The 138,241-nt window shown below is 39.9% G+C and overlaps 19 protein-coding genes and 2 long non-coding RNA genes across 35 annotated transcripts; 9 read left to right on the plus strand and 12 right to left on the minus strand.

The window, feature by feature from the left end:
• Positions 1 to 3,793: 3,793 nt before the first annotated feature.
• zetaCOP (COPI coat complex subunit zeta) lies at positions 3,794 to 5,731 on the minus strand. 2 transcript variants are annotated; one of them, XM_086834645.1, is made up of 5 exons: positions 5,470 to 5,621; positions 5,046 to 5,413; positions 4,650 to 4,740; positions 4,363 to 4,392; positions 3,794 to 3,992 (listed from the first exon to the last, which is right to left on the minus strand). In XM_086834645.1, exons 1-4 carry the CDS (start codon positions 5,485 to 5,487, stop codon positions 4,381 to 4,383), a joined length of 489 nt encoding a protein of 162 aa, XP_086690771.1. In that variant the 5' UTR covers positions 5,488 to 5,621; the 3' UTR covers positions 3,794 to 3,992; positions 4,363 to 4,380. The 2 variants fall into 2 exon arrangements, with proteins under 2 accessions (XP_086690771.1, XP_020807573.1); XM_020951914.2 differs by lacking the exon at positions 4,363 to 4,392 and having other exon boundaries at positions 5,470 to 5,731.
• A 140-nt stretch (positions 5,732 to 5,871) lies between these two features.
• On the plus strand, positions 5,872 to 8,723 carry LOC110183599 (uncharacterized). Its single transcript, XM_020951913.2, has 3 exons — positions 5,872 to 7,352; positions 7,416 to 7,789; positions 7,872 to 8,723. Exons 1-3 carry the CDS (start codon positions 5,931 to 5,933, stop codon positions 8,080 to 8,082), a joined length of 2,007 nt encoding a protein of 668 aa, XP_020807572.2. The 5' UTR covers positions 5,872 to 5,930; the 3' UTR covers positions 8,083 to 8,723.
• On the minus strand, positions 8,185 to 9,987 carry LOC110183602 (uncharacterized). Its single transcript, XM_020951915.2, has one exon. It carries the CDS (start codon positions 9,985 to 9,987, stop codon positions 9,502 to 9,504), a length of 486 nt encoding a protein of 161 aa, XP_020807574.2. The 3' UTR covers positions 8,185 to 9,501.
• On the minus strand, positions 8,185 to 42,402 carry Lasp (LIM and SH3 domain protein Lasp). 5 transcript variants are annotated; one of them, XM_086834640.1, is made up of 7 exons: positions 41,423 to 42,402; positions 22,666 to 22,760; positions 13,402 to 13,534; positions 12,890 to 13,025; positions 10,686 to 11,849; positions 10,236 to 10,525; positions 8,185 to 10,173 (listed from the first exon to the last, which is right to left on the minus strand). In XM_086834640.1, the coding sequence occupies exons 1-7, from the start codon at positions 41,489 to 41,491 to the stop codon at positions 9,994 to 9,996; spliced, it is 2,067 nt and encodes a 688-aa protein (XP_086690766.1). In that variant the 5' UTR covers positions 41,492 to 42,402; the 3' UTR covers positions 8,185 to 9,993. The 5 variants fall into 5 exon arrangements, with proteins under 5 accessions (XP_086690766.1, XP_086690769.1, XP_086690764.1 ...); XM_086834643.1 differs by having other exon boundaries at positions 10,686 to 11,444; positions 41,423 to 42,388; XM_086834638.1 differs by having other exon boundaries at positions 10,686 to 11,912; positions 41,423 to 42,388.
• Positions 42,403 to 42,878: 476 nt separating this feature from the next.
• Dab (DAB adaptor protein) lies at positions 42,879 to 55,148 on the plus strand. 6 transcript variants are annotated; one of them, XM_020951866.2, is made up of 9 exons: positions 42,879 to 43,783; positions 45,803 to 46,476; positions 46,539 to 47,166; positions 47,882 to 48,124; positions 48,353 to 51,446; positions 51,508 to 51,620; positions 51,689 to 52,429; positions 52,497 to 52,626; positions 52,681 to 55,148. In XM_020951866.2, the coding sequence occupies exons 1-9, from the start codon at positions 43,747 to 43,749 to the stop codon at positions 53,816 to 53,818; spliced, it is 6,798 nt and encodes a 2,265-aa protein (XP_020807525.2). In that variant the 5' UTR covers positions 42,879 to 43,746; the 3' UTR covers positions 53,819 to 55,148. The 6 variants fall into 6 exon arrangements, with proteins under 6 accessions (XP_020807525.2, XP_086690763.1, XP_020807528.2 ...); XM_086834637.1 differs by having other exon boundaries at positions 42,882 to 43,783; positions 48,614 to 51,446; XM_020951865.2 differs by lacking the exon at positions 42,879 to 43,783 and adding an exon at positions 43,814 to 44,695.
• Positions 55,149 to 55,514: 366 nt separating this feature from the next.
• Positions 55,515 to 56,028, plus strand: LOC110183552 (uncharacterized). Its single transcript, XM_020951852.2, has 2 exons — positions 55,515 to 55,526; positions 55,584 to 56,028. Exons 1-2 carry the CDS (start codon positions 55,515 to 55,517, stop codon positions 55,968 to 55,970), a joined length of 399 nt encoding a protein of 132 aa, XP_020807511.2. The 3' UTR covers positions 55,971 to 56,028.
• An 873-nt stretch (positions 56,029 to 56,901) lies between these two features.
• LOC110183592 (uncharacterized) lies at positions 56,902 to 57,612 on the minus strand. Its single transcript, XM_020951905.2, has 2 exons — positions 57,477 to 57,612; positions 56,902 to 57,414 (listed from the first exon to the last, which is right to left on the minus strand). Exons 1-2 carry the CDS (start codon positions 57,483 to 57,485, stop codon positions 57,052 to 57,054), a joined length of 372 nt encoding a protein of 123 aa, XP_020807564.2. The 5' UTR covers positions 57,486 to 57,612; the 3' UTR covers positions 56,902 to 57,051.
• A 136-nt stretch (positions 57,613 to 57,748) lies between these two features.
• Positions 57,749 to 58,520, plus strand: PGRP-SB2 (Peptidoglycan recognition protein SB2). Its single transcript, XM_086834752.1, is given in 2 exon segments — positions 57,749 to 58,291; positions 58,369 to 58,520. Coding segments are annotated over 2 exon segments (558 nt in total). The 5' UTR covers positions 57,749 to 57,885.
• A 95-nt stretch (positions 58,521 to 58,615) lies between these two features.
• PGRP-SB1 (Peptidoglycan recognition protein SB1) lies at positions 58,616 to 59,665 on the minus strand. Its single transcript, XM_020951889.2, has 2 exons — positions 59,250 to 59,665; positions 58,616 to 59,181 (listed from the first exon to the last, which is right to left on the minus strand). The coding sequence occupies exons 1-2, from the start codon at positions 59,302 to 59,304 to the stop codon at positions 58,664 to 58,666; spliced, it is 573 nt and encodes a 190-aa protein (XP_020807548.2). The 5' UTR covers positions 59,305 to 59,665; the 3' UTR covers positions 58,616 to 58,663.
• On the minus strand, positions 59,599 to 61,965 carry Dbp73D (putative ATP-dependent RNA helicase Dbp73D). Its single transcript, XM_020951892.2, has 3 exons — positions 61,842 to 61,965; positions 60,946 to 61,787; positions 59,599 to 60,885 (listed from the first exon to the last, which is right to left on the minus strand). The coding sequence occupies exons 1-3, from the start codon at positions 61,862 to 61,864 to the stop codon at positions 59,669 to 59,671; spliced, it is 2,082 nt and encodes a 693-aa protein (XP_020807551.2). The 5' UTR covers positions 61,865 to 61,965; the 3' UTR covers positions 59,599 to 59,668.
• Positions 61,966 to 65,245: 3,280 nt separating this feature from the next.
• On the plus strand, positions 65,246 to 72,082 carry LOC110183558 (myrosinase 1). The gene is made up of 4 exons (XM_020951859.2): positions 65,246 to 65,515; positions 66,615 to 66,816; positions 69,765 to 70,658; positions 71,402 to 72,082. Exons 1-4 carry the CDS (start codon positions 65,475 to 65,477, stop codon positions 71,900 to 71,902), a joined length of 1,638 nt encoding a protein of 545 aa, XP_020807518.2. The 5' UTR covers positions 65,246 to 65,474; the 3' UTR covers positions 71,903 to 72,082.
• Positions 72,083 to 79,540: 7,458 nt separating this feature from the next.
• LOC147643433 (uncharacterized) lies at positions 79,541 to 81,297 on the minus strand. Its single transcript, XR_015272088.1, has 2 exons — positions 80,222 to 81,297; positions 79,541 to 80,146 (listed from the first exon to the last, which is right to left on the minus strand). It is a non-coding gene; the product is annotated as an uncharacterized LOC147643433 (long non-coding RNA).
• Positions 81,298 to 83,561: 2,264 nt separating this feature from the next.
• Positions 83,562 to 86,840, minus strand: LOC147643434 (uncharacterized). Of its 2 annotated transcripts, XR_015272090.1 has the most exons (3): positions 86,741 to 86,840; positions 86,466 to 86,678; positions 83,562 to 86,308 (listed from the first exon to the last, which is right to left on the minus strand). It is a non-coding gene; the product is annotated as an uncharacterized LOC147643434 (long non-coding RNA). The 2 variants fall into 2 exon arrangements; XR_015272089.1 differs by lacking the exon at positions 83,562 to 86,308 and having other exon boundaries at positions 86,417 to 86,678.
• A 14,185-nt stretch (positions 86,841 to 101,025) lies between these two features.
• Positions 101,026 to 113,615, plus strand: Nrt (Neurotactin). Its single transcript, XM_020951920.2, has 3 exons — positions 101,026 to 101,573; positions 109,801 to 110,468; positions 110,580 to 113,615. Exons 2-3 carry the CDS (start codon positions 109,847 to 109,849, stop codon positions 112,511 to 112,513), a joined length of 2,556 nt encoding a protein of 851 aa, XP_020807579.2. The 5' UTR covers positions 101,026 to 101,573; positions 109,801 to 109,846; the 3' UTR covers positions 112,514 to 113,615.
• mus302 (mutagen-sensitive 302) lies at positions 113,413 to 116,029 on the minus strand. Its single transcript, XM_020951921.2, has 2 exons — positions 114,307 to 116,029; positions 113,413 to 114,243 (listed from the first exon to the last, which is right to left on the minus strand). The coding sequence occupies exons 1-2, from the start codon at positions 115,625 to 115,627 to the stop codon at positions 113,684 to 113,686; spliced, it is 1,881 nt and encodes a 626-aa protein (XP_020807580.2). The 5' UTR covers positions 115,628 to 116,029; the 3' UTR covers positions 113,413 to 113,683.
• Positions 115,751 to 118,108, plus strand: LOC110183606 (cold shock domain-containing protein CG9705). Of its 3 annotated transcripts, none has more exons than XM_020951924.2 (4): positions 115,986 to 116,306; positions 116,440 to 116,704; positions 117,150 to 117,272; positions 117,339 to 118,108. In XM_020951924.2, exons 2-4 carry the CDS (start codon positions 116,571 to 116,573, stop codon positions 117,508 to 117,510), a joined length of 429 nt encoding a protein of 142 aa, XP_020807583.1. In that variant the 5' UTR covers positions 115,986 to 116,306; positions 116,440 to 116,570; the 3' UTR covers positions 117,511 to 118,108. The 3 variants fall into 3 exon arrangements, with proteins under 3 accessions (XP_086690773.1, XP_020807583.1, XP_020807582.1); XM_020951923.2 differs by having other exon boundaries at positions 115,991 to 116,306; positions 116,415 to 116,704; XM_086834647.1 differs by having other exon boundaries at positions 115,751 to 116,704.
• Positions 118,109 to 119,365: 1,257 nt separating this feature from the next.
• LOC110183559 (acetyl-coenzyme A transporter 1) lies at positions 119,366 to 121,501 on the plus strand. The gene is made up of 3 exons (XM_020951860.2): positions 119,366 to 119,662; positions 119,715 to 121,124; positions 121,197 to 121,501. Exons 2-3 carry the CDS (start codon positions 119,721 to 119,723, stop codon positions 121,371 to 121,373), a joined length of 1,581 nt encoding a protein of 526 aa, XP_020807519.1. The 5' UTR covers positions 119,366 to 119,662; positions 119,715 to 119,720; the 3' UTR covers positions 121,374 to 121,501.
• Positions 121,491 to 123,216, minus strand: eIF3e (eukaryotic translation initiation factor 3 subunit e). The gene is made up of 3 exons (XM_020951861.2): positions 122,982 to 123,216; positions 122,490 to 122,882; positions 121,491 to 122,421 (listed from the first exon to the last, which is right to left on the minus strand). The coding sequence occupies exons 1-3, from the start codon at positions 123,069 to 123,071 to the stop codon at positions 121,600 to 121,602; spliced, it is 1,305 nt and encodes a 434-aa protein (XP_020807520.1). The 5' UTR covers positions 123,072 to 123,216; the 3' UTR covers positions 121,491 to 121,599.
• A 191-nt stretch (positions 123,217 to 123,407) lies between these two features.
• On the plus strand, positions 123,408 to 124,604 carry LOC110183561 (THUMP domain-containing protein 1 homolog). Its single transcript, XM_020951862.2, has one exon. The coding sequence runs from the start codon at positions 123,488 to 123,490 to the stop codon at positions 124,469 to 124,471; it is 984 nt and encodes a 327-aa protein (XP_020807521.2). The 5' UTR covers positions 123,408 to 123,487; the 3' UTR covers positions 124,472 to 124,604.
• Positions 124,594 to 127,099, minus strand: PMP34 (Peroxisomal Membrane Protein 34). Of its 2 annotated transcripts, XM_020951863.2 has the most exons (4): positions 126,837 to 126,921; positions 126,531 to 126,768; positions 126,383 to 126,443; positions 124,594 to 125,587 (listed from the first exon to the last, which is right to left on the minus strand). In XM_020951863.2, the coding sequence occupies exons 2-4, from the start codon at positions 126,600 to 126,602 to the stop codon at positions 124,782 to 124,784; spliced, it is 939 nt and encodes a 312-aa protein (XP_020807522.2). In that variant the 5' UTR covers positions 126,603 to 126,768; positions 126,837 to 126,921; the 3' UTR covers positions 124,594 to 124,781. The 2 variants fall into 2 exon arrangements, with proteins under 2 accessions (XP_020807522.2, XP_020807523.2); XM_020951864.2 differs by having other exon boundaries at positions 126,531 to 127,099.
• Positions 127,100 to 127,158: 59 nt separating this feature from the next.
• On the minus strand, positions 127,159 to 131,468 carry Claspin (claspin). Its single transcript, XM_020951879.2, has 7 exons — positions 130,567 to 131,468; positions 130,259 to 130,506; positions 129,610 to 130,203; positions 128,268 to 129,551; positions 127,966 to 128,215; positions 127,562 to 127,903; positions 127,159 to 127,498 (listed from the first exon to the last, which is right to left on the minus strand). Exons 1-7 carry the CDS (start codon positions 131,353 to 131,355, stop codon positions 127,379 to 127,381), a joined length of 3,627 nt encoding a protein of 1,208 aa, XP_020807538.2. The 5' UTR covers positions 131,356 to 131,468; the 3' UTR covers positions 127,159 to 127,378.
• Positions 131,469 to 138,241: the final 6,773 nt, after the last annotated feature.

Below are 138,241 nucleotides of genomic sequence, written 5' to 3' on the forward strand. Positions count from 1 at the left end.
AGAACTTGATCAGTTTCAATTAGTTTGGCACACGTAAAGGGTTGACTACCCAAATGGCACTTGCGGAATGGAATTTCAACTATTTTGTTTTGTTCACAAGATTGAAATTCATTTGAAGAAATGTACATACAGACCCAAAAAATAAGTCGCCATTCATTTCCCAGTATCAGTCGCGATTTGATTTAGCTCTAACTTGGATTTGGATTTCCGCTTCTTTGACCGGAATGCGAAATCGAGCGATCTCCTCCACTCGATCGTATGACTGACTAGCCAAACTGAATGCCCAAATAGTCAGTCCTCTCCTCGGCGCGTTTGCATTATATAAAACAAGAAAGGAAGCTAACTTCGGCACACCGAAGTTTATATACCCTTGCAGATAGAACTTCTATAAATTGGAATCCATACAATATAAATTATATATATTTGTGTTAAAAACAATGAAGTAATACCTGCTTTCATTTCATTCACCTATACATATTATATTTGCAGTTCATTACATTCACAGATTTGCATTTTTCCTCTACATCAAACGATCGTTTGTATGGCACCTATATGATATAGTCGTCCGATTTTCATGAAATTTGACACAAAATTTAAGACTAATACAAAATGGCTATACCTCAAATTTGATGAAAATCAGCTGAAAACTGAAAAAGTTATAAATTTAATTGTATTAATTTCTCGATTGTTCCTATGGAAGCTATATGATATGGTAGTCCGATTTTCATAAAATTTTATGCAAAATTGTAGAGTATAGTAAAATGGCTATATCTTAAATTTGATCAAATTCTATTGAAAACTGAAAAAGTTAACATTTTTTTTATAAAAATTTTTTGATCATTCCTATGGCAGCTATATGATATAGTCGTCCGATCCGGCCCGTTCCGACATATATACGAGTGAGAGTATATAGGAGACTAAGTACAAAGTTTCATTCAGATAGCTTCAAAACTGAGAGACTAGTTTGCGTAGAAACGGACAGACGGACAGACGGACAGACGGACAGAAGGACAGACGGACAGACGGACAGACGGACAGACGGACATGGCTAGATCGACTCGGCTGTTGATCCTGATCAAGAATATATATACTTTATATAGTCGGAGGTGCCTCCTTCACTGCGTTGCAAACTTCTGACTGAAATTATAATACCCTGCAAGGGTATAAAAAATACAAAATCTGCGGCGATATAAGGCCGTAAATCTTGATCCGATTGGAACCCATTTGGGTAGGGAACACGGAGCTGGAGCGGATCGGTGGCGCTAATCATGTGGAACCTCTTTCTTCGCCCGAAATAATAATCTCTGCCTGATAATGCAATGGGGGAATGAGGGGCCTGGAGAGAGCAACATAATACTTGAGAACCCGATATTGGGTATAAATTAATGGGGAGCTAACGATACGAAACTGTACTCTTAGTCGCCGATTTTGGAAAGCAATAATTATGGGTGTAAATCACTTAATTAGGCTGTCAATCTAAGGAAATGGTTTAAAATAATAAAACCATCAAGCTTATTGTGTATTTAGAAAGTTAATAATAATGATTATAATCATTAATCGGTAGATCACTTCAAGGGTTTTATAATATTGTAAAAGCTGATTGTTTTCTGGGAATAATAAAATAATAATGACTAAGGATTCCATTAGTAATTAAAAAGAAAGGAAGCTAACTTCGGGAAACCGAAACCGAAAATCCCTAATAACTTGGTCAAAAATTAACTAATTTCCAATCGGAAAGCTGTTCTGTGTTAGTTTTTAATGGGTTAATAAATCTGCATACTCTATTAATTTTTGCAATTTTTTTGAACATTTTAACGATGTAACCCCTTATCTTTTTTTTTAAATAAAAAAAATGTATTTTCTCACTAGACATGGCTAGATCGATGTGGATTTTGATGCTGATCAAGAATACATATGATTTATAGGGTCGGAAATAACTCCTTCAATACGTTATAAGGTTCTGACTATAATTATAATACCCTGCAAGGGTATATAAAAACATTGTAATAAATGGAATAAACTAAGTAATCTCAACACTTATTCTTGTTAAATATTCAAGGAAAACTCTGACGTTTCTTTAGCTTTATGTATTGGCTTAAGATAAGCTCTAAATACCAGTTGTAATGCCCTAGAAGAATAGGAAACAATTCCAACTATGTGCTCTTTTATGGTAGTAGACCTGTTTTTTACCCTTGACTTAAGGCACTCGACCGATACGACAACCAGGCCCCCCTGACATCACGCAACCAACTTAACCAATCACGTAAGCTGCTAATTCCGGGGGATCTGGCGTCTTGGTCGAACGTGATCCCGATCCATCAAGTGCGCTCCTGATATCACCGTCCACATAGCTGATAGATATAGATCCACTCCGGTGTTATTTGTCTAATTCGACAAACAGGGCCCAGAGGCAGATAAACGCTGAGGCTCTATAATTTGGCCATTGTTTTTGTTATTGTTTGTGCCTTAACTGCAATGTGTTGACAAGCATTTTGATTAAGGAACGATGGGTGACAGTAGTGGAGTGGAGGAAGTGGGAGTGCTGGGCACGTCTCTGGTTCATGTGTGGTACGTCGGATAATGATGTACGAGGAACAGGTTGAAGTTGAATGATAGCCTCATGCTGGGAAAAACAAGTGATTCACATGGATATATCTCTTCCCTACTTTTTTTATGGGGGAAGAGATACCAAAAAACTAAGTTACGAAATCATGACAGTCTCCGACAAGGTCGTTTAGGAATTTGAGAATTGTAAGTCCCCGCCAACGAACAACCTTTCTTAATTGCCTTCTTGAGATAGAATAAAGGGTACAACGCATTTCATAACTAAGCAGGGGAGTTAAGACCTGTAAATAGAGCTAAGCCTGCTATTATTAGGTTGTAATTGCCATAAATCAAGTGCCATTGTCCTTACACAGAAAACAATACTGTTGAGAAATCGCAAATTCTGCAAATAGAATTTGTTCTTTATATGCGCCACACCCCATTATAAAGATGTCGAGATTATCGGTACTTAATCGCCAAATAATTGGCTCGCCATCGTAAAGATGTATATAGAGAAGAGTCTAGCACTTCTCGCTGAGTTTTAGGAGCCACTTCACATGACCACCTCGATGGGAGTTAGCCACTGCCCGAGCACGTGTTTTTGCCACCCACTTTGGTTCCGTATCTATCGCAGGGTAAGAGTGGTTAGGATTTGGTTTTGTACATGAATAGTACCCTTGTTTCTTGTTACTAGTGTTTGGCATTATCTTTTTGTAATACTGACCCATCCAGAGAGGGTCAGTTTTTTTAGTCACTTTAATAGCAGGTGCTTAGTAAGAGTTCCTTGATAAAGAAAGTAAAGAAAGGGTGCAGCTGAAGAGCTGAGGTAAGCCCATAATCAAGGTCGTATCAAGAAAGGCCTCTCAACGAAGTCGGGGATACTCTTCAGCAGGTTTGGGTAGCGAATTTCAAGATGCTAGCCTCATAAGTTTTAGGCAAACTAATGGTATTGCAGCTTAATTTTTATAAATTCCTTGTTCAAAAATAGCTCTAGATTCCCTTTTGTTAGCTATATTTCACTTTTAGAGCTCTTTGCAAAACCGGTCCATATCGATGACTTGTTTATTTATTCAGGGGGATTCCCTTATCTCGATTCACAGTCGATTACATACCACGCACAAGTGATTTAAGACCCTGATAACCTAATCGTTGGCCGGCGTTTAAAGCTCTTGCTTCTAGGGTTAATCTCTTAGCAGGTCAATTAGCTTGCTAAAACAATCAATAACAAAATGTGGCGAGAGGAAAGGACTCTAGTTAAATATATATGTATTATAATATGCTTTACAACTAGGCGGAAACAAAGAATCGAATGTATAGCGACAACACACGCAGCGGAAGTGGCTCCTCCTCCTTCTCCTTCTTCTTCTCATCACCATCATCATCCCAACCGCCACTCCGCATCACTTCAAGATGGACCATTTGAGTTGTTCGCGCGCCGATTGCAGAACCTAAAAGATAGATAGCACACGACACATATAGAGATACAGCAATTATATCGAGCAATTAGTTAATTAATCAAAGTCGGTTAAGAGCAAAAGCCTCCAGAACATAGTTATCAGTCATACATATTTATTAGATCGTTTCCAGGGAGTACAAAGGAATGGGGCTATTTTTAGGGCAAAATAATCACAACGATGTACACACAAAATGAAACAAAAAAGGGCAAGACTATATATAAACTTATGAAAAGTCTGCTTTATACATAAAGGTTAATGACTGTTAAGGTTTAGTAAACATAGGAGGAGGAAAACATGTACAATTGATTAAAATAAAACAAGAAATATATTACTAAACACATAGATAGCGCAAAAGGCCTACCTTACGCACTCCTTTCAGTTAACGAAAGAACTAAAAAATGAGCATAAAGTTGCAAAATACATATTAATCGTTTTTATTTGATCATCTTTACGAATACAACGAAATGAGGTCAATTTATATGGGGAAAACTAATCAAGAGTACGAAACAAAACTAGAGAAACACTATAAACTAAATGTTCTTTGATCGAAATGCCTATCAATTAACGTACAAGACACTTAAACGAGCTACTAAATAGAGTAGGGTAGAGTAGTGGCTACCAAAATAGACCATTTAGGGTATTAGTTACCTGGGCAACGGTCTGTTCGGCAATGGGAATGTCATCGTTGCGCAGATCGACGCGTTTCACCACGGACGAGGGATCCGCATCCAGGATAATGCTGTATTGGGAATAATTTGCATTAATAGAATCAAAAACTATATAGAACGAATGAAAATACGGTGATGGGGAAGCATTTGATTATATTTTGGGATAGGAATAATACTGGAGAAGCCAAAAAATGTGTGTTTTTGTTAAGAAAACCTATGCAATATCTGAATTAAATCGTTGTAATGGTTCTTGGCAGACAGAACTAACCATGGAAGTGATCTTTAAAGGGCAATTAGCACCCAAGTTAAAGAAGTTCAATGGTCTTAGACGCCACCACATCCCATCACTGCATTTCTCACTTAACTAAATACCCACCCTCCGTCACAGATCTCATCAAAGGCCAGCATAATGATCTCCAGGTTCTCCAGCACCAGTCGTTTCTCCACATTCTTCTTGAGAATCAGACTGATGGAGTCGTACAGGCAGTTGAGCACGGACAGGAGGATCAGTTCGTTCTCGTAGGCGGTGCCCATCACGTAGAAAAACAAATCCACGTTGCTCTTGTAAACACAGGTGAGGCCGTCCAGCATGATGATTTCCGTGTTCGACCGGTGCGTTTTGTTGAAGAGGTTCTTTTCGAAGGCCTTCTGTTCCTTCAACGTGGACAGGATGTTCTTGTCGTAGTACTTGGCCAGAATGCGGTTGCCGTCATTGTCCATGATGCACATGCCCTTGATGATATCCTGCGGCAAGGGGGATACTTGAAAATCAGCCGGTAATTTATAAATAAGGCATTTACCATCATAAATCCGTCCATTTTCGCAATTTTCTTTTTGTTTTCGTGTCTTACACGTCACATTAGAGATGGCCAAGTCTTCGATTGCGGGAAGACTATCGCGATTCACGTATGGTTATCGATATATCGTTAGCTTGATAGTCTTTTGGTTACTTTTTAGAACGCGAATAGTATATCGATATTTCACTAGGCAATCGACTTTTTAGAACATTTGAATTTGAATTGTGGCACTTTTGGTTTAAATTTAAAACTGAGTAGGCAAAAGCCAAAATTGGTTTTGATTGTGTTTCATTGTTTCTGGGTTAAAACAAAGCCCAGAAAACAACTGTCGACAGCCTAAATTTTGATTAATTCGTAAAAAACAGAAACACGTACAAATTATTTGCGCTCAGCCAACGAAATTGTTTCGATTCGATTGTGTATCTATATTTTATTTAATTTAAGTTTAATTAAAAGCCATCCCGATGGACATATTAGAGGATGAGTTTGTTATCCCCAGGGATGAGGAGCTGGAGCACGAGGTCGAGCACAAGGCGGCTTCTACCAAGCTGCTGCGATCCGCACGTCGTCGTCATAACCATGACGTCAATGGCACCGCCGCCAACACCACCGTAGCCGCTCACATGATGGCGGGCAAGCCGAAGCCACCGAAGCCGGAGTCCAAGAAGCTGCGCAAAAAGCTGACCGAGTGCGAGCAGGAGAAAAACTCACTGGCCCAGGCCATTCAAGATAAGAATCAAGAGATCAGTGACTTGAAAAAGTCCGTTGATTCACTTAATGATGTCCTAAATTCGGTGCCCATAGATGAGCTGCGCTGCAACTCCTCGATAGCCAGTACCAAGATCCTGGAGCTCAGCAAGAAGAACCGTATGATGCGTGCCGAACTCGAGCAGACAAAGTCTCGACTGAGCAAGAAGGAGAGTCAGATCGAGAAGCTGGAGCGAGATGTGCGGACCCACAAGGAGATGCTGCAGGCCAATCAGGATTTGATGAAGAAGGGCACCTCCGCCGATGAGCTGCAGGCCAAGGTCAACAGCATGCAGCAGAAGCTATTCGAGACGAGGAACAAGAACACGGAGCTGCAAAACCAATTGAAGTTGGCACAAAAGTGCCTCCAGCACGAGATCGGTGGCGATGCCTTGAATATAAACATACTGGCTAACAATCTGAATCAGGCTAACTGGCGTGGTCGAGCCCAGCAGATTATCACACTCACCCAGAAGGTGCAGGAGCTGAAGGCTCGCCTTGACTCATACGAGGATCGTTCTCTGGACCGTGGCGTAATGGACTATGCTCCAGTGCCCATGGGCTCCGATTTGGACAAGGTGCACAGCAGTCCTCGGTCGTGTCACGCCAGCCTGGGTGGTGGAGATGGTGCTTGCACTGCACCCTTCGATAGGTTCACGCCCGGCGTCCGAAAGAGTGAGATCCTGCATCGTGCCAAAGTTGAGGCCTTGGAAAAGGAGATTGTGAATCTGCAGACACAATTGGAGGAGCAGCGCAGCAAGACCTTGGCCCTAAAGGTGCGCAACAAGACCCTTAACGAGGACTTGATCAAGTACAAGATACGTTCCAGCGAGCTGGAAGAGCAGACAGACTACAATGGAATCAATATAAACACTATGAACGACAAGCTCTCCAAGCAGCGCCAACAGTACGAGAGCCGAATGGACGATACACGTGCCGAGCTGATCCGGGTGACCGAGGAGCGGGACACTGCTCGTCGGCAAATGGAGGAGCTGAGTAGCATGAATCTGGAGCTGCAGGGCATTATCAAGCAAAAGGAGGTGGAGGTTGTCAGTCTACAGGATATGGCCAAGAAGCTGGAGATGGATCTGCGTGCTGTCACTGGAGGGTTCCTTTTCTCCTGCCGCGAGTTCCGTAAAGTGAGTTTAGTTGTCATCCTAAAAAATAACAACAAATTATTATTCTGTTGATTTATTTTCCAGGAAGAATATGTGGGCATTCTGGATGCCTTGGAGGTGGAGAAAAACCAGTTAATATTGCTCAACAAAAATCTAAACGAACGCTTGGAGACGGAGCGCACCAGGGTTGAGGCGGCGCAGGAACAGATAGGGAAGCACAAGACCCGCATCAGTCGCTTGGAGGCCAGGGTTCGGGAGCTGGAGAAGGAGCTTGATGTGCAGTCCGACAAGAAGAAACGCACCCAGCGAATGGCTGACTATGCCAGTTCGCTGAGTCGCTCTTCTCTTAGCGGATCCATTGGCTCCTTCAGCTTTGAGAATCAGTCGCAATATCAATCGATCACCACTCTGAATTCGGCCGGTCAGGTTGAGCCAAAACTGGAAGAATTAAAGAATCAGTGAGTATATATAACCAATATAAGGGGTTAAAATCTAATACAAATACCTCCATAAATAATTCCAATTTATTTCAATACTCAGATTGGAATTGGCTCAGGAGAAGATCACCATGCTGACCGAGAAGCTTGATTATATTACTGAAGAGAAGCGCGCTGATGCCAAGTTCTTTGAGGAGACCATTAACAATTCCAAGACCATTATCCTGGACACTATACTCGGGACTCGTGAGGGCAAAGGCACCACCACTACGAGTGCCACTCCAACTGAAGATGAGCCGGCCCAGAGCCGCTGAGCAAACAGGATTTGTAATTTAGTTCTTTTTTTAACGTTATTTCCAAAACCGACAAGGCATGGGGCCACAATTTGAAAGCTTAATAAAAATAGAAAATCCTCGTTGGGTTTTTCATAAATGTTTTATTTGTTTTTTTATTTGTAACACGTTCACAAAACAAGAAGCCTTTGGCGATGCTTCAGTTTCAGTTTCAGGATAAGATTAGATATTAATTCATGTAAGTTTCTTCCTTCCCTCAAAAGCAGTTCAAATTGCATTATGCCTATATAGTTATTAATTAAATGTGTGTGGGTGTGTGTGTAAGTTAATAATACATTATATAGCTTGACTCCGCCATTTGAATCATCACATTATTATTTATTTTAGTTGCTGTGTGTAAATTGTTTCGTTACTTTGCATTTAGAAATTCGTTCAGCGCATTCTTTTTGCATAATTAATTGCATAAAGTTACATTAGTTGTATATGTATGTATGTTATTGATGCATTTATTTATTGATAAGCCTAGGTAAATTGGTTTTCATCTAAAAAACACGTCGTTTTAGCAAATTAAAGGCACTTTCAAGGATTTATTTTGTGAAACGAAACAATACTCCCATCCTATTTCTCATTTAACACTAGAAACAAACAATATTCATTATTCCTCTTAACAAAAATACATATAATATATATTTATATATTAAAACATGAATTTCCCCCAAAAACAAAGAACAATATATATATTTTCATTGCCTGCTGCTACTTTGCTGCTAGATATACATATAAATTGACAAAATTGTAGGGATAAAGACTCGGCATGAGTCCGATTAAGCTTTTGGAAAGCCTAAAAACAAAAAACGGGGAGGGGAAAATCTAAGTAAGTTTACTTTTGAGAACTTCTAATTAAATTAGAGCATTGTTATGTTTGCTGAAGCATTATTTTTATTGTTTAGCTACAAGAGAATGTGTTCCCCTGGATATATTTGTATATATTGATGTATGATTGGTTAGCTATAGCGTACGATTAGCTGCTGATTACTAAACTTGTCTCTTGTATATCGCTCAATAAATATTCTGTATAAATTTGATTCGTAGATAAATGCAAACTTGGCTCTGGTCGCTGCTTCACTAACTTGCGGGAAATCGTTGCGGATATATGGTATATTATATCGGCCGATTCATAGCTGAAACACACACATTCGACATTCGACATTCTTCGTGGCTTTTCTCGGCTGTGGCTTTTCGTTTATTTAGTTATGTATGTATATACCGGATTGTTGGTTCTTCTTCTCAGTTTAATCGATTGCTATTAATTTTACAAATGAATTTCTCATTCTTTACAAAATCCGCTGCTTTGCTGCTTGGCTATATGTATATGTATATGTATATATATATAGAATTTATATATATCTATGTATGTGAATGTAAGTATAAATTAATGCACTAAATGTTTAGGTTTTGGGTCGTGGTGCTGGGAGTGGGAGTGGAAGAGGGATTATTAAGCGACCGTCGCCGTCGCCGCCTGAATACGTGGTTGAAGTAGTAGTAAATATCCTGTTCGGGCTGCTGCTGATTGGGCGTCTTCCTGTTCATATCCTGCTGCTGCTGCTGCTGCTGATGCTGCTGTTGCCTCTGCTTGGTGTCCACTTGCGGATGGTAGTTGCTGTAATGATTGTATCCATGCATATCGTATGGATTATGGTGACCCGATGGATGCATGCCAGCGGGTGGAATTGGTCCTAGTCCTCCTACTCCTCCTATTCCACCGCCGCCATGGATACCGTGTCCACCATTTCGCATCATTAGATTCGTGTGCATATTACGATCCGCAAGAAAGACATTGACAAAGAAGACGAGCACGAGCAGGATGTAGAGCAGGCAGACGAGGATCACCACTGCTGGCTGGCGACAGCAGCAGTAGTAGAACATTCCCTATTATATAACCGCCTGCTCCACATAGTTGGCGGGCAGCATGCCGGTCTTGCCGGTTCGCTCCACACGACCGGTCATCCAGCCAGAGTCAATGGATTCCACCTCAAAGATGACATCGCCTTCAGAGAAGCTGACTTCGTCGACGTCCTGCGCCTCGTAGTCATAGATGGCCCGATACACACGCTGGTGGGGATCATTTAATTAATTAATATAAACTTAGTGAATAGTAAATATACCCTTCTCACCAAGGCACCGCTTTGGCGCGACTGTTTTTCCTGCAGGGAGACGTAGGATGGCTGCTGGCGCAACTGCTGCTGGTTTTGCAGTTGCTGCTGCTGCTGCTGCAATTGCTGCTGCTGCTGCTGCTGTTGCTGTGGCGGATGCTCCTGCTGCTGCATCATCTGCACCTGCTGATAGTACTGCTGCTGCTTTTGCTGCTGCAGAGCCTGCTCGGCACCGCTCAGCGAACCGTAGATGCCATTGGCTGGATCAATGTCCTGAATGGAGCCAATCCTCTTGGGATACACACTGTTGCCTGTTTGGAATGATATACACATAGTTAGTTTGCAGTTCAAAGGTTAACTCAACTAGATTCTAGTCGTGGGGACAAGGACAAGATGACTGCTGTTGTGTGTGCGATGGCTTTACATCGAGCTAAGCTAAGCTAGCTAGCCTGGCCTACTTGAACTACTTACCACCTGCAGAGCTGTAGACCAATGTGGTGCTGGATCTGCCAGACTGGGGCACCACCCTTGGTCCATCCGTCAACGGATCGTAGTCGGCTATCTTTCCGATATTACCACCGCTGGCCACCATGGGCACGTGGCCATTGCTGGCATTCTTGGTATTTATGGCGTTCTCCGAAGGCGAAACCGTGGCATAATTGGGTGAGGCATACAGCTGCTGAACTCCTGGTCCGGCTGGTGCTCCTCCTCCTCCTCCTCCAACTACTCCAGTCACACTGGCCGCCGAGCGTCTCATTTGTGGCGGCAGCATTTGTTGGCTGTTGTTGGTCGTCGGTTGTTGTTGTTGTGGCTGCTGCTGCTGCTGCTGCGGCAGTTGTTGCTGCGGCAGTTGCTGCTGCTGACCATGGCCATTATTATTGTTCAAGCTGTGATTGCTGCTAACGCCGCCGCCGCCGACGATGTTGCCGTTGCTGGGATTGTTGTTCAGCAGGCTATGTTGCTGTTGTGGAGCTGCCACCATCGTGGGGTTACTGTTGTGCTGCTGCGGCTGCTGTTGGGGCTGCTGCTGCTGCTGCTGCTGTGGGGGCTGATGATCATAGTGATCGACAGAGTTGCCGCTGGGATGATGCGAATTCTGGAGTATGGCTGAGCGCATCTCATTGTAGCTATTAAGCGCCTGCTGCTGCTGCGAATTCTGCAGCTGTTGTTGTGGCTGTTGATGCTGTTGCTGTTGCTGCTGCTGCTGCTGCTGCGGCTGATGGGATGTTGCTGTGGGATACAGATGTGAGGCATGTTTAATGGCTTGCTGTTGCAGCAACTGCTGCTGGTGTAGCTGCTGTTGGTGCTGCTGGCGCAGTGCCTGCGGTTGCTGGTAATGGGCATAGGGATCGTGCAGTTGCTGTTGCTGCTGCTGATGTTGTTGTTGTTGTTGGGCTCGCTGTTGCTGGTGGTGTTGTTGCTGTTGTAGCTGTTGGTATGTGGGCGTTATGGCCGCTGTGTTGTATTGCTGGTGTTGTATGGGTGGCGGTGGCAGGGTCTGTTGCTGCTGTTGCAGATAGTGTTGGTGTTGCTGCTGCTGATGTTGCAGTTGCTGCTGATATTGCTGCTGCTGCTGATGTTGCAGCTGCTGCTGTTGCTGGTGTAGTGTTGTCACTGCTGGCGGTATGGGTGAGGCTGTGGGTGCATATTGCGATAATTGTTCAGCTGCCAATTGCTCAGAGAAATATTCCGATTCATCTATCGATTTTATTCGATTGTTTTTCGATATTATTGGTTCGATTATGAACGATTTAGTTAGATTTTTAGTTACATTTCATTAGGCACAACATTTTGTCCACAGTTTTTGTTGGTTGTTGTTAGTGTATATATGCGTGTTGGGTGTGCGTGTGTTTTGCATTAATTTTTAAAGTTTTTGTTGTTTGTTTTGTTGGTTGCAATTGATGATTGTGGAGAGTGGGGTAAATTATGCCAACACACAAATGTGATAAACAAAGATTCCGCAACAAAATAAATATATATGTATAAAAAGAAAACGAAACCATAAAAAAAGAACGGCATTATAATCAATATTAATGACAATATGTGACAGATGTGACGGATATGATGGATATAGATATGTGTATATTGTAGATAAATAGTGCAGAAATGCAAACACAGACATGCCTTAACTATATATAGAGATACAGTGGTTAAAACTTATTTTAATACATGAAGAAAGTATACATTTAATTTCAATTATATTAATCAGAAACTTTCTTTAAGTACTTTTCATTTACTGGTCTTTAAATTAGGTTTACAGATTATTTTTATTACTTAAATCTTGTTTAATTTCTGCACAGAAAAATATATAAATGAAATAGTTTAGTTAGAATAGTAACTAATCAATATATTTATTTAACATAAAACAAGCTTCAAAGTGTCCACTGTAAACTAGTTTTTGTTATTTATTTCAATGCATGCATGAATGACGTCAATAGACAATTATGAACACATTAAAAGTCAATGAAATTCGAATAAATTGATTCAAACAGTAAACCCAACCAACTAACCATTATTAAGCGAACGAGCGGTCACAAACAATGAAGCTAACATATAGTGAATGAGGGAGAAATATACATACATTAATGTATATATAGTAATTACAACAGGGTTTCATAGACAAATGAAGAAATGACAGAAAGGGGTTAACCCCGGGGATGGAGCATAATACTCACTGCTGCTATCGGACACCTCGGCGGATCCTCGCTGCTTCTCCATGGCGGCCTTCTTCTCCAGATCGCCGTGATATGCCACATTCGATATGTGCTTCGTGTTCTGTTTGATCCGCAGCGTTTCCGGGTCATCGGCCACCTGTCGAACCAAAGATGGGAATGCATAATGCAATTAGTAATCCATATTCTGAATGCAAGAAAAGAGGGAGTGCCTTTCACACACACAGAGAGAGAAAATCATACTAATTTAATCTATTATCATAAAATAAAACCTTGAATTTAGTTGGAAAATCTAAATCTAAACTCGAAAATGTATTTGTAATTATAGAAATTATTGGGTAATAAGAGTAGCTATATAGTCTTCAAGTTTCGTATACAGAACTAGAATCTTTTCTTATAGTTTCCATCACTATTTGGTATCTATCTACTCAAGAGTTTTCCCCTGTTTTAAAAGTAATTTGAAGCATTTTCTCTCTCTGTGAAAGGTAACCCCTCTGCTAGGTTTTTCCACTGACCTGTGTAAATTTGCCTTTGGCCTTCTCAAAGTCCGCATGGTATTTAACGTTCGATTGGATTTTCGTGTTCTCCGCGATGCGCTTCAGTTCGGGCGTATCGGCAATGGCCGTTGCCTTGGCCTTCGGTATGTGTCTGCAAAAGATTTAAAATGTAGAAAGAGTTATACCAAGGGTTATAGATCAGCGTTAGAGGAGTTAACTAACATGAAGTTAGTGAGTGCAGTCAGTCAGTCAGATAAAGTTCATCATCAAATTCCATACCATTGCCGGTGGCAATCGGAGCCCAAGCTGGAGAGCTGCAGCTGCAGTTGGAGCTGAAGTTGGAGCTGAAGCTGTAAGATTCTCCACGCCAGCTGGCCAAGAGTTGGATTCAGGGAAATTCCGTTCAGGCGGAATGAGATGCAGAAGCTTCAGGCGAAAAACTCCCGCACAGAGAGCATATCCATCTCCGATTTCATGTTGCTGTTATTTTTCTTTTTCTTTTTTTTTGGGCTTCGTGTGAAAACCTCTGACCTCGCTCTCAAGAGCTTTTTATCAATTAAAACACAAGCCAAGAGGCAGAGTCAGAGCTGCCTCTGCTTTGTGGATATTTTTGTGGCTTGATTTCGATTTGAATTTCCTTTTGTGGCCTTAAGCGAATAACGGCCAGAGATTTGTCTGTGGCCGAGAATGCAATTTATCAAAAGACTCGGGGAAAAGTTTTGAGGTTTAAGCCAGCCTTTGAGTTTTGAAGAGAGGAAAACCAACTTGTGGCTTAAATATGGGAATTAAGTTAAGATAAGCATCAATAAAGGTAAACTAAGTAGGTACTTCTTATATATATTTAAGGAATTTATTTGTTTTAAGCCTGCTACTGACATAATTAAATTTGACTGTAAACCAGCTTACATAACAAAAGATATATAATATGTTTTTGAGGGCATCCTTGCTCCTGTAAAACCCAGAATCTCTGCTGTATGCCCATTGGACTAATTCATCAATTTAATTATTGACAGTTGAAAGGAATAACATGGCGCATTTCTGTTGTGCAAAAGTAAACATAATGAACAAAACAACATACGCAGCAGGACAGTTGCAGTTTTATAACCATAAATCCAGCGAAATAAATGGTCGATGACTCTCTTTGTTTTGTGGCCCTGGTAAGAGAGTGCTTTAACCTAATCGATGGATCGATCGATGGGCCAACAAACAACAACAACCACTGATAACCAATAACCAAGTTCGATGAGTTAGCGCCGTCGAGAGGTTGATAAACTCGTGACCATATAGTAGGCACCCTTTTTGGTCGATGTAACCACCAAATAACCATATTGTAAACGTAATTGCATGCAAGTCTATTGGCTTTATAGAATATTTATGGGCATTTTAGCGAATGCTTCTCTAATCGTCTACAGCTGTGGCGCCCCATTGAAAAGACGAAATGCTGGGGGAAATGGAGGGAATGGAAATGGAAAATTGGCATGAGAATGTGGGGTGGTTATTAGTAGTAGTTCACCCACTGAAAATAAGCTGCAATCACTGCGGAATGCCACGACTGTCACACACGCACAACAGAGGTGACCATTGGCTTGGCATGTACTCTATACTATATAGAATAGCACTGGATAGTTGTTGATAGTGGCACAAGGCCGTTTAATGACCAAAGCGAATGAGCAGCAGCAGAATCACTGAGACGGACGCACCGATGCATGTAGGTCTATTTGCGAGCAACGTGCAACGGCAGCAGAAAGACTTAATCTAAGCCATAGAGGAAACGCCACGACTTGTAGGATACCCTAGCTGATATAGTGAATGCTATTTAATACAGAAAGGCTATCCCAATTAAAATAATAAATTAGTTGGCTTAGTTATGATCAGTTTCCACTTCGATTCGATCATAAATAAATTGTAATATAGCAGCCTTTATATTTTATTATTATTTTCTTAATATTTTTAACGAGAAATCCAAACATATAAGACGTTTGACAATTATTCGCTTTCTGACCTTGTTTTCTCACCAAGGAAATCTAAAATACATTAAAAATACACATGCATTATAAGGTATTGAAATCTATATTTTTAAAAGATCATATTTTTAGGGAAAATCAAAGTTAAAAAAACATCATAACTTAGTCAAAAATGCATTAAATTCAATTTGGAAAACTGTTCTATGCTAGTTTTTATTAAATTAATAAATCTACATACACTGTTTTAGAATTTTAGGAAATTAAAATTTTTATACATTTTTACAAAATTTAACACCTATAAAATTTTGAAAAAAAAATTTGGAAAATTTATTTTTCTCCCTCAGATGGCTAGTTCGACTCGTCTGTTCATGCTGATGCATGAATATATATTGAATATAATATATATATTGAATATAATATATATATTGTATATGCTTTATACGGTCGGAAATGATTCCTTCACTATGTTGCAAGCTTCTGACTGAAATTATGATACCCTGGAAGAGTATAAACATACCCTAATTTACCAAACACAACACTTTAAATCAGCCCCTTCAAAATATAAATATAATAAGAACCCTGGACTACTCTGGGGTATTAGATAATTAAGAACGTAATTAATGGCTTTAACATGATTTAATGAGTTTGGGGAATTTCAGAAATTCCTTTATAGTCAAAACAAAAGTATCTCGAAAAGGAAAATAAAAGTAAAGAGTATACAAAAGAGCAACCAATGCATTGTTGTTGTGGCCTGTGCAAGCTTCGCTTTACTTTGCTTTATCGTTCAATATGCGTTGCATGTTGCGTGTGTTTGTGTATCTGTGTTTTCCATAGATACATGATAGTGAAGAGGGGTATAGTTGGGGGGTAAAGGGGGGTCAAAATAAGTACAAAGCCCGCACCGCAGAAAGCATCGTCCATTTTCTGCATTGCCGTTGCAGTCGCTCGGTCAAATTGCTGTTGTTGCTGTGGCACACATTGCTGCTGCTGCTGTTGCTGCTGTGTTGCTCGTGCTGCTGCTGCTACTGTTGCTGGTAGCTTGTAATGATGACATAACAATGCTTAAGCGCCCGGAGGCGACATTGGAGAGCAGCAGCTAGGCCACCACCATCACCAGCGGATGTCTCAGCACGTTCCCAATAGATCAGCAGCAGCAGCAACACTAGCAGCAACAGCAGCAGCAGCAGCAGCAGCAGCAGCAGCAGCAACAGCAGCAACATGCATGTCAGCAACAACAATGCATGTGTATGATGCAATTTGTTGTTGTTCTTCCTTTTTTTGTGCTTTACTCTTATTTTTGTATTATCAAAGAATTTTAATTTATTTGTAAACAATACACAGCAACAACAACAGGAAAGGAAGAGCAAGCTTGCAGTTCTGTTGTTGGCTTTAAGGAACAAAAACGCCTCTTGTGTTGCTCATATTAAATTTAAAAAAATATATATCCATTGACCCATTTTTTGTGGCCAATATAATATGAGTTAATAAGAGTTTAAATTAAGTGAGGCTATAACAAACTGAAAGGGTTTAAATACATATTTTCAATGGGTATATTGGTTGGTTTTTTAATGCTTTGGTTTAATGTAAATTAATCTTAAAATTTAACTACTTTCTATCTAATGATATACTCGAAGAAATCTTTTTCAAAAACTATATACAAATTATCAAATACTCCCCCCCTAACAAAGGGTATTTAAGAGTCTATAAAGTGATTTCTCCTTATCCTATGCCTGTTAATGATTTCCCCACACAAATTGCTGTTGATGGAAAGGAAGGAAGTAAGGATGAAGCTGCTCTGGATTCCTGGCCATCAAAACTGGACTACATCCATTCACAACCCGATGTCCCATGTCCAAGCGAACACACACACACACAGACACACCCATCAACTGGAAGAAGGAAAAACAGTTTGGACATTTATTGGATGTCAACATATTTTTCTGGTTTTTTTATACTGTTGTTTTTATACTCAGATTTCTTTTGTTTTTTGTTGATATTTTTCTCTGCATATGGAACAAGCAATGCGCCGGCAATTGGTGTTGAGTTACAATGACAGTCTTTTGTTGTTACTGTCCGAGTTGTTGGGCAATGGATCAATGTAAAATGTAAACATATATAAGGGAGAGGCACCTCCTACAACTATATACTCCAGTATAAGATGAAAATGATACAAAAATTGGTTTAAAGTTAATCTTTCGAGTTGCATTTAATTTCAAAAACATTTCTTAAGCTAACTCTTTTTAAAACAAGTAACAAAAAACCCTATTAAATAATAATTTCCTCAATTCAATGAATGAAAAATGGCATAACTGAAAGAGAAATCATTTCACACATAATTTGCAAAAGCGTTAAAATCGAAATTAAATGATTGACCCAACCAAATGCGATTATCTTTTACACTCTCTGAACCATATTATTACTATGGATAAATCATCATCATCACGATCATCATTGGTATTCATAATCCGCTGCAGTCAATCAAAAAAATGAACACAAAAGTTCGAAAAATCCAAACCGCAGACGAGGGGGGAAAAGGTAACAGAGGGAGTGAGTTGTGTTATGTTTAAAACCCATCGCGTGTTTAAAGCTTTTAAAAATCCATATGCTAAATAATGGGTAATTGTTGACACCACTCCCCCTGGCTCTGTCTCATTTCGGTAGCTAACCCACAAAATGTTGTATTTAGCATAAAAATAGTGAATAACTGAGTCACTCTCTCTGACTCTTGACAGTCTGGCATAGTGACTGACTGGTGACCCAACTATTTTTTTGGTAATTGAAAAGGTTTTTGTTGGCATTGTCACTTTTGTTTTCTATTTTTGTGGGCGGCTTAAGTAATCAAGCCAAGATATGTATATATTCCTCATTGTTTGGCTGTTTAAGCTCCGCGTTATTCAAAACGAAAGTAAAATAAAAATACAACAAAAAACGAGATCTGATGCAAAATGAAATGAGAGAAGACTGGGAGGAAGAAGTTATGTGGCACACACAGAGAGAGGGCGAGGCTTTTGGTTGCACATATGGACATGGTTCACTGGGTTTTTATGTTAATAAATAAATGCCAATGATATATAACATATATGTGTATATATATATATCAGGCTCACATCGAGCTCTGTTCAGCAGATGTCTTTTTTTCTACCCTTCTTTTTTATATGCAAAAAAAAAAATAAAATAAAAAGCAAGCAAGACATTGTAAACATCTCGTTTTCTAGTTCAATTCCAACTAAATGGGGCCTGGTAATGTAATGTATACAAAATTGTATGAATAGAAGTTCCTCCTGGTGTCCTCATGTTTGTTGTGTGTGTGTGTGTTTGCCTGTAATGTTGGCATATCCTGGCCTGGCCTAAAGCCCCCATCCTTTAACTGTCCTGTCCGTTTGCTATCCGGATGTTGGCCTTAGGTAGACAACGACGTAAGACCAGGACCAGGGGAAAAGCTTCTTCTACTTCAAGATGCAATTAGGGCGAGGAGAAAGTTTCGTTTGTTGGAAAAGGAAATTTATCCATAAGTTGAGGCCAAGAGTTGAACATATCCTTCAGCTTTGGGGTTGAAAAGAAAGAAGAAAGAGCTAAGAATCTTACTTGAAATCGTCCTAAGACCAGCAAATAAATTTGATGAGAATCATTGATAGCAAAGTTCAAGTGATTTTTAGTTCAAATATCTTTTGTAAATCTCTTGAAATTGAATTTAAATTACCTAAACTAACTTTGGCTTATATACCTTTACAGTTTGACAATGAATTTTAGGATCGAATCGGAAATTTTCGCAATATTTAAATCACTATTTATTAATATATTTATATGACAATGTTTAACGACAAATCAAAGTTATAAAAACTCATAACTAAGCCAATGAAACATTAATTTGAATTCGGAAAGCAGTTCTATGTTAGTTTTTATCAGCTTTATAAATCTGCAATTTAAAATATACAAAAATTAAAATTTTAGTAACTTTAGTAAATTTCGAAAAATTGAATTTTTGACCAGACATGGCTAGATCGATTCGGCTGTTGATGCTGATCAAGAATATATATATATAGATTTATAGGGTCGGAAATAACTCCTTCAAATCGTTATAAGCTTCTGACTAAAATAATAATACTTAGCAATGTGTGTGATAATGAGAACATTTTAACTAACATTTAAAGTTTCCTTTTGTCTATAAAACAGAAGTACTGACAACTGTGTTTATCCAAACTTTTTAATTTAAAAACGTATCTGTAATTGCTCTTTTCAAAACACTATTCATCATCCTTTCAAGCTGGTCAAAGCTATATTAAAACTCTAAATTAGAGGAGCCCCTTCTCTTCCAGAACACTCACTACTTCCCTTCACTTCACTTCAGTTCACTTGTTTCCTTTCGTTTGGGCCATAACTTCTATGTGGCCCTCCAATCCAATTAACAATCAGTTGTCTGGCTCATATGTGGCCCAACTTTAATTGCACGTTTCCCTCATTTATCCTGCGAATGAACTTTATAATTTATTGCAATCGTGTTATCCCGCCACTGACCTCTCTACCCTCCTAGTTTTCTCCCAAGCCCAAGAAAATCTGAACGACTATGAAAAACTTTGTGTTGACCCGTAAACGGGATGGGAAACTATCTTTTTTTTTATGTCTGCAGACGGAACTTTAAACTGAAAACAGAACACTGAACATAGAAGACCCCAAAGAATAACCGGGCCCAAAAGCAGCAGAAACTTCTCAAGCAATTATAAAATGCAAACCAAAATGTGGAAGTTCCAAGTCACCGCAGTTGTAAAATGTAAGAAAAACTAATATAAAAGTTGGGCCCTATTTTCTTGCATACAAAAATACCCTGTAATCGAGAGTGATGGAAAAATGCATGATGAGGTAACAAAATGGGATTTGAATATGTAGAATTAAATATTGAGCCAAAAATATTATATTTCATATTAACTTTCCTCCAGAAATCCTTTTAAATTCTCTTGTAAAGATTGCTACTAGAATCTGTTTAGAAATCAGTCTAAGTTCTTTGTTAGAAAGGATTCGAAATCTATTAAAGAAATGTTCTTTTGATCTTTTATAGAACTCATTCATAAATCTCTCCTTTCTTTTTTTTTAAAAAGATATCTTATATCTGTTGTTTAGAATTCTCTTCTTTAAACTTGTACTCAAATGTCTCCTCAAATATCTCTGTGTAATCTTTCCTTAACTCCCTTTAAAACCCCTTTTTTTCAAATCTTCTTCAAGATAACCTTTTGCCAAGTCTAGAAAACATGAAGCAAGTTCTTGTGAAGACTCCTTAGAGAATTTATTACCCTTTTTTTTAAATCCCAGAAATACCCAGCACTAAAAATCTAGTTCGAAGACTGGCACAAATATAAAGCCGGATTCAAGTACGTGAAGTCACGTAATCGGGATGCAACTGGGATGGGACGTAACGTAACGGAACAGAACGGAACGGAACGGGACGTCTTGCGGCCGGAGAGGTGCAAACGAGGACTGAGGAAATGCAGTGAAAGTGCCGACAGCGGAAAACGGGGCGTGACCGCTATCCTATGCTCTATCCATTTGCTATCCTTTCAAAGCACACACACACTACACATATATAGCCGATTCCATTTCAGGATTTCAACGATATCAACGTGTATTTATGCAGGCGATGACATCAGTGGGAATTCGCACAAAAGGCAACCGAAGAAGGGGATAGGGTAGGGGATCACGACATGTGATACTCCTCGACAGTGGCAGCAGCGTTGGTTTCCCTGGGTTCCTGGGGAGGAAGGCAGGGAGGACACTACACTGCGCAATGGAGCTAACGGACGCATAACTCAATCCGCATGGAATTTTTATTCCCGCAGCGGTGGCATCCACAATAAATCTGCATTAGACTAGCCGTCGCAGGACCGCATGCAGCACCAGGAAGGGGAATATCTTTTAACCCCTTTCACCGAACCGCCGCCCCTGGCTTTTGGCTCAAGGCCAGCAAATGCAGCCACGCACTGCAGCTAAAAAAAACACACACATAGACAAAAATAACGAAAAGGAAATTTTGGGAAGTTGGCCACAATACAAAGCTAAACACTTGCTCTCCTGTCCGCTTACCCTTTGTCCTGTGCTCCAATACATGTGTGTGTGACATTGTCTGACAACAATGAACATGACAGGGGGAACCTACCCAGAGGGGCGTAGGCAAAGGGGTACACAGTAGTCAGTGGTGGCGTGCACAAGGGGGGCTTTACTTTGTGAGGACACTTCCCATGTGACACACATTCCCCAAGCGAATCGCGGAATGCAAAATCCGCAGTAGAAAAGAGGAAAACACTAAATGGCAGAGTTGAGTGACTAAGTTCTTAAATAAAAACTAGTTCTTTTGGGAATAATATAATTTGGGAAAAAACAACAAACAAAATATCTTCTTTATCATCTATTCTATTATCAATAATTAGTTTTACCTCACTAATCAATAATTAATCATCTACAAACATCAGTTTCCCTTTATTCAATAAGCAAAATAATCAAACACTTCATTCTAATCATAATTTCCTCTATTAGCTGCTAATAACTATATTATTTTAGGCCATAAAACCTACTCCATATTTTTGTTACCAACTGTTATCTAAAAAGCAATTTAACTAGTTCACCAGGTGAACTGAAATGGGGGAAAACCCTTGTGGCCCACAACTGCATTTCCGCATTCCTTGGCCTCTGCTGCTGCACTTTTTTTTATTATACTCCCTTCTGTGGGTGGGGGGAAAAGTTTCGCTGCAATTTTCCAGTGAATTTAAACGTTATCTACTTCCACTACTCCGCTGTACTATCTCCTCCTGGAGCGATTAGATAAACGACGCTAATGAAGATTGCCAGGTGAAGCAAATCAAGGTTGACCATCCTGCCTCCTCCCTCCAACTCCCTTCCCTGCGATCCATCACTTTCCGAGTGGGTGTGATAAGACTTAACGTGATTGCCCCCACTGTGCTCCACAATTGTTTGCCAGAATGCATATAATACACTTGAAGAAAAATATATTACCCATATTACCCATGTGTTAACTGAATCACTTATTATTTTACAGCCAGGCAGGCTGGGAATTAAGAAACTAAGCATAAATGGCCCTAAAATGTATCTACCCTAGTTTTTCTCGATAAAAACATTAGAAAAGAAGCATTAAATAAAATACCAAATAATATGCATTCGAAAATTGAACAAATTTAAAAAGTTCTAGCCACGTAATGTGGATAAATGTGTTTTTAACAACTGTTTAAACTTGTTCCATATCTTTTCTCCAAGTGCAAGGGTTTCATAGAAAGGGGGTTTAGGGTCTAGGGATAAAAACTATAGTTAAACTTACGCCTCGCAGTAGGGCATTTTGTTGTAGCCCTTGTAGGTTTTCATATTGAGCGCCATGCCGCATTCTGTGCATTTGAAACACGTTTTGTGCCATGTCTGAAACGAAAGAAAGGGAGGAGAGAAAACGTTGAATTACAAAATAGAAGAATCACAGAAAATTGTTGAGAATGCAATATTATTATTGCTATTTGTTGGTGTCGTTTGCTTTTGCTTTTGCTTTTGCTTCTGCTTTTGTGCTTATACTTATGCTTCTGCTTCTGCTTTTGCCTCTGCTCTTTGCTGCTTTTGCTTGTTAGCCAAATTGGCGCAATGCAACCGAAAACTTTGGGCCAAGCCAAGCATAAGAAGCGTTTCGCTCTCAAAGGTTTTTATTTTTTTTATTATTCTTTTGCAGATCCGTTAACTAGCAATTTATGCGTATATATTATTCTCCAAAAATGAATTGGTAAAGTAGCGGAAAAAATATGAGAAAGCAGATAAGTGCTTTAGAAATTTCTATAAACATATAACACAGAATCTAGAAATTCATTTATTCTTTGGAAACTATTAAATATGCTTAGTGTTGCGAGAAAGATTATGCTTCTAGTCTTATCAAATAATCCTAAATCATGTTAGATAAAGCAACTTTATTTAGTTTTTCTAAAACCTTAAGAAGCATCAAGTATTCTGCAAACTAACAAAGCTCTTTCCGCATATCTCAAGGCCCCCAAAAACTAAACGCTGGGATGAGTGCGAAGAATAAGCAGATATCTTAGTTAGTACCGTTCAGTTTGAGATAACTGGTTAGATAAGCCGACGGACTAAGCCAGACGGCAGATGAGAGCCAGACAAACAGACTTGGAAAATGCTGCGTGATTTGTGGTGACTTGGCAGCAGCAACAGCAGTTGCAGTAGGAATACTACTCCTCAGCCAGAGGAACTTCTGATGGAAGTGGCTTTGATAGCTCCTAGACACTAGACTTGAATGTGTTTGTTGGTTCTTTCGCCTTGCAACGCGTTATGCAAATTTTCCAAAAGAGGAAAGCAAAAAAAATATGCGAAAGAAAACCGCAATGGGAACCCCAGCATCTCACACACTACTCCTCATCTCCAGGCAGATCCATGGAGTATGGAGTCGTCAGACATTCAGTTGGGTTGCCTTGACGTGGAGGTCAACAAACGATTAACTTGTCTGCGGATTAGCAAGTAAAAAAAAAAAAAGAGAGGACTTCAGAGAGGGAAAAATGCCTGGATGGGAGTACGAAATATTTCCTAATTGGTTTTCAACGCAGCGGCAACAGCAGCCGCTGGAAGCTGGCTAAAGTGTTGGCCAAATACAACATGAAAACCCGTTTAAACAACAATTAAAAGTGTAGACACACAACCAAAAAAATATATGCGATAGTTAATTGTTTGATGGAAGCCAGGGGTAAAAAACACAAAAAAAAATGAAATAAACTAAAAAGCAACGCCACACACATTCCATGGCCCGAAGAGAAAAGCTGAAAGCGAAACAATCTGTGACCCCCACTGAACTGAAACTGAAATAAATCATCGGATTTTTCTCTTCTGACCTCACTTTTTGAATCTGGGGCTTAAGCAAATGACTTTCCAGCTCAGGGCGCATGCGTAACAGGGGCAGGGGCAGAGGCAGGAGGCAAGGGGGTAGAAATTACGACTAATTGAAGAAATTCCGTTGCAAATTTCACTAATTTATGATTTTCTTTTAATAAAAAAACATGCAGAGTAGGGGGTATTATAAGAGTTTACAGAAAATGTGTATCTTGATTCTATAAATATAGATATTTTTGATTCCCTAATGAAATCTAAACAAACGACTCGATTTATCTGGTCTATTTGTTTGCTATTTTGTTCATTTGGATGTTTATTTTGATGTTCATTTCTATATTCATTTGGTTATTCATTTACTTATAGGTTGACGACTCAGCTTGCCTGCAGCTCAAGTTTGCTCTGAATTTAAGCCACTATTTCAAACAGAAATTTCAACAGCAATCATAAAAAATTTATTTATGTTACTGTAGATTTAAAATTCTGTAGAAATTACATCGATTTAAACTATCAAACCCTTTGATACCCTTGTTATCTTTCAAGAGTATATATCTGTTGACATCCGTAGTACTGAATGTTTATGACTGTATTTCCGTTCAGCTTTATTTAAATTTGTTATTTGATAACCAGTGACTTATGGATAAATATTTAATTTTAAATACATTTTCTTATCCTTTATGATCAATAAATATGTTATAAAATGTGAAAGAAATTCGTAGAAAGTTTATATAAAAATTGTCAGAGTACTAAGAATTTGAATCGGAAATAAACTAATATTCTATGGTTTTATATTTATTTATATTGTATTGTATTGTAATTTTCTGAATTGTTTTTAATAAAATACATTATTTTTTTAAGAGTATTTAAAGTCTCTAAACTCTTTGCTGTAATTTTTCAAGCTGCTTGACCACATGAAAATTTCAATTTCATTTTCACTTTCCCAACGAAATGCAGTCGAGTTTGTTGTGATTGTTGGATGTGCATATGTAGTATATATGTATATATAAAAATATATATATAAATGCATATAGTGAGGTAATCTGTCTGTCTGCTGGTCAACAGCAGTTGACGGTTCGTCTCCCCCGGAACCAGCAAACTACAACAACTTGCCTTCAGTTTCAATTTTCTATGCTCACTTTAACCCAGTTTTTCACTTTTTTTTTCCTCCCCTCCCCTCGACTTTTGCCTCGCTTCTCGTCTTGATTTTCAATTTGCGGCTCAATTTTCAAAAAAACAAAAAGTTAAACGTTTCCTCTTGTACTTTTACGTTTTGTTTCGTTTTATTGCTGGGTTATTTTTTGTCAACCACGACGGAACGGCGACGAGGTGTTAAATTTGCATTCGAATTTGCACGCTTTCAACGTATTTTTTTGTCGACGATAAAAACAATTGGCATGAGCCACGAAATGGCCAGAAAACAACCAAGGGACGGGGAATAGGGGCTGGGCAACAGGAGAATCTCGGATTACCATGGCAAAACCAAACCAAACCGAGGCCAAGCCAACACACAAATGACAAATGAGGGCAATGAGCAGGCAACAACAAAAGGAAACATAAAAAAATTAAATAAATAAAATTAACAATACAAAAAAAAAACAACAAAAGACTTGAAGTGTCACAGCGATTTCTTCAAATTTGCATAAGGAACTAAAAGTGGAGCAGTGGGAAATGGGAGCAGATACATTACATTTGTTGTTAATACATTTTTGGCAATGTTTTTAGTGTTTTTTACAACTATTTTGGAGTTTTCTTTTCTTTCTAAGAAGTTCTCATTTTCAACTTTATTGAATTTCCAAAGTTGACTCATCCTTTAATTCAAATTTAAGCATCTTAAATCTCTTTTAAACTCAAAGCTTGAAATGCTATTGAAATCTTTACTTTGTGTACAATATTTTTCCTTTACAAAATACAACAATTGACGACGAAACTGGTATTACACTACAATATTAGATAATAAATTGGTTATAAATAAAAAATAAATAAAATTATTATTATTAAATACACATAAAAGGCCTATTTTGATATCCCCTTAAAAGGTATTTACATTTTAGTCAGAAGCCTAAAACACTGTGATGGAGTCATTTCTGACCCTATAAAGTATATATATTCTTGATCAGCATCAACAGCCGCATCGATTTAGATATATTTGACAAAATTTTAATTTTTTTTCAAAAATTTCAAATTTTATAAGGGGTAACATCGTTAAAATTGTAAAAAAAAAAATGGAAAAATTTTTAAATTTTTAAAATTCCTAACTGAGTATGCAAATTCATTAACCTTATAAAAACTAATATAGGACAGCTTTCCGAATTGAAATTAATGCTGTTTTTGCTGAGTTATGCGTATTTGAAACTGTCATTTATCGAAAAAATTGTCATATTCAAATATAGATTGAAAAATTGGGAATATTTTAAGCTTATTTATGATCGGTTTCTGATTCGAACCTATAATTCATTAGGGAACTCAAACTTGGAGTTCCCAAAGTTAGTTTTCTTTCTTATTATTAAATAAAATATTCATAATTCATTTTTACTACCTTTAAAATCTTTTGTTTCAAGTCTAGTTTCTAAATTCTTTACAATTGGTTCCAAGCTTCCAGCATAGTTTTGAGTATGCCACATTCTCGAGTGTATTTCAAAAGCAAATTGTCAAAAACTTTTCTCGGACAATAAACACTTCAAATGCCAAACGGCAAAAGGCAAACACGAGCCAGACACGAGTGCAAACTGAAATCCAGATTCGCATTGTTGTTCAGTTGTTGTTCTTTTGGCAGCTTCAAAAGCTGCTCAGGAGAGAGCTCCAGCTGGTTCCAGCTTCAGCTTCAGCCCCTCTTTGTTGTGCCTGTTATTTTTTTGTTTTTCTGGATTTTTGGTTTTTGTTCGCCGGTCACCAGCAAAAAGCAAAAAAGCATTTAAACAATTCTATGCCCATTCAGCGGGAGAGAAGCCTTTGTCCAGACAGAGAAGTGTGTGTTTGCCTCATTTTTTCCTTAAGCCTAAATTAAAGATCGACGAATGGAATGGGATGAGATGAGAAGCTGAATGCAACGCTTAAAATGCTGTTATTTATGCTTGTATATAGCCGGTACCGTTATGAGCCATCAACGGAATGAAGTCCAAGAAGTAGAACTAACTCTCCTCCCTCCTCCTCCTCCTCCTTCCCCTTGGACCAACTTTACATAAGATATTAATCATGATTTAGAGTCAAGTCACTCTCTCTCTCTCTCTGTCTCTCTGTCTCTCTCTATAGCTTCCAAGCATCGCAGTTTAATCAAAACAACAGCCAAAGAAGTAGAGAGAGATAGAGAAACCATCAAAGTGGAGAAAATAACAAGCAATAGTCAAGTTGTTGGGGAGTTGTGAATGTTGAAAAAATATTCATACTTCATACAGTTGTCATTCGAATGAGAGAAGTTTTAAGCTTTAAGTTTAAGCCATACTTTAAACAGAAAATAACCAGAAGTTATTGATCTTTTTCTTATTGAAAACGGTTAACGAAAGCTCTGTAATAATATTTACAATAAATGTTAATAATTGTTCACAGTTATTCGAATACGAGAAGTTTGAAGTTTAAGCCATACTTAATACAGAAAATAATGAAAAAGTTTTAGAAATATTTCTTATTGAAAATGATTATCAAAACCCACAAGTTATAGAACTTTTTCGCATTAAAAATTATTATTATTATTATTTCCCCCGTAACCATTTGAAAATGAGAAGAAATGGTTTTAAATTTTGTAGTAAACCTAAAGGGAAGTTCTATAATCCATACTTTATACAGAAAATAACCAAAACTTATACATCATTTTTGTATTGAAAATTATTAACTAAACTTTATAAGTATATTTATAACAAATGCATGTATTTAATAGTTGTTCGAAAATGAGACGTTTAAAGTTCAAAACCGCTTTCAAAGGTTTGTTTTAGATAAGTAAACCCAAAAGCCAGTTCTTTAAGCCATACCTTATATAGAAAGTGTGAAAATATAGAACTTAGATACCTTTAAAACTATATACTTATTTTAAATGAATTTTAGTATTTCGTTTACTATTTTTTATAGATTTACTTTAACCATTTTTAAGCTATGTTTCTCCACTATAAAGTCTTGTGTAATAACCCCTTCAAGATGTTCATCTCATTGTAGTCTTTACTGTAGCCAAAGTGGCAAAAAGTGGAATGAAGTTGTCGTCTACAGAAGACAACAAACACACACACATATCCCCCTCCCCCTGCAACTCCCCCCTCCCGTAGGAGGGAGAGTACTCGACATTGCTGGAAAATGAATCATCCGCACTCGAAGAGCTCTCCTCTCAGGCAGCATTAGGTCTCAACCGATTCGCACAGATTCTTTTGCCGGCAAAAATAAATAAAATAAAAAGCGAAAAGAACGCAGTTGGTGGCCACTCTGCCTTCTCACAAATAAATGAAATTAATAAACAAATAATTTTGCTAGTGTGCAATGTTGCTTCTCAGTGTGAGGAGAGTGTACGTGCAAATATGTGGAATAAATAATAACCATAAAAAGCGATTCTAATCAATTGTAGATTGTTGCTTTTATGGCAAAATAAAGAGAGAGAGAGAGAGTGTGTAGAGTACACAGGAAAAATATATACATATATAATCAAAGATTAAAGTGGGAAATTAAATAAGTGTAAATGAATTACAAGAAGTTAACTTAACATATAATCAAATATTGAAGTGGGAAAGTGATGTTTAACAAGAAAGAAAGCTAACTTCGGCACGCCGAAGTTTATATACCCTTGCAGATAGAACTTCTGTGAATAGGAATCCATACAATATTAATTATATATATTAGTGTTAAAAAACAATGAAGTAATACCTGCTTTCATTTCATTCACCTATACATATTATATTTGCAATTTTACAGTCACAGATTTGCATTTTTCCTCTACATCAAACGATCGTTTGTATGGAACCTATATGATATAGTCGTCCGATTTTCATGAAATTTGCCACAAAATTTAAGACTTATATAAAATGGCTATACCTCAAATTTGATGAAAATCAGCTGAAAACTGAAAAAGTTATAAATTTAATTGTATTAATTTCTCGATCGTTCCTATGGGAGCTATATGATACAGTAGTCCGATTTTCATAAAATTTTATACAAAATTGTAGAGTATAGTAAAATCGCTATATCTCAAATTTGAGCCAATTCTATTGAAAACTGAAAAAGTTAAAATTTTTTTTGTAAAAATTTTCCGATCATTCCTATGGAAGCTATAGGATATAGTCGTCCGATCCGGCCCGTTCCGACATATATACGAGTGAGAGTATATAGAAGGCTAACTACAAAGTTTCATTCAGATAGCTTCAAAACTGAGAGACTAGTTTGCGTAGAAACGGACAGACGGACAGAAGGACAGACGGACAGACGGACATGGCTAGATCGACTCGGCTGTTGATCCTGATCAAGAATATATATACTTTATATAGTCGGAGGTGCCTCCTTCACTGCGTTGCAAACTTCTGACTGAAATTATAATACCCTGCAAGGGTATAAAAAGCAAGCTTAAGGCAAAGTAAAAGATTGTCTAAGTACACAGAAAAAATATAAACAAAGATTGTAATAGGAAACTGATGCTTAAATTAAAAATAATCTGGAAAGATAAAGCTAAATATTTTTTAACCTCATGTTAATAGTTTACTTAATAATTTCCCATCTTAATACTTGATATTCCCATTGAAAAGTTGTGAAATAAAACCAAGATCAACTTACATCTCCTTCGAATGAAGTGTATATCTTTGTGTAACCTTTTATCTTTCATTATATTTGCAATCTTCTAGATACTTTTTGCCTCAAGTGTAAAGAAATCCAGTGAATGGGAGTGACATAAAGGCCAGAAGAATGTTGGATTTGTTGGAATGAGGTTGAGGCAAACAAGATCCATATATTTTGATTCCCATCGTTATCTATGACTCAGCTTTTGAGGAATTTCAATCTAGATCAACTTCAGCAAATCCACAAATATATAATCTATAAGATTGCACAAACACACCTCTCGTGGTATAATATTAAGTAAAAACCATATATGGTTATGTTGCAGTGTGATTTCAGTGTTTTTGTTATTTCGAGAGTTGCCGGTATCTAATTTCGCTCAGATTGCGTCATGTTGTTGTTGTTTTTCCCCCCTTTTTTTTAGATTGTGCAGATATATGTCTAAAGATACATATATGTAAGTAAGAGCAGAAATCAAGACAAGTATGCATATGACAGAGGCCGGTGTTTGATGTAAAAGTACATGACTTGTATGTAATAATTGCAACATCTAACAACTAGTTCCAGTTTTTCAACTCAAGACACAAAACAAAAGGCAGCAAGTCACATAAAACAGCCTTTATCTGGCAATCAAATTCAATTAAGACACTTTTTCCTCTCTCTTAATTAGCAACAGCTAAAAAACACAAATAAAGAAAGTCCCTTAAAACTCAATTGAATGAAATTGAAAGCGCGTTCAAGCAAATTGGAAACTTGTAGATCTACCAATCAATGGGAAGTATGGGAAGTGTAGATATGAGGCTTTTCCTGTTTTCCATCGCCCTTTTTCGGGCGTGTGAAAATGCCCCGGCAAATGGGAAAACATGAAGTGAGAATTGCATAAGCAATTGGTGGGAGAGAGGGTTGGGAAATGGGGTGAGTAAATATTCAATTATAGCATGACCAAAGTGGGCTCTAAAACTGGTCACGTCAGCGGGAAAAAACAGCAACAAAAAACAATTAAAAACCATTTGTTGGCTGACTGACTGGCTTACTTAACGCTCATCAACGGCAGTTGTTGTCGATAATGACAATTATGTCATGAGTGTGTGTGCGAGTGTGTGTAGATCACCATTTAAGGAAACTTAGCCAGACAGACAGTTATTCAAGACAGACGACTGTAATTTACTCATTTTGGAGTACAACAAATCGAATGACTCACTCTCTCTTACAGTTTTCCCTGCTCACCTTTGATCACCTTCTTTTCAACGATGACAATTCTGATTTTGCCATTTTTTTGGGGCATTTTTCATTTGCCAGCTTGGTTGCCTTGACCTTACGTCAGTCAGTCAGTCAGTCAGTCAGTCAGTTAGCACGCATTTTGGCCATAAGCAACAACAATTTGGCCTGAGGTAAACAGAGCATGGCGAGGCGTGTTAAATTGACCAAAAACTTGAACTCACATTTTGGTTATACATATATTATTTTTAGTTTAGCAAAAAGAAAAGAAAAATTGTAAGAAAGCAAATAAAGATAGAGGACTTAAAGAAATGAGTTTATTTAATGCAAAGAAAACAAAATATATATAAGGGAATTTCTTTAGTTAAATATTCCTTAAATCAAATGGAACTCCTTCATTAAATATGGTTAATAATTCATTTAATTTAACTAGAACTGGTAAGGCTGATATGTTTAAATACTCTTTTAGATATGTTGAATTATTCTTTTAATTAACTAGAACTTTTATGGAACATAATATATTTATCGTACATTTCTCCACCAGTCTAAAGACAATCTTTTTTTATTGATAAAACTTATCATGAAACTGTTGACCACGTGCTCACATTTTATCAAGATTTATTTACAACCAAAAAGCCTAATTGAATTGATAACATAAGTATGATAAGTGTTTATTAGATTATAACATAAAACTTGAGCAAATATAACCAAGTAAGTTTGATTATTCTAGTAATTAGCAAACATAAAAACCACTAATTAAGTTCTGCAAATGCTTTCCATATCAAAACTGTTAATACCTTGTACTAACCCAAAGGTATCCAGTAGAACATGAGCTTTGGCACGAAAACCTTGGATTATGGAAAGTGGGGGGGGAGGGGGGTGAAGCCTGAGAGGAAGCGCAGTTTAATTCTGCTTGGTCGCTTTCACTTCCGCCTCATCAGCCGGATTCCCCCATATCTTTCGGCAGACGACTCTCCACCTCCGCCTCAAAGAAGTTACAGCTCCAAGTGAAGTTCCTCCTCCTCATCCTCCGTGAGCTTCATCAGCAGAAGCTAAAGATACTACCACTGCTCCTATTACTACTACTGGAAACAGCAGCGACAGCTGGCAGCTGCAAGTGGGTTTTGATTTCACGTAGAGAGTGGGAAGTGTGCTCCTCTTCCATTGCAATCAAATGTCTGTTTGCTTGCTTCCCTTGCTCCAACTCTCTATTTAAATTGGGCATTACCAACGCCCTAGTGATATATGCTTCCTCTTTGTCTGCCAGACAAGACTCTGACATCTGTGCAGGCGGTGGATTTTGGTATATTCGGATCTTGAATATGCAACACACATCTCTCTAACGATTAACATATGTATGCTGCTCTCGCTTGGCTTCGGAGATTGCCCCCAATAAGGAATGTGTGTGAGACCTAAACCGATAAGGCCAATTAGAAAGTGATTTGTAGATCACCAGTGACAAGTTCACAAGAGGACCCTCATTATCTAGGCATATTGAATATATTTCTATCAAGTGTTAAATCACATTAACAAGACATTATTGTGATTTATTTGTAGCATAAATTAAATAATCCCACTTGATGTGGGTTTGTTCTTTGTGCATAATATAAATATATACTCCAATTAAAGTGGTATTTAAATGAAAAGCATTGCCAATGTATTTCCTAGAATATCCGATTAGAACTAAGCTCTGCTTTGTTCATTATATAAATATACAACAAAATTAAATTCAGCTTTGTTTACTAATTCCAGGGTTCCACATTTGAATAGAATACTTGTGGTTAGATAAATACTCATTTAAGTATTTATTTTTTGGTAAAAAGAACCTTTTCAGTTCAAGCTTTAATATTAACCTTGTTTAACTCCCTTTTTTATACCCTGTCTGAATGTGTGACATTGGAAAACCTGACTATTTGAGGCACTTTTCTTACTCTCATGTAACCAGGTTTTGCAACACCATTTTCATCCGCAATTTTCCCATTTGCCCTTCGCTTCAGTCAATTAGCAAAGTCAATAGGAAATGCCACCGCCGCTGGCTCTGCTCTACTTCTACTCTCCATTCAGTTTCGAGTTCTGCTGACTCTTCAGCATTTTGCTTGTTTAATTTATAAACGTCAGAAACTTCATACACACACACACTCCGTCACACACCGCCTCTGCACACACCTCCCACACATGCACACAGCAATTGGCATGTCATTTGTTAGGAGTTTTATTTGAATTTTCACAGGAAACACAAAAGGCGATTCCCACACATTGCAATGATAAACTTAAATGGAAAATGCAAATTCAAACATGAAGCTTATGTGATTAGCACAATGAGTTTATAAAGAAGTTCTGGTATTTTATACTAAAAATCAACTAAAGACTTAAGTGGATATATAATACCATCCTTAAAGCCTTAATTTAATAATTAATTAAGAGTGCTCTGCAAGCAAGCGAAACTTTTGAATGTGGGACACAGCAGCAGCAGCAGAATGCGGTTTGGGGTTAAATGTGGAGCAGAGTTGAATTATAGAAGAGATTTCGCAGTAACGTCGCCTTTGGACTTGAAAGCAACTTAACTTTGTCACTTAAAGACTATAACTTTGATAGAAAAAAGGTTCTTAAACGTATTTCCAAAGCAAGTATATATAGTTCATCACAATTAATTTCTAAACTTAAACTTTGAACACAAATGGAGCAAATATAGAAACAGAAATACAACCAAGAAGATCAAGGGAAAATTCAAAAGGAAGCGGCGTGAAGAAACCTCAAGTGCAAGGCAACTCGAGAGTCAAGCAACCACTTGAACTTCTCAGTTTTCCCCCCCTCGACTTTTCCTTCCTCCCCCCCCCTCTATAAATAATCCACAGATGCAATAAAAGTGGGTTGGGGGGAAGGGAGATCCTCCTCCCTAGTTATTAAAGAGCTACATGCATGCAGGCGGGGATCAATTGGATGATGACGATGACGACCACGATGAGAGTCATGCAAATGCTTCAAATAAAAACAAGGGAGACGAGGAGTTCCAACTTGTTGTCTGTCTTCCCCTTTTCGAATTTACACGAGTCGTTGGCAGCGACCCCTTCAAGTGATCTTTCCCCTCCTTAAAGCTCCCTTTCTCACCACTCGAGTTAATAAAGATCAATTGAATTTAAACAAAGCAATTGTTTCGAGCAAGTCCAGTCCAGTACCAAAGATTTCCTTGTTTTTCCCCCAAGAACTCAACTCTCGTTGCCAGTGACAAAGAGAGGGAAATAAAATGACAAGAAAATGCGCATTAACATTTAGAATAAGGCAATAAAATAAGGTACAAAAAAACTCAAAGAACAATTAAAAAGACACTCCGAAACCCAAAGTAAACAGGAAACCAAAACAAGTTTAAACTCTCTTCAATCATCTTGTTCGTTCTTCTATTCTTTTCTTTTTGGTCATTAGTCAAAATTTGAGCATCGAAATTAATTATACAATACAAAAAGTCCACAATGGGAAACGTTTAATTGGAGGGAAAGCCCTCGAAACGGAAAAAACAGAAATACATATATAATAATAATAATACCAAGCCACAGTAGCGACCAGTGGCCAAAGCTATTTAAAGTTTCCAAACAACTTCCACCAAGACGACGACTTCCACTTTCCGAATTGGACAAAAAAACTTTTTGTTACATTTTCACAATTTGGGACAACAATAGAAGCCAAGTTTGGTGGTACAAAAAAAAAAAAAAAATCCCAAAAAAACACACAAAATCTTGACTTTGAAGTTTGTAGGCATAGAAAATTCTGTTTGGTTGCAGTTTTCTTAGTTTCTTAGAAACTATTTTCTCCGTCTTTGATTTGCTTTCCATCTCGAAAGAATGAAAAAAAAAATTGGCAAGCGAAGCTCTCTTGAAAGCGAAGTCTAATTAGGCAACGTCAATGAGTGGAAAATGGGAGCAGCAGCAGCCGCCACTGAAGATTCTCTCGAAGATTGGAGTGGAGCAGCGACGAAAGTGAGTGAATGGATGGTTGGATGAATTGGGTGGAGCCTTCAAAGGGAAGACAGACAATTGCATAATCTTCCAGTGCCACTGAAGAAAAGTTGTTCTCACAATAAAACAGTAGACCGGAAAAAAGACAATGAATAGAGGTGTACTTGAGGAAATGGCGAAGTTGTATTTAGTTATAAAAGGTGGTAAAAATACCATACAATTTATTATTTTATTAAATTTAAACGATTATTTTAACGTTTAGTTGGAAATTTTATATAAAAAAACAAGAAAGGAAACTTACTCGAGGAAGCCAAAGCAATACCCTTTTAGTTTGGAATAAAATTATAGTTTCGAATCTGAAAACAATCACACGAAGCTTATAATAGTCGCATTTTTGAACCAACAATTTTTTAATATTTTTATATAAACATTTTTTCGAAAATTCAAAGTTTAAAATACTCATAACTACGTCAAAAAAGCTTTAATTTTAATTCAGAAAGCTGTCCTATGTAAGTTTTAAGACTATTAAGAAATCTTCTTACTAACTTTTTAAATTTAAAAAATTAAATTTTTTGACAATTCTTTTTACAATTTTAACGATTTAAAACCTTAAAAAATTTTGAAAAAATTTCAAAAATTTATTTTATGACCGAACATGGCTAGATCGATTCGCATTGTAATGTTGATCAAAAATATATATGATTTATAGGATCGGAAATGGATCCTTCACTGTGTTTGATGCTTCTGACTAAAATTATAATACCCAACAATCTTAAATCCTAAGAACTTACTATATATTAAGCTTTACTATATAATTCTAAGAAGTAATAATAAGTTTCCAAATAACTTTGCGCACTTTAAGCATATCTCCTATATAGTTCTCTATATATCTTCGACTTCCAGAGAGGAAATGGCAACAAAGCTGAGTTGCAGAGACAAGGAACAAGTCAAAACAATGTTTCCCCCTCTATCGCAGCGGCGACATCTTTCTCCCTACCACTTTTCCCTCATTTTCCCCCCTACCTTGACCACTTTTATTTTCATGCCTCAATTGATGCCAGCCCTTCCACATTTTCCCTCCTGCATTTCCCCCGCCTATTTCCCTCACCTTTTACAGCTTGGCATCCTCTCCTCGGAGTGAAAAATTGATTGTCATGCAAAAGTGAACTTTAGTTTCGAGTTTTATATTTTTTTATTTCATTTTCGAGTGAAGTGAGTGAGGTGAAGAGGCCCAGTCAAGAGTGGAGAGAAAATGTATATAAATAAATACATAAAGCCATTGTCATTCTACTACTACTACTCGTTCGTGGCTTCCGAAAGCGAAAGAGTTTTGGTACAGAAAGAAAAATACTTGTAGAGAAGGAAAAATATTAATATTCAATATTTTCAAATATTTTTGTATGATTAACATTTCAGAATTTATGTAAATAATGAAAAACAAACGTAATTGAGGACCAGATGTTTCAATAATCATCTTTATAAAATATGTCAAAGATAAATCCATAATTATAATATATAAATATGTATCTTTTCCTATTATATCTATTTTCCCTCGACAAATCTCTACATTTTCTTCAGTGTCTCAGTTTAGCATGAAAAGCTACCTCGATTTTAAGACCCTCGCTTTTCCTGATACTGTCCTCTGTCTGCATCCTCCCTCCCTCCATCCTTGCCCGCTTTGAAGTTTGTTGCCGTAGTCATTTGTCACTCGAAAAGGATGCAAAAATTAAAAAACATGGCCCAGTGAGATAGAAGTGATGGCCTATTGGCGGAAGCAGCGGTTAAAAGGGAACTCAACCGATGGGGTCAGAGAAGTGCAAATGTGTGCCATGACAGGAGCAACGGAGCGGAGCACTCAAGGAGCAATCCAGAGGGAGGAGGAGGCCGAGGATGAGAGGATGAGGTCGTCGTCGTTGTTAAGTGGCAAACGAAGTCAAACGGACGGCGACGCTTTTATTTTTGATGCTTCGCTGCCTCTTTGTGTAGCATCTACTCTACTCCACACTCCCCGTGCTCTCCTCTACGAAATTGGCCAAAAACTGGCACGTTCCTATAGCTACATATATAGCTTTGGCTATATAGAGAGAGAGAGAGGGAGAGAGCTGCTCCGATACCCCCCGATGACTTCTTCCCATGACAACATGACAACAAAGAGGTCATTTACTTTCCTTGCAAGCATGAAATAATCGTTCGTCGTGGCTGTGGCTCTGGATAAAAAAAGGTTTAAAAAAAAACGGCCAAAAAGAGCTCAAAAAGTCGGGCCAAAACCAAACAAAGCGCAAAGCAAAAGTTAAACTCACATATTTCGGGCAAAATAAAACGCAAATGCAACAATGACTATTGCTGAAGTAAGATACAATATCAACCTTAAGATACCCTGTTATTTTTGTACATTTTGAAAACATTTTAAAGTTGGAACGAAAATTTAAAAAAGATTAAATATCAACTTAAAGATACCCTATTATATTTATAGATTTTGAAAATATTTTATTTATTTTTATTATTTAAAATTAGGTAAATAAAGGGATTTTTATTAATAGTTATATTTTTATCAATGGTATCTATATTGTAATCATTAAATTGGAGGAATATATTATTAGTTTTAACTCATTCTAAGGGATCTAATCTTATCTAGAAGATTACTCATAGATCTTAAGCATCTAAAAAGTGTTAACTAACACCATAATACCTTTACTATCCCTCTAAAAAAATTCAAAATAAATCCTGGCTAGTTACCCCAATTCCTATATACCCTTTCATAACATTTAGAGCAGACAGGAAGGAAAATATAAAGCTCACAGATAAATGAAATTGGCAACAGAGGCGACAGACAGGCACAGAGTAGGATATAGGCACAGGCTACAAGCGGAAGCCAGTCAAGTTGACTTCTCCATTTCGGTTTGTTCTTTTTTTTTTACTCAATTTTTTTTTAATTTTTTTATTTTCGGTGGTATCAAAAATCGATTAACGAAGCTCTGACGTCGGCAGCGATGCGCCGCAAAACTTTAACGGCATTGCATTCAAAAAGACATTTCTCGCGTGCCACAATCTATATTTTGTATGTGTGTGAGTTTGTATCTATGTGGCGAAAGAAAGAGAAATAAGAGATAATTGGTATAAAATGCCCGCTTATTTGCCGTCACGAGTATCGATTTCTATATCAAGAAGGATATGTCACGTGCAGGAAACTGCTGGCAGCCAAAGACAAATCCTAATACAATTCGCAATGTTTCTACTATAACAATTTATATTTAAAAAACTTGAGGTGATTCAGGAAATATAGCAAAAAAGTACTAGAAAGATATATATCACATTTCTTTCCTATTTTTCCCATATGAGGTAATCACAATTGTTAAATTTTCATGACATAAAATCACACACAAATCAAATAATGATGTAAGCACGAAACAGAATTGAATGTCGAAAAACAATAGTTTTTAAATTCAGGTTCTGATCTCATAGGCTTTTATTAGTCAGGCCTGGTTTTGTGGAGAGACATAAGAGAATGATAAATCTAAAACTCAACTACAAAAACCTTATTTTAGAAGTTTTTTTACTCTTAAAAAATATGCTAAATACAAGGTTTTCCAGTGAACAAAACCCCCCAATTACTAAACAATTGAACCCCTTCTTTCCTCTCTCAGTGCTGCAATAATATTTGTATTGTCAAGCCTCTGCTCTAATCTCACATCGTTGTTCTATTGCTCAACTTTTGAAAAAGTTGTGAAATGTGTGTGCATGCATTTAAATTATTTTGCAATCACACACACAGACAAGACACACATGACACACCCTAATACTACCATAGGAAAAATGCTGGCTGGCGCAAAGTTAAACACACCAAAAACTACAAAGGAAAACTAATGCAATTTAATGTAAAGGTAAACTTATACGTCGTCTCAAAGCTCATGTTTACAAGTTTCAGCATTTCCATTAGGCGAAAAACACACACAGACAGACGGACAGACGAGAATAAATGTTTTATAACCGACTTCGGGTGCGTCTGTTGTGACTTTAAAATAGTTTTCATTACTCCATTGTCTATAATTAGAAACTGCTGACTTCTGCTGGAGTGAGTAAGAGGAAGAAGACCGGCAAAGACAAGAGAATCATCTATAATTAGTATGTTTAGATGGGAGCCAGACAAAGGGGGGTTTTGGGGTCTCGAGATTGACACGTTTCATCGACTGATACTCGAGAGCGTTCGATTGCCAATCGGAATTTGTTGATGAATTCAATTCGTTTGGAAATGAGAAACCGAATATATAGCTGCGACAGTAATGTAAATGTTTGCCTCTCCGTCTCGAGTGTGTTTTATCAGCACCCAAATTTCATCGGAACCTAAACATAAACACAGATTGTTGCCAAGCCAAGGGCAAAAACAAACAGAAAAAAAATACTTATAAGTTAAAGAAACTAAAGAAGGGCAGTCGCTCTTGTCTGTGACATAGAGACTAACAAATGTTCAATAAAAATAAACTGGAATTAAGCGTAAGCCAATAAGCTCAGGGGCACCTTTAAAGAAAATGAAACGAAAGCCTACTGGTCATGTACGCTTTTCCCACAGCTGTGTCAAGAAAATTAGTAGGAATTCTGTCAAACTAATAAGAAAATTTAAGTAGTAGTAACATAGTATATTCAAAGTCTAAGAAATAAAAAAAAATTTCATCTTTTAACAAGAATTTTCTGTAACATAATATAAAGGTATTTGTAGGGTATTCTAATTTTGGTCAGAAGCTTCTAATGATGTGAAGAAATCATTTCCGACCATATAAATCATATATATTCTTGATCAGCATCAACAGCCAAGTCGATCTAGCCATCTCAGGAAGAAAAATCATTTTTTTTAATTTTTTCAAAATTTTATAAGGGGTTACATCTTTAAAATTTTTAAAAATTGATAAAAATTTTCATTTATTTAAATTCTTAATTGAGTAAGCAGATTTATAAATCTAATAAAAACTAACATAGGGCAGCTTTCCGTATTAAAATTAAGTCCTTTTTGGCTTAGTTATGAGTATTTGAAATAAGAAAATGTGAATATTTCAAGCTTAGTTATGATCGATTTCCGATTCGATGCTATAAATGAATTGCAAGGGTATAAAAAAATCTGTTTTACAAAGCTGCTTTCCTTTCTTGTTCAAATTAAAATTAAAATTCGCAAAATCTTCTTTTTGCGAACATTACTGTATACAAATTTAGGCATACACATACATACATGTGTATTGTGTGTGAAGAACGCATGAAATAAATAAAAAGAAACTTTAAAAAACTGGTCTCAAGTCTCGAAAATATGCGCTCAAGGTCGGTCAACGGATTTGCTTTTGTTGCTTTTGCGAAAGATAACAACAACAACAATAACAACAACAACAACAACAACAACAACAACAACAACAACAACAACAACTACTTCAACAAATGCAGCTGCAACTAAAACAACAACAACAAAGCAGTTCCAGAAAGACACAAAATGATCGCAAAAGCTGAGCTGCAACAGGCGCCGTCAAAAGAGTGTGAGAGCAAGGGGGGGTGCAAGAGTGAGAGAGGTAGATAATTAGAGAGAGTCCGAAAATTCTTTCAGCGGAAGCAGCGGCGGCAAACGTAAATTAAAAGCAATTGTAGAAATTTCCTGAGTTGGCGAAAAAAAAGAATGTGAATATAGTTGTTTTTTTTTTAGTTGTTGCCACCCGCGCACTTACACAGAAAAAAATAAATAAATCAGACACTGGACAAAAAGATAGTATGACAAAGAATGTGTATTATTTATTTTCAGAAAAATATAAATATTTAAAGAAATTAAAAAGAATTTAATATTTTTAATTTAACCAAAAAATTCGGTAATCGTTAAAAGATATCCTTTAATATCGCTATCGTAAAACGATCTGTTTGTTATTCTCTCTGCACTATTTTACACCCACACAAACACACGGAAAGCTGCGCCGTTATTTTCCAGTAAATATTTGAATTCCGCGAAGCGAAAGGAAAGGCAGCCAAACAACTTTTGCGGTTATTAAGCATAGGATAATAAACAGAGAAGCAGAGCAAAAGGCACGCATGATCAATAGGGGGGAGGGGAATAGGCCGGGTCGGGAGAATGGGCAAATAGGAGAGTGGGAGCAGGAGAGGCAGAACATGCCCACGGCCATGTGCCAGCTAGCCGTCCCGCTCTGGCGCCCGCAACAAGTGCACGAAGAGAGCCGAAAAAAAGGAGCCATAAGAACAAAAGAAAAACAAACGCGAAACTCCGAATATGAATTTGAGAAATATACAAATTTAAGGAAATAAAACACCACTAGTACTCACTTTATCCAGACACTTGAGCTCCTCGATGGGATAAACCACCTTTTGACAACGCGCACAGGTCTTGTTCATCTTGTTGCTGTAGTTGTTGTTGTTGTTGCTGCTGCTGCTGCTGTTGGTCTCCTCTCTTCTCCTGCTTCTCGTTTTTACCGCTGCTTACGTTTTTGTTGTAAGCCTGTGTGTATGTATAGCACTTTTATTTACACAGGATGCTTATTGTTGCTTAACTATTTTGGCCGACTCAATGGGGGGGACACTATTCCACTGTACACACGATGATATTATGCTGCTCTTCCCGATCAATTTTGCATTTTGCGACTATTTTCTGTGTATTTTTTTGTATTCTGAAAATGTATATTTGTGTGTGTTTTGAAGCCGAGAATTTGTTTAGCACACGTTCATACACAAAACAGCTAATAACAGGTTTGCTTTGTTTTGTTGTTTTCGATTTCGTGATGTTATATAAATCGCAGCGCCCCGTTGTTCAATTTACACTTTTCCCCGTGTTTCGTTAATATTTTTCAGCTGCTGCGACTGCGCTGCTGCGCTGCTGGGCTGCGGGTAAGAAAACGACGCGCGCACCGAAAATAAAGAGCAGAAAGAGAATGGCGTTGGCGTCGCAGTCGGCGCTGGTGATTTATTCCAAATTTGTTGTTATTAAGTCTTGCGACCTGTATTTGGTTAAATTGTTAACTGCCTTTTAATCTTGATTTTGTTGGAAGCGCGACGAGACTTTTACGAGAGAAATTCGTTAAATATATATGTAAAAATGGTCACTGAAACACTGGTGCTCGCCTTCACTTTTAACTCTTATTTAATAGCAATAAACTGCTTTAAATCGGCTTCCACAGCAAAGATTCCAAGAATCCGTTCCGTCCGCGACTCTTTTTCAATTCCGTTCGTTTAGAGTGACCGCAACACAGTGTTTCCAAGAGACCGCAGCACATTGTTGGCAGTTTAGCTAGCTTCCCGCTATATCTGGCATATTTGAAAAGCTTGAAAAGCGTATGGGAAAGCTTTCAAAGTTTGCAACTAGCTTATAGCCAATTGCTGTTCGTTGTTGTCGCTTTATTTTGAAATTTTAGGGGGAACATCAACTTAGTTTGTATTCCAAAGATACAAAAGTATCTATCTATCTATCGAAACTAAACGTAAGCCCTGTAAATCCTCTCAATCTCTTATCTTTTTTTTGATGCTATTTTCTGTAAAATAACAGAATTCTCTTGTGAGTAAGGTTGGCAGGTCTGGCATATTTGAAATGGAGAAGCTTATCAAATTTCCCGCTAGCCTTAAAATAGTAATTTAGCACATTATTGTATAAAATAAATATAGCTATTTTTTATACTTTGTGTTTTTTGTTTATAAGAAATATAAATATTTATTCAGCAAATTTAACAAACCAATCGATTTCAATTGGCGCAACGCAAATATGAGCAAAACTCCCCCATCGCCTGTGATCGATAGCACCGATAACCGCCATACCGGCTGCGGCACAGGGTGTCCCCGGCAATTCACCACCCACCACCCTCGTATCCTTGGAGTTTTACTATCGAATTTTTTGTGTGTGTCCTGCAGCCTCAGGGCGTATGACTAACTTGACTTAAATTAAACGAAAAACCCAAGAAAATCGGTCAAAATTTATTGCCAAAGATGTGCTGAGCACGGGTAGAGCATAAAACAGTGTGTAAATAGCAGGCGAAGGAGACGAATTGGATTTTTCTTCGCTCTGCAGAAACCAACCGCGAGTGTGTCACTCAATTCTTTTTGCTCCCCATTCGCGACGACAAAGTACCCAAATTCGTGGAAAAGTTTTGCCATTAAAACTTAACGCAAGAACAACGACTAAGTATATTCTAAAAGAAGAGAAAGCCGAGAAAATATTCCGCTGCATGATGAAAGGCGTAGTAGTAATTGCATCTCTGTCCCACCCCCCGAGACGCCTTAAAGTAGGCAAAGTGGAAATAAACACGCACACAGATGCCACCATTGAAAAATCAATAATCGGCGCATGTGTGTGCGAGTGAGACCGATGCCGGCGTGTACAATCGACCGACTGGCATAATAACAACAACACATACTCCAAACAGACATTGCGTGGGAGCGAGACGGCCAAAGCGAACAGCAGGACAAGTGTAAACAAAGAAGCACAAAGGCAGTAAAAAGGGAAAACACAACGAAGTAGACAGATAAAACGCGTTATTGCAGTTGTCCCACTTATAAAATAGGAATTAAATTACGTTAGCAATAAAAGCACAATCATTATACGCAACATTATTCGAGGCCAAAGGAATTACTACACGAATGCCAATCAGCTTTTTCTGAGCAAAATGCAGACGCTGCGCAAGAAAACGAGTCCTTGTAAATGTAAGTTCAAATTAATTCTATATGTATTTTATTTCAAACTTGGAAATAAGGTACTTTTTTGCCTAGTTTTGGTTTTTAAATTCCGATTGATCTCTCGCTAACCTATCGATCCTCTAAGCTGCTATATCGATAGTCCGCTTCGCAGCATCTGCCAATCGACTATTAAAGTCGAATAGCAGCTGCTGCGCCGGCGTCGTCGCAGTCGGCAGGTGGTGCAGTTCAAAAAAGAACATTAAAAAAAAAAAAAAACAACAACGAACAGGCAACAATTCGCCAAAGATATTTGTGTTCTCCGCCATGAAATTCTCCAAATAATAGAGTGAAATCAGTGTGCGCGGGAGTGTGTGTGTGTGTGAATGGGAATATGTATATGTTTTTGTTTGTTATTTGAATTGAACAAACTGCGACAGTCGTCCAGCGAGAGAATCGCGAGTGTATTGCCTGCTCTCTCATTCGGTTTTATTCATTCCATGATCTCGGATCCGCCGTGCTTCGTGCTCTCCTAGAATTTAATTAAACGTACAGCAACAACAACAACGCACGTCGCTAAAATCGTTGCGGTATTGTTGCTTTGTGTACTCTCCATTTGTTTCATCCCACTCCGCCCCGCGCCAACGAGTTTCCACCATTCTCTCCATGGAAATGTCAACACAAATACACACAAAAGTGGGGCAAAGAATGCGACTACAGTGATTTTCGGTGATTTGTTGACACTCGAGTGACTCCTAGTGTGAGGTGTTCCAGAGAGTTTTCCCAGCCAGCAACAGAGGCAGTGTTGTCTGAGCCGCTGGAGAAACATGGTCAAATCCCTGGTGGCCAAGCTGTCCACAGCCTCCTCCAATCTCTCGTTGGCCAGCACCTTTGGCGGTGGCAGCGGCAGCGGCGCGGCAGAGGAAACGAATTACGCAAAACGTTAGGAAAAACAAACGAAGAAATAATACACAAATGCAAAGCACAGTGGTCGCTCCCTAAAGTGAATTCAGAAAAAAACACTAATACCCAGATTTTTGAGTGCATATTAGGAGGGTTTTCGAAACTTATAAATATATAAAATTTTAAATAATTAGGAGAAAAAAATTCTAGGTAGGAGTGTAACCGTGGAAAGTTTACTGTAGCAGTGTTTCTTTATATAAAAACATGAAATATTTAAAAATTATCAGATTCACTAGCATAAATCATATATTTATATTTTTTTATATACAATTCCCTTGCTTAGAGAGTGTACTGTATATTCCCAAAACGACCTTGACTTTGCCAAAGCGGAAAAACTTCCGAATATAAAAATGCAGGTCAATTTACCGGAAGAAAAAATTAAGATTTTAAATAGAGAAACTCTACCTATATTTATTTATTTATCAAACCGTTTTTAAGCAATATTTTTAGGAGAATTTATAATATTTTATCACAGAGCTGAATTAATTGCTTAATGCATTAAAAAAACATGATATACAAGTAAATATAAAGCTATTTATAGTTGAATTCCATTAAGTATTGAGATCATTCGATGAAAATTGATCAGCCAAGCGAAAAATAACTAAAGTGCTTGGAAAATAAATCATTAAAAATACAAACATATTTGCATGTATATTGTATATATTAAAAATGCCAATTAAATATGGCGAGGCTATAAAATAATTATTAGAGATTTATTCATGCAGCAATTGAATCGAAACCTATTTGAATAATTCAAAATAGGAAACTATATAAGAAAAATATAAAATATATACAAGGAAACTACAGTAAAATATAGTTTTTTGTTATTAATTTAAGCAACAAACCTATGTGTAATGTTTTTCAATTAATTTCATATAGAAAACCTTAGCAAATTGTTTACAAAACACTGTTTTTCTATGAACCCATTTAGTTTAGCCACACCCCGGAAAACTCAAGGTTTTCCCAAACTAGCGAGTGACCACTGCTGCCTCGTTTATAAAACATTTTAGCCAAAAGCAAACACACCTTTGAGCTAAAACCCACACACAGATACTAATTCTACCTTTCCCATTTGCTATTTTCCAGATCGCAACGATCCGGGACGCTTTTTCGGCGATGGCGTCCAGTTCAAGGCAAAGCTCATCGGCATTCTGGAGGTGGGCGAGGCCCGTGGCGACCGCATGTGCCAGGAGGCGCTCCAGGATCTCAAGATGGCCATCCGTGCTGCCGGCGAGCACAAGCAGAGGATAACCATTCATGTGACCATCGATGGGCTGCGACTGAGGGATGAAAAGACAGGGGACTCCCTGTATCACCATCCGGTCCATAAGATCTCCTTCATTGCCCAGGATATGACCGATTCCAGGGCCTTTGGCTATATCTTTGGATCACCAGATAGCGGGCATCGGTTCTTCGGCATCAAGACGGACAAGGCGGCCAGCCAGGTGGTGTTGGCCATGCGTGATCTCTTCCAAGTGGTCTTCGAGCTGAAGAAGAAGGAGATTGAGATGGCGCGCCAGCAGATTCAGGGCAAATCCCTGCACGATCACGCCAGCCAGTTGGCCTCCCTGTCCTCGCTGAAGGCCGCCGGCCTGGGCGGCGTAACACTCGGTCATGGGGATCTGGCCAGCGGTGGAGGAGGTGCCTCTGGTCATGCACTCACCCTGCTAGGCGGTAGCCTTGGCGGTGCCTCCAATGGGACGAGCAGGTTGGGCGTGAGCCTGGACGTGGCCAAGGTCTCAGGAGCGGCAGCCAAGGAGGTAAGTATTAATGGATTTTGCCTAACAGAGATTCTTTTTAATAAACCCTTAAACTTGTACAGATCTCCCCCGAGTCGGTGGCCGATCTGGTTGATCTGGAACAGGAGTTAACCTCACTGCAGCGGGGTATCAGCCAAATGGAACGGATTACGCCCAATGAACCCACTACCATGGGATCGAGCAGTGGTGGTCATCCCTCATTAGCCAAGTCAGCCAGTGAAGATGATCCCTTTGGGGACTCCTTCATCTATGTGCCCTCCTACAGTATCCTGCCACCGCCTCCCGATTCTGGACGGAATAGGCACAAGCCACCAAATAAGACACCAGAGACGGTGGCCAGTTTGGAAGCGATGCTCTCACCACCCCCGGGAGCCAGTAACTCCCAATCTCCGGCCACCACAGCACTACAGGCTGCGGCGGATAACGATGATGATGACAACTGGCTGCAGGAATTGGATGACCAGAATGATGTCTTTGACACCACGAAAGTAGCAGTGGGTGGCAGTGGTCTAGGATCTGTCTTAGCCATGGCTCCGTTGGCATCTAGCGAATCAACGGCCACACCCACACAGCAACTATCGGAGATCACAGGTGGATCAGTTCCCCTTACAGATCTGGACATTGGCCTGGGCATGGGTTCAGCTTTGGGATCAGGAAATGAGGAACAAGCCTCGACGGTCTTGTCTTTGGGTGAGTTTAAAATGTATATTCTACTCTCATTCTCATCTCTTGCTGGTGTCTCTCATCCATCTTGTGTTCATTATTGAAGTTGTCATTTGTGTGTATGTGGAATTCTGTGGCTTTGTGAGATTTGTCATCAGCCATTCCCCATTATTTAAGCGATGAAAAGAGCTGTCTGTGATACAAGAAACGAGAGATATTTGTGTCTGCCAGCCAAGGGAGTAAACTTGGGTCAATTTAATTGAACTGAACTATATGTTTGAAGGGGGAAATTCTTAAGTTGTCTTTACACGAACTTGTTTTCCTAGAGATTCTTACAAGTTATTGTATAACATTTATAAAGAACTCCTCTAAATATATCTTTGAGAAGGTTTATCTATCTAAAATAAAGATCCTTTGAGCTCCCTAACTTAAAACTCTCTCCCGATTGTTCTGACAGCTCCTTTAATGGCTTACTTTATTCCCATATTATTTATATAAATATTTCATAAGCTACCTGTGGTTTTTGTTAGTTTTAATCCCCTTACCCTAATCCCCAATCCTAAACTTTCTCACATTATACTACCCAAAAAGATCAGAATCAGTTTAAAAAGTTGCCTTGAGTTCATACTTTTTAACTCTTTTTTGAGTTGTTCTTCTAACCTTTGAGTTTTTGGAATCTCCCTTCCGATTCTTTGAAGATTTTTCCTATCAATTACAAACCATATTGTTCCATATTGTGCAGATGCGTTCACGGATCTGGATCCGCTGGGCACGGGACGCACCAGGCCGTATGTCGATAAGAAATACTTCTTCCAAGAGCTAAAGAATCCGCCAAAGAAACTGCTCAAGGAGCTTAGCTCTGGGAGTCAGGCGGGTCTCGGCCTGGGTGGTCTCACCCTAGGCCAGCCGGATGGTCTCTTTCCGGAGGATAGCACCACCATCTCCACCATTACCACAACCACCACAGCTACTAACATCACCGCAGGTACTAACCAATCACAAAAAAAAAAAAAAGAAAACCTTACTAACACCATTTTCATGCACAGAGAAAAGGTTTCAAAGATCAAGAAAAGTTATTCAAAAATGTATTAAAAACTAAAAATCTTTTTAAAAATAGAAAATAATCTTTTGAAATGTTCTCTCTGTGCACCCCAAAAGAAAAAAAAACTACTTTCGAGCGAGCATCTCTCTAAAGTTTGCACTTGCACCGCAGGGAATCCGCTCCAGAACTCGGCTAACACACTAACCACCACCGCTAGCACCGTCGCCAGTCTGGGCCAGCTCCTGTCATCCGTTAACGTCATTCCTTCGACAGTTCCCATTTCCGTTCCATCGTCCCTTTCCCTACCTGCACCCACTCCCGCTCCCGCCACCATTTCCATTTCCCATTCGATCCCCTCGAGCGCCGAGCTAAAACTCTTGCTTGGCCATATCACTAATCCGCCTAATCCCACCGGACACTATTATACCGCAGAACCGCCAACGCTGACCTCACTGGAGGATCCACATCCGTCGACACAGGCGGATCCAGTGCTGCTGCCCAGAGATACGGATCCGTTTTCGCCCACGCGTAAGAAGAGCGATCCGGATCCATTTCAGGAGGGTGATCTCTTTGCCAAACTGGATGCCTTTGAGTTCGAGGCACCGCCGGCGATACCAGCTCCCTCGATACCGGAATCCAAGGCGAACGTATTCAATGGACCACTCCAGGTGCAGTTGCCGCCAGAGAAGGAGCAGCAGCATCAGCATCAGCATCCGCTCCAGCTCCAGCAGCCACCGAGTACGGTGAGGAACAGACCCACAGCCTCGGTCTCTGCCCTTCAAAGTGGCGGCGGGAGCAGTGGCGGAGGAGCCCTGGATGTGATCTCCAGTATTAGCAACAAGAAGATGCCCCATTTGTTTGGCCAATCGAGATCCTTTGGCAAATCCGGATCGGATATTGGTTCCAGTGTCAATATGAGACGTTTGCAGGAGAGCGATTCCCTGAGTGAAACAGAGACGGCACCGGAGCCACCGCCACGTCCAGACTCCGCTCCATACTCGGAACCACCGCCGCTGCCGCCAAAGAAGCAGTTCAGCGACCTTGTGATCCGACCCACGCCCGCCAATCCTGTGCCACCGCCTACTGCCGGGCGGTACGAGTACTTGAACAGCAGCGCCACAACAGGAAGGAGGACTCTCTCATCAGCTGCAGATGCTCCACCCATTCCATTGCCATCGCGTCGCGTGGGTCGCTCCGATGGCTGTTTCCCAGGTCCAGGAAGGCCACGAAAACCGGGACACACTGAAGATGATTATCTGGCGCCATTGGGAGCTCCACCGCCATTGCTGCCACCTCCAAGTCAAGGATCCTCGGCCCGGGCAAGACCGCAAAGGCAGGCATCGCTGGGAAGGCCACAGGATATATACGAAAACAAGGCGGAAATCCTGCAGGCGCAGCAGGCACAGCAGGCTCAGCAAGCTCATGAGGGCAGCTCGACCACCCTGGCTCCGGACATCACGTTGACGCAACTGCTCACCCTGGGCATGGATGATCTGGCCATTAAGCTAAATGTTCCCGCCAGCAAGCTAAGCACCATGACACTGGTGCAATTAACAGCCTATCTTTCCGAGTATTTGTCCAGTGAAAAGAGCCAGGAGCGACGATCCTCTCCAGCCAATCCCACACCTGCTCCAGCACCTTCCAGCACCGCGGCCGTTTTCAAGGTGAACTTCGATCAGCAGACCTCTTTTGTGGCCAAGTTTGATGACACTTTCGGTGAGGATGAGGTGGTGGGTGTTGGGTCTTTGGACTCCAACTTTGTGGCCAACTTTGCCAATTTCAATGAAGCTCCAGCCGCAGTGACCATGCCAGGTGTATCACCCGTGGCGGCAACAGTGCCCTCAGCGGATCGGTATGCCGTATTCAGAGAGATCATTGACCAGGAGTTGCAACAGCAGCAGCAGGAAACGGATCTCATGGGTGATCTTACGCCACCGCCCATTGATGAGACGCAAATCAAGGACAGCCACGAAGGAGGCTTGGAGGTGAACAATATCGGAGCAGAGCTACCAATCGATGCTTTGGATGTTACACCAGCTCCCAAGATCGATACCAAGATCACCGAAGTGGTGGCCCAAGCCAAGGATCGTTATGCAGCCTTGCGGGACATTATCCTTGTAGAGAATCTGTTCGATAAGCCAGCAGCGGCCAGTGTCCAGCCGCAGGAGAAGGAGAAGGATCTGCTGCAGGACTTTCCCGAGTTTAGTGATGAGTTCAATGAGGATCACGATCTCCGCCAGATCATGGATCATCAGGATGTGCATCAATCACATCATTCCCAGAGTCGACATGGTCTCGTGGACAGTCGAGGCTTTCCAGCGGAGCCCTCTTCATCCGCTCTAACCGTAGACGACGATGACGAGGACGAGGATGCCGATGCAGGTGGTGAGAGCAGTTTGGATAGCAACGAAAAGGATGCGGAACCGGTAAGTGGACAAGATCAGTACGAGAAGTTGTCCACTTCAACGCAACAACTAGATGCCGCTGCTCCCAATGCGGAAGATGTGTTACAGCCGCCACAACAACAATCTGTGCCTCCCAAGCAAGATCAGAAATTCCTATCCGTGCTCACGGCTCCTGGAGGTGGAACCAAAGATGACATCGAAATCGATGAGCTTATGCATCGTGCCATTTCCAATCTATCCCTTGATTCCCGGGATCGCATTTCACCCGCCACATCCTCGGCGGCCCCGTCGCGAGGAGCTCCTAGCCTGCACACACCCTCGCAATTCAATGATGTCAGCACCTCACCCATTCCCCTGCAGAAGCCACCCACAGTGATGGGGATTCCATCGCCAGTGCCCTCCCAGCTGTCAGCAGTTTCCCAGCTCATTGATACCGCCACCAAGCAAATGATGGGAGAGAGGGATAAGGAAGCCTCCCGGGAGAAGCAATCATGGGCCACCTTTGATTCACCCAAGGCCAGGGGTAAGGCTAGGCTAACACTACCGCCGCCACCTCCGCCTGCCTCCAATACATCACAACCGGACACTGTGGAGTCACCTTGCAGCTCGGATCCCCGGGATGATGGTTGGTCCAAGCAGCAGCGCCGCTGGGCCAAGAAGGAACGCCAGCAGACATCCTCATCTTCCAGGGATTTAAGTCCCTGGGATGATGAGACGCCAGAGTATCTAAAGCGACGTCAGTTGGCCGCCGCCCAAATGTCACATCCGCATCAGCAGTCGCAGCAGCAGATGCCACCGGATAGACATGGTTACTATATGCGACATGCCAGACGGATGAACTCCTGCGATGAGGATTATGAGTAAGTGTTCCTTTTAATTAATGTTCATGTTTAATTTATGATTCCCAATCCCTTCCTGCAGCTACGATGCAGAGTTCATGGCACGCCGGGATCAGCAGCAGCAGCAGCAGCAGCAACAACAGCAACGGAAATTCAAGCATGGTCTATCCCGCAGCAGGGATAACTTTGAATTGGGTAAGCTGCTACTCCAAACCACCTCCTATTTCCACAATCTCATTATAACTATTTCCTTTCTCTCACAGATTCACCCAGCTGGTACCATCATCCGGCCCATCACACCTGGTCACCGCAGGAGATTGAACAGGCGCGTGCCCGTTCCTTTGAGCGTGCTGCCTACGAAAGATCTAGCTATGGACCACCACCGCCAATCTACGACAAACGTGGTCAGGTTAGGAGCAAATATCGTGGTGACCACAGGGACAGAGATCGGGAGAGGGACCGTGAGCGTGAATATCGGGATTATGCTCGTCCTAGCTATGATTTCGACTATGAAAATGTGTACGAGGATCGGGGCGGACGTTCTCCAATGGCCTACAAGCCAGGCAGAGGTGGTGTGGATTACCTGTACGATCGAGAACGTGATCGGGATCGAGATCGTGAACGCAAATCCTTTGATCGGGAGAGTCTCGAATCGTATGAGAGTGCCACCCGGAGACGTCGCAGCTTTGGCAGTGGCAACGATGTCTACGGCAGCCTGGACAGTCGAGATGATTATCGTGGTGAAAGGGAAAGGGATCGAGAGAGAGATCGTGAGCAGATGAAGACTCGGTCGCTGCGGAAACCCACAACCACATCCGGCAAACTAAGAATTAGTGGTGACATCGACTACGAACAGGATTCGGAGCAGGATTTCCAACAGCGAACAGCTGTGGGTCGGAGTAGCCTGCAGCGACCTAGCGATGGGGTCCTGCCCTCCAGTGCCACCGTAGGCGGTCCACAAAGGCTGCGCAAGAGCAGTGGCTCCAGTCCCTGGGATGGCGAGGGTAAGTATCATTCTTTATCATATATCTTTCCAAGTTTAATCTTAACTCTTGTTTAATTATGCTTTAGAACCCTCTTTGCCTGGCCAGAAATCATGGAAGCGTCCAGCTAGCGCTGCTGAAACAGAGCGACGTCTGGCCGAGAGTCGTCGGGCGGCAGCCTTGGGACAAACTCCCTCGGATGGCGAGAAAGAACGAAGGTCTGTCTGGAAGCAATTTTACCAAGAATAAATCTGATAAATTCTCTTCCCTAGATTCCGCAAAAAGACCCGTGCTCGCAGTGCCAAAGATCTAGCCACAGTGGGCGTAACCAGCGTTGGTGCTGCTCCACTTCCCTCCCGATCTGGCTATGGCCGTAGTGGCCTTAGAGATAACTATGACTACATATGTCCAGGACAGCGCAACGAGGTGGATGACGACGATGATGATGACGAGGACTATGTGGATGATGAGCCGCCAACGGATGAGGATAAGTTCGAGCGTTTGAATCGACGGCGGCATGAGATGCATCAGCGAATGTTGGAGTCCGAACGACGGCAGCTGGAGCGCCATCAGCCTCCTTCGCTGGCGAAATTGCCTGGACAGAATCGTAACCGTGGCGGCGGCGGCGGCGGTGTCGTGGTCAACAGTGACTACGGTTTTGTGGACAGCTATGAACAGACACCCACACCGACACCGCGTTCAAATGCCAGTAGCACTGGACCAGGCGGAGGTGGCGGTGGCCTAATGATGAGCGGCGGCGAATCCTCCGCGGGAGTCACTAGCTCCAAGTTCAACTTTGATGACGGTTTCGAGTCGGACTTTAATCAAAGTTCACCGCCACCGGCACCCGCTGGCACCGCCTCCAGTTGCAATTCCACGCCAGCCGGCCCGGTGTCTGGAGGTGGGAATAACAATGGTGGATCCAAGAGCCTCTTCCGCTTCTCCAATGATTTCTCAGATCGTGAGAAACGTGAACAATTTGAGGCGGAAACACCGCCAACCTCGACGCCGCCAATTACGCAGAAACTGCGATTCGATGACAATGTCAAGGTCTCTCAGTTTGATGATGCCGCCTTCGAGGATGACTTTGCCAAGGCATCCTTTGATTTCGAAAAGGAGCAGGCAACGGGAGCAGGAGCAGGAGCTGCAGGCGGAGGATCTGGTGGTGCCATGACCCGGAAGCAGAATATGCGAACAAGCAAATTACAGCAGCGACAAGAGTTAATTAAGAAATCCGAATCGGTGAATATATTTGCCAAGAAGCAAGAGGATCCCTTCGAGGACGATGAGTTCTTCAAGTCACCGGATCACGAGGAGCCGATAAAGGAGCAGGATCAGGATGGCGGTGAAGCGGGCAAGTTCCAGTGGAACGAGGACGCCAACTTTGCCAAGTTCGATGAAAACATGTGATTTGACCAACTCTTTGCCCAGGCATCGAGCAGTAGTCAACGATGTCCGCAGGAGCAGGAGCCATCGATGGACCACAACTATGCGGAGATTGATGTGATCAACGACTCGGATTTCACCTATCTGACCAACCTCAACCATTATTACCAACAGCAGCGGCTGCAAAGCCTCCGACAGAGCTTAAATCGCAACCACATCTACTGCAATCTTCCTGTTCAGCAGCAGGAGGAGAAGGAAAGGGAGCAACCTCCTCCACAGACCAGATCCACCTCCACATCCACAAGTCCTTGGCATGAGCCCAAGTCCAAGTCAAAGCTGCTGGTGCTAAAGAAGCCAAAGAAGTGGAAACTCAAGCGGACTTTGGATGACTTTGTCAAGTGTCTGATTATAGCCTCCTCATCGGCGGAGCATGTGTACGATTACGATGTGCTGTGGTAGTAGGAGCAGGAGGATTAGGAGGAGGACAACTCCTAAAGAGAGAGAGAGAGAGAGACAGAGCAGATTCCCCACGATATATATATATATATCATTCGCCACATATATCTAGTCAACATAACTATCAATTGCCATAACCAATTTGTAATATCCTAAAGCTCTGTCTCTCTCTCAGGACTCCCTTTTGCAGCATTCTGTCCAATCCTGTGGCTTAAAGATCCTATCATCCTATCCCCCACTTCGAACAGATTGTATATATAGATATATCCCAAGAACAAATAATGGAGATTCCAAGCAAAAGCCATAGTGAATAATATGCGTTTGTTAAAGTTAAACCCAACGCAAAAAGACCCGACACACTCGACAGCTAATACTCATGGAACCCAATCATCAATCGATCCTACGATCGATCCAACTAAACGAAAGCAACTAATCAATTGCCTATGCTAGATGTCGTATAATCCCATATAAAAAAGGGGGCAAGATTAATCCACTGTGCTAGAGCAAAACAAGATACTACATTATATTATAATAATATTCCTAGGATACGTTTATTGGCATCATTTTTTTATGATTCGAGTTGCACTAAACGACTAATTAGTTTAATTACCCCATACCCCAAGGTGTTTTATGATTTAAATATGTATTTATACACTTAAATATATATTTATACGTAACTGAAACTGAACGATCAAGGGTAACTCAACATCCCCAAAAGCAGCTAAATTATAATAATACGATAATTATACAAAATACGAGCATATTCTTTAATATGTAATGCAATTAATACGAAAATGATAGTTATTACCAAGAGATGTTTCAATTATTATTGTATGTTTTATTTATCGTCTCATCTTATTTGGTTCTATTAATTAAAATCTGTGAGAAGCATTATAAATATGGGTTTTAATTCTTATCTAGCTGTGGTTAAGGTTCAGGTAAGTAGTGATTTCTTTAAGGAATCACTGGGAATCATCAGTAAATATACATATATACATAAAATTGTTAAAAATCAGACCGCAACATAACTCAAATGCGAAGATTGCAACATTAACCTAAAACCATATCTGTTCTTGCCTTTGCCAAAGCCTGTAATTTTTGTAAGCCACTTTTGGAGCCAAGTCTTTGACAATTTGGAGCTGCAATTATCAGGGCTAAGTCTGCAGACTCCTCTACAGAAAAAACTATAAAACCTAAGCTTCAAGCCTAACCAAAGCATATTCAGTTTCTGGTTTTAACTGACAGCAGCAGCAATCTACCTAAAATGCAGCAAAAGGTGAGCAGAAACCTAGAGAAATCCTACAGTATTAAAGATAATTATCCCTAATTTCAGTTGATTATTATATCAATGGGTTTACTGGCCATTGTGGCTGCCAAGCCTACTGTGGCTGCATCTTTGGTTCCGGGAGTGACACCTTTTAGGTTCTATCCAGGATTTGGAGCTCCTTTTGATGCTGCTACAGCCTATGCTGCCACTCCATTTGCTGCTTCCCTGGGTAATCCTTTGGGGGCATCTCCTTTGGCCGTTTCCAGTAGTCAGCGTTTGGATTACTTTAATCAATTTAATGCTGCCTATGCTCCAACGGTTACAACGCCTGCTCGTCTCCTGGCTAATGCTGGACCCTTCTCAGGTCAATTCCCAGCACCTCTTCCTGCTTCCCGTTTCATACAGCCTGGTCGCTTTATTGCCCCTGGAGTGGCAGCTCCATTTTTCATTTGACTTTTAAATAGTTTATAGTTATTCTTTAGTTTTTGCTTAAAGTGCAATAAAAAGTACAAAATTGGTTAACCGCAAAAAAAATCGTTGAGTTTGTAGCTCTATAACAAAAACATCAAACAAGAAACATACTTAAAGTTAAAGCAAATTCTTAGCTGACGATTAATTAATTATACGAGAATTAATTGGAACATAAAGCATAGCTGGGACAGCTGACTCTAGACCTAGGCCTGATCCCTCCTATAGCATCCACGTATATCCATAATATAATTGTCAATGGTAAGACTTACCCAGTTTGGGACACGTCATGGCTTAATTCACAGTCCAGAGTTATATTCTTCAATTTGGTTTCTTATAATATCAGCGAAGTCATCTTCTTCCTGTTTATCCAGATTTATTGGTTGGCCACGTCATGGTTTTTGAGTCGCAAGAGTAATCACTATCACTATCACCACTGATGTTAACACTAGGTACCCCTAGGACAGACTGAGGCCGGCCGGCGGCAGCGCGCTGTATTTATAGTCTCCGAGCAAAGAGAACAGAGAATGAGAGAACTAGAGAGAAAGAGGCATCGCTAGCGAAAGGCAGAGCAACATAGAGAGTAAGAGATAGCTCTAGAGGCACACATAGAGGGGCAGCCATACAGAGCGAGCGAGAGAGGGAGTTTTGCATTTTCGTCTGCATTTAACGATTGTTCCTATATTATATAGGATATAGTTGTCCGATTTTAATAAAATTAATATTGAAATTATAAAATAACACAAAACGACTTTATATCAAATTAGATAAAAAATATTTTGAAAACTGGAAAAGTTATAATTTCTTTTCTAAATATTTTCCTATCATTCCTATGGCAGCTATATTATATAGTTTTTCGATCCGGCCCGGACATACTTATATAATTGTGAGCCTATATAGAAGACAAACTGGAAAATTCTTCTCAAACTAAGCTTTCTTTCCTTTCTTCTTTATTTAATAAATGTTTTATATATTTTCATATGTTTTACATACATACTTTCATTTGAATTCGAATACTATCACAATAAATTGTAGGTGGAATATATATTTAAACAAAGATAATCCATTACCAGACACCCCTATAGCCATAACCATAGTTATATGTGGGATAATAGTACGGATATGTGTACTGATATGTGGAGGTGTAAGGATTATGGTAGACTGGATACTGAGGATATGAGGGATATCCTCCACTGTACTTGTAATAAGTAGTTGGAGAATATGTGGTGGTTGTGGGCACATAGACATTGCGATTCCAATTACGGGTAACAAACTGATGGCTAGTGGCCAAGGGAATCACGGTGGTGGGAACACCAGGAGCACCTGGAACAGCAGCAGGAATCACTCCATTTGTGGCAGTTGTAAAGCTGGTTTGGGACAGAATCCCCAGAACCATCAGCAGAAAGTAGCCCAAAGGGGCAGCAGATTGCTAATGAAGAGGAATTTATAGATTTATAAATAATAACTCTATTTAAACCCTCTCTAACTTACGATCTTCATTATGAAGGACTTCAAGTGGTGTTACTCCGCCCGGGTTACTATATAAATGACCACTGTCCACTCGAAACCCGGTCGAGTGGCTTTTATAGCCCACCATACTTTGACTTTCAAATGCAGTTGACCATTTTGGGGTAAAGGGGCTGCCATTTTTGGGCCACTACATTGCATTCAAGGGCAGTTTTGCACATTCCCAAAGAAGAGAAGATATGGAGGGCCCTATGCATATATAAACCATATCTGTATTTGGATGACGCAAGCGGAATTTGCAAACCACAACAAAGGAATCTTCATTGAATTATGTTGCAATCCATTCATTATTTCCAAAAGAATTAAAAACCTACTAAAAAAAAACCAACTGTGTAAATATACATTACTTTTGGTTGAGTATGTATATAAATAGATGGGTTACTTGAACCAATCATCATCATTCACCAATATGAAGCTTCTTCTCCAGCTGTCACTGCTTATTTTAGGCCTGAGTCTGGCTCTGGGTCAGATAATGCCCCGAAGTAGCTGGTGTCCTGTGCCCCTTTCACCGCGTCTGCCCAGGCTAGCTGGTCCTGTGAGCTACATCATCATTCATCACACGGCCACGGCGCAGTGCTTCAATCCTCACCAGTGTCAGCAGGCCCTTAAGAACATACGAGCTGGTCATCTGCGCCGGAGATTCAGGGATATTGGTTATAATTTCCTAATTGGAGGAGATGGACGCATTTACGAGGGCCTGGGCTTTGGCATACGTGGCGAGCATGCTCCCAATTATAATAGCAGATCCATTGGCATAGCTTTTATTGGGAATTTCCAAAGTGAGTTCAAAGGAGGATGATCTTTGTAATGCATTTAATCTATGTTCCTTTTTTTAGTTGGTTTACCACCTGCCCAGATGATGCAGGCTGCTCGGACCCTCATCCGTATTGCTGTGCAGCGTCGTCAGGTCGTGCCTAAGTACTCTCTGATAGGTCATTGCCAGACCAAGGCCACGGCCTGTCCGGGAGTACATCTACTAAACGAGTTGCGAAAGTTATCGGGTTATAGGAGAATATAATATTTCCCCATTTAAAAAACACCCAAAACTTGCAAAAATGTTGTAAATAAATCCTAAAAACTGGTACTTTAAAAACACTTATATCTTCTTTTCATTTATATATATTTTCTATAAAAATTAGGTAAAGTCTAGCCTAGTTCTGACGCCAATGAGGCCACGTCTTAATCTCATTGTACAGAGCATCACCAGGACACGAGGTGGCCTTGGTCTGACGATGTCCAAATAGAGTATAATTATCCTTAAGGTGTCCACGCTGCTTGGCCAACTCAATCAGATCCTTGGCATTCTGGAGCATTTGAGCTGAGGGAGCACTACGCTCAAAGTTTCCTATGAAAACAATGCCAATACTTTTGCGATTATAGTTGGGAGCATGTGATCCCTGAAGGCCAAAGCCACGACCCTCGTACACCTTGCCATCGCCGGCGATTATGAAATTATAGCCAATATCACTGAAATTTCTGCGTCCCTTGTGATCCGATTGAATGTTCTTGATCATGCGTTTGCATTGATCCGATGTGGAGCATCCATTGGGATTGTCCGAGTGATGAATGATTACATAGTCCACAGGTCCCGAGATCCTAGAAGGCGATCGGGCAGCCGCTGCTCCCCAACTGCTGCGAGGCTCGATTTGCAAAGCATTCACAGAGAGAGCTAATGAGAGAAGTAGGTTTTCCATAAGGTATTTGCTTTCAAAGTTCGATTCCAGCTTGATTGATTACCTAAGCAGCAGAGTGACAGCACAGCCACAAACTTGATTGCCGTTGAAGTGTTCATCGTTATGAGATCTTTCAGACTTTGTAAATCTTCGACTCTCAGAGGTCTGGTTAAATAGGAATCAGAGAAAGCAAAGGGAAAACGAAGCGGAAAGTACCCTAGAGAGGCGTGTTATATTAGAATATTTAAGAAGGTATATAAAAACCTGGCATACCCCCAGAAATACCCTCCAAAAACAAACAGCGTTTGCGGGAAAGAACCCATGGGGAATCACTTGAGCCTCCAAACTGATAAGACACTGCTCCCAGAGACCCCGACATCTGCTTATACTACTATAAATCAAAACACACACACTTGAATGTTTATAAACATCATTATATTATTATACAAAATAACTAAAAACAAAAATTATATACAAGAAACTTCATTCCTCAATGGCCTTTCGTTTCTTGGCTATTTTCTGTTTCTTGGTCTCTCGCGGTTGGTTCTGCTTCTCCTTTGATTTCGGTTTGGCATTGGTCTTTTGGTCATCCTCGACACCACTCGCCTTCAGCTGCAACTTCTCCATGAGCGTCAGCGGACGATCTGTGGGTTGTACCGGCTTCTTGTGTGCCATCGCTTGATGGGCCGTACGTCGCTTCTGGACCATCTTTTGGGCCTTTTGTGTCTCCTGGCGATAGCGTAGACTGGCTAGAGCGTGCTTGTACACAGCTGCATACTCCACCTCCATATCGGGGGATACTTGTATCTCCTCGCCCATAGCTTTGCCCACATCGTTGAGCATTTTCTTGAATTTCGGCTGATCCTGTTCGGTGAGCAAAGTGACAGCTGTTCCCTTTCTACCCGCACGAGCTGTACGTCCCACACGATGGATGTGGGTCTTGATGTGTCGCGGCGCCTCATAGGATAACACAACATCGATGTCAGCCACATCGATACCACGAGCCAAGGCATCCGAGCAAATTAGGCCGTTAACCTTGCCACTGGTAAAGTCCTTCAGGTTTCGATTTCTCACACTAGCCGAAAGATTGCCCGATAATTCGGCCACTTTGATGTTAGTTTTCTTGAAAAGCGTCTCCAGTACAAAGGCCAAGCGATTGGCCTGATCTGTGCTGTTGGTGAAGCAGAGGAATCGCTTCCATTGGTACTTTTGGACCAGTGCGAACAACGTGAGCGGCTTCAGACGCAATTCCGTCACACAAATCTGTTCTGTCAACTCCGCTGGCGTTGTGTATTTGCCCAAAAACTGGCCACTATCTGCATTTGCATTAGCATCAGCTTCAGCATCAGCATCCTCCTCTCCGGTCAACTCCTTCATCACAGGCATTGTAAAGACAGTGGTAAAGAGACGTGGCTGGAATAGGCGCAAATTCTGAAGCTTCTCCGGATCCTGCGATAAAGTGGCCGAGAACAGAAGCTTGTGCGGCTGTCTGCCAAAGCTGGACTCCAGTTCGGCGTAGCAGAGAGGAGCCTGAGTGCCAGACAGCAGCTGATCCGTGGTCTCCTTCACATGACTATCCAGATGATAGAGCCAGTTTTGAAAGACGGCATCCATGATGCGATCGGCCTCGTCAATGATCAGGAATTTAAGGTTCTTCAAGCAAAAGCCCTTTGTGGCATGCAAATGATCCACCAGGCGACCTAAAAAAAGCAAGCTCTTCTTATAATTTCTCTATTAATCCAGTAAATCATTAAACTCACCCGGTGTGGTCACCACAATATCCACCTTGGAGTAGTATTTCCCCTTGTATAGCTCTACCAGCTTCTCCTGCTCATCTTCGAGCTTGTGTTGCTTGGACAAAAGGCACACCTCCAGGTCTGTTTTACTACAAAGCGCACTTATCACTCGAAAGACTTGCAGAGCCAGCTCTGCCACAGGTAGCACCACCAGAGCCCTAACTTTGCACTCGACGCGTTGCGACAACAACTGGACAATGGGTATGGCAAAGGCCAGGGTCTTGCCACTGCCTGTGGGCGCTGAAACACAGATATCTCGCGGACGGAAGGGTGGCGGCTTCGATTGAGCTTCCAGTATCCAAGGAATGACTTGTCGTTGGACGGGAAACAGGTGCTTAATCTTCATTTGCTTGAGCGCGGCACAGGTGGATTTGTCCAGATAGGGAACTTCTTCTATGGTCTCTACATTCTGGTTCTCCTCTGCATCGGGCAAGAGGCTACCGCCTTCGATGATTGTGGGATGTGCCAGCCAATTGGGCAGCTGCATCTCCACCCGGCGTTTCTTGCTCGCCGCTCCATCTTCGCCCAGAACCTGGAACTCATTGGATGGCAGCTCCTCCTCCTGCTCTTGGGTTTCCTCTGTTTGTGCTTCTTCTTCGGGCTCTTTTTGTGCTTCATCTTTCTCTGTTTCTGAGGTTTGTTTTTCTGGAATTATTGTTTCCTTTGTGGCTTCTTCTACTTTATCAGTTTCCTTGTGTTTTCTCTTTCTTTTCGCCGCCTTTTGAAGCAATTTCTGCAGTATTTCATCTTCATTGTTGGTGGCCTTTTCAGTTACATCTTTTGTTTTATGAAAATCCTCGGTGTAACTAAGTATGTTTGATATTATTTGTGTTGTCCGTAGTGCACTCTTTAAAACTTACCGATTTACAGTAAACAATTCCATTGTTTAATGTGTTTTTATTTAATTATTATAGAATGAAACTAATGCACGTGTTGCCGCGAATTTGTTTACGTTTTCACGACAGTGTGACCCTTTACGCACTTGGGTTAAATGCCGAAATACAGTGTTGCCGTACTGTTTTATTAAATGGCGGGGGATTTTAAAAATCAATTGGTATAAAATTATTTTATCTTATAACTAAGCAATAGTTTTAATGTTTTATTACTCTTTTTTTATGAGTTTTATTAAGATATATGGTTAATTTTATGGGTATTAAGACAATATGGGTTTTAAGAGTAAATTAAATGTAATATTTACATTTAAATTATCCATATTATATTATATTATATTTCATCTTAAAGTATCAATTGTTTTCCCTTTGCTTACTTGTTAAAGTTAATTTAAATATCTTTCCCCACAATTTATTCATTTTACAAAAGATATATATTCCAGTTTTTTAGGAATAATTTGTATTATTCCCGTAACCGCAAGCTGAATAATTGACAGCGGAAATAAACGGCAATATTAGTTCATATTCCAGTTTTCTAGGGGTTTTGTGGTTTCCCAACGTGGTAAGTAAACACTTTAAGACGATCTACGAAATGCGTTGGATGCGTATTCAAAAGTGCCCCCAACTTCATGGGTTTCTTTGGGGATTTTTATGCCGGTCAGTGATTCATAAATTGACCCAGACAACCCAAAGCGTTCCACGTGAGCGGGAGATGCAACAAAAAAAAAAGGAAATACTCCTCATCGCAGATACGTATTTATTAATTAATGTTTATGAACCTGAAACCGGTTGCTGCCGTCGGTTTGCTCCACTAAAAAATGAGAATCTTTCCAAAATTAAATGGAGGAGAGACATGTCAAGCTTCTGTGGAAGTTGGGGGACTTTCTTAGACTATTTTAAGGTCTTAAGGTTTGTCACTCAATGCTTATCTTACGTCAGTAAATGTTTGTGATTTTAAATAACTTCATTAATCATGTAACTTTGACTTGAATTCGTTTTGGGAGCAGTAGCAGTTGAACACCTGTGACAAGACACGCCCATTCTGTGTGTCAATATTTATATATATTATAAATCGGAATGCTTGAAACTTGAAACTTCTTTTTAAACCACAACTATAACAATTCAAATATATATATAGCTTGGCAACTGAAAAACTGATTTTTCAATAATACCAACATTTGCTTTTTGAAGAACGAACACCTGTCAGGGACTGGGAGACACGCCTCCATCACGAATTGAAGCATATAGTATTGAAAGCTATAAATTATATCAGAGATTTTGTTTACCAGTATAACATTTTATTATTTAGCTAACTTTCGCTTTAAGAAATTATAAATACAACGAGTTAAAAGGGTAATAAAGTAAGCTACCTATAAAATGTTTTTAAGTAAAAGATCTTTCAGTTTAAAGTTTAATAGAACTCTGCACCTTTCATTATAACCAATTTGGAATTAAATCGATTGATACTATATATTAAAATCATGATAATATAAACCTCAATGCGGCATTTCCTTAACACTGGACTTTCAAAACTTTCGTGTCGCATCCAGTCTTCAGGTTCTTTCATTTTGGCACATGTGCGGATTAAAATATCAAACTGGAAATGGAGTTTTGTTTAATAAAACGTTCAGCGATTGCGGATACAAAAGCTGTTCATATATGTTTAATAATGGTCATTGTAAGGCAAAAGAGTCGATTGTTTAATTCTTTTTTTGGGCGAATCCAATGGCAGAACCGGTTTTTTTCAATGGGGTTTCCATTCGATTCCGTTTCGTTTTTTAGATTTTTTGTTCTAGAATCATAGATCCGTAGGAACTTCCCCCAGATCCAAACTCTTGTGCTCTTGTTACAGAAATCTTATCTTTAGTTGTTCCATTATCTTTTATCTTTTCAATCTAATTGAATTTCTCCGACACACATTTCTCACTCTCTCTCTGGGGCTCCCTTGGACTGGAGCTCTCTTTTCTTTATCATTCTTCCGGGAAAGAATCGTGTGCACTTGTTTAAACATTGTTTTCGTTTTCTATTTACTATAAAATTTAATTAAAAAGAAGGTTTCAAGAAGGAAAACTGGTTGCAAAACTTCTTGATAGCTAATAATAATAATAATGGGAAATGCTAATTTTTATATAATTCCAGGGTATTATCATTTTAGTCAGAAGCTTCTTACGCTGTGAAGGAATCGTTTCCGACCCTTTAAATCATATATATTCTTGATCAGAATTAAAAGCCGAATCGATCTAGCCATGTCTGCTAAAAAATATAAATTTTCGAAATTTTTTCCAAATTTTAAAAGGGGTTACATCGTTAAAATTTGATAAACATTTAAAGTTTTCAAAAAATTTAATTGAGTATGCAGATTTTTTAACCTAAAAAAAACTACATAGGACAGCTTACCGAATTAAAATTAATGAATTTTTGGCTTAGTTATGAGTTTTTTTAAATATTGATTTTATTCAAGGAATGAAAATTTTGTAAGTTCAGTTATAATTTATTTCCAATTCGATTCCATAGTTCAATTAGAAACTGCAGGGGTATATAAACTATAGTTTTCTGTCTTGTTAGATCTTAGGAGTAATCAAAAATGTTTAGGTAATATTTGATTACTTAATTTATTAAACGTGTCTTTTCTGTTTATTTTTACGACTTTCTATACTATTAAAAAACTAAAATCAAACTAAAGGTAGTATTTAAATTTTATAATAAACCCATACTCGTGCCTTTTGTGGGGCTTTACGGCTCTGTGCTTATATTTTCATATTGAATAATTTATGATTAAATCTGTCTGTGCCTTACGATAAATTTGAATATTATTTGCAAGCATTTGAATACAACTCCATTTTCCCCGATCTATTTATTATTCTAAAAGGGGATTCTCCAATTATTGCCAGGGAAAATATATATTAGAAATCAATACAATATAATTATGACTTGGACTTGGATTAAATTTCATTACAATATAACTCTTGGTTCATTTATATTTATTATCATTTATAAAATGTGAAATTAAATAAACAGAGCTTGTATTATTTTGAGTACAAATTTGATTAAGTATAATTTCTCATTGTTTTTGATCAGAAATACTCAAAAACTTGCCACAAAATGTTCTTAAAATGTACTAAAACAACAATTAACTTATCATAATCACTGTTTGCGTGTTTAAAAACAAACCCGATTTAGCGAAAGATAATAACAATATCGACACCTGTTGATCTCAGGTGAAAGAGAAAAGACAGAAAAGGGTGCAAGTGCGACAAAGAGAGAGAGAGACTGAGAACTTGTCTATGACTCGATGCTGAACGCTGACGTCGACGTCGCTCTGCTGACGCTGACAGCGAAGCTCAGAGACGGCCAAGATCGCTTTATAACGGTAGGACATAAAGCCGCCGGAGTTCATTTGCAAACGTTTCGCGTTCGGGCTTAAAACGCTCGCGAAAAAAAAACGCTTCGCTAAGAAAAACGCGAAAAGTTCAACGAAAATCAAACGAAAAAGTTTTCAAGCAGCAAGCTATCCGTTTTCGGGTTTTTGTTGCTGCTAAAAAGTTTTCCATTCGAAGTTAATTAGTTTCGCGTTCAAGGATATATCCGAGCCACAAACAAAAAATGTTGAAATATATACTGCCTTCTTTGCTGTTGATTGCCTCGTAAGTGTTTCGTAAAAAAAAAGCAGTTCAAAAACAAAAAGAGCTAAAACTAGATCCAAAAACTTGGTCTAAAACATATCATTAATATTTTGATATTTAAAATATTTTCGATGATATCATGTGCTATATATATACATAAATGACTAAAATTTAAAGGGTTTTATGTGTATTTTTATTTAAGATACAATTTATCCTTGTATCTCTTATTTTTTAGTGATTATAAAACCCCAAAAAATTAAATATTTCAATGATAAATTCAATATTCCCGACAATTCCACTTTTTTTTATATATAAACAACTGTTTATTTGTTTTTATTTCAACAATTAATAAAGTTTAAAAAGAGCAAAGCTATTTTATTTAAATTGTAGAATTTTCTTGATGAAAAAAATTTTGTTCAAGATCATTATGCAAATAAAAAGTTGGTTAAAATCAAAGTTTTTCCCAAGAAATTCCATAAGTAGTCAATGGAATTAATTATAATTTAAAACTTGATATAAATATAAATCAAATTTACCAGCTGGTAAATCATTTCTTATCACAACAATTAAAATTAATATTCAATAAGGAAATCTTTTTACCGAAAACTAAATATTGAGAGCTTCTTTACTCATTTAACTATTAATAACTATGACTTTACGGCTTAAAAATTCCACAAACTATATATAAAAGAAATAATTTATTTAAAGCTGAGATTTTCTTAGATTTTTAGTGACTAAAGATTTTTATTTTGAGTGATGTCAGTGCCTCATCAAAGACTAAAGTTGAAAGGCAACACAAAAAATTCAAATCTCTGCTAAAAAAAACCCCAAACTTGGCTTAAAGAAAGCTCACCTAAAAATCTGTATCAATTTGGCGAGGTGACCTTGGCCAAGCACAATTGATATAAATGACTGGCCAATACGATCATAAAAACGTATACAAAATTAAACAGTAAATAAAAAATTGTCGTAACATTCGTCAATATTGAATGTCACTTGATTAGCAAAACAGCAGCAGCATTATATAGTAGAGGGGATTGCTGATCTGAGGGGGGGATTTCTCAGAGAAGATTTAGCAACATTATTCGATTAACACATATTACCAATATCATTTTTACAGATGCCTCGGCACACCGGTAAGCCAGACCCGTCGCTTCCCCAATGACTTTCTCTGGGGCGTTGGTTCCTCATCTTATCAAATCGAAGGCGGTTGGAATGCCGATGATAAAGGTGAATCCATTTGGGACTTTTTAACACACACACATCCCGAGAAGATTGCCGATCAATCCAATGGTGATATATCCGCAGATAGCTATCATCAGGTAAGTCACATATGTAGATAATGGACACTAATAATAATGGTAGTTGTCGGTTCATTTGGCATCGCAGATATATATATATATAGATATCTTTTTGATTGGAAGTTATGCAAAGAGTTCAAGATCTGGCGAGGCTGAGGTAATCGAGTGGAAAATATGTGTGAGCAAATCACCATTTGCGATGCACTCGAATGGCAATTAGTTACACGGATAATTACGCGATTTTATCTGGATCTGTTTGACGCTAATCGAACGCGATGGTACATATAAGCATTAACTTAAGAAGGGGGTGCTTTTAATTACTTTCAGTAACTAATTGTTGGGGATCTTAGAGGTCTTTTTATAAAGATTATAAAGAACTCTGTTGCACTCCTTTAAACCTTTTCTCATGACAGATTTAGTCACAATGATAATCCAATCTTCGGCTTCTGCCTAATTAATTCAATAGCCAAGTTCATTAACCAATTATGTTTATAGTAGCATGATTTCCAGCTATAACTATAATTTAAATGCCCATCTTGATAGGCATATAAATCATCATCTAAAAGTGTGGACATGCGATGCAACTGCAACATTGTTGCATTAAATTACAGGCCACAAATCAATTTGCATAGTTCTTCTGACCAAACAAACAAAAAACCATTAGCGAAGAGTCTCATAAATCACAGGTAGGTGGAGAACATGGACACCTGTTTTATAATTTGATAAACTATGTACTTTGTTCTGATAAAATCAAGTTATCTGGGGCTTTTCAGCGCTTTAAGTTTGCACTATTTGTCTTGAATGGAATGATTAATGATTAATGATCTCAGTTCTGTATTGAATTAATGATCTTTTGTTAAGAATACGACTTAAAGGGCAGTTTAATCAGGGCGTGACTGGGTTAGTTTGATTATAAATAAATAAAATAAAAACGAAACGGAACTGGGGATTATATAAAAAGGTTTATTTAAGAGAAGTTGAATGGGTTTTTTTTTTTGATAAACTTGAGATCTATGCTTCTATTTAAATTTCATTCAGAATGTGTCCCAATTTTCATGGTAGACTGATAGATAAGTTAAGTATGTTCACATTTAGATAAGAATAAGAAGCAATAAAAGCATTGTTTAGTTCTTAGATCAAACATTTTGTATAATATAGCTAGAGATATAGAAATAGAAAGATACCAAGACTTATCTCATACAAAGATTTTGAGATCTTAAGAGCTCTTAGAAGCATCAAGTCTTTATTGTGCTAAAGACTAATTTTGACCTATTTAAAAAATATTTTTCTATAGATTACTAAGCTGTTTTTCTATATTATTTTAGTATATAGTATAGCATTTAATGTTCCTTGGATTGCATTTTAAAAACATCATAACTAAGCCAAAAAAGCATTAATTTCAATTCGGAAAGCTTCCCTATGTTAGCTTTTATAAGTTAAATAAATCTACATACTCAATATAAAGTTTGAACAAATTTTAAATTTTTATAAATTTTTGAACAATTTTAACAATTTGACACCTTATAAAATATTGAAAAAATTTCGAAAATTTATTTTTTGATCGGACATGACTAGATCGATTTGGTTTTTCATGCTGATCAAGAATATATATGATTTATAGGGTCGGAAATAATTCCTTTAAAAGTTACAAGCTTCTAACTAAAATAATAATACCCTGGAAGAGTGTAAACATTTGAATATATTTAGCAACTATTTTCTGGTACATTAAATCTTTCAAAAACTATAATAAATAGGTTTCGAAATAACCTACAAAATAATTATGTATAAATCTCAACCAGATCTCCTTCCCAGTAATATACACCAATAACTTATTTACAAAGAATTTAGCATTGTATTACATAGTTGCATTGATTTATGGAATCAGCAGCCTGAGAATGTGTTGGAGTGACCATTAATTGTGTCATAATTCGCCTGCTAATGCCAATCAAAGTCAGCTAACCGATTTTTTTTTTGCGGCAGGTGTCGTTTGTGTTTAGTTTTATTTCGATTTTTGTTATTATTTTTTATTTAATTCGCTCAGCCTATCCGCTTGTTATTGTTGTCAGCGGCGGCAGGCGATTTGATAAATGGACTATATGGCGGAACGGACAGCTTAAACGCCCCTTCGCGATTCAAATTGTTTTACAATTCAAAGTCACATAATTTAGCGACACCTCCAAAGCCAAAGCCAAGTCAAGTGACACTGACCAAGACTGGTGACTGACCAACTGGTTTTTCCATTCCCAATTTTGCGGTTTTGGGGTTTTTCGGCCCGGCATTCTTGGCATGGTTTTTCAAAAAGGAAACCATATCAATTCGAGCGCCAAAAAAAAAAAACAAGTTGGAATGCAGCTATTAGACAATTTTCCGACATTTAAGTATTTATTTATTATGTCAGTTTGAATTTAAATGTTAACTTGATGTTAGATTAGTGAGTTTATGTGATCTGTCAGCGATTTGTCTAAATCAATTTTTAAATTGGGTTGATATTAAGCTTGTTTGGGTTTTTTTTAGTGTTGCTACTAAACTGGTAGCTTAAACAATTTAGAAACTACTTTTAAGTGTTTTCAATAGTTTGATACTTAAATGGTAATAATTTGTTGAGAATTTATAGATTTAAATAACTTAAAATGCTCCTGTTTTATGGAATTACCATAAAGTTAGTGAGGAAAAAGTTTTGCCTACTTTTTAGCTGCTGATTAAAGGGTATATGTTAGAGAGGATCTATATAAGATCTATATAAAAAATTATCAAAAATACAGAAATATAATTAAAATTAGGTTTGTGTCAAGAGATAACGGTTACCTTAGTTTTTCTTTCAAAACTAGAGGGTTGTGAAAAACCTTAAATTAGGTCTGAAGTTCAGCCTTCTTTATCCCTAGGATTACCCTATTAATTACCAAAAAACCAACGAAAACCCCTAATAAATCTTATAATTTTAATATAATTTTATAAACCCTTTCTTTCAGTGGCGTCGCGATGTTCAAATGGTTAAGGAACTACATGCTGGCACCTATCGTTTCTCCTTGTCTTGGCCAAGGATCATGCCCGGTGGCTATATGAACCATGTGAGCACCGCGGGAATCAAGTACTATTCGAACCTGATCGATGAACTCCTTCGGTATAATATCACACCCATGGTAACGATCTATCATTGGGAGCTGCCGCAGAAGCTGCAAGAGCTAGGAGGCTGGACCAATCCAGAGATCATACCTTTGTTCAAGGACTATGCTCGTTTGGTGCTCGAGATGTACGGCGATCGAGTGAAGATCTGGACAACTATAAATGAGCCGTGGCATGTGTGCGAACATGGTTATGGAGTGGACTATATGGCGCCATCGTACAATTATCCTGGCATTCCTGCCTATTTGTGTGGTCATAATCTTCTAAAAGCTCACGCTGAGGTGGTGCACATGTATAGAGATCTCTTCCAGAAGCGTCAGGGTGGTCGTATGGGCATCACCCTGGACACTTCGTGGCCGGAGCCGAGGAATCCCGACTCTGCCGAGGATCGTGAGGCCTCCGAGCGGGCCATGCAGTTCTATGTGGGTTGGTTTGGTCATCCGATCTTCTCCAAACATGGCAACTATCCCAAGGTGATGATCGAGCGTATACGTAATCTGAGCAAGGAGCAAGGATTTGGCGTTCGTTCTAGATTGCCCGAATTTACCACAGAGGAGATTCATCGCATTCGCGGCACTGCCGATTTCTTTGGCATTAACTCGTACACCAGTAACTTGGTTACCTCAAATGGACATAATAATACTGGAGGATTCCCAGTGCCATCATTCAATCATGATATGGGCGTTGTGGAGAGTCAAAAGGAAGTCGACTGGCCGGGATCTGGATCGGTTTGGTTAAAGGTTAGTTGAATGTATTACTATTATTTAAAGGGGAAACCAAAATTTGTAGCAACTTCTTAAAACTCTCATTAGACTTAAACAGCAACTCAAAGCTGAATATTTTAACTGCCTTAAAAAGGCATCCCTTTAAAAGGTTTCCCTTAGCCAAAAGTAATTATTTTATGAGGCTAGGAAAATTGCTTGCCCTGGGCAACCAAACAAGTTGACAACGAGAGCATCTTTCCTCCAACTCCTACTCCAACTTCTACTCCAACTCCAACTCCTACTCCAACTCTTACTCCAACTTCTACTCCAACTCCTACTCCAACACTTACACCAACTCTTACTCCAACTCCTACTCCAACTCCAACTCCTTCTTCAATTATCTTTGGCTTAGTCGCCCAAATTGATTGTGGCTCACCCACCGGAGATGAGGAATCCCTCACGTCCCCTGAATAGAAGAGAGAGAGATGGTGGTGTAATTAACTTTCCTAGACTTGAGGGTTGACTTATCCCCCACTTGGAGCTTTGAATTATGGTTTTGCCGAGTAAACTACTTAGGCATTGAATCAAAAAAGAGGGTGACTTTCGACCAGGTGGCGCTATGCTACAAGTACAGGTGAATGAACCCAACTAACCAGGGGTTGTGTATCCAAGCTGTGCTCTTGATTTGCACACACAAAGAGAAATTAGAGCAAAGATTAGAGATTAAGAAGAGATGAAATACATAATATTATTTATACTTATTTAATTATTTATTCCAGGTTTATCCCAAGGGCATGTATAATCTTCTAATGTGGATACACCGCGAATACAATGGTCCCGAGATAATTGTCACTGAGAATGGAGTTAGTGATCGCGGTGGACTGGAGGATTATGCCCGCGTAGATTACTTTAATCAGTATCTCTCTGCAGTCCTGGATGCCATGGAGGATGGTGTCAATATCAGTGGTTACATTGCCTGGAGTCTAATGGATAGTTATGAGTGGAAGGCTGGCTTCTCAGAGAAGTTTGGCCTCTACCATGTAGACTTTAATTCCCCGGAACGCACTAGAACGCCAAAAATCTCTGCAAGAGTCTTTGCCCAAATCTGTAAGACGAATACCATTGATTGGAGCTATCGACCAAAGCTCGATGAGGAGCAGAAACTGGTGGCCATGGCCCAGTTGCCGGCGGAAGAGGATCAAATGTTTAGATCAAGTGGAGCCCAAAGAGCCATCAGCTGGAGTCTGATGGTTGCTTTGCTAATGGTTCTTCTCCGATGAGGAGGAGAAGGAAGAAAAGGAGGAGACTCTTGCCATAATGAACTTGTCATTGTCAATGGTGCCAAGTATTGTTTGCTACTCCTAGGCCTAAGTTTTATTCTTTCATCTTTGTAATATATTAATTTGTATTTAAGCTACAAGACTCGAAACTGAATAAAAAAAACTTTTGTGATATTAAAAGAGGTTGATTTCTTTTTTTATATTAGAGAAATCTTATAAAAAAAATTATATGTAAGATAAAGTAGAAGGCCAGAAACAAGCAAAATTCCTTTCTACAAATATTGATCTTAAGAAATAACACAAAACACCTTGAAACTAATATTACTTTAGCTTTTTTGACGTAGACTTAAAGGCTTTGTAAGCTTTTTTGCCAAAAGAAACTGGTTTATTTAAAAACGTCAGAGAACTCTAACTGTAAACATAATAATCCCCTTAAAGTGGAAGCTTAAGACTCCAAGAATTTGAACTCAATAGATCACATATCATCAGAGTTGATCTAGAAACCTTGGTTGATTTTCAAACAAGAAGACTTCCATCAACTTCCATTCAACTCCAAAGTTCATTCAGATGTTAATGACTTTTCAAAGTGACATTTACATGAAATGATTTAGAGTGAAATTCCTAGAGCTGTTTCCGCAAGTAAATCAAACATGAAGCCAGGGCCAAACAATAGGTCCAATGATCTGTGATCTTTGGCGGCACAATGGGCCCCCATTATATCATCCTATAATCATCATATGTAAGATAATAATTGTAGGGGACTGAACATTGATCCAGCATGAATCGGAATATATTTATAATCCCTGCTAATAATGACTCTGATTAAGTCACTCGCTTATGCGGTTATGAAGGTATATTCTTGGCATCCACATCCGCCTTAGAAGATATTTTATATTATGTTACGTACTTTCAAAACGGAATCGAAAGTAATGGAATCATGATCATGAATGTGCTGTCGTAAGACGGATATATATAATATCATTTATTTGCTCGTTTCCCTTACCAGAACCAGTTACCTTTCCTTTTTGGGGTAATGCTTTTTATTTCGCATTTTTACCTATTTAACACTTGATTTTTATGCATTTAGCTGGATTTATTGTTTCGGTTTCAACAAGTCACACGAAAACTTTTGAATAAATTAACAACAAAAGTTGTTGCTTTTGTAGGAAACATTCTATTGCCCGGCGGCGGCAATGGGAACAGGAATACGAATGGGAAATGTTTTAGCCAGGGGAAGCTTGAGGGGGCTCGTCCAGAATCAATAGAGACTATAGTCTAGTCTCGACAATCATTGGCGTGCTCCCAGTTCAATATCAATTGGAGTCTTGCACCTGTTTTGAGTCACGAGCCGACGCCGGGTGTATTCATAATTCATCAGTTTTGCCAGAGTCTGGGAGCTTTGAATATAAAATTTAACTAAGGGTTGTAGCTAACTTATATATTTACTTGTTTATGGGAAAAAATATGAGGTAAGAGGCTTGAATAGCCCTTTAAGCCATATTTGTATACCCCTTGCAGTCAGAAGCCTGTAACTCAGTGAAAGAATCATTTTCGACCCTATAAATCATATATATTCTTGATCAGCATGAACAGCCGAATCGATCTAGACATGGTTGGTAAAAAAAAAAATTTTGAAATTTTTTCAAACATTTTTAGCGATACATTTTTGTCAAAAATTTGACAAAAAAATTAAAATTTTTAAATTATAAAAATTAATATGCATATTTGTTAACCCTTTAAAAACTAGCACAGAACAGCTTTCCGAATTAAAATTAATACATTTTTGGCAAAGTTATGATATTTTTAAGAACTTTGATTTAGCATATTGGGTATAATGCCTTAAGAAGTACCTTTATAGAAGGCTCTGTTCTACTGATATAATAAAATATGATACAAAAAATAATACAAATGTCTAAGACATTATTCTAAACTAAACTATTATTATCATGGACATTTATAACCACTTTCAAGGTTCAAATAATAATAATATAATTTAATTGACAAAGAACTAAAAATATCACCTCAAGTGTATAACAATATATTTATTCTTTCTTTGGGAATTGCGGCAAAACTGCCAATAATAATCGTAGTTGTTTTATGAGCTATGATTAATGAGTGCTAATGAACCAAACGCTGTTTCGCCACAAAAAAATCTATCAAAAAAAGCCCAACAAATCCGTTTCAATTTTAGATATTACCCGCTTTTCCCCTCTTATATAAATATATTCTTAGAGCTAACAATGTTGCTAAATCATCAAAGTTTAAAAACTAGATAAAAAGGGAGAAAAAAACCTTCTTTCGTTGTAAGTTCTCAACTTTTTTCCCCACTTTTTTCTTGTTTTTTTTTTGCCCTTACACTGATGAAATTTTCCAAGTTAATTGCATCAGACAAATGTTTCAGTTGAGTTGTCGCGTTTCCCCTCGAACACGAACTTCGCGAATTTGAAACGTGTGATTTATGCACGTGCAGTTTGCTCTCTCGCAAAAGGTCACAGAACACAAATAAATCTCAGATTAAATACAGATCACGAACGAACTTCATGATGATAAAAAAGCACAGATTACTGGGTTTTAATTAATATATATGCTAAATGCTGTTTCAAATTAGGTTAGTCACTTGATTATTTTTAGAAACAATGCTGTAATATATTGAATGCATTATAGTTAATGCTTAATTAGTTGCAGCTTTGAATTAAGTCGTAATTGTTCTTTTGTTTTTTCTTGTTTAAAATTAAATTAAATTTAAATTTAAAATCAACTGCTTTGTTGTCAGTCAAGCAGTTCAAGTGGTTGTTGTCTTGGTTTGGTTAAACACGGAAATATGTTGCATAATTTGAGGCTTTAACATAATTGGAACATTCATTTTCCGTTTCTCAAATATATATTTTAATAAATTATATGTGTATTATATGAATCTGTCAGCTGGCAGAAGATTTTAACTCACAAAAAAAGATATTAAAATTTCTGAAAAGTATCATTGCTTTCCAAAGTTCCATAATAAATAAATTAAAAAATACCAAGTACACCTACAAATGTAGGTTTAAATGCTATGCTGCTAGAATAATTTAAAGGAAATAAATTAATATTATATAAATAATAATCAAATAATTATACAAAAAATAAATATCAGAGATCATTGAACCATATAAATAACACTAATTTTGTATACCTAAAAATGCCTGATCACGTTTTATTTATCCTGAAAGATGACACAGTCACGTGCTAAGGACACTTTTCCCCCTGCGATTCATGGATCTTCCCCTTTTTCTGTTCCAACTTCTGGATTAACCCGCTGGGCCATTTATCAAACATTTGATAGAGCTCGATGGTTTGCACTTATTGAAAATTAATACGGCTTAAGGACCCACAATAGTGCAAAAATCAGCACACATGCTGAATTCATCGCTCGGTCACCACCCTCCGAGGCTCCCTCCCCACGCCACACACACATTAATCCCGCGAACAAGGCATTAGGCAGGGATAGGGAGCAACCCGGAAACTGGACAAACATCTGTCCTGGATGAGGACATGGTGGCATGGCAAAGGGATTAAATAACAATAAGCGTTAAACAAAATTAAAAATCAGAAATCGATGTGGTTTAGTTTCCATCATCGAAACTATGCTACTTCCATTTAATGGAGAAAAATTACTCTTCAATAGCAACAAAGAGCAATCAAGTTAATAATGTGTACACAGATTTCGTTGGCCCCGTGGTTAATTTGATTAGGATTCTTTTACAGGGAATAATTTATCAACTATTTGAGGAATGCGGGTTATATAGAAAAGTCGAATATAACATACTCTTTGAGAGGAGAAACTCGTAAATAAAAAACACTTTGTAAATATATGCTTAAATCTTTTCTTTAAACATACTTTTTTACTATTTAAAAAACCTATTCAAGAGATATCAAGCCGCTGATTTTATATGAAAGGCTTTAAGTACTCACATTACTTTATAAAACTGTAGGCTTCTCTACAAAACTCTTTAATATTGCCTCAATTATGCCCCCTATTTATATATTATTGTTATTGGGTGTCAAACTGAAGCCCTAACAATTGATTTAACCCTTTGCCATCAATATTCAATTATGCCCCATATAGCAATATATAAATTTTTATAAACTTCAACAGCACTGATTGAAACATACACTTGAAAATACTTGTACACGTTCAGTGGTGAAGTGAAGTGCCCTCATCTTTTTAGTATTGGACCGGAGTTCAACCTCTCTTTTGCCCCCCATCCGAATCTTATGTAATGTGTCACTTCGTAGTTTCTCCCTTCTCAAGTAGATTAAGTTTGGCGATAAAGTATCATTGAATCATCGAGTTTTGTGCTTTTTGTTGGGTCGTTAAAAGGCATCCATAGTGAGGAGTTCCCCTAGTTTGCTGGACAACAAAAGACCGAAGAGAGAGAGCACCCTCATCGCATTACAGAGCAACTGTTCGGTATGGTAATGGTTTTTCAGAGCTCCCCCTCAACCAGCATTGGAGATATCAAAGTTCTTGGCACTTCAATTGGTTTTCCCATAAATCTCTGCCTGAACTTTGGCCTGGGAAATAGTTGAGCCTAACTAAAGATGATCCTTTGGTCCTCTTTTCGTTTAATTATTGCCGGGAAATGGTAAAGAAAGAAAAAGGGAAAACCGGAAGGTTGAGAAATCACAAAATAAAGAAATGAATAGATGCAGCAGCAGTAAGAAAAGAGAAAGGCTCAGCTATATATATTGCAGGCCCATAAATTACGAACCAAAAACCTTGTTAAAGGTGCGAATGTTGGAAGGGAGGGTTCCAGTTTCTCATAGAACGTGCCAAGATCAGAAGGCAGCTGATTCCTTGCTCCTCGCCGCCAAGATCAATGCACTCTCTCGCTCCTTCGCCTGGCTTTGGCTGTAATGACAAACCAATTACCAGCTAAAAGACCTGGACTTGAACGTGGACTTGGTTCACGACACGCACGATTTCCAGAGGAGTCCAGAGGAGAGAAAAAAAAAGAAATGCAGGCGACGGCTTGATTGCGCAACAAATTGGACAAACGACGCATGTCACCCCTTTTTGGGATGGAAAACAGTTAGAGCCATACATATTTGCGACAGTGACAAATGTTCGAAACCAAGTGACGAGGACATATGACAATGTTTATACGTGTATTGTCCAGAAAACATCATGAATAGAGCCAAGAAAAGCAGGAAAAGTCCTTTCTATAAGTTAAAGATGAAGTAAAATCATAGGTTTTAAAGAAACTATAGAAATTCAAAAGTGGTTAGCCCACTAAACCTGATGTAAGCATGTTTTAGGCATCCTCATCATCAGATTTCTTAACCAAATTTTAATAAGTAAATAATACAAGTTCCAAAAAAGTATCTATATCCCAAACTATATAACTTCCTGAATATCCTACGCATAAACCTTGGATTAATCGCTAGCTCTACTGTACCGAGTTTTCTTGCAATCCACCACCAAAAATCAGCAGGGAAGCTGCTGTGCAAAGAGATGACAACCCTGGCTGGATCGCGGCGCCTGCGCAGCTGCGCCGATCTAAGGGGGGCACCTCATATACCTCATATGATATAATAACCCCTACTTCCAAAGAGGAGAGTTTCCAAATACGTCGCCGCTTTGTCTCAACAAAATTTCACGCAATCGCTGTGAGCGTGCCTGTGTGTTTGTAACTGCTTATTGATCGATCGCCTCGATATCGAATCTTTTTATTGTTGTTTGTCATTGCAAATGCGCCACCATTGGGCACACACAGGAGAGAAGGGATAAAGGATGGGCCATTGTGCGAGGGTTCCAGAAGGGATTCCTCATCGGGGGTTGTTGTTGCTTCGCTTCACTCTCTAGTTTGTCCAAGCAAATGCAATTGCAGTTTTACCACTGTTACCACTGCCAGGAGGAGGGTTATTTCTCCCCTGTGTGCCATGTCAGGCTACCCTATAACCACCCTTAGTTTCCCCGATTATCATCGCCTGGGAACAACAATGCTTCTGGGAGTAGAGAATCGCACTCTTAACTCGGATTCGGATTTCGCTTTTATTTTTTTTTTCCTAGCTGGGTCTTTGGTTTCAATGTTGGTTGCATATCTTCCCACCATTTGGCATTATTTCCCTTATTTGTATATTTTCATTTCGAACTAGGAATCAAGTTCATTTCATTGATTTTATGCATATTGCTAGCACTTAACTGTTATTGTAGCCTAACTGCAGTTTTTGTTTCGGAGATTTATGGGATTTTCGGGAGATTTAATAGAGAAAGTTACAGGATAAGGGAAAATAATGGAAAACTATATTGTAAAATCAAATTTGTTATCTACTTTTCAAAGGAAATCATTACCAATTTCTTTAAAAATCCTAAACTGGCTAAAGAATCTCAAATAAGTTGATCTACAAGCTGTTCTTGTACCTTCTGAATTAATATCTACTCATGTATACAAATTTATCAATAAATATACTATATATACTATGCATGAATACGAAAAACAAGCATACAATCCTTACAAATTAGTAACAAAATCACTTGCAAGTAAATTAGATACAAATAATTATTACTCAATGAGCTGGCATTAACAGAAAGTCCCCTTTCAAGTATTTTATGGGCCATTAAAAGAATTGCATCGATGGTGTCCCTCCCCAAAGTGAGTGCAAAACATTTGCCGATCATGTTTGCCCATTGAGATTAACGATCGCTCATTTGTAGCCACTAGGAATTTAGGCTCAGCTTGTTATCACCCGCCAATGATCTCACGCACCTTGACCACCACCACCACCAGCACTGCTGACCAGTGGCCATGGTCCAGGGATCTTTCTCTCTATCTGGACTGTAACTCCTAAGCACTGTCGACATGCAATGGTTAATTGTTTTGCCGTTGCCGCATTTATGAGCCCAGTTACCGCCTACTGGGCCACACTATCTTTGAAAAGCCGGAGAGGCGGCGGCTAGTGTTAATTTATGGCGCACCTAGTACTAGTATACATGTATATATAAGTCCACACCTCGGGGCATATACATATATCACAATGATGTATCGTTAGAACCCAGCAACACATATCACACTTTTGCAGCTGCCCCGAAAACCTTAAACCCGAACCCAAGCTTTGTTTATGTAACACGTACAGCTACGGCTGGGAGGCCTGGAGAGCGGGGCTCTATTGTCGTCATTGTAGTCACATTATTAGATCCGCATCGCTGGCCATATTAATTGTTGCTGGCCAAGTCGGGCCCACTGCAGCAAACGGAATGGTTCATTGAGCAGGGCGACAGACGGATAGAATGCAAGCTAGTACCGCTGTAATGATCGTGTGCTGTCGTCATTCGGACAGTCAGGAGCGGATTGGGGGACAGTTGGAAGAGTGTTACATAAGTTTCATCAAACAAGTAGCATTACTTTTTAAAATGTGCAACTAGGCTTGTAAAAGCGAAAGCGAAGCTATGTACTTAAATAGTCTAGTCCCCATCTTATATTACTTTCAAATCCCTAGCTTATTACTATTTAAATGTTCCCAAAATGTACTTAAATTATATGTTAAATTAGCTTTTTAAAGTATCTTCTGAAAAACCCTCTAAATCCCGCCCTGTTCTGTGTTTTAGTTGTCTGTCAAATTTGGTCAGTTGACAGTTTTTTCTGGCCCGGCGCTTTCCACTTCTTGACGGGCTTTATGGCCGGAAACTCTAATTGTTGTGTGTGTTTGAGGTTGAGGTTGAAATATTCCCCACATTTGCACTCACCTAGAAGAGAATTAAGTTTTATTAGTCATTTGCTACAGGAACACTTAATTCTTATGGCTTACCTGTACTTTAAACCAATGCAACTGCAGCTACGTAGACTGAATTTCTCTCCCTGGAAGCTCTGGGAGCACAGGAACAAAAGCCGAGGAGCACTGGAAACCGGCTGGCCAGGGCCAGAGACAAACAAACAGACAAACAGAAAATTCCAGCAAGGATCGACAACCTGCGCAGGCAGGCAAGCTGGCAGGAAGGCAGGGTGGCTGTGTGCCGGTGGTTGGTATCGATTTTTAGTGGCAATTGCAGTTGCCACTGGCAATCGGTGCTACGTCCCATGCCATTGGGGTAGTCTCAAGTTCGCCTGCCAATTATTTGCCGCTTATTAGGAGTACCCAGGAATATGGCAGGACAGCGAATGGACTACGGAATGGGCAGCACGTGACTTGTTCTTCCGTCGCAGCCTTGGCCATTGTTTGCATTTGCATTCGCCGGGAATAAGGGGTGGCATGTCTTTGACATGTAGCCTGGAAACAGTCGCGGTCAAAGGAATACATATTAATTTAAAAATACAACATAAATATAACAATTTCAACACTTACATAGTTTAAAGAGCCTTTTTTCAGAGACATTTTAAATGCCTTGGTAACTAATACAATGGCCGCAGCTGTTTGTAGACACAACTCAAGTGTTGCCTTAATGTTTGGCCATTTGCATGAAGTGGGGAGCGGGGAGTGGGAAAGCATTGCCGGGGGATGTGCCAGAAGGTGAACTTAGCCAACCCTGTCGTGGGGTAAATCAGTGCCAGCTACCACCCACTGAGAAGCGACGCCACTGACCAGCCGGATTGTTAAGCTCCTTTTGTTTTTTATGGGCCGGCGGCCGGCGGTGGCCCAAAGTAAACCGGTTCTTAATCCTTTCAAACGTGAAACGCAAAGCCAACTGCGGTCGTCAGCGGAATTGGCAAAGGGAAAATGCAACCAAGAAATTGGGGTTGTGCCGAGCCGTCATAAACATTGCATTTCCCCCGGATAAACCCCTTAAAACTGGACACTTTTCACGCACTTTAACCGACGACGAAAAAAAAAACCGCGAATATGTGTAAAGAAGAAGAAGAATGGAGCACCCCGGGTGCTCACCAGTCGTTTTGCCCTGAATTGCACGTCTTCTGTTATAATTCCACTTTCAGCAGGTTACGCACAGCTTCATGAACACTTGTATCAATAATTTATGTCATTTAAATGTTTGTAACAGCGCTATTTTTAATAAAACATTAGCACGATCCGCACTTCGACTGTGTCCAACTAGAAAACTGGAGAAAAATTAACCAACACTGCAAATACCAACGCGATTCGCGCGGCAAGTGCACTAGTGTCATCTCGCTCTAACCTTAAGTCCTCTTCTTATTGCTAATTCCTTCCTCCTCCTCATTTTTCACAAACGATCGAGCGAGACGGTTCGCTGCTCCTGCAAGTGAATTAAATAAAAGGTTTATACTTAAATTGTGTGTTCCAAATAGTGTAAAATTGTGTTATGCTGTTTAACTAGCAATCTGCGGCCATAAAGTAAACGAAATATGTTGAAATACATCTTCAGGTTGTGCAAATTAAAATACCAAGTGGCTGCGTGGGCATGGTGGCTGTCGTTCGCCGTTCTGCTTAGAAAACTATACAAACAGCGTTAAGTACATGGTATGTAAATAGTAATTAAGTAAATCCAAGCTTGATTAGCATTAATTAAACTAAAAACCTTTGAGAAACTATGAAATTAAGCATTTATTTGCAATTTCGCAAAAGACTGCGTGTGTGTGTATGTGTGCGTGGCCGAAAAATTCACCGCGGCAAATAAGTGTTTGTGTGTTGGTATGTGATCGTTCTCCCGTTGTCCCTTTTACATTCGTGCATTTTCCAATCCCCTGTTTCTGTGGTGTGTATGCGTGAGCAAAAGAAATGTGCAAAAGGAAAAGGAAAAGGAGGTAAAGAAAAATGTACGCGGGATTACAATTTGCATAGATAATGAAGTTAATCAAACCAACGCTCTGTGATTTTTACTTTGTAAATAAAACAAAAGTAACAACCAATTGAGCAGGTTGCGGCTGACGTCAAGGGCGTAAGGAAATAGGGGGAAATATCACCCCAAAAGGGCTTCTTTTCTCTCTCTCATTTTCTTCACGCCTCCGTGGCCACGAAAAAAAGCGATTGCCGCCGACTGTCGAGACTGTCAGAAATCAATGCATTTACCCTCGTCGGCAACAAAAGCATACAATTTGCGCTTTGTTATTGTTCCTCTCGTTGTTATTGCTGTTGTTTATTCGTTGTTTTGCAACTGAAACTGCGAGCGTCTCTCTCGCAGATCGAGTTAACATGTTTCCGTCTCCCTTTCACCTTTGGGGTAACATGTGTAAACAGTATATAGAACACCGTGGGTCAAATTAATAGAGTTTGTACAATAGGAAAACAATTTATTAAATTAAATGTGGTCATCTTGATTTATTTTTGGTAAATATGGTTAGCAATCAAGTGTAAGTGTGTAAAATTGTTATTTTAATAGGAAAAAAAGTATACATATACAAATTAAACTATAAATTAAATTAAACTATAAATTAAATTAAACTATAAATTAAAATATTAATTATTCTTGTTTTGTATACGTCTGAAATTTAAAAAAGCAAAATGAAGTAATTTGTTCTAGTTGTTATTTCTTATTTATTAACGCTATCAATTCTACCCCATTTGTACTAACAATTTTGGGCGCCTGCAAGCTCCCACGGGGATGCAATGTCAGTGGGAACAATGACAAAAATAAGAACAACAGTGCGAAACGAGGAAGTAATAAAAACAAAAGTAACTGTGCCGGGTGGAAAGGCTGTGAAAAATGTTTGGCAAAAGCGAATTTACGGCCCCCTTAGGGACACGCCCATTTGCCATTACCAAATGTTATTGCATCAAAATGACTGACGCTTTATTTCCGTTATTTTTGTCTGTTGCCGCGGCAACACTGGTTGGTTGCAACAAAAAGCAGCAGCACGGGGCAACCCTGGTGCAATCACTTTAATTAAGTTACCTGGACTTGAGCCGCGAGCAGCAGACATTCCCATTTCAATTCCATCAACAACTTACCTTTCCTACGTAGTCTACAAAATTAACTCTTCCGAGAATCAGATTTCATGCCCCTGGCAATAAAAAAAAAGAGTACACTCTTTGGTAACTTTTCTATTTCTCTGGGGTTTTTGGATTGTTTGCAGGGGGATATCTAGGAGCTGCGGGGGGCAATGACGAGCGTAAAACACTCAAAACTGCCAGAGTTGGAGATCTATTGTTGCCTGTACAGTGGTAACTGCTTGGTAGGAATCGTATGATAGTTAAATATATCTATTACGAATATTTAATGGGTGCTTTCCAATTTTAATATACTTTTAGAGGATAAATTTATAAGAAAAGAAAGTTTTTTTTTACTAAAAAATCTGTAAACCCAAATGGGGTCATCAAATTTACATATATAGACTTCGAAAAATCAGTCAAATCTTTTTATGAGCCATTACCGTACTGCAATCTCCTTGTTATTTTTTTAGTTTCATGTATTTTTTTATGTCTCATTATGGTGTTTGCTTCTAGTTTTTTATGTAGCTGCCTGCCACCGACTGGGCTCTATCATTGCAATTCACTTGAGTTGTTTTTTTCGTTGCCGGATTGTGTCTACTTTCATTGCAGCAGAAACATCAGCAACAGCAGCAGCAGCAGCAGCAATGTGGCCTAAAGAAGAGCCAGAAGCTGAACAATGATAATAATAAAAGCCGTCCCTGGACTTTAACAAACGGATGCACTCAAGCGGCGCAACTGTTGCTCTTATGTACTTGAAAAAAAAAAAACATAGATCTTCTCTAGAAGAGTGAATATATAAAATCTGAACCTTATAAATCCCAAAAGATTCAAGGTTCTAGTCTTGCTTGAATTAATTTCTCTATTTCTAAAAATCATATTCTAATTTCTTTGCTGTTTGATACTTGAATATATATTATTTTGGTACAGTGTACGTCCAGGTTGGGGGCTTTTTCCTCGTCATCATAGATTGTGTTGCTGCAGTTGTTGCTTTTGTTCATCTTTCTATCTGTCGGCCTCGTATCTTTATGTTATGGACTTCCAAGTTAATTGTAAAAACTGCACTCCGCTCTCAGTTTGTTATTATCGCTGATGAAAAAAGAAGAAGAAGGAGAATACAAGCTTAATGAAGTTTTATGCGTTTCTAATGCTCAGCCAATTTGTTTTTTGATCTTTCTCTTTTCTCTAGGCTGTTACTCCTACTTCACTGCGATGATATTTCAATTGTGATAGATTCATTTGTTTAAACTTGGGAGTTTAGAAGGCGGGGAAATTGAAAAATAAAGGTTGAAGTGGGTAAACATTAAGATAGATAAGACATTGAGAACGCTATATTATTTAACCTACTAAAACTATATAATTCTGGTTAATTATTTTATGAGTGGTTTTCCTCAGTTTCCCTGATTTTTATATAGTCCTGAACTTATCTAAGCTACTTGGCAAGTTATAATATTTTTTATGGTTTATAAAATACAATTATCTTTTTATAAAGTTGTCGTGTAATTGGATATATGTTTATTGAACCATTTAAAATGGAAGATTCCCCTTTTTTCTTTTTTAATTCCCCATCATTCCAGCAGCTAGTGCTAATCAAATTATGTCCCATCCAATTGGCCAGATGATGTCAAGGAGATTGGCTCTCAATTTTCCCCCTCTGATATGTGTCATTTTGCATTTGAAACTATTTTTATACAAGAATATTTACCAGATTCGCTCGCGTGTTTGCTGGCCCCCCGTTTTTTGTACCCCTTTTTTTTCTCGCGTGTCAGCGTTTGTCAACTCACTCTTCATCAGGGGCTATTGCTTCTTCCAGAAAAAAATAAAGAAAAAAATAGAGAGACAGGTCTGGAACATAACTTCATTTAATTACTGGCAACAACAAACTGCGGCGACAACAAGAAATTCTCTGTGTCATAAAAAATTATATTACGCTTTTAGCTTGGAAAAAATGAAAGGCTAGTAAAGAAGATCGGAGTATTTAATACCCTAAGAAAATTATAAATATTTAATAGTCTAAGAAAGCCATTAAATCTGAATCTAATTTGTTAGATTTTAGAGGTTAGTAAAAATACATTTGAAAAGTTAGTTAAGGCTTAAGGCTGGCTTTCTAAAAGCAATATTAATTTAATATTAAAATATATATTACAAAGCTTAGAGTACCTATATTTTAAACATATTTCTTAAATAAAGGGTAAACCCTGCAAGAAGATATAGATTAAGATGTCGTGTGGCTAAGGAAGTGGGGTCATTGGAGTAATAGTATTAAGTTTGTAGAAAAAATTAAGAAGGGGAATGGTCATATATGTTCAACCCGTTTTCGCTTGGCCACAATTTTCTTTTTGTATTTATTTTTTCAACATTATAATTTCGCTTTGAATTACACACATTGCACAAACAGAACGCGAGTGAGCCAAGTTCATTGACTGCGGGCAAACCAGAGAGCCTCGACAATAACCAGAACCAACTATATACATATACATACATACAACAATAGAGTCGAAAACTACACACATGTTCTCGTGGTATATAATGATTGCAACAAGTTTGCATAAACCCAATGCGCTGATTATTTTAGCACTTATTAAATTTTAGCACAACGGCTAGCAGACGTTCGCAGCATTTACCGCCTCATAATTATCATCGCCATAATCATGATCATCATCTCGATCTGAAGATCGAAGAAAACAGCAGCTGCCTGGCAATAGCCTCTGTTTCTGCTTAGCTTCTGCTTTTTTTTAGCCACAAAAAAAGCAAGAACTAGGGGGCTCCTCGATCAAGTCAATTGCTGCCATTGAAGTTGCCACGGAGAAGAGAGAGGAGATCCCTAGTCGGTTGATAGAGATGAGCTGTAGGTCTTAGATGGTCACGGTTTATTATGGATACAAAATATTAATAAAAGATCCAGAGAAAAAAAAGCATTTGCAGTTCTGAGAGGGTCAAAATATGGAAGCAAGTGATAGTATTGTGCGTCAAAAAAAACACCATGATTGCGGCTATGCTGCCTACATTTCTGGTAAAGTTTTGCAAATAAATAACGTTTTTTTTAGTATTCATTAGATAAATCTATTGGATAATTATTTCAAAAATTTAATTAATTATTATAGAACTTAGTAATTACAATTTCTATCTTCTAAAAGTCACTGATATTGGTCATCTCTGACTTTCTTGTGCATATATGCAAAACTCAGAGCCGTCGTCTTGTCTCGTTTCTTTGGCTGTCCGTCCGCTCGTTGTCCGGACAATGACCGCCAGCTATTTTACACGCCATTGAATTGCACAAGTGGGGGGGGGGGTATCGGAGGAAGTGCAGCAGATCCAGTAGAGAATATGCTACCAAGTGCTGGTCAACATGTGATGAAAATGTTCCTCGAAGCAGCAGCAGTTTGAATGGAGTTTGGTTGCAGTTTTGTAGGTGATTCAAACGATCCCGCGATGGTTTCTGCAGATGTTTTGGGTTTGGGGTTCTGCTGGAGGAGGATCTTTTCAGCCTCTCACTATCATCCCATTGATTGTGGGATTAAGACAGTTCCTGTTCCAATTGCTGGTTCGTTGTGCGATCCCTCCCATTTTCAATCTACCATTCGAAGGGCACTAAGGAAAACAAAGAATAATTTAATATTTGTAAATTGATTTACACCACTCTTTATTTACAAATATGGACCAAATATTTGTAAATATAAGTTTAAAGAAATGAAACCCTCAAGGTTAATGTTATTTATTCCCCAGCTCTTTCGATTTATTGATTTACTTTTTATTTCTTCGAGTGCATCCCCATCACATCCCGTGTGTTGTCCCATTGTGGCCCGTTTCCTGCTCTTGCAGCTCTTTGTCTGCGCTATTCTGTTGCCATCCTCCTGGCCTCCATCCCTGGTCCTGATGCTTCTGATTCTGCTCCAGCATTTGTGTCTGGCCCCGTTTCCTTTCACAGGCTGCGCCGTTGCGTTGGCAACATCATCATTACCTGGCCGCAAAAAAAAAAAAAAATATAAATAAGAAATAAAAAAGCGAGCAACAAAACTAAACCATTTTTCAACTTTTTCCGTCGAGTTCATTCAACCGGCGCCCGCCTGCTGAGATTTCTACCTCCTTCAGTTGAGGAAAACTTTTGTGTGTTGACAACTACAGCACAAAAAAAAAAAGAAAACCAAGTTAGGGCCACCAACCCCACCGTTGGCATCAGGAACCAACGCTCTCCAGTTGATGGATGCAACTGTTGCAACTGTTTTGCTGGATAATCCTCCATTAAAAAAGTAGCGAAGAAAAACCAAGTTAAAGAAATTATGGAAAGAGAATAGTGACTGCGATGTTACTCTTACTTTTCTAGGACTTTCCAGATCTTAAAATGAAGGATAATGAATAAGGATTGGACAGAAGCTTGAAACATTGTACTTAAAATGCAAATATATCTTATATTTATTAGATTTCGAACTTAGGTTTAACCTAATAAATCCAAGAAACTTAACCTGTCATAATGGATCATATATAGAGCCTAGATTAATGCTCAGCTCCCCTTCATATAAAAGCTTATTCCTCCCAAAATGTATATATATTTTTCAGGCTGTAACAAACTTCCTATAATATAAAATAGACTCAAAACTTTCCTCGATTAAACAAAGAAAATAAGAAAATATATGTTGCCTGGTGGCTTTGGCCTGGGGTGAAAATCGTGAGTGGCGGAGGAGCTTTCGAAAATGTGCCACGTTGCACTTGTTACTTTACTCCCCACCGATTCTAAAGCGGAGAGCAATCGTGTTTACCGTTTGCTGTTCCAGCCTCAAGATAATTTTTCCTTCTTCTGCTGGTGAAAACTGTGAAAAGCCCGGGAAATGCAAGAAGCAAGGTTGGAGAGGGAAGCTGGATCATCATCATCTACTTGTTGGTGCTTATGGTTTATGTAGGAAACGTGCTGAGTGCCAGCGTGGAAATCTTTAAAAATTGCTCATTGTTCTCGCTCTATGTCTCTCTCTATGTGTTTGTGTGTGGAAAATGCAATTAAATTGCATTCTGCGAGGGATCGTACGTGGTATAAATATTATCAGCACCTTGCCATCCTCTTGGAGTCTGGAGTCTAGATTCTGGAGTCTGGAGTCAATCAATTAGGTCTAGATCGCGCCGGAGCTTGTGTAATTGAAATGCCAGATGCCCGAGACGACTCTTGATGATCATGGCCATGACCAGGGTTCAGAACAGGATCCAGTTCCAGTTGCAGCATTATAAACAAAGGGAATCGGTTGCCCTCTGATTTGTGATATATTCCAGGTTGCTATTTCTGTGGAGGAATCTCAAATGTTTTAATTTCCAGGAGAACGTTAAAGCAATTCCCAGGGATTGGTTCAGTCATCATTGGTCATTGACATGTGAGTTAAATGGGGGTCTTCGAGGAGGTCAAAGATAGTTGTTTATGGTTGAAAAGAGCGGTCAAGGAAGGGCACTTTAAATAAGATATCATATGAAATATGATGAATCATAATTTCAGTGTGCTTTAAGTCCTTGTATCCAACATTTTCCTTAAATTAAGTTCAACAATTCCAATCTTATATCATAAATTCTTCATCTACTTGAGTATTCCAAATCAGGAATCTTTCCATATTCATTAATTTCAATTTGAACATGAAGCTAAATCGATTTTCTTTGGGGATTGTCACTTTAGAGCTTCCGATTCCCATCTAATCTCCAAATACTTCCCCTTAGCTTTATAAATCATTTGTCATTCTGGCCATTTGCCAAATTATTTGTCCACCCTCGCAACTTGCAAAATTACATATGTATATATGGTATATGTGCTCTATTCTCTGTTACCCCCCGAAAACAGAAAACAAAAGGGAACTATATGTCTATTATTCATAAAACTCTGCATGAACAGACCATTAAAACCAAAAGTGTAAAACCAACAAGTAGAAAACAATGGGGCGTGGTGGTAAGAGATAGCCAAAGAATTGCGAACGCAATAAATTTATTTACAATTCACGCACGACAACGCCACGGAATCAGGCGCTATATCTCTCATCCTCGTTCCCCGATTCTCGCTTTCCAATTTGCATATTCATGTAACTTTATACCAACACCCCCTGAGAGCACAGCAAAAATTTGAATTCAAATTTGAATTTTTATTTCATTTTTTTCCCCTTTTGGCCGGAGGAGGAAGGCAGGAAGAGCACGTGCTGGGGCTGGCTTGTAATGACGTCATTAAGTGTTTGGAGCTACCAAAACTGTTGCCAAAGTCTATCTCCACCCGCTTTCTTAATCCATTTACACAGGAAAAATTATTAAAGATTTAATGGAAAAATAAATTTATTTACTGAAAAATTTATTGAATGCTTTGAAAAGTATTTAAAATCATAATTTATCATCAAATCTGAGAGGTAGAAAAGTCTCTGGAAGTTAAAACCCAAATATGGTGACCATTTTAGTTAGAATCGTATAACGATGTGAAGGAGTCATTTCCGACCCTATAAATCATATATATTCTTGATCAGCATCAACATCCGAGTCGATCTAGATATCTTCTAAAGAAAAAAAAAATTGTAATTTTTTTAATATTTTATAAAGGGTGATAATGTTGAAAAATTAAAAAAAAAATAATTTTTTTTTAAAATTTTTATAGAGTATGCAGATTTGTTAACCTATAAAAAACTAACATGGGAAAGCTTTCCGAATTAAAATTAATGCAATTTTAGCTAAGTTACGCATATTTTAAACTTTGATTTATGGGTAAAAATTGTCATGTAAAAATATTGATGAATATTAATTCAAAGATTATTTTAAGTTCAGTTATGATTGACTATCGATCCGATCCAAATATTAAATTAGAAGGGTATATAAAGTTCTAGAATTTATTTATTTTTCTTGTTTTTAATTTTTAACAAAATTATATTATTAGCCCTATATTTTTATTCCTGTGCAGCTACCATTCTCTTTCCTTATGGCCACTGATCATTAATTCGAACGATGCGATCTTTGACATTTTTATACATTGCTTACCATTTTCCTAAAGCAATTTTTCCTAATGGAAACGCTTTTTTCGCTCTTTCTCTGATCGGATTTCGGTGGAAAGAAGGATGATGGTGGTGGTGGGGCTGGCTGGCTGTAGTCTCTATTGGCCATGGCCAATAGATGCAAAGATTAGAAGAGAAAAATTGTTAATGGTTATTTTTGAGGTAAAATAAATTTGTTCCATGGAAAGAGAAGGAGAGACTTGGAAGAAGATCAAGAAAAGTCGTGAAAATCGTTTGCGGGATAATTGCTGATCGGGTGGAAGAAGGAGGGAGGAGCATCAAGAGAGGGAGTGAAGGAGGAGCATCAAGAGAGGGAGTGAAGGAGGAGCTGGAGGATCGAGAGGCGGAGGAGTTGGAAATTACTTGACCCACAATCTGAACTCTGCTAGATTCAAAAACCGAATCTAGGCTAAATGCTCTGGCAGAGAAGATTAACTTCTCTCTTTCAGCGATCTCTCTGATAAACTTCACCCTATAATTTAAGCAACAATGTTGAGTTGTTGATTAGAAAATGTAGTTATAGTAGATTTTTCATTTTAGATTTTGAGAGATTAATACATGTTAATAAAGCAAGATGGGTTCATATATTTCAAAAATCTTTATTATGCCTAAATATTTGAATTATTTTAGGGTATCAATTAAGTTATTTACTATTTTAATAGATTTTAAATAAAACTAGAGAGCTATTTCTTTGTATACCCTTGCAGGGTAATATAATTTTAGTCAGAAGCTTGTATTCTGAGAAGGAGTCATTTCCGACCCTATAAAACATATATATTCTTGATCAGCATCAACAGCCGAGTCGATCGAGCCACCTCCGGCCAAAAAAAAAAATTTTTACAAATTTTTTTCAATATTTTGTAATTTAAAATTGACAAAAAATACATAAAATTTTAAATTTTTGTTAGGTATTAAATTGAGTATGCAGATGTATAACCATAATAATAACTAACATAGGACAGCTTCCCGAATTCAAATTAAAGCTTTTTTGGCTGAGTTATGAATTTGTTTAACTTTGCTTTTGTCCCAAAAATTGTCCTAAAAAATATTGATAAATATCGGTTCTAAGAATGCAAATATTTAAACTTAGTTATGATACATTTCCGATACAATCTTATAATTGTAATTTCGATCAGCAAGGGTTCTTTATTTATTATTTATTTATTTAGTTTTTAACTTGAACCAGTTTGAAAGTTTCTTACTAAAAAAGTTGTACCTTATTTTTCTCCAAGGGTATACCAAATTTTCAGGTCAAACTTCAAGAGGGAATGCCATATAATTGCTGGCCAAAAAGGGGAAACCCTTTCCCAAGCGGAGATTGTCCAGAGTTTTTAGGGTCTTTACGGGTGCTAATGATGACGTCGTTGAGGAGCTGGGTTCGTTCTCAAGTGGAAACAGAGATTGAAATGCTCTTTGAGCATTATTAACACACAGCATTCATTCTTAAATTTGTCATAATTGGCCAGTTTATTGCACCAACTCTTTTTATATTTTCGTTCTTCCTTTTTTGTTGTATTTTGTGGAGTGGAGCATTAAGTGTCATTTCATTTCTTTTTCATTCCCAGATTTCTGTGGGATTTCATTCTCGGTTGTTGGTTCTGATTTCCCCCACAAATATTTCTGTTTTTCTGGTTTTAATTTCCTTTCATCCTCACGCTCTCGTCTTTGTGTTGTCCCAATTTGATGTTTTCATTACAATTCCATCGAATTCCCCTCGGAATTGCAACGAGGGGCGATCAGAAGATGTTTTGTTTTTATTTTGTGGTGTTATTTTTAGTCAGCGCAAAATCTGCCTTGCTTTTTTGTTTACTTTATTTTATGATTTGGCATTGACTTTCAATTTGGTTGAAAATTAAATGGTTTTTGCTGTGATTTTGTAACATGATCTTCCTTATCTTTAAGACCAATTCAAATGGAATTTATGCTTGGGTTTGGATTTAAATATTTATGGAGAGATTTAATTTCTTATGCAGATTTCTTAATGTGTGAACAAAACATAATTTGTAAATGTATTATATTATATCTTTACCATTTTATAAACTTTAAGTTAATGCAAATACCTGAATATTCTTTTGCCTTAACTTGACACATTTCATCAGACGATTTTCCTCTGCTTTCCCTTGGGTCTGTCTGTCAAACACTCTAATAGCTTATAGCTTTCTTGGTCTCCTTCGTGACTGGAAGTGTCAGAGACTCCTCGACTCTGTCATAAATACAGTCCCGATCGAACTTGGCCCTAGTCTTTCTCTTTATAAGCATTTCCAAACAATTGCACAGCAGAGGAGGAGCTGGAGGGAAGGGAAAGACATGACTCTTAACGTTATCGTGGCTATTTCTCTGATTGATTGATTGCCGGCAACAACTGGCATCGGATCTGACCCTGACTGCGACTCCCTGCAATGGCAATAAAGCAGAACAGAAGCGGCAAACTGCTGCAGCTCAGTTGCAGATCAATAGCACACAAAAAAGCACTGCGCAATTTCAATAATTCACAAAAGGAAACGTCCATAACAGGGGCAGTTGTAGTGGAGGAGTGAGGAGGACCAATCCTTTCAAGAATTATGGCTCTGTCAATGTCGAGAGTGGGGGGAGCAAGCGACCCCAAAAAGTGCTACCAAAAAAGGCAACACCAATTTCAGTTTGGTAACGTGGCAAACCGTGGAGGAGGTAAAGGGGTTTCCCCCTTGATGTACTCAATAGAGGAGCACCCCCGTCTGACTTTAATAAACGCATCGTTGCACAGACAACTGCCAATGGGCACAATGAGAAATATGTCTAAAAATCGCAAGCCAACGCGATGCGATCAAAGTCCCCTTCAGTTAAAGTCTACCCTTTCCCTTCACGGATGAGCCTCCTGCTTAAAATTTATAGAAATGCACAGAAAATAATATATAAAACTTAATAAAATACAAAAATCTGTATAGTAATTAGTGCCTTAAATTCTACAGAAAATTCTTTGAGCTTTGCAAACTTCAGTCTTACTATTGCTCTTGTATCTCTCTTTTAAAAATATTAGCTAAATCATATAAAGCTTAAGTTGCTGCTACACTTATAGGTATTATTTGTATGATATAGATGTTAATTTATATATTTTTTTTACTGTGTACATCATTGTCAGCTACATTTTGCAATTTCCCAAGTTTTGCTGCTCCCATTTAAGGCGCAATGACGCTTCGCTCATGCGCATCACGCACACGACAAACCTCCACCTCCAATCTCCTCTCACCTTTTCCTGACAGATCCTCCTCCACTGCCGATTGCAGTTGCAATCCCTCCTTGCTTTTCATTTCCACTCCAAGTGTCACCGGAGCAACATATGGGCAGATGAGGACTGTGGAGAAGTGAATCCATTGCCCCAAAAAAAAAAAATAAAAACAAAAAACGTTTGGTGGGCGCGTTTAATCAAAGCGAATCGGAATCCGCGGAGGAGCATCAGGAAAATGCACGAACTGGAAACTCGGCTGAATCATAATTCATGTGAGAGGAGTAATTTCAAGGGGTATATAAAGTTTATATTAAAATGGGATCAAAAGTAACTTAAAAACAAATCCGCATACCAAAATTAAAGATTGTAAATTCAATAGGTCCTGAGTTATGGGAGATCACCCTCAAAGAAAGATCTTTTTAGTAATGGTATTACGCCTGAAACTGATCTTAGATAACACGCTTTTCTCTCAAAGTTAATGGTCCTTTTAATACATTAAAATAATCAGAGTACATTGAATTAATTTTAAATTCTATGTAGAACATTTTATGTACATATGTTAAAGGTTTAAAGATTCCAAATCCACGGTATTATAGGTTTCCATAATTTGTATTAAATCTCTGCCAATCAGCTGGTTTTTTCTTCACTGCCTTGTCGGTTTGTTTTCGGCTTTGCTTCATTGCCACTTTGATGCAGTTGCTCTTGGTTCAAGTCTGTTCCCCTTTTGCCTGGGTGACATTGACTGGCTATTTTTAAAATGCCGCATCTGCAGCAATTTGCAATGAAACCAAAAGAAATCTATGCCCTGCTGCTGGGATGGTCTTATACCTCAAATGGTATTTTTACACAGAGACAACATAAGATAGTTGTTTAAGAAAAGTTAATATAAATATATAGATAATATAAGGGGTAATTCTTTATAAATAAATATCGATGAAATCGAAAAACTGAGTCTAAAAGAAGCTCATTATCGATTTAATCCAAACTTAATGCCATATACCAAAGTATAATTAACAATTATCACATATTCTCTTCTTTCTTTATATGAAATCTAAATTAGCAATCAAAATATTTTACCTTATAGACAACTAGAACCCATTTTAATGGTGTTCATAGACTGAAACTATCTGAAAGCACTGTACCTTTACCATATATTACTCTTCGAGTTGACAGCTTTGCGCTTGAATTGCCAATTTTTGCCCTGAACTTGAAAGCCATGTTGCTCAGCTGCAGCTGTGCAGTGCTGTGCCAGGTTGTGTCAATCGCCGGTTGTGTGGGTGGATAATCAATTCCGCCAAGAGCCAAGACCAAGAAGAGGCACACATTTTCACTCCTCCTCCTCAACCTCAACCTCCACCTCCTCCTCAATGGCTTTTCCAGCTCATTCTTCGTTTCGTTGAGCCTCAGGTGTTCTTTCCATGTAACTGTTTCGCTGTCGTTTCCGGTCATCACTTGGCCACTTACGGATGTGAAAAGCCTCGCCCCGTCCCGGTCTCTTCTTTTATCTTCTGTGTGCTTGTGTGTGTTTCCCCCATTTGACTGACTTTTTGTTTGGTTTTATTTCTCGACTCAACTGGATTCGAAGACTCCCCCAACTTGAAAACCGGGGGCTTCAAGCTGAGACCTCTGGGCGACAGAGCGCTAATGACATTCAACACTTGAATATCTAGGCTTTGTCGGCCTGAGTTTTGTATTATTTATTCTGTTTTTTATATATCCAGTACTTGTAGAATTAAGGGGTATATTGGAAGAAGATTTTGCTGTGAGTGAGTCTTATTAAGATTAGTAAAAACTATCTCTTGTAACTTGGGATCTAAAAGACTTACAGTCTTCAATTTTGGTATGTAAACTTCTAAGATGTTAAGGCTGATAAATATTATAAAAAATTAAACTTAACAAACAAACAATATAAAATACCCAAAAAGCTTCCTAACCTTAACATATTTCATGTATAGTGATAGTAGTAAGCAAAGTACCCAAGGTAACCCATAGTCGAGTTCTTCGTTCTTTAATCTTTATTGTTACTTTTGTTATTTTTTGTGCACGTGTTTCCAAGACAAAAATTAACATTTAAATGCGCTCGCAAACCGTTGGCTTTTTCCTTTTCGAACTCGCTGCACATCCGCAAAAGATTTTTAATGAAAATCCAAATGGAAGCTGATACCCAAAGGTCCAGAAAGGAAACAGCCAAGTGTATCAGTATAAAAATATAAAAATCACCAAAGGAATTGCAATCGCTGCCACCCACGCAGAGATGAATGAGAACTTTAATTAAACACTCGCGGTGGACCACCAACGAAGACGAGATAAACTGCAGCAAAAAAAGTGGAAAGGGAGCTGGGTTTATCCCCAGCGTCTTGGAAATATGAGTTGCCAGTTGGCTCTAATCAAAGTTTTATGGAAAAATGTGAATCATGAGATACTTTGGCAGACTTTTGCAACGACAGCAGATCAATTTCCAGCGACAGATGTCGGAAATAGTAATTGATTTTCTCTTGAGACTCGGTAGAATAATCAAGTATCTGCAGGAGGCAAATGTATCTGTCAAAATAGAAATTGCATTTTCTTCGGTGATTTTTGAAAGGAATCTATCGATGATAATCATTAAAAAATAATAACAAAAGGACTCTTAAAGTAAAGTATCTTTTCTCTGGCAAAGGTACAATTATTCCTGCAGCTATCCAATTGAGATGCCAAAAGTATCTGGTTTGAGAGTTTCCCCTTCCTATTTCTTTTTATATTTTTTATTTATTTCATTGCAAAGTTCAATGGCACGCGCTCTGCTTTGTTATTTTTTCCATCGCTTTATTGTTTCCCCTTTCCTTGTTGGCAGCTGTCAAGGAATCCATCTCCGTCTCCATCAGATACTTTATCTCTATTTTCCCCTGGTCATTTGTCCATCTGGCCTGTAACTTTGCCTTCTTAATTTCGACTCGTGCAGCCAACAAAATGCGCCGCATCATCTTCATTAGTGTTGCCGCAGCATCTTGGTGCAAGATGATAAACCAATTGTACTTATATCTAGCTGTCGGATTGCCAATGGGCGTTTAATTGAAAATGTATTTTCGATTGCCTCCGGCGACAGCTCTTAATTATGTCGAGTAACCGGGAATCGGGCATCGGACATTGGGAGAACTGAATTGCATCTTAAAGATACTTTGCCCATTGCTGCTTTGGCCCGCTTTGGCATTTTAAGCGGATAATTGTGATGTGCACTGCGGCTGCGGCAAGCACACATGGAAAAATAAGGCAAAAAATATATTTGAAGGGCTTCCTTGAAAGCGATGGAAATGTCAAATGCCGCCCACACACAAAGCACACACAACGTTCCACATTAGAGATGTAACAATATATCGAAAGGAATATGAATACACTTTATTAGTATTAAAATAATAATAAAATAAAAATATCGGTTTATGCGCTGAAATATCGATTCAACCAATTATTTATCGATAATTTCTCTCATTACAAATTACAAATTAACTGAATACATACCATATATTCAATAGTTTATAATAGAAAGTACAAATATCAGCTTATATATAATATATCTTTGTCATCTCCAATACATAAGATACTCAGAAATACAGAGAAGATACTCAGAGATACAGAGACCGCCTGCAGTTGGTTAATAAACCAAAGATGCCTTACGGAAAATGTTTCTTTGAAAATCAATAATTTGGCAGTAAGTCAAAGCTTTAAACTGCCATGACTGTGTGTGGGAGCATTGTATCTGTATCTGTATCTGTATCTGTATCTCTATCTCTTGACTGTATCTGTGTGCTATACATTCTGCTTTAATCAAATCTTCCCTTCCCCACATTGTGCATCAATTATGACGCATTAAAGTCAACTTTGCCTTTGAGATACAATTTACGCATTCACCGAATTGTAGGAAGTTGGATATTAATAGAGCTTGGCCTGGGTCCCGGTCGCAAGGTCTTCTCCATCTCCATCTCCATGGTACCATCCCATCTTGGTTTCGTTTCCATTCTTTGGATGCATGTACGTCGCCCACACGGGGCATGAACCGGAGCCTCTTTATGGAGGGGCAGCTGCTTTTGCAGCAAACGCTTCTGATTCAGTCACTCCTGCCTCTGCAGCAGCAGCCATGTCAATGTCAGACTCTGCTCCATCTCTGGGAGATTGCAGCAGCACAGTGGTTGCATTTATAAGTTTAAATATTCATTTGTTTAAGTTCTTTCATTACAGAACGCCTTGCCTCACTGTAACTGCGACAGTTCTTCAGTGTTAATCCGGCGCTGGCTTTCAATTGAAGTCGAAAGTCCCCCTTTGGGTCTCTGTCGTCTGCCTTCTTTTCTTATCCCATTGGGCAGGGCTTTTCCTGTACAAAAGTTGAAACACTTTAAAAAGTGCAACGACTTGGTCTGACTTTATCCATCCTGGAGAGAAGCTTGAGCCGCCGCTGGGTCTTGTCAATTGGAGTTCGCACTTTGGATGCGAGTGGAAGTACGAATGAGTATCTGGCGAAGTAGCTGCGAGCTCAAGTTGAAGATGCAAATGCCAATGCAGATGCTGATGCTGTTGCAGTTGCAGTTGCAGTTGCAGTTGCAAGATGATGGTCTCCCCCCCTCCTGCACATGTTCACCTATTGTCTGCGATTATTTCCACTCACTTGACTCACACACACTCGGGACAAACGAGCCACTGTTGGTTTGTTTTCTTCAATTTTCCCTTTTTGAATGCTGCGTTTGGTGCTTCACTTTTGTTGTATCTTTTTTGTGTCAGGAATAAGGGCATTATTTACTAAAGATTACTGGAAAGATTCGTTTTCATTTTCAATGACCATTTTGTGCATTTTTGGTTTTTCATCTTTTGTGCGTTTTCACAGGGGGGCTCTCAAGAGTGTCAATGGTCTGTTTTGATTGGAACTCATTGACCCCCAGAGAGTTTAGTCATCTTAAGAGAGGGGCAGTTGGGTTCCTTAATTAATTTTTGGAGGAGCGGGAAAAGTTTTCTGTTGGAAAAAGTGAGAAAATGTTATTCAAGGGGAGAACTTTAGAGTGGAGGAGAAATACTATAAAAAAGAAATCCTAAGGGAAATTAAAAAACTTGAAGTTTCTTTAAAAGTGGACGTTGAAATCTCTGGAATATCTTTGAATTAGATAATATAGAGTTCGTTTTTTAGGTTTATATAAGTATTTTGTCTGTATTTTATTAAATAAACAATAATTTATATATATTTCTTTATATATCTTCCTTATTAAACTCTATTATCGTTTCAATTTTCGTTCCAGGTAACTCCGATCTCCACCTTCAACTTAATTAGATCAGCCCACGCACAAAGTTCTGCATAAATTTTGCCTCAAAGAAAGCCAGCCCTTCCTTGGGCCTTCGCCCACTCACCTGGCCTGGCTGACGCAGTGAGTCTCCCTTAAGGTGTTTAACCTCGGCTGCCAGGAACACTTAAAAGCGTTTCATGTTTTATCTAAAGGAGGCAGAAGAAATGGCAAACTGTTTTTGGGGGGAACTGATTCCATTAAGGGGGGCGTCACAACATAGCACATAACACTTGCTGCGCCTGTTGTTTGCCACATGTCCCGCATCCCAGGGAGAACCCAAATCCACATCCTTAGTCACCGCACCCTGACTCCTTCCCTGTTTTTTTTTGCTGGGTAAATAAAACAGTAACTTTTGTGGTTGCCCTCAGAGCAAGTGGGTGTAGTTGTGTGGTGGAGTGGTGTTTTGTAGTAAATCCACAAAAGTTTTCTCCTTTTATGTCCGAACATAATTTGCAACGGGTTTTAAAAACAAGACGAATTTTTATGTTCTCAGCATTTATGTAGTCGACTTTGGGGCGTTTATGGGTTGAAAACACCCCCCCCCCCAAAGCCGCACAAAAGCCATATAATTGAGCTCAAACATTAAGCGGCTTTTCGGGACTTTTTCTTACCTCCCCTTTCCCTAGGACATATTGAAACCGAATCATTGGTTGATTGAATTACATTATATCGTTGAGTATTTGGAGTAGAGAAACTCCCCCCCTTACGAACTTCTTAAAGAAGGTCTCGTTTTTGGTTTCTTCCATTTCCGGTTCCAGAAACCCCACCCACGCGAAACGCAAAATTTAAATTAAACTTGTTAATTATTCCTTGGGAACAACCCACACATAAGACCAGAACGAACATGTGTTCATTCCAGTCACTTCCTTTGCTTCCTTTCTTGCACATCCCACATTTTGCGGGTTTCCCTCGATTCCAATGATGATCACTTTTTGATCCTTTTCCAATACGTGACAGGCATGCGTCGTAACCCGATGCTACCTTTTATATTTATTGTACGATTAATTTTCCAGCATTATTTGCTTCTTTTTTTTTTTTTTTGGTAAGCAGATGTCGTCTAACATCATGTCTAATGAAATGCCTCGGTGGCTCTAGAATTAAATAGGGAAACCCTCATAGTTCGAGGGCGTGAAAGTTGTTGACAACATGTGGGCTAGGGGAGCAGAGTTTAACTCGATCGGTGGAGGAGGAACCTATATAACATACAGACCTATATAATCCATTCATAGCACGTGTCGTCATGGTTGCTACTGTGATCATTCAAGGATGTGGATATGAAATATGTTTTGGTACAAGTAAAATACTTTAATCTTTTGAAAAATAGAAAATCTACTTCATCAGTGTGTATGGTATTTTTATTTAGGAGTTTTAAGATCAATTTATTAACACTTTTATATACTATTTCTCTTGTATATTTATGTTACATAACCATAGCTTCAACGCAATATAATACATCCGCGGTTTTGCTTATTTCAGGACTTCCTCTAGAATATTCCTGAATAATTTCAAATCTCCTTACGCATTATAGTTTTATTCATTGTGCTGCCTAAGTTGACGTGAAAAATCATCAAATGTTTTTTTTTTCGACATTCCAAAAAAGTTATTATTTTCTCAGGGGTAGGGTTGGATATATATAACTGAACCCTGTGCCAAAAAAGGGGTTATTGTTATTGCTGCGGTGACGCATCAGGACTTCAGGATATCCCTACATCTGCCAGCTGTGTTTTTGTTTCAGTCGGAACTGCGCCTCAACAACACTTGCCAATTTTAGACAAGTTTGAAAACTAGTTTTAAAACTGAAACAAAATCCCAAGAATCCTGTATGCTGAGCCAGTTTCCCTTTGTTTTCTTTTCAGTGAAAACATAATTGGAGGATAAAAAGGGGTTATGTAACTTTGAACAACATTAGGATTACTCTTAAAGTAAAACTATCAAAGAAGCCGCTAAAAGTATTTGGTTAATCTACTGATTATGCCTATAAACTAAAAAACTTTGAATATTTTATATTACCTTTAAAAGTACACACTTTTAATATAGTTTTTTTTTTTTTACCAGTATTATCTATACTTTATTATTTCTGTGATCAAACTTAAAGAAAGGGGATCTTTACCATAAATGTTTTTAAAAAAAAAAAACACCATAGAATATTTGGCACTTACTGTACAACAAAACAAAGCAATGCATGGAGACAGTGAGAGAGAGCATAGCCGGGAGAGAGTAAACGTTTTCTGCTTTCCAGATGCATGCCACCCCTATGCGGGTGCTCTCTCCTGGTGTTCCCCCTGTCTCTCTGTCATACCTCAGAAGCCGGCTGTTGGCGAGAGTAAGAGAGAGCATGGGAGAGTGACAATAAGAGCGGGAGCATAATTGGAGAGCTGTTTCCAGTAGTTTTACTGGCGAATGAACAGTGGGTAAATCGGTTGATTAAAAATTGTTGAGATAATTGTCAAAGAAAATCAACATGTTTTGTAAGAAAAAATATATGATATCTTGATATTTTCTCCTTGCTCCTTAATGTTTGCAAAATATTAAATTGAATATTTTTTCAGAAAGTTAATATTGCATTGCATTAAAAACTTTTCTTGTCGAGAAATAATATATATAATTTTCTATATATTGTTTTTATTTGTAAGTTCTTAAAATATCGATGCAGATATTTTTAAAACCTAAGTTCTTTGTTCACTAAATCAGCTTAATATTCCACTGTGCGCTGCTTTGAATGGAAAGCAAACTTCGTAGAGAGAGAGAGCGCGTGGCTCTACGTTTAGCTCGCTCCCTTACGTAATTTCCCCTTACGTTCTCTGCGTTACTACGTTTTGTGGTGGCTTGCTAAGTTGTTGTTTCACTTACGTCTTTGCTCTTCTGGTCGCCGCACGCTTTTTGCTCTGCTCCGGTTCGCCTCGTCTCTCATCGCACACCATCCTTTAAAACACACTCACACTCGCACCAAAGCGCCCGACAGACGCGACGGATTAAAAAAAAAAACACAAATCGAACAAGGAATATCTTTTAATATTCCAATTGTGAATAATTCAAATAGTGCAAAAATATAATTATTATAATCAAAAAGGAGGAATCAAAAAAATCACATATAAACCGCAACTATTTTTGTGAATTTTGTTTTGCTCTCAGCATCCATCGAAAGTTTTTGTGTTTGCCGAACGAGTGAATAAGAGAAAAAAAAACGCGCTATAAATCACAGAAAATCTGTACGTGTGTTATACACACCTAAGTGTCCTGCAGGAAGGACCTCGGATTTCGACCCGCTGGGATTTACAAATTCAAGGATTATTCATTTCCAATTGTCAACGAGAATCACTGAAAAACACAGTGTTCACGAATTAAAAAATCAAGTAAGAATTAAAGTTTTGTGTTGAAAAAATGATTGTTTAATGTGTTAGAAAAAAAGGTGAAAAAATTTAAGAAAACTTTTCAATATGTCAGTTTTGAGGAACGAATTTTACAATTTTCTAAAAAATTCGGACTATCCATATGCCAGTCTACATTTTTAGAGAAAAACTCTTTTAAAAATATGTACTTAATAAAATAGTTTAAATTCAAATAATAAATGAAATTACATTCTTAGAATTAAGTTTAAATTATTCAAAGTCAGGCTAAACAAGCTTTTTCTATAACTGTTCTATTTTTCTGTATATTCGTCTTTAAAATTTACTCTAAAAATCAATTAGAATGTGTAAAATTTTGAATAGAAATATTCTTTTTGAACAAACATTTGTATAAAAATAGTTTCAAAGCTTTATAATTGATAGCTTCATTTTTTAAACCTTCAAAAACTCTACACTTTAATCAAATAAATGTTTAATCTTTGAAAAGCCACATTTATCAACGAAAAATCTCACCAAAACAATTTCAATTGCTCTCCACAAGCAATCCAAAGATACATTTTCTATTCCAAGCTCTTAATAAGATTAATGGCACTTTACGATTCATTGATATAATCCCTGAAGAACGCATACCCATCATCATCATCATCATCTTATGCTTCTTGGGGTCTAATGGCTCGTGTCACTGATCTGACAGCTCTTTCCCTTACTCTTTTCCCCCCTTTCTTTCGATCCTTTCTAATAGTCCGTGGAAAAACATAACCATTTGACATAAATCAAAGTCTTCGCCGTGACAAATCCTTTTTGAACATTTCATAAACATAATGTGTGCTAATCCTCAAACGCCATTCGAAAGATATTTCAATCTATCAACATGCCAGAAGATTTTAGGATGGAGCAACTCCAGAAATAGACCAACCATCGGGACCCTTTTGATTCATTTGTATGCAAAGGCAGACGCCGGGCTTGGAAAATAAATCCCCAAAAAAGTAATTCCGTAAACAAATGGGAAAGGAAATCGCTGAAGGGATACCGGGAAAAAGGCAATAATTCAATGATGAATTAATAGGCGCTGGCAATTAAGGAAGGGAGAGAAAAAAGATCCAAAGATCTCCAAAGAAAGTTGGAGTTGGCACAGCTGCTGCTCTTCGATTCGCTCCAGAAACAGACTTCCGGGGAATACCCGGGCCTTAAAAAAAAAAAAAAGTGAGGGGAAACATCAACACAAAACCGAGAAAAAAGAGGGAGCTGCAGGCCAATGGCAGGAGGAAAAAAGTGAAGATGCCAAGCTGACGCAACATTTGCATTCGGAAAGAGATTTATTGAGGCAACTCCCCCTGGCTTTTCACGCCACTCCAAACAGTCAACTTCAACTTCTTCTACCAACTTCCCTCATTGTTTTGCCAAGATTTTTCAAAAGACAAAAGCCGACAGGCAGCCACGATGATGATCATCATCATCATGATGATGTTTGATGAGTGTGCCATAGTATCTCATTTTCTCACTCTCAAAGATATGTGTGTGTGTGTCTTATGTTTAATCAAAAGTTTTCTTCTTTACAATTCAATTTGAAATTGTTGTTTCTTATGTAAGTTTTGTGCCGCTTTCACTTGAAAAGTAAACAACAATTAAGGGAAAGACACACAAACGAAGGAAATGCTACACAAGAATATCAACACTTTTTCCAATTTTTGAGATAAACATTTCCCGCAGAGTTTCCATGTCTCGAGTTCATGGTCAAACAAGAAAATGGAGTTTTCATTTTAGGGAAATTATAAATCCATCAACGCTGAGAACTTGAAAAAAGTCAAGTGTTTGGTATACGAAGAAACCCTCTCTCCTGAGTTGCTGACAATTGACTAATGAGGGTTACAAGAACCCCGAAACAAATCATAAATATTCTCGTTTTTTGTTGACAATCTCAATTGCCTTTTGCTAGGAGCAAGGAATTCTCAGAGTTCTCTTATCGAGAGGGAAATCTTTGCTTATCTCCAAAGAAGGAGAGTCGTGTGCAATAAAATTAAATGATGTAACGAAAAACCCCCAGCTGAAAATAAGAAAAATGTCTGGATAGGAAATAAATAGAACTTTTGATACCCTGGAATTGGGTTCTAAAAAAATAACATATCCAATATAGCTATTATAAAACAAAATAGGAAATATATGCTGACAATTTTAAGAATTTTCTTGCTAAAATATAGAGAAAATATATAGAGCTTAGAGAAAAACAAATATAAATTACTCTCTGGCAGACCCTTGACTCACGAGTTAGAAAATTCTCTGGCCTCTCACACAAATGCTCGACGATTACAAAATGTAAACAAATATTAACAGAAAAAAAAGCAAGAAAAATACGATTGCAACTCAAGGTTAATATATTTTCCGAGTTGTTTGTCCCTTGAGTGTAATTAGAAATTCATAAAAATGCTTGTTTTTGTTGAAGTGCAAATCCTCATTTCCATTTTGTGTGTTGTTCCCATTCTCCAAAACTCAACATGCCCTGTCCAAGAGCTAGGCGCCTTCCGCAGATCCTTGAAGGTTTGTGGGACTCCTTCTCCCTGGTCTGTTTGCTCGTTTACCAATTTCCGCTGTCTACCTGCCCCCGGAGATTATCTTCAGTCAGTGGAACGAGAAAAGACGACCAGAAAAAAAAGGGGGAATATTCACATTGCACGTGCATAAAACCTTTGGGTTTTGCGGTTACTGGTTTCCTCATCTGTCATACACTGTAGAAATGGGGCAAGTCGATTTATATATTTGGACTATTATTCCCTTTTTCCCCTTCTAGGAGAAAAGAACCCAAAAATTTGACTTTAATCTATAATTATCAATAAAATTGTGGAATTTTGCTGTTGAAATCAAATTTTAAAAATAGCACAACTAAGCCAAAAATTCATTAATTTCAATTCGGTAAGCTTTCCAATGTTAGTTTTTGTTAGCTTAATAAATCTGCATACCAAATTTTAAATTTTAAAAAAATTAAATTTTTGATCAAATTTTTCATAATTTTTACGATGTAAAATTTTGATAAAAATTTGAAAAATTTATTTTTCTACCAAACATGCCTAGATCGATTCGCCTGTTGATGTTGATCAGGAATATATATGCTTTATAGGGTCGGAAATGGTTCCTTCACTGCTTTGCATAGTTTTGAATGTAATTATAATACTGAAACATAGATATTTCTCAGTGTACCTTATGGTCGGGTGAACTCCACTCCGCCTTCTCCTATATAGCCCCCTGTGACCCCCCTTACCTTATTCTTCCAAACACGTGTCAGATCTGTTCATTAATCACCCTTCTTTTGATTGCCCCCGCGAATATGTGGCGGCTCATCATCATTTTCCAATCTCTCCCACTCCGCGGACCAACTTCAATAAATTGCCATGAAATTAACAAACTTGAACCAAACACAACACACAATGTAACCATGATAAATCGTTAGATCAAAACATTAAATGTTAATTTTAAAGTGGCTCCAGGGGATAGAGTTTGAGACCAGAAGGAAAGCGTGATGTTGAGGAGGAGGCACCCAATCCCGATCAAGAAGTCCATTAGCATGGCGTCCGGATGACAAATTGACTTCGTTAGATGTTTTTTTTTGCCATTTCCCTCGACGTCTCCGCCATGGAAATTGGAGGCGCAAATTGAAAAATTATTTAGCCTAAGGTTATTGAATCTAAAGCGTTGATTGTAGGGATTTTGTACAAGAGGGAAATGAGTACACCTAAAGATTTTATTGTCTCTTGATAATAAGAAGGTTTTCAATATATTACATGTTTTTATCCATATTTTAAAAGGATAATCAAAAGATTCTAATAAGCATAATTCATTACGAAAGCATTTCTAATCACCCTATTATATCCAAAATTATCTCCGATTTTTTTTCACTGTACACTTTTCGAAATTGCATTGCAATTATTACTTTGCTGACTGTCTAGACAAATTTCCTCGTACATAGTATAATTATAAACAAGAGTTGCTGTTGCTGCAGGCTTTTAAGCGTTTCATTTATCAGTCGATCTTAATGTGCGGCCTGACGAGTGTCCTGAAATTGTTCAAATATCCTGTTTAATTGAGCATAAACGCAGGGGCACCCACGCAACGAGCCAGTAGGAAAAGTGCATGTCAAAATAGTGTGTTCTTGTTGTAAAGTTTTCCGTTTTTTATTGACCACGCACACGACACTCTGTCTAGGCGCCATCTGGCGGTGGGTGGTGGCAATTCCGACAGGTCACAAGTCAAAGAAAAGGGTGCGAAAAGGAGATACTAGTAAAGAATAGAGAGAGGGAGAGAAAGGGGAGAAAGAAAGGTAGCCAACAGGAAGGGTAATAAATAATAATAACAGGACTCTGATCGGTCAACTCCTTCTCCTCCCACGCCTCTCTTTCTCCTCCTCCTCCCACGCCTCTCTTTCTCCTCCTCCCACTCCTCTCTTTCTCCTCCTCCTCCCACGCCTCTCTTTCTCCTCCTCCCACTCCTCTCTTTCTCCTCCTCCTCCAACTACTGTTTCTCCAACCCCTTTTTGCCCCTTTAATTCCTCTTTCTCCTTTCCTTTTGTCATTTGCCTTGCACTGTTTTCGTTTCATGCTTCGCTGCCGTTAGTTGGGCGACTAAAAAAAGTTAGAACTGCACAAGTCTAATGTACCGACTATATAGTACCCTTTCATGTAAGAAAAGAGCGATCCTACTAGACATATATATGAAAAAAAAAGTATTTCAGTAAATAATTAAATAATAGTAAACGAGTATTGAATATTTAAACAATATAATATATTTTATATATTTATATATTCTTTATTTTTTTAATATCCCCTAGTAATTGATAATACCCTATAGACAATATATAAAAATGAACAGACACAAGTTGCGCTTCTAGCCGCAGTTTAAGCCCAGCAACTTGTGTATCAGTTGTCGCATTCTCACTCCTCCCCCTCCCTCGGGGCGAAATAAATAAATGGCCCAAAGCAATTGCAGTTTTATGCATTTCCAAAGTGTTTTTTGGCATGTTTCGAGATACGTAGTTATTTCACCAGAATTTATTTGTTGCGCTTAAGTTGGGAACTACGAGGTCTAAATGGTGGTGGGTCCAAGGGGGTACCTTTATGTGGTTGTTCATGTTCCAGGATAATCTAGCAGGCTTTAATCGCACAGTGGTTGAAAGGTATTTAAAAAGAAAGTTAGTAAAACTAGGTGATATTTTCTGGTAGAGATGAAATTGTTAATAAAAAACTGAGAGGGTTTGAAAACTGAAAAACAAATGAAGAGATTACTCCTGTTAAATTAAAAAAATACTTGTTTAAATCCTGTGAAGCTTTTAAAATAATAAAAACAACCTCATAAAATTGAGTTGTTAAATAGAAAATAGAAACTGCATCTAAAAAATTTAAATCCATCAAGACTTTTCCACTGTAAAGCTTTGGGACTAGGCATTTTCCACATCCTCCCCTCAGCGTGTTGTGGTCAATTCTTTATGTTTTAACGGCAATTTCCATGTGCGTGGCACTTAAAAAAAGAGCACAATAAAAAAAATTGATATAAAATTCAGGGATAATGGAAAAGGAAGCAGGGAAAACCGGGAAAGTTAGGGCGGGGGCTTTGTGGATATGAGAAGGAAGTCGAATTGCATGTCAAACGCAAGTTTCGAATTTGATTTAATTTACGAGCCAAGACAAATTACAGACCCGACAGCTCGAACTCTCACATATGCCGCCAAGAATCGGAAAAGCAGGCGGAAAATGTGCGGGACTCTGCTGCGTGACATGACAACATGGAACGCTTTTCTTTAGCGCTTTTCATTACGTTTTGGGTGCGTCAACTTTGTTTGTTTGTTTGACCCCCCCGCAGAGTGTCGGGAACCAGACGCTTTTGCAAACATTTCTCAGCTAATTAACAATGACATGTCAGTGGAGGGGAATGTATGTGTCCCGTTAGGAGTCTATAAATAATTGTTTTCTACTTTTATTGTGCTTTTTATTAACTTTCCAACTTCTTCACCATAACTTTAAACTCTGTGGGGAAATAAATTAAAACTATATTTGTTTAGTTTGCCTTTAGGCAGAACTTTAAATTGATTTCAAACTCCAAAAGTATTTCCAATGCACTCCTGACAGTAAAAAATCAATTAATCTGGTGAAAAAAAAAGAGTATCTTTAAATAGAAAAAACTGTAATAAATATTTAATTAGTTGTTTTAGTTACCCATGGATTTTACAGGAATTATTTGATGAGACTGTAAAGATTCTTAAAGCCTCCGGCACGCACTGTACAGATCCACAGATCCCCAGAGAAGATAGTGTCCAGAGAGAAAGAGATACTCCATTGCCAGTGAACTGTAATTACTTTGACCTGCTTCTGTTTCTGTATTTTTTTAGAAGGAGAGAAAGAATAGCATAGAAGCGGCAAAGAACAACAAGGAGGAGGCTTATATGCATTGGCCCCATGACTTGTCTACACTTTTGCCAGACAACTTATCTCCTCCTCCGACCAGGCCTCCAACAGCCAGGCAGCCTGGTAATACTTTGAAATCCGATTCAATTGGATTTCAATGCGTCGTCTCCTCGTTCTGTCTGTTCCCCCCAAACAACTTTGTGTGGCGACACTCTTTTCACTTTCGATACGCAATGCAGCATTGTCAAGAGTTGTTGGTTTCGATTTTTCCACCATTTTCCCTCCCTTTAACATGCAGCTTGTCAAGGAAAAACTAGGGAATGGAACTGATAATGACGCCAGATTATGGCACGCAATGCAATTTGAACTTTAAGTTCACATTTTAATGGAATTTCGGTTGATTTACATGACAGAGGTCGCGGCCTGGCATCGTTCTTTTTTGTCCCCTATGCCACATCATCTTCTACCATGTTGCGTCTCTTTTGGTTTCCATTGCGTGTGGGTAATGGACATGTAATGCTCTACTCACAAGGAAATGACCAGAAAATGTGGCAAAAAGTTCACTGGAGTAAAGTTTAACGAGGCAGGCTAGAAGCAATAATATTTGGTGGGTTTTGATAAGACTAAAGCTAGGAAGATTGTATTATAAGTGTTTTTATTGCTGGTCAAGAAAGATTGTTTTGGTAGATGATCAATCTTTTTATAACTAATTTATCAAAGAAGTAAAGTCAACAATGATTAATACGGGTAGATAAGTTCCTTATTTTGTACTAAACAGTATATAAAATCGATGTAAACACTAGTTTATCAAACATATTCGATGCCTCAGTACAGAAAAGATCTTAAGTACGAGTAATGAGTTTCAGGTTTTTTAAGTAACCTCACATGAATAGTTTTTAAATGACGCCAGGACTAATGGCATCCTAATGTCCCTGTCTTGATCATTAACAAAAAGTCATGTAAAGTCAATATAGTTTCTTAAAAAACTACTAAAATTATCCTGACTTTTGCCTGTTTCTAATCTCAATAATGAGTCTGGACGTGATTTGCTACTGTGACCACGATTGCAGTCCCGCAGCGAACGGCATTTCAGGCATAATGATGCAAAGGTCCTGTCCAAGCGAGTGTCCTTGGCTTGCTATCCGCCACGTTGATTTTATAGTGTTTCGCTAATTAAGAAAATGTCGATGGAATTCGAAGAACGTGAAATGTGTGAAAAGCGCCGAGGCGCACGTACCACAGAAAAATTGTAAAAAGGAAAAGCGAAAGAATGAAGGATCTTTGCACGGTTGCAGGATAGATGGGATCATGGGTCGCAGCTGGTCCTCTGCGCTTAATAAATTTGCGGTCTTCCCGCCCCGAAAAAAGGACATGCGGCAGGAATATGTATGTGTCTAGGGAAATTCGAGCAAATTTTCCAATGCCCTACCTGAGAATGGTACCGCTTTTCCAGGTAGGATTTTCAAACCAGATCTATTCAGGTAGAAAAATAGCAAAAGGGCGCAAAGGAAACCCTCGAGTAATTGTGCAAGGACAAAGAATAGAGAGACAGCCGGCGTTGACATTGGCCAAACGGCCAGAAGGATCAGCTGCTTGTCCTTACGTCTGGTTTTCCATCAGTATAAAAAGCGCGTGCAGCTGAGAGCGGCAGCTAGAAGCATTTCAGCCAGCGATCGTGATAGATCTTAGATCCTAGATCCTTAAATAACAAATTCAAAATTACAAAAAATCACTGAACCAAAGTCTAACCTAGTTATTCCATCAACTAAGTCAAGGTGTGTGTCCACATCAGGACAAACAATCTCAAGAACTATAACTAAGGAAATATCTTCTTTATATATTTCCAGAATTCTCGCAGAATTCTCTAAACGATCTTAAATCAACCACAACAACATGGGCGAACTCGAAGAGAAGGAAACCCCACCAACTGAGACCACAACAGCAGGCCAGCAGGATACGCTGGAGGAGCCCAAGGAAACCGATAAAATGCTGGACAAAAAAGAGGAGGACGCCAAGGAGAAGACACCGAGTCCACAGACCTCAAAGCCTGCATCTCCAAATGCCGGCAAGAAGTCATCGCCCGTTTCAGATAAGAAAACCGGAGGAGATTCGACTGAATCCGTCAAAGCAAAGCCTGGTAACGGCGAGGAGATAATCGATATACCCGCCGAAAACGGCACCAAGCCCGAGGGAGGAGATGACAAGAAGATCAGCAAGGAGGAGCGTGAGGTGAAGCCTAAAAAGATCCCAATCGGTGGCCTCAAGCTGCCCGGTTTCTTCATGAAGAACAAACCCAAGGCCGAGGGTGATGGAGCCGAAGGTGAACTGCTCGAAAAAGAGAAGGAGGAAGAAAAGGATAAGGAGGCCAATGGTGAGGCAGCCACTGCCTCCGGCAAGGATGAGCAGAAAGCACGTCCCGGACTTGGTGAGCGCCTGCGAAGCTTATTTGCCCGCAAACCATCTGCCGAAAAGGAGAAGAAACAGCTGGTCAATGGAGATGCCGATGCCAAGTCGGGTAAGTTATCAGGGATTACGTGGTCTGGATTTATTAGATGTGAATATTGAGACCTTGTTCCTATTTATTAACCCCTAGAAACGCAATCCTAACTAGTCCATATTCTTACAGAAGCCACTGCTGAGGCAGCACCGGCTGAAGATGCCTCGGAGGCACCGCCCCAGAAGCGAGGTCTGCTGAATGCCATCAAGCTGCCCATTGCCAATATGATACCCAAGAAGAAGAGCAACGACGATGTGGAACTGGGTTTGGGCAAAGCCGGCCTGGCCTCAATGGAGACCCTTGATGATTCGCTAAAGGATCAAGACACCGTTGACAGGGCTCCGGCCAAAACCAATGGCACCGATGATCTGAAGAGTGATCTCAAGGATGAGAAGCTGGCAGCAGAACAGAAGCTGGCCGCCGAGGAGGAGGAACGTGAGCGACCCGTCTCCTTGCTGAGTCGCCTGCGCGGCTACAAGTGCAGTGTGGACGATGCGCTGATTGTGTTTGGCATTCTGCTGTTTGTGCTGCTTCTGGCCGTGATCGGTTATGTGCTGACGCATGAGACTCTGACATCGCCGCCGCTTCGCGAAGGACGCTTCATCTTGGCGGTGACAAGCTGCGGCCCCGTGGAGGGTGTCAAGGAGGATGGAGCCTTTGCCTTCCGTGGCATCCCGTATGCCAAGCCACCGGTGGACAAGCTGCGTTGGAAGCCGGCCGAGCTGATAGATGACATCAATTTGTGCTGGAATGATACATTGCCGACGCACAACAGCAGCGTTGTGTGCACGCAGAGACTGGGTAATGGCACCACCGTGGGCGACGAGGACTGTCTGTATCTGGATGTGGTCACACCACATGTGCGTTACAACAATCCACTGCCAGTGGTGGTGCTGATTGGCGCTGAATCTTTGGCTGGGCCATCGCCGGGAATCCTTCGTCCATCGGCCCGTTACTCTCGCTCCCACGATGTGATCTTTGTGCGTCCCAACTTCCGCCTGGGCGTGTTCGGTTTCCTCGCTCTTGATGCTCTATCCAAGGAGTCACATCCACCGACATCGGGCAACTATGCGCTCACCGATATCATTGCCGTGCTCAAGTGGATTAAGCTGAATATTGTGCACTTTGGTGGTGACCCCAAGTCGGTGACATTGCTGGGACATCGGGCCGGAGCCACACTGGTTACCGTCTTGGCCAGCTCGCCCAAGCTTCAGAACCTGTACACCAGAGCGTGGGCCTCATCCGGTTCGGCAATTCTTCCGGGAAAACCACTGACGGAGTACGAGAAGGTCAACCAACAGCTAATGGGCACCCTGGAGTGCTCGGATGTGGAATGTTTGCGCGAGGCATCCAGCGAACGCTTGTGGGCCGCCACTCCCGACACCTGGCTGCACTTCCCCGTGGATCTGCCACAGCAGCAAGAGGTCAATTCCAGCGGCAGTCGTCACGAGTGGCTCGTTCTTGACGGAGATGTGCTCTTCGAACATCCATCGGAGTCATGGAAACGTGAACAGTTCACGGACAAGCCGCTGCTGGTGCTGGGAGCCACGGCTCATGAGGCGCACACCGAGAAACTACGCGAGCTGCATGCCAACTGGACGCGCGAGGAGGTTCGCGAGTATCTGAGCAACTCACAAATCGGAGCCATGGGTCTCACCGATGAGGTCATCGATATGTACAATGCCAGCAGCTATGCGTCGCTAGTTTCCATCATCTCGGACATACGGAGCGTGTGCCCGCTGCTGACGAATGCCCGGCTGCAGCAGAGCGTTCCCTTCTATGTGGTCACCCAGGGCGAGGGCGTCGATCAGCTGGCCACCGTGGATGCCGATGTGCAGGCCATCCTGGGACGCTACGAGCCCCATACCGTGGAGCAGCGACGCTTCGTGTCGGCCATGCAGCAGCTCTTCTACTACTATGTGTCCCATGGCACGGTGCAGTCGTTCGATCGCAACCGCAGAGTCATCAATGTGGGCCAGGATGCGCAGCCGCAGGAGGACTACCCGACGTGCAACTACTGGATCCAAAAGGATATAGTGCCGCGATATGCGCGCGTCGATTAAGCGAACTAAAAATCTCTAAGACTCCCGCTGCTTATCCTTCTTTCTCACCTTTCTTTATCCGGCTGAAGATCGATTAATCGCCTGACAATTCCAAATTTTATACTGTATTATAGATTTATAATTTATAATTATTATAACATTTGGTTAGAAGTGCGTGTTAATCGTTCTTTAGTTGGCTTGTAGCTGTAGCTTCGTTTATCCCTTCGACTTCGTTTCGAGTTTAGTTTAGCCTAAGTGAATCTAGTGTTTATATATATATATATAAAGATATGTCTTAGTTCTCGTACAGTTTAAGTTGTATGCTCTTTAAGGAACACTACTTACACCATCATGCGTCGTCTCTCTAATCTTAATCATTGATAGAACACACAACCCAAACACACTGACACAAACAAACAGCAAGAAAAGAACACAAATAAAACATCACAAAAAATATATATACAAAATTATACTTGAAAAGTATAGATCTGCGTCTTTCAACTATCCAACAAAAAAACACAAAGCACACACTTATCTATATGCTATTTACTATAAAACCATATATACAAATAAGAAGGGAGTACATTTTGCCACGTAGGTTTTTTATTTCTGCCAAAAACTGATCACCGAACGACCAACGATGACGACGAAACCGTTTTTGATACTACTTTTACACCGAACTCAAGACTCAAGAGCATGAAGCAAACCGAATTCATTTAGATTTAGATCGCTGAAGATCGAGGAACTGTTCCCAAAACCTTTGAAAGTGTTGCAAACATTTCGAGAGACTGTCAGAGGAATGAATTTAAGAACAAATATATATATTTAATTCCTTCCTTTAATTCACTTGGGAGTATCTATAAATACGCCCATAATATATATATATAAATCAGATATTTGTATGGATAACAAAACACACATTTTTGTATAGCTTTATATGTATGTATATTATTAATAATCGAACCAACATTCTCCATTGTTTTATACAAGACTTATACTCACAACAGATATTATAATACGAGCATTCAAAATTGAAATCAAGAATCAAAATGAGAGAAATTGGAAAGTACATTTATGTTCACAAAATGTTTATAATAAATGAAAAACTTAAAAATTAAAAAAACTAATACTAAGTTCAATTAGCTGCAGTCAGTTGTTCTACCCTAACTTGGCTAGGATGGATGGCACGTCTCAACGTTTGGAACTATTCACCTTGTAGACGCGACACTTGTTGTCGGTGAGGGCGGCCAGATAGGATCCCGCCTGTGTGGCCACCGGGCAAATGTCATAAATCACCTCGTTAACGGGCATTGTCTGGACGCGTTCCTCACGCCGCACATCATGCATCATCAACACCTTTTTGTCCTGCAGATAGCCCAACACCAATGTGTTATCCTCGACGCCCAGTTGCGTAGGACGTGTCATTACGGGTGTGGACTGGGAGCCATAAATGGTTGCCTTAACCTTCAGCACCGGCGTATTATCCATCTTCTCCAGCTGGCCGAGTATGAAGCGGGAATGAGGTATATTTGAATTGGCTCTAACTGAAATGAGCAGCGTGTCCAGCAAGGCATCGTATTGCAAGGACAGGAATGGCCCTTCCACGTTGAGCCGGGTGGGCACGGCCGTATCGCTGGCTGACGCGTACTCGTAGAATGTGAGGGCTGTCAGCTGGCAGACCAGAAAGCCGCCGCTGGTAAAAGTCTTATTCGGTGGCACCGTAACTATGTGTATCACAGGACTAAAGTTATCTAGGAAGAAAAAACGGTAATTTGAAGATTCAATGGGTTATCTAACAAAGCTTAAACACTCACCATTGGCTTGGAATTCGCAGAGTATGTTCTCTGGAAAGCGCAGGTCATAAATGTAGACTCCTCCTCGCAAGTCGCCGGTGTAGAGAAAATGCTCACGCTCGTTACGATCCAGGGCGCACGACCACAGCATCTTGTCGTGGGCCGAAAACATGGACGAGCATAAACGCGTGCGGATGTCAAATAGCTTGATCTTCGGCTCCCGGCTGGCCACCGCAAGCAGCTGCTGCGACTCGCTGAACGCCGCATCCCTGACCAGCAAGGCCGAGGTATGCAGGAAATGCAATGGCTTAAAGCTAGGTGGATCAATGAAGCGCATTCCGTAACCGGGAAACAGATTCTGAGCACTCTTCTGCGAGGCCACCAGCACCGAGTGCTTGGCGGAGAAGAGCAGCACCCGACAGCCCGGTTCCCGGGTGATCTCAAAGTTCTTCTCCATATACAGGCGATGGGAAGCCAACTGGTGGATGCTCAAGAGCCCACTGCTGCCGGTTGCCTCCTCCGCAAAGGCTCCACGAACGCCGCCCACTCTAACCAATTCCTTCATGCGATCGTAGTTAGCCTGCAGCACTAACAGCTTCTCAGAAGCGAGGGCGTTGCACAGCTTCGACGTGGCCAGCTCCGTAGTCAATTCCTGATTGCGCCGGCGCTCCGCCTCCAGCTGCGTTTTAATACCCGTGTCCAGCATTTGGATCTTTTTGGCATACAGATGACGGATGTCGCGGTATGTGGCTTTCGTCTTACACTGCGGACACACTTTTACAGAGGACTGACGCTGGCTTTCGCCTAGCCAACGACGGATGCAGGACTCGCCAAAGAGATGGCCGCAACGCAGCGAGACCAGACGATGTTCGCCACACATCTCCCAGTGTTCCAGGCAAATGGGACAAGTCATGCCATCGTCATCGTCTTGGTCCAGACAGGCAAGTTTGGCCTCTGGGGACGATTTTTTAGAGCTAGAATTGGATGCGGGGGAGCCGCGCTTGCGTTTCTTTGGTGGCGACGGAGTGTCCAGTGAGATCACAGCGGAATCCTCGCCACGAGACCGCCGGGAACCGGTTGGTGGACTAGCCACGGGTTGAGCATTTTCAATGGGAGAAGCCGGAAGTGGCGCATCCCCAACGCCTTCAGGTTGTTCCTGTTCTTCCTGGTCAATGACAGGCTCGCCTGGCACTTCCTGTGAATCCTCATTTACGTCGGGTTGGTCCTGATTTTGCTCAGGTACGGAATCATCAAAACCATGATCCCTAGGCGCCCCTAAAGGCTCTGCAGGCTCGGCATCCTCTCTGGATTCCCCATCATCGGGATTAATAAAATCTCCCATCGTCCTTCCTCATCCAGCATTTCAGGCTTCGTGCCCCGGCTTCTTTCAGTGCACTTCCTCAGAAACGGTAGAGATCAATGCGGAGAAGCGTTTGGCATCGAGTGTTTTAGTTTTTATGATTTTAATTGCAAAGGCGTCGGAAGCTACGCCTAAATTAAAAAAAAAACTTTCAAAATATAAAATTTTGCCGTAATTTATATAAAGTGACCTTTTTCGGGTGTTGAAATAAACCAAACCAAGCTGAACGAACAAAGTGCGATATTTTTATAGCTTTGCCAAACCGTTACTCTAAATCATTCATCGCGAATATAAACTATCGATTACCTCTCACGCTAAATGAACAAAGCGCGGTATTTTTATGGCTTTGGCAAACGGTCACTCTAAATCAGTCAACGCGAAGTGCTGAATCGCCGCCATTCGAAAAAAGAAAACTTTAATCCAGGAAAAGCGCGTAGAAAATCGCAATAAATACTCACCCAAAAACTTTATTAAAGTCTTCGATTCCCCGGCAAATAAAAGCTGCAGCTCAAAGAGCTGAATTTAAAGCGACAAAAAACTCGACCGGCATTTCGCATTTGCGGCAAAAAGTTGCATCAGTGTGGGTGTGCGTTCCGTTCGATCCAGCAGCCAAAACGAGAGGGAGAAAGCTTTTAAAATCGAGGTGTTAATTGCTTAAGAGGTGCGTGAAGTTCGCGGCAAGCTAAATACATCGTAAAGGTGAAATTGGCGCAACGCAATTTGCAGGCTGACTAACCCGCCGCCTCCCCTGTGGCCTTGAACTCTACAGTTTTGGCTGCTTGCCGTCCACACAGGCACACAAACAACAACTACACGGGCAACTGCGACGCCACACACACACACGCGCAAAAGCCGCTTCCACTGACCGACTGACTGTTATATAGCAGAGCGAAAGAGAGGCAAGAACGCTTGAACCGAGAAAGCCATGGCCGAGCCAAGGACGCCCGAGAAGCTGTTGACGGCCAAGCCGCCGGTGTTCCACCACAACAGCCACAGCCCCAATGCCTCACTGCAGCTGCCCAGTCCCATCATCACGCGGCGTACACGCACGGCCTCGACGTAAGTCCTCCACCTCCTTTGGGCTATGCCTTTCCCTTTCCTGCCGCCACCTCTAACAACCAACCATGTCCTTGCCAAATAAAAAAGCACTAGGGCCTATTACAGAGGCCTTCTGGGGGGGTTTTTGGGGGCCACAATTTCCCCTTATCAATTTTCTGCTTTTGGGGATGTTATTTAAATGTTTAGATTAAAACTTATTAAATATTTTCCCAAATTAAACTTTTTTTCTGATTTATGAATAGATATTTGAAGTATACATTAAAATTCAAGCAAAGACCAAAATTAGATCCCTCAAACCCCTGTTAAAATTAAATCTCTACTACTCTCATCTTTCGACATTGATTTAATTGCCTCTTCCTGCTTCTCCCTTTCCGTATTAAACGCTGCCAAAAACCCAACACGCGCCAACGCAAAACAAAAACACATCCTAAAAAAATAAATGTAGCTCCGCTCGGGCCCTGGAAAATCCGGTGGTAACCGGAATTGTGAAATCCTTCAGCCGAAGCAAGGGACACGGCTTCATTACACCCAGCGGCGGTGGCGAGGACGTATTCTGCCATGTTTCCGAGTAAGTTGATGAATAATGCATACTCGAGACCTTTTCTACAAAAATGTACATATTATCGTTTCGCAGCATCGAAGGTGAATATGTACCCATGCCCGGGGACGAGGTCAAATACCGCCTGTGCGCCATTCCACCCAAATACGAGAAACACCAGGCGGTGCATGTGCAGATTAGCAACCTAACGCCCGAGGTGCACCACAAGTGGGAGGAGCCGGTCTTTGGCTCATCCCCCGCGAAGTAAAGCAGGAGCAGGAGCGGGAACGAGGGAAAGGGAGCGGAAAAGCGAGCAGTTAAAAGCTAAACGGCCTTCCACGAAATTTAATTGAACTGGAGCACGCCACCCGGGAGCAAGCGAGAAATGGAAGGAAAACAGAGAACGAAACACTAACCATGAAAGTAAACGAAAGCAGCCGCCAGGAAAGCCAGCCAGCCAGCCGACCAGTACAGAGATCGTAATACAATATAGAATAACAGGCCTGCCATCCAGCCAGCCAACAGCAGCAGCAGCATCAGAGTTTCAATTGAACACTTAATTAGAATTTAAGCTAAGCTATGGAAACAAAATGGTCACAAACATTGCCTTCTTCCCTCTGGAAGAGCGAACCGAAACCAGTTTCGAGTCTATATTATTGGAAACGTATGTATTTGGAAATTGAAATTGTTATTCGAGATGCCGGCCAGCATCCAGCATGCCCGCCTGCGGTTCTGCGTGTATGTGTGGAGCCTGTATCAGTAATTACTTTTAATTATAATTGAAACATCTGAATGTGTTCGCCCAGCAAGCAAGTAAAATGCTCTCAGTAATTCACTTTATTATTAAAACAAAAGCTGCAAAACAATCGCCATTGTTGTTGTTTCGGGAAATGGGAGCAACCGTTGAATGTTATCTATGTACATGTTGATATCTGTATATATTTGAAAAGCACTGGCGGTAACTTTAATGTGTTCTTGACGTTTATTCCTTATAAGTTGCTAAAGGTTTTAAATATTTAATGCCTTAAAATGGGGGCTAGTGAATTTTATACCACTGCAGGGTATTATAATTTCAGACAGATGTTTGCAACGCAGTGAAGGTGTCACCTCCGACCATATAAAGTATATAACTACATATATTGTTGATCACCATCAACAGTCGAGTCCATCGTGCCATGTCCGTCTGTCCGTTTCTACGCAAACTAGTCCCAAAGTTTTGAAGCTATCTGAATGAAACTTTGTGGTTAGTCTTCTATATAATCTCACTCAAATATACGTCGGAGCGGGCCGGATCGGACGACTATATCATATAGCTGCCATAGGAACGATCGAAATATTTTTACGAAAAAAATTATAACTTTTTTAGTTTTCAATAGATTTTCATCAAATTTAAAATGTAACTATTTTATAGTATTATACAATTTTATAAAAAACGGACTAATATATCATATAGCTGCCATTGGAACGATCGAGAAATTAATACAATTAAAAAGTATAACTTTTTCAGTTTTCAACAGATATTTATAAAATTTTATATTATTCTATTATTTTGTGTTAAATTTAATGAAAATCGGGCAACTATATCTGCCATAGGAACGATCGATAAATGAATATAATCAAAAATTATAACTTTTTTCGTTTTCAACTGATCAAGTTTGAGATATAGCCATTATTTATATAGTCATTTCTTTAATTATAAAATTTTGTGTAAAATTTTATGAAAATCGGACTACTATATCATATAACTGCCATACAAACAGTTTTTAGATATAGAGGAAAATGCAAAACTGTGAATGTAAAACTTTAAATATAATATGTATAGGTTAAAGAAATTAATGCATGCATTACTTTATTGTTTTTTAACATTATATACTTATTATATTCTATTATTATTATATTCTATTAATTCCTAGTCATCTGCAAGGGTATATAAACTTCGACGTACCAAAGCTAGCTTTCTTTCTTGTTTAAGCTGTGTGAACTACTAATCCTCAAATTTGTACAGCTTTTTGGGGCTACAAGGTTTAAAAACAAAGCCTACTTATCGGCTGGAAGAAGATTTAAATAATTTGCTAATTATTTGTAGGACATTCCACCAGAACGAACCTATTGTTTTAACCGCTATTGTACGACTTTTCAGCCCGCCACCTTAATTAGTGTGGCCAGTTGCGTTTAAGCTTTCTAGGCAATGCCACAAAAACATCTGCCACGACCTCTTAAAAAAATAAAATTTGGACAAAAAATGATTTAGTTTAAAAAGCGCTGGCGTAAAAACACAATAGTTTTATAATCTGATATATCATAAAAAATCAAAGCAGCCTCCAAAAAATCCGTCACGACCAAAAAAAGCTCGACGCTTGAGTGACGTGGACCTGGGGACATTTGTTGTTATTTTACCTGTTTAGTGATTAGGAAAACAGGTGAGCCAAATCCGACAGCATTTCATATATTATAGCCTCTATATTAATTCAGATCAGCATGTCTGCGGTACGGCGAAAGGCACCCGGCAGCGATGCCGACCAGGAGCTGCTCATCGAGGACATCTCAAAGTCGCACAAGGAGAAGGAGGACGAAAAGCCCGATATTCGCGGCGATCGAAGGAATATAGCCATCCTGCTGTTCCTGTACATCCTCCAGGGCATTCCCATTGGCCTCATTGCCGCCATTCCCATGCTCCTCCAGAATCGAGGAGCGAGCTACAAACAGCAGGCCGAGTTCTCCTTCGCCTATTGGCCCTTCAGCCTGAAACTGCTATGGGCCCCGATCGTGGACTCTCTGTACGTGCGCCGCTTTGGACGGCGGAAATCATGGTTGGTGCCCGTGCAGTACCTCCTGGGAGCCTTTATGCTGCTCCTGTCGCTTCACGTGGACCGCTGGCTGGGCGGAAATGGCGTGGAACCGAATGTACCGCTGCTGACGCTTCTATTCTTCCTGCTGAACTTCCTAGCTGCCACTCAGGACATCGCCGTTGATGGCTGGGCGCTGACCATGCTCAAGCGCTGCAACGTGGGCTATGCCTCCACCTGCAACAGTGTTGGCCAGACTGCTGGCTACTTCCTGGGCTATGTGGTCTTCATCGCTTTGGAGTCGAAGGACTTTTGCAACACGTACTTGCGGGATGTGCCCATGGATGAAGGATTTGTGACGCTGCCGCGCTTCCTTTGGTTCTGGGGCATCACGTTTGTGGTGGCCACCACTCTTGTGGCAATTTTCAAGAAGGAGAACGACATCGAGGACGCTCACATGGACGCTCGGTACACGGAGGAGCACGAGCTAAACATTCATCAGAGCTACAAGATCTTGTGGGACATGGTTCGTAAGCGACCGGTGCAGATCCTGGCCGTCATCCTGCTCACCGTTAAGGTGACGTTCGCCGCCTCTGATGCAGTTACCAGCCTGAAGCTGATCGATGCCGGCGTGCCCAAGGATAAGCTAGCTTTGCTAGCCATTCCCCTTGTACCGCTGCAGCTCATCCTGCCGCTAGCGGTGGGTCGTTACACAAATGGCCCCCGACCCATGGACGTTTACCTTAAGGCCATTCCCTATCGCCTCATAATGGCCACGGTGGCCACCTTCTTTGCGTATGCCACACCCTACATCATTCAGGGTGGCACAGTGCCAGTTTACTACTACGTTTTGCTGGTGATCAACTATGCCTGCTACCAGGTATTCCTCTACTCCATGTTTGTGGCCGCCATGGCCTTCTTTGCCAAGATCTCGGACCCAGCGGTGGGCGGCACCTATATGACATTCCTCAATACGCTGTGCAACCTGGGCGGCAATTGGCCCAACACCGTGGTGCTCTGGCTGGTGGATGTGCTCACGTGGAAACAGTGCTCCAATAATGCGGCCAACAGCTGCCAGGGCAAGGAGGAACAGCAGGTAAGTGCATCTTTGAATTAAATATATTCCTTTTCCTAACAATATACCCATATATCTTCTTCATGTTTGCAGAGCTGCGAGGCAGGGCAGGGCAAGTGCGAAATCACCTTCGATGGTTATTACTTGGAATCCGCGTTCTGTGTAGTGTACGGCATCGTGTGGCTGTTGCTGGTGCGCAAGTGGATTGTCTATCTGCAGGACCTGCCCGTGCGGTCTTGGCTGGTGGTCAAGCAAAAGAAACAGCGGTAGCAATTAATAGTATGATCCGGGGCTAGATCCAGCACCGACGCGTAGGTACAAGCAGCTAATTGTAAGACTAGGAAAATTCCCGCCTTAATCGATTCCAATGGAAATAAAAATTGAGCATTTGAGCGAAAGGCTGATGATGTTGGTTTATTCGCTCGACTGCGCGCAATCATTGGGAGGGTACAAAGTGTCTTAGATTAGTTTGTGGATAAAAAGTCAGCAGATTGGATTAATAGTACTTCCACGAGTCGATGGACTCCTGGTTCTTCTGCTTGCTCTTGCGCTCAATCAAACCGGCCAAATGCTCCGACCGCATCGACAACGAGTCGATCTTCTCCACCAGCTGCTGGTAGGGACTCAGCGGTTGGGTGCCCATCACCACATGTCCCAGTTTCGAATCGATCTTAGCATTTAGACGGGCGTTGCGGATGAGGTTGACGATCCAGCACTCTGCCTCGTTGGGCTTCATGTTCAGCTTATCGGCCAGCATGCTAATGGTGATGCACTGATGGATCCGACAGAACGTCTCGAAGATCATCAGGCGGGCATCCTCGACGAACTCGTTCAGGCAGGCGACGATAAAGAAATCGTTAAGGATAACCGTCTGGCACTCGTGCAGCTTCAGACGGGCGCCCTCAAAGTCAAAGTTGACGTAGAGGCACTCCAAGAACTCGGTGATGGGATCCCGGTACGTGTACGACTCCTGCTGGATCACCTTGATCAGATCCTTGAGGGCATTGCGCCGGGTACGATTGATCACAACGGCGGTGGCCAGATAACGCATGATGTGCGGGCACATCGTCTGGATGGCGTTCAGATACAGCGGCTTGTACAGGAACATCTCGATGATGAGATCCCGGCCCTTTGGGTGGTTAAAGAACACCAGCACCGACCAGTGGATCAGCCAGGTGCGCTGCTGCAAGGCCTGGATGGTGCTGAAGTTGGCGCTGTCGATGTAGTCACGCAGACGCGTCAGATCCTCCAGGGCGGTGTTCCAGTTAAGGGTCAGGATCTCGGCAGCCAGCTTGCCCCATAGCACATTCAAATAGTTCTGCAATTAAATGGTGGAATAGGTTAGTTTCTAAGATTCTTTCATTTTGGATAAGATCCTCTACCCACCTTATCGTTGGGCGACATGACAATCAGACAGAAGTAGAGGTACGAGGTGGATTCCTGGTAGTTGCCGCACTCGTACAGATACTTGGCCAGCTTGTAGGCGCTTTCCAGGTGCTCTAGCTTGAAGTTGTAGTCCTTTTGCAAGGCATTGACGAACGTCTTCGAGTCCTTCATGCTCTCGCCGTTCTTGAGGATGTCGGTGGCCTTCATGATCGGCGCTACCTCGTTCTGCAGCTGCTTGAGAGTGGCCAGGACCTCCGCCTTGCGCTGCACCAGCTCCTCCGGCATCTCCTGGCTGAGATTGAGACGCTTCCGCGTGTCCATCGTGTAATCAATCATGTTCGTCTTGTTCACCGTCTCCAGGATGTATTCCAGCAGCTCCTGCTGATTGTAGATCTGTGGTAGACACAATGCAAAAAAACACATATAACCCATAAGCTCTACAATGGTGACACGGCATCCGCTGGCGGAGCACCGCCTGGCAAATTTTCTAACCTCCTTGCCGCACAAGAACTCCAGCAGCGGGAAGGTGAGATGCCTGTCCAGGTATTGACAGTTGATACGTGTTAGGTCGAACTGTGCCATGATTGATGCTGTTTTACTGTGATTTAACAACAAAATTTACACGCAGAATTGCTAGAAAAATACGCGTGCGAAAGGCAAACAGTGTGCCCAGGGGTGAAAAGAGTAACGCCAGGTAGGTGTGGCCAATACATGAAAGTGGTCCCACCTCCGAAAATACCAAACTGATGCAAAGGAGTTTTTTTTTGTTTTATTAATTTACATATATTCTTGGCTAATTAAATTAACTGTAATATATTTTTTCATTATTTTAGGTGCCATTACTTATTTATTAATTTGATAATCTAAATGAGCAATCAAATTAAAATTCCTTCGTGACGCTATTTTGGCGGGCATATTAAGGATTGCTATTTCCAACTTGCTTGGTCACATTGCTTTGGGAACTGTCATTTAACGCCGGTAAAACGCTTTTATATTTTATGGAACCTTCTGTTAAAAAAGCTAAAATGACGAACCCCAAGTTCAAGCAAAACAAAAAGAAGTATTTCCATGCCAAGCGTCAGGTGCTCCAGCCGGGCCAGCGCGGCTTCTTCGCCACGTGCAATATCAACGAGAAGGCATGCGTGCGCGAGTGCTACAATCTGTTGAATCACTACGCAGATTTGCTTTACGGCCCGGAAAAGCCAGAGGAGCCGGAAAAGAAGCCGGATGATGACCAGAAGGAGGCAGAAAAATTGGCTGGTGAAGCTGCAGCCGATGATGACGACGACGATCTGGAGGCAGCGGCAGCCAAATGCCGCGAGACTCTTTCGCAGCGCAAGGTGCGCTTCCAGAACATGGGCACCGGCACCACCAACTGTGTGTTCATTCGCACACTGCTCGACGATCCCGTGGAGCTAGGAAAGTACATTATCAACGACATACAAACCACCGGCAAATCGCAGTCCCGCTTTGTCCTGCGCCTGGTGCCCATCGAAGCCGTTTGCCGTGCCAATATGCCGGACATTATCAATGCGGCTGGGACTCTCTTTGACAAGCACTTCCTTAAGGAACCCACTAGCTATGGGATCATCTTTAATCATCGCTACAACCAGCAAATCAAACGGGATGAGGTTATCCACCAGCTGGCCGATCTGGTCAACTCCAAGAACATTGGTAACAAAGTGGACCTTAAGGAGGCTAAGAAATCAATCATAGTAGAGGTGCTACGTGGATATTGTCTGCTCAGCGTCATTGACAACTATTTGGAGAGCAAAAAGTACAATCTGGCAGAGCTGGCAAATCCCAGCGAGAAGAAATCGAATAATGGCGGGGATTCCAAGTCGGAGAAGTCTTTGGATGATGATAAGAAGTCTTCCAATGATGGTGAAGAGAAAGAGAAACCCCAAGACAAGGATCAGGGAAAGACTGAGAAGCCTTTAGAGGACTCCAAAGAAGAGAAGTCGGAGTCGGAGGAGGCATAAGACAATGAGCAGACTTTGGTGGACATCAAAGCCAAGATGTTCCAGGAGAAAGAAGACAGAATAAGCAGTCTCTGACGAGGCAGTCTGCTGTGCAGACTATCATGAATAAAACGCTCCAGTTATTATCTTTTCATTTTGTTAGGCATTATCCTTTCCTTTATTTTATCCACGCTTAGCGGCTACCTTTGGAGTGTTTTCGTTTGTGTTCTGTGCTGGCCGTAGATCCCTAGACAGACTGTGATGCATTGCGGCTTATGGTTAGTGTTTTGTGACTAAAACTACGGATAGACTAGAGCTAAAGCCTCTGTCATCAGTTGCGCTTGAGCAGCATGCCGACGGTGGCGGCGATCTTCTCGTAGGCCATGAACATGAGAGCTGCAGTGAGCACGGTTTGCAGGATCTTTGCTTCCAGGCCGCGGAACAGCCCCCGAATGCCATTGTGCTGCAGTATGCTGATCATCAGCTCCAGCGTGCTGGGCGTCTTGGCATTAGACGATGTCGATGGCTTCGTTTCCGCCTCCTTGCTGCGGTGGCGCTGCTTGGTCTGCACCAGCTGCAGCGGATACGTTAGCACCGTGGCGAAGGCCTTGGCAATCGCTCCGATGAAGAAGAAGCTCAGGCTGCTCATCTCACCGCCGTTGAAGCGCATTAGGTTGCGTTTAAGCAGCTCGTACATCATGAACTGCAGGGCAGGATTGGAGACCAGCATCAGCGAGGGAATCGTGCCCGACCACAGGCCGGCAATGCCCTCCGTCTTTGCCACATACTTGAGACCCTCCAGCAGGCTTTTGTAGTGCTTGTTAACCTCGTCGGAAGTTCCGGGCACGTTGCGCATTCGCAGACGCGTGTTAACCACCCAAAAGGGTGTGGTGGTCAGCACATTAATTATACCGGCAATGCTTCCCAGAAATAGATCCTTCAACGCGCTGTGCTGGGCGGGAGAGCCGCCCGAGGCCACAGCCTTCAGAGCGTGGAATGTGTAAAAGTAGACAAAATTCGAGATGCACAGACTCTGGAGAACGGGTCCTAGTCCGCGGTATAGGGACTGAAAGCCCTCGCCCAGCACAATCTCCTTGATCACCTGCTTAGTGCTGCGAACCTTTCCGGCTTCCTCCACTGCAAAAGGGAATAAATAAGTGTTAGTTTACATATTGAGTTGGAGATTTTATGATTTAGAGTTGGAGATTATGGCACCTGGAACTGCCTGTGTGGTGGCTTCTGTTGCTTAAACGCTAATTCAATCTGTCACGCATATACGAAAATGAGTTTAAGCCGACCTTGAACCCTCCTAATACGATAATTATCCCATTTCTGTCATTGAACCTGGAGAGACTATAGTAAACTCTCTTTAGTAATCTTTTTAGAGGTTTGGCTTATATTTTAAGAGGTATTTTAGGCGATGACTACTGTTTGTTTAATTTCGTGAGGCAAAGTCCAAATGTGCACTTCTTCCACCTTGATTAATTGTATTATTTTTTAATAGAATTTTAGCTTGGTTTCAGTGAGCAAATGGAAAATAGGTATAAATGCAATCAAAGACTGCCCTTTAATCCGTACAAATTTAATAAATGATTAATGTAGTGAGCAAATTAATTTGATAAATATGCCATGTATCTTCTGCAGATCTTCCTAATAACCTGCACATTTTTCCTAAGCAAACATATACAATCTCGCATTGCGATAGTAACCAGAGATCCTATCGATTTCCCCCTTTCTATATACAGAACCTATGAAATTGGATTAGCGACGCGGCGCACTGATTAGACCCCGGCGGCTCTTTAACATATCAATAGAAAGTTTCCAATCGCTGGAGTTTGAACTCGCCCAAAGGTATAAAAGGTACTATAAAAGCGTGCTACCTTATCTATGGACGTCTTCAAAGATTAGTTACAGGCGGGACGGGAAACTTACACTGCAGGCGGGAACGCACCGTGTCCAGCGGATAGAAGGTGCTCATGGCGATGCAGCCACCCTGTAAGAGAGGTATGTGTCAATTAGCATTTGTAAAGTGCCTTCTTGACCTTTAGCCGGCAAATATTTAAATGTGCACTCAACTCACCGCGGCTCCAGAGACGGCGTGCACGAAGTTTTGGTAGCTCAGCACTTGGCTAAGCTTCGAGGGGGCCACCATGGTGTTTGTTTTGGGGGGATTCACTGGGTCTGGTTGTGGAGATCGAGACGTCCGGCGGCGTCTTCGGGCGAGTGTTTACTGATCGACGGACGCTCCGGCGGCCGGCCTGGCTTGGCACTCGGCAAGAAAATTCAGTGGAGGCAGCGCAGTCGACGCGACGTCAGCGCTCGCCGAGATTAGATTAATTTAACCGAAGTGCGACAGTGGAGGTGGGCGCTTAACCCTTTGATTTACCTCCTTGTTCCGACTTTTACAATGATTCATTCACATAATTCGCGTTTTTTATATACAATTCCAATTTGCCTTTACAAGAGTGACCATAGCGTAATACCAGAAATCATTCGGTATGCGAAATATACCAAAAATACCTAAAGTGGAAAGGATCGTAACATACCGCTATTTTTATGATTTACAAAAAGATTTTTTTGAAAACTATTTAAGTGTTTATAATTTATTTATAATTTAATGTTTTGAGTTAATTTGACAATTATTTCAATGGAAAAAAGTGTAATTATTAGTTACGGAGATATAAAACCACATAACAAATAGGAACCTGTTTAAAAGTACGAAAAATAATCAATTTTCCGTCATTAATGTTTTATTTACTGCTAATTATAAATTGTTTTCAATCGAATTCCCACTTAAGCTATAATATACCATATTATGCCTTTACAAAATTATTCTTAGTTATATATTTAATTATATTAACATACGTACGAGGTCTCCTATTTTAATATACAACTTAGACGTGGCTAAATATTAAAAATAGAGTAATCTTAAAGCAACTGATCAATAAGGCACTTGTCTCTGCGGGGCTCCAGTTTAGGTTTCTTCATGAAATTCACTCCCGTTTCACTGCTACTGTTGAGTAAGTCGGCAGCCTTACGTTTTTGATTCTGTAATTTAAAGATAGTTATAAATAAATAAAATAAATTGCCATAGTATAAGCTAGAGCTTACCTCATGTTCCTCCTCCGTGAGAGTGGCAAAGACAAAGTTCTTGGCCTTGGCTGTTTTCACGGAAACCGTGCTCGCCTCACCGCTTGCATCGACAGATGATCCCTTGGTGAGTCCTGCTGCCAGCTTGGTGAGCGTCTCCTGATCTCGGACCAAGAAAGATCCACGTACTGCGCTTTTCTGCTGCAGCTTGTTGCCAGTGACGGTTTTTGAGATCAGGAATGGGGAACTCTTTTTCACCTCTACCGTTGTCTTTTTGGCCGTAATTATGTTCAGTCGGCGAATGGAGCTACCAGGAGTAGCGCTGCTGTTCATCATGGACGTAGACAGGGGCGAGGCGGCCTCCTAAAATATAAGGACACACTATAAACTATGATAGGGGTAAGGAATGACAGTAGTTGTCGCACCGCTTTTAGGCCCTTCTCCAAGAGCAGCTGCTCGCGCTCGTAGCGGATTTTACGCCAAAGGTGCTCATTCTCCTCATCGCCGCTGCCCTCGTTGGCCTCGCCATTCTCCAGACGCTGCTCCTCCAGACTGAAGCCGTTCTCTGCATTCTTCCAGCGGAACTGACGCTGACGCACTGCGCCCTCCTCGTCCTCAAACAGCATCTCCTGGATCTTGCGTACCTCTCGAATGTCCTGGTCCAGCATTTTCCGTCTTTAAGAGAAAAAACTTAGAGTAATGGATGGAAAAGAACATATATACATACGCATGTATCTGCCCCAGCTCGTTACGCAGCTTCTCTCGATCGAACTGATCCTCATCGCCCAACTCTATGTCATAGGTATCCATGTTCTTCTCGTCCTCATCGGCTGACCCCCACTCGGACTCCGATAGTTCAGCTTCTTTCTCCACAAAGTTGGCGGCGCGTATTTTGCGTTCCTTCTTGTTCATCTCCACAACGATTTCGTTCTCCTCGGAGTCGTAGTCCACAAAGGTTTCCGGTATATCCTCTGCTGGTTCTTCGTCGCTTTCCTCCTCAAACTCCTCTTCGTCGCTTTCCTCGTCATCGGAGAAGCCCAATTTGGCTTTTTTCTTCTGCCTCTTCTTGGTGAGCTTCTTCTTACGCGGCTTTTCTGCATTTTGGACGTCCTCCTTGATCTCCTCCTCATCGCTGGAAAGGATTTTGTTAGCTACCTCAGAGGCCGGTTGAGAATCCGACAGGGGTTCCTGCTTTTGCGTTGGCAACTGTGTTGCAAAAGTGCCAGAACAGAGGGACTCAAGTTCTTCGGGCGCGTCTTGGCTACTTTCTCCCAATTGTGTCATTGGAATCTGACTGATCACAGCCGTGTCCACAGAGGGTGCTGCAGAGGAGTGCATTTGGGTCTGCGGAAACTGTCCGGAGCAAAGGTCAAGCAGCTCGTTCTCCTCATCGCTGGCTGTGCGATGAGTCTCCGTGTCGAAGAGCTTGTTGGCAGAGAGTTGCAGTTGGGTGGCTGTGATGGGGGGAACACCGCTTGTCTTGGGGGTTTGTAGCAGGTCCAAATCATCGTCGTCGGAGTTTTCGTCGTCCTGGAAGGCCTTTATTATTCTATTCTTTTTACGTTCCGTATGCGGCTCTGCCTCTGGTTCTGCTTCGCTTTCCTCTTCACTGTCACTACTCTTTTCCTCTACTTCTTCTATATTCTCTTCTTGATCTTCACCTACATCGACCATCTCTTCTGCATCTTCATCAATTAGGTCGTGGCCTTCCTCTAAGATCTCTTCCTCATCGTTAATGGTTACCTCGACGTGGACAGGCTTATTTTCCGGCTCGTACTCTTCATCCTCATCCACTTCCATGTCTTCATCGTCGGCAGCCCGTTCCTGTTCTTCCTCAGCTTGCCTCTTTCGCAGCTCTTCCAATCGTTTCTTGGTGATCAAAGTCTTAAGGTGCTCCTGCATTTTTTTATACCCCGCTCCTGGCTTGGGTTCCTTACTCACGGGCTCCTCCTCGTGCGCATGGAAATTAACCTTGGACATCTCCAGTTTTCCGTGCTCGGTGGTTAGAATGCTGCAAGTGAAATCAAAGATTAATATGGATTCGATGACAAGAGATATGGTTTACTTACTTGACTGTCTCGGAGGCCTTGTGCTTTTTGGCCTCGCGCGTCTTCATTAAACGCTGCAACAAATCATCCACTCCAGTTGGCTTCTTGGCGAACATATCACCCGTTTCCAGGTCAATTACCATGCTGGCATCGCCCTTCAACGAGGGGCTCACATCCGTGCTCTTCTCGACCTTCAGCCGCCGAATTGCTTCGCTTATTTTTGGCGTTGCCGGCTTGGAAGGGGGCGTTTTTTTGATGGTGCTCAAGTCCAGCTTGGGCAGCTCCACCACCTCCGTAACGAGAACGATCTTAGCGGGAGATTTCTGCTCACCTTCCGTTCGGAATTCCTTCAGACCTGCTGCAGCTGAAGTGGAAGCAATGGGCTCTTCTTCTGTAAGAGCATTCTCCTCCATTTGTTCGCTGGCAAGCTCTTCTGACTGTTCATTGGGTTCTTCTTGGATCTCTGGTACATCATCAATAACACCTGGATTGCCTTTCAATTCCACGGGTGGTTCCTCTGCATTGTTTTCTGGTTCACTTTCCTCCTCCTCGTCCGGCTCAGATTCGGATTTGAAAAACTCTGTGGCCTCCTGGGCTCGTGCCTCCATAAGTTTCCTGCAATCCAAAGTTTAAATCGGCTTTATATACATATCCTTGAATCATAACTTACGCAAAGGCTTCCAAGTCCTCGCTGGCCATACGCAAGCCCACCGGCTTTCTGGGCTGCTTGTTGGGCATGGGACTGCCACCGGCCAAGGCGGTAGCCAGAGGCTCGTTTATGGTGCGTCGAGCAAGGAACTCCTTCAGCGTCCTGGGCTTCGGCTGATGGTAGGGCACATTTATGTGGGCCTCGCGGTGCAGACGTTGTTGTTCGCTCTGTATGGCCTGCATCCCCTGCAAAGCTTTCTTAGCTGATTCCTGTTGGGAAATGTACATGGTTAACTTTACATTTTAGAGGAATTTAGTAGGTTAACTCACGCGCACAACTTTTGGCTTCTTGGGTTTCCCTGAGAGTGCTTCAGTGGGTGCTTCCTGGTCTCTTGCTGACTTCTCTGGACTGCTTAACTCCGCTTCGGATTCCGAGTCCACCAAGCCCTTGAGTTTGCTGGTCACGGGGCTGGTTTCTTCGTCGCACATACCTTTGTGGTCCTCTTGCTCGCTATTACTGTCCATTCGCTGCTTCTTTTTCTTTTTCTTCTTGGAAGGTTTCTCCTTGTTCTCCTGGTCCTCCTCGTCGGACAATCTTTTAACTTGTTTCTTGGCCACCTTTATAGTTTTTTCCGTATAAGGTTTCGGTGATGTTTGCTCGTCTGGTTCGGAGTCCGTGTCCACCAAACCCTTGAGTTTGCTATTTGTGATTGTCTTGGGTGGAGTCTCCGGATCAGGTTTTATTTCCTCATTCTCCTGTGGCTCCTCCTCACTGTCTGTGTCTATGATGGCAGATATTTTCTTTTTGGGTTTGGTAGCCGCTGCCTCATCGTTTGGTTCCACCTTCACGTTCTGCTGCTCCGGCTCCATATTCGCATCGCCCGCATCCTCTCCATCATCGCTGAGCAGCCTCCGCTGGCGCCTGGCCTTCGGAGATACTTTCCTTGCTATATCCTCGCCTTCGCTGTCGTCCGACATCATCAAACTCTTGCCACCGAGCAAATCTTCTGCAGACACATTCTTTTCGTCTTCCTCGTTCAGCTCCAGCTTTTCCATGGTGTCGTCGGCCTGCTCTTCATTTTCCGCCGTCGCTGCAGTTTCTGCAACCGATTCGCTCATATTTCTGGGTCACTTTGGTGCCGCTTCGTTTGTTTTTTGTTAATAAAATAATAATCAAAAACGCACACACCCGCAGTTGTGTTCGACTTTTGGCGCAAAAAGTGTTGAAAATCGCGGGAGCCAAATCAGCTGTTGCTAAAGATCATGGCCCTCTCAAACCCGCGTTACCAGACTGATGTAAAAATAGCTGGCTTTAATGAAGGCGGTGGGAAACTTTGATGAAAATGTGATTAACTGTGCTTACGCGGGATGGAGGAAATTTAAATTGTGAATGTACATTTTTTCAAATTTTTAATATTTTATTGATTTGAATTAACAATTTGTTCGACAAATCAAAGTTAAAAATACTGATAACTAAGCCGAAAAAGCATTAATTTTAATTCGGAAGACATTCATATGTTAGTTTTTATTGGGTTAACAAATCTGCATACTAAGTTTAAAATTAAGAACAAATTCAAAATTTTATAATATTTTTTTTTAGTTTTAAAATATAATATTAGGTAAAAAATGGAAAACATTTTTTTTTTTTCCTGGATGCCTAGAGAGATTCGCCTAACTATCTCTTCGAATACTTCATGTCATATTGAACTCATAAAATGTCCTATATATATCCTATATATTGTTATATTCCGATTCAAGATTAAAATCTTTATCAACTATTAAATAAATATTTCGATTTTTTTTAATTTAAGGGGCAATAAAAACGATGTTTTCTTAGTTATTTCTTAAATATACACCTTGTCTATCTACGTATTAATCTATTCATTCAGAGAAATCTGCAGGCCAACTCATGTAATGATTAAATACCTATTTTTATCTTAAAGACTCAAGTTAAATTTCTCGGCAGGTGGACCCGTAAACAATCAAATGTACATGATTATTTAAATGGAACTCAAACAGCGTGAACGAATCTAAGACAGCAACTTAATCAGCAGTAACTTGGTGCAGGCCCCGCAGCAACATCGGAGCAGTAGGCCAGCAACAACCTTTCCACAAGTACAGCAATCGAAAGTAAGTGCCCAACGGATTTGCATACATCTTTAATACAGATAAAGTATCTGTGTGTGTGTGTGTGTGTGTGTGTACCTGTTTCTTTTGTTGCAAGGCCGCAGAAAGTTGGTTAGGCCAACGAATTTTAATACCCTTGTAGGGTATTATAATTTAAATCAGAAGTTTGCTATTTAGTAAAGGAGTCATTTCCGGTCATATAAAGAATATATATTCTTGATCAGCATCAACATCTGCCCGTTTCTATGAAAACTAGTTCCTCAGTTTTAAAACTATCTAAATGAAACTTGGCAGTTTATATTCTATATACTCTAACTATTATATAAGTCGGGATTGAAGGACTATAGTGTACAGCTGCCATAGGAACAATCGGATAATGTTTAAAAAATAAATTATAACTATTCAGGTTCTCAAAATATTTGCATCTAATTTAAGATAAAGCCATTTGGTATTATTTTATAATTTCTATATTAATTTTAATAAAATCGGACGACTATATCCTATATAGCATCGGAACGATCGTTAAATGCAGACGAAAATGCAAAACTCGCCTCTCTCGCTCGCTCGCACGCCCTGTATGGCTATCCCTCTATGTGTGCCTCTAGAGCTATCTCTTACTCTCTATGTCTCTCTGCCTCTTTATAGAATTAGCTCTTACTCTCTCGCTCTCAAATTCTCTGTTCTCTTTGCTCGGAGACTATAAATACAGCGCGCTGCCGCCGGCCGGCCTCAGTCTGTCCTAGGGGTACCTAGTGTTAACATCAGTGGTGATAGTGATAGTGACTACTCTTGCGACTCAAAAAATATGACGTGGCCAACCAATACATCTGGATAAACAGGAAGAAGATGACTTTGCTGATAACATGAGATGCCTAAGGGGTAAGTCTTTAGCATGACAAGTATAATATGATATGCATATATGTAGATGTTATAAAAGGGATCAGACCTAGTTTTAGGATCAGCCTAACTTAATAGTATACGCTTCGGCTTACCAAAGTTAGTTTCCTTTCATGTTTATACTTAGTAAAAGTAAGTGTGAATGAGGAATATAAGGGAATATAAATTCATTTTATATAAATTTCTTCACATCTCTTTAGAATATCAATATTTTTTTCTGTGCTTTTCTGCTTTAACTACAAATACCGGCTGCTACCGTGCTTTCTCCGCATCTCTTTCTTGCGCCCGGCCATTTCTCTTTCACAGTTTAGTGGCTGCGAGGCTGGAGCTCTGGTCTTTGGGCCGAGGGTCATTAAGTAACCCAACGGCTGCCGAGCGTTGCCTAATGATAGCCACTACACATGTGTGTGTGAGTGTAGATATATATCTGGCCAGATATAAATAGCATTAAAATGCAATTATAAATGGCTTCAACGCAGGCCAGAAAAAAAAACGCATCCAATCCGCCAACCATTAACCCCGCTTAAGACCTTAATATTCAATTAACGCCGATTTCTCGGCCCTCTGAATGAAAGCAAAAGGCAAAAGCCTAAAAGAGCCAAAACACCGAAACCAAACCGTTTTAATGGGTGTCAAATTCCCGGCAACTTTTCACTTTACAAGCACCAATGATCGTGCTTATAATTCTGAGATCACACAGTTGGCGATCGCCTTTGATTTGATTAATGCATTTTACAGAAAAAAAAAGTAGTATATAATATACTTTCGGGACAAATGTTTCACCTTGCTGAAGCGTTGCGCAACGGAGATTCCACGCCACAACAAAGCCTGGTGTGTTATCCAACCTTAGAAAGATCCGAAGAAAGCACCACACACAGATAGTAATAATTTACGAATCTTATGGTTTCCGCTATGCGAAATTTATAAAATATTCGCAGAGCCAATCGCAGCATGGGCTTAATCGATGGAGATATTAGCAGGGTTGGAAACGAACTTGGAATGCTCTTTCTTATTTTGTTTAGATTTTTAAGAAGTTATAGTTAAGTGGATATAAAATAGGATTATATTGAATAGGATTAGGTTTTTCGAAGGAAGGAAGTTGTTTACATCATGTCTCATTATGCAGTTTTCCCTAGGGCGGGGCTTCTTATAAAATATATTATTATCAAAGTATTACAACACTCTCCCCTACCATAACTATATAATTCCCATCAATAATGCTTATATTATCTTACCTACGAACTAGACCTTTATTTATCTCCAAGCTTCAGTTAGGCCACCAATTAGCATATATACCTACTATATATTGTATGTATATATAAAAAAAATACAAATCTTGGCGCACAATTTCTCTTTCATTTAGCGAAAAAATAAAAACAGTTAACTGGCTGCCTGTAGTCGAGTATCTGAGTATCTTGACTTGGGCATCTTTTCTTTGGTATCTGTAGCAGAGATTTGGCTTTTGGCCACTTACGGTATTTCTGCGCCTTGTTGCCGCTGTCGCTACCTAATTTGCATACGCACAACTGAATATTACTATATGTATATCTATATATATATCTATATATATTTATCTGTAGCTGTAGCTTCGAGCTACGAAATGAAAGTGAAAACCCTGCAGTCTCGAGTGTGTGCTAAACGGACAGTCTAACCGAAAGATACACACTTAATGCTCAACTGTCTTTAATAAATATTGATCGTGAATCGAAATCTTGTGGGAATTGGAAATGGGACTACGATTAAAAAAGCAAACAAAGCGTAAAGCTTTTTGTTAGCCTTTTTTCTTTAGAAAACTATATTTAAAAAGATCTTTTCTTTTTTGGCAAGGCTGAATTGAGTTGAGTGGAGTGGCTTATACAATCGAGCGGACTTAAGACCTTTCAACACTCCTTCAAACTGCAGCTTAATTCGAGATCCGGAGTTGGCATTGCAGTTTCATGTTGAAGTTTATTTAGCGGCTAAACTCTCGACACTGTCTTAAGCAATTAAATATATCGAACATGAGAGTCGATTGGGTTGTTTATATATACTTAGAAAAATATTATAGAAATAATACTTCTTGAAATACAGAAAACACTGGGAAGACTGCATCAGGGTAAACTTCAAAGTTGGATTTTAAGGTACCAGAAATATGGCAAAAGCATTTCATAAAGTAAAATTAATTCGTTTTCCTTTTTAAGTATAACATACTGATATTTATTTCAAAATTATTACTACTTAGTGGGTTGTAGCTAAAATGATCATTTAACACATTTCTGCACTAGGTTTCCAGTGTAGCCTAGCTGTTCCTTGGCCCCAGACACGCCTTTGGCTGTGTCTTGTGTCTGGCTTTTGGCCATCCGATTGAGATTTCTTGCCGTTTTTTGCTTTGGCATTTTTTGGCTTTTTGGCGAGTGAAAGTGATATATGGCGCATGACTCAGGCTCCGTCCATGCTCGCCTCTCCGCTGCGTCCGCCCGACTCCCATTCGATCCGACCTCATCCCGGCCCCCAAAGTCATATGCATAAAATAATAATTAAGCGCCATTTATGCGGCCCAAGACTTCGAAAACATGGCGAAAAAAGGGCGCAGCAGCCATCAAGCGAGGATCGAAACCAAAGACCAAATCAATTGATATGTTTTGTAGAGACACTGAGAGAAATTGAAGGTATAGTACAGATAACTAGGACTGGGGGGAAATATTTATATAGAGAAAGTAAGGTAAGAAGTTAGGGTAAGACTTTTTCATCAAGAAAAATAAGTAAAGAAAAATATACTTAAGGCATACATAAAATCCTATTTGGTATATATTTCGGCTAATACTACCCCTTAATAAGTGAATGAGCAAACTTTCTGCATTCCAATGGTCCAAACAAAATTATTTAATGGAGCTTAGCCCCTTCACCTCACCTTTTGACTAATATACATACATATACACCTGTGCAGTCAGTCAGGGACCTAGGTTCATTGTCTTTATAAATGTGATTTAGGGCCGGCGACAGCCAGACAGACACAAAGACAGGCCAACGGAAAAGCCAGTTACAGCCAAGTGAACAATAAGTAAAAAAGCCAGCAAATTGCGGCCCAGCAAAAGACGCTGACAAAAGAAATGGAAAGTAAAAAGTGTGGAGTTGTTCCATTGAGCTCGATGACCGGGCAACGGGGTTGCAGCTCCACAGCTCCACAGCTCCACAACTCCGGCCGGAGTTCGGCTTGCATAATGATTGACATTGTTTTGGAAGCCGCCTTAGTCCACGATAATTTGTTTATAAACAATAAGAGTTTGGATTGCCGACCGTTATAACTGCAAAACTGCGGGGACAGCAACTGGTTTTTATCTTTATCTTCTCATAAATGAAACAAAAATTAACTGAATGAACCCGGCTTTATTTTTATTATTTCCACCGCCACTATGATGATGATTCAAAAAGCTGAAGATTGGGTCGGAGGAGGAGTATCTGTTGGTGACGACAACGTTAAATGGAGACATTTTTCATACAAGTGGTAAACACTTTACCGCTGCTAATAAATATTTAAATGTTTTAAGTTTTTACAATTAGTGGTGGATTATGGGGGCAGACACACTACTACCTTTTATGGTTAAGTAAGAAGGTCGTTTTAGGATTAAAATTGGTTGCAAAACTTTAGAAAAGGAATTTTATGGTAAGTCTAGATAACAATTTAAAAAGGTATATATATTTTTAAATAAAAATAAGAAATTTAAGCAGGAACTCTACAATATTTACTAGTATTTCATGCTGCTTTACTACTCTTGATAAATAAGGCTTCTATACGTTTTGTTTTTTTTTTCAAATATATAGATTAAGTTCTTTCCCTTAAAGGTCATATTAATTTATTTCAAGCCCTACCTAAACTGATTTTATTTTAATGAAATTGTGAAATTCCAGTCGAGGAAACCTCGAAATTTCACTTTCTCCAACTAAGATTACATCAGAGCTCGAAAACCATTGCCTTTCCCAACTGATCTCAGCTCAGCCCAGAAGTGCCTCAATTTTCTAGAAAGAGGGGACAAAAACAAACCGAAACCGAAGCAGAAACCAAAAAACCAAGACAGAAACAGAAGCAAATACAGAAACGAGCAGCATTTTCTGGGCCTGCCCACGAGCGAGTGCGTCAGCGGATTGGATCCACGGCTCAATTAGCATGCCAGGCACGTCCCTGACCCAATTCCAGAGTTGGTAACTGAGCTGAGCTCCAGCTCCAGCTCCAGCTCCAGTGTAACCCGGCATGCTTGTTGTTTATATCAAATGCACGCATTGGCGGAGGATCTACGTCATTGGGCCAGCGGATCACACAGCGTGTGATTCACCCCGGATCCGCATCCAAATACGTCTTGGAGCTGGGTCCGTGGTGTGGCTTGAAATCGAAACCCTAACTTTCGATTTCTTTCGATGTCATCGCTTGGGCAGCCAAGGTGCGTATGCGAATGAAAGTTCATCATCGCCGCACCGAGATTACTTTCTTGGGCTCGGCCCAGTGACTTTGGCCAATTGTCGGAGATAGATCTCTATATACATATCTCTCTCTCTCTCTCTCTCTCTCTCTCTGTCCGATTTGGGCATTTCTACTTAATCATATTTTTTTTTTGAGTCCGTTTCTTTGGTTTGATTTCGTAGGGTAAACATTTTTGTGCCATTTCATCATCAGAAATTGACTGGACGCCGATCCACCATGAAAGATCGCAACTGTGCAAATGACAAATTTACACTTAAAATTGATCAAATTTGTTGCCAAGAAAATTGGCACAAAGTTGTTAGCTTTTACTTCTGTTTTTGGATTGTGCAATGGGGAAGACCCAAGGCGAGTGTGTTTAAAAATTGGGTTTAACAATTTTTAATAATGTTTAATGGCGACATTTTCTTGACACTCGCCATAATTCGTTCGAATTAGGGGATTAATGGGTGTTTCGATAGATTTGCAGTAATTTTGTAAGTTTATTTGAAGGGTATTTGATTGGTTTTATAAAAACGAAACTTTGGG

The sequence above is a fragment of the Drosophila serrata genome, unplaced genomic scaffold (assembly GCF_035046125.1).
Source record: "Drosophila serrata isolate PLE 108 unplaced genomic scaffold, ASM3504612v1 contig_273, whole genome shotgun sequence".
NCBI classification, from domain to species: domain Eukaryota; kingdom Metazoa; phylum Arthropoda; class Insecta; order Diptera; family Drosophilidae; genus Drosophila; species Drosophila serrata.

Coding starts and splice junctions, on each gene's coding strand:
- Nrt (XM_020951920.2), top strand. CDS start 109,847: ATGGGCGAACTCGAAGAGAAGGAAACCCCACCAACTGAGACCACAACA. Junction 110,469..110,579: donor AGATGCCGATGCCAAGTCGG/GTAAGTTATCAG, acceptor ATATTCTTACAG/AAGCCACTGCTGAGGCAGCA.
- Dab (XM_020951865.2), top strand. CDS start 44,581: ATGGTCAAATCCCTGGTGGCCAAGCTGTCCACAGCCTCCTCCAATCTC. Junction 44,696..45,802: donor GGAAACGAATTACGCAAAAC/GTTAGGAAAAAC, acceptor GCTATTTTCCAG/ATCGCAACGATCCGGGACGC. Junction 52,430..52,496: donor CAGTCCCTGGGATGGCGAGG/GTAAGTATCATT, acceptor ATTATGCTTTAG/AACCCTCTTTGCCTGGCCAG.
- LOC110183606 (XM_086834647.1), top strand. CDS start 116,571: ATGGCCGAGCCAAGGACGCCCGAGAAGCTGTTGACGGCCAAGCCGCCG. Junction 116,705..117,149: donor CGTACACGCACGGCCTCGAC/GTAAGTCCTCCA, acceptor AAATAAATGTAG/CTCCGCTCGGGCCCTGGAAA. Junction 117,273..117,338: donor GTATTCTGCCATGTTTCCGA/GTAAGTTGATGA, acceptor ATCGTTTCGCAG/CATCGAAGGTGAATATGTAC.
- PGRP-SB1 (XM_020951889.2), bottom strand. CDS start 59,304: ATGAACACTTCAACGGCAATCAAGTTTGTGGCTGTGCTGTCACTCTGC. Junction 59,182..59,249: donor GCTGTCACTCTGCTGCTTAG/GTAATCAATCAA, acceptor TTCTCTCATTAG/CTCTCTCTGTGAATGCTTTG.
- zetaCOP (XM_020951914.2), bottom strand. Junction 4,741..5,045: donor GATGAGATCTGTGACGGAGG/GTGGGTATTTAG, acceptor TTCCCAATACAG/CATTATCCTGGATGCGGATC. Junction 3,993..4,649: donor CCGAACAGACCGTTGCCCAG/GTAACTAATACC, acceptor TCTATCTTTTAG/GTTCTGCAATCGGCGCGCGA.
- LOC110183599 (XM_020951913.2), top strand. CDS start 5,931: ATGGACATATTAGAGGATGAGTTTGTTATCCCCAGGGATGAGGAGCTG. Junction 7,353..7,415: donor CCTGCCGCGAGTTCCGTAAA/GTGAGTTTAGTT, acceptor TTTATTTTCCAG/GAAGAATATGTGGGCATTCT. Junction 7,790..7,871: donor CTGGAAGAATTAAAGAATCA/GTGAGTATATAT, acceptor TTCAATACTCAG/ATTGGAATTGGCTCAGGAGA.
- LOC110183559 (XM_020951860.2), top strand. CDS start 119,721: ATGTCTGCGGTACGGCGAAAGGCACCCGGCAGCGATGCCGACCAGGAG. Junction 121,125..121,196: donor AGGGCAAGGAGGAACAGCAG/GTAAGTGCATCT, acceptor TCATGTTTGCAG/AGCTGCGAGGCAGGGCAGGG.
- LOC110183558 (XM_020951859.2), top strand. CDS start 65,475: ATGTTGAAATATATACTGCCTTCTTTGCTGTTGATTGCCTC. Junction 65,516..66,614: donor TCTTTGCTGTTGATTGCCTC/GTAAGTGTTTCG, acceptor TCATTTTTACAG/ATGCCTCGGCACACCGGTAA. Junction 70,659..71,401: donor CTGGATCGGTTTGGTTAAAG/GTTAGTTGAATG, acceptor TATTTATTCCAG/GTTTATCCCAAGGGCATGTA.
- Claspin (XM_020951879.2), bottom strand. CDS start 131,355: ATGAGCGAATCGGTTGCAGAAACTGCAGCGACGGCGGAAAATGAAGAG. Junction 130,204..130,258: donor GAGGACTTGGAAGCCTTTGC/GTAAGTTATGAT, acceptor TTTGGATTGCAG/GAAACTTATGGAGGCACGAG. Junction 127,499..127,561: donor TCACGGAGGAGGAACATGAG/GTAAGCTCTAGC, acceptor TTTAAATTACAG/AATCAAAAACGTAAGGCTGC.
- Lasp (XM_086834638.1), bottom strand. CDS start 41,491: ATGAACAAGACCTGTGCGCGTTGTCAAAAGGTGGTTTATCCCATCGAG. Junction 10,526..10,685: donor GGTCTACAGCTCTGCAGGTG/GTAAGTAGTTCA, acceptor CATTCCAAACAG/GCAACAGTGTGTATCCCAAG. Junction 10,174..10,235: donor CGCGCCAAAGCGGTGCCTTG/GTGAGAAGGGTA, acceptor GATCCCCACCAG/CGTGTGTATCGGGCCATCTA.
- mus302 (XM_020951921.2), bottom strand. CDS start 115,627: ATGGGAGATTTTATTAATCCCGATGATGGGGAATCCAGAGAGGATGCC. Junction 114,244..114,306: donor CTGCGAATTCCAAGCCAATG/GTGAGTGTTTAA, acceptor TTTTCTTCCTAG/ATAACTTTAGTCCTGTGATA.
- LOC110183561 (XM_020951862.2), top strand. CDS start 123,488: ATGGAACCTTCTGTTAAAAAAGCTAAAATGACGAACCCCAAGTTCAAG.
- eIF3e (XM_020951861.2), bottom strand. CDS start 123,071: ATGGCACAGTTCGACCTAACACGTATCAACTGTCAATACCTGGACAGG. Junction 122,883..122,981: donor AGTTCTTGTGCGGCAAGGAG/GTTAGAAAATTT, acceptor TGTCTACCACAG/ATCTACAATCAGCAGGAGCT. Junction 122,422..122,489: donor TCATGTCGCCCAACGATAAG/GTGGGTAGAGGA, acceptor ATTTAATTGCAG/AACTATTTGAATGTGCTATG.
- Dbp73D (XM_020951892.2), bottom strand. CDS start 61,864: ATGGAATTGTTTACTGTAAATCG. Junction 61,788..61,841: donor GAATTGTTTACTGTAAATCG/GTAAGTTTTAAA, acceptor AAACATACTTAG/TTACACCGAGGATTTTCATA. Junction 60,886..60,945: donor TATTGTGGTGACCACACCGG/GTGAGTTTAATG, acceptor TGCTTTTTTTAG/GTCGCCTGGTGGATCATTTG.
- LOC110183602 (XM_020951915.2), bottom strand. CDS start 9,987: ATGTTCTACTACTGCTGCTGTCGCCAGCCAGCAGTGGTGATCCTCGTC.
- PMP34 (XM_020951864.2), bottom strand. CDS start 126,602: ATGGTGGCCCCCTCGAAGCTTAGCCAAGTGCTGAGCTACCAAAACTTC. Junction 126,444..126,530: donor ACGCCGTCTCTGGAGCCGCG/GTGAGTTGAGTG, acceptor CCTCTCTTACAG/GGTGGCTGCATCGCCATGAG. Junction 125,588..126,382: donor GGTGCGTTCCCGCCTGCAGT/GTAAGTTTCCCG, acceptor TCCCTTTTGCAG/TGGAGGAAGCCGGAAAGGTT.